The 144,179-nt window shown below is 41.0% G+C and overlaps 1 protein-coding gene across 1 annotated transcript; it reads left to right on the top strand.

The window, feature by feature from the left end:
• Window positions 1-39,956: 39,956 nt before the first annotated feature.
• On the top strand, window positions 39,957-132,653 carry GUCY2F (guanylate cyclase 2F, retinal). Its single transcript, XM_061137103.1, has 19 exons — window positions 39,957-40,686; window positions 52,867-53,168; window positions 65,029-65,383; window positions 66,752-66,836; window positions 70,710-70,806; window positions 77,645-77,776; window positions 84,452-84,541; window positions 95,589-95,765; window positions 98,324-98,480; window positions 103,980-104,129; window positions 107,251-107,399; window positions 110,394-110,557; window positions 111,352-111,544; window positions 115,507-115,681; window positions 119,617-119,715; window positions 122,736-122,830; window positions 129,093-129,181; window positions 129,275-129,363; window positions 132,570-132,653. Exons 1-18 carry the CDS (start codon window positions 39,957-39,959, stop codon window positions 129,360-129,362), a joined length of 3,327 nt encoding a protein of 1,108 aa, XP_060993086.1. The 3' UTR covers window position 129,363; window positions 132,570-132,653.
• Window positions 132,654-144,179: the final 11,526 nt, after the last annotated feature.

Raw genomic sequence — 144,179 nt, 5'->3', positions numbered from 1 at the left:
TAATCCTGTCTGCTGATGATTGGTTTTGTATTTTTGTTTTGTTTGTTGTTTGGATAAGGTGTCCTGCACAGGGTGCTACTGGTGGTCGGGTGATGTCAGGTCTTTTATTCAAGTGGTTTCTTTTGTGGGAGTTGTCACTGTTTGATACTCCCTAGGGTTACGGCTCAGAGGTTAAAGCATCTGCCTGTAATGTGGGAGACCCGGGTTTGATCCCTGGGTTGGGAAGATCCCCTGGAGAAGGAAATGGCAACCCACTCCAGTATTCTTGCCTCGAGAATCCCATGGACGGAGGAGCCTGGTAGGCTACAGTCCACGGGGTCGCAAAGAGTTGGACACGACTGAGCGACTTCGCTTCACTTCTTCAGGGTTAGTTTTCTGGTAGTCTAGGGTCTTGGGATCAGTGCTCCCACTCCAAAGGCTCAGGGTTTGATCTCTTTGGTTGCCACCAGCTGACCCATCCAGTACTCCAATCTGAGTTGACTGGTGAAGGCAAATTCTTTTCCTGATGTGGCAAACCATTATGGCTAGGCTGTCTAGTTCAATCAGATGTGGCTGAGAAAATCAGGTTCCGGTTTGTGTCACCTTGGCTAAGTTCCTTGAACTTTGTCCTTCAGTTTTCTCATCTGTGATGTGTTTGCACTGAGGACTTGATCGAGTCTACCCTCTATTACTTTTTAGTTGTATAATTTTATAATTTCTTTTGTGATTACCGTGGAGAGTATAATATACATCCTTGACTTATTCCAGTCTATCTTAAATTAGTATTTTTACCGTCTGCTGAACCCTTAAGAACCATATAACAGTTTCACTCCTTTTATTGGCCTCTCATATTTTGTGCTGTCTTTGTTATATATTGTATTTCTATGTATGTAAAAACCCCATGGGAGTTATTTTTTATGTTATGTATATTTTATCACAATACAACCCCCCTACAGGACATTATTATCATCGTTTTAACCAGTTAGTGCACTTTTTTCCTTTCTGAAGGTGCATGCTTCAATCTATGATCATTTCCTTCAGCCTGAAGTGTCCCCTTTCATATTTCTTAGAATGTATAGCTCCTGGAAAAGAATCAACTTTTATTTGAAAATCTTTTTTTATTGAGGTGAAATTCACAGAAGGACATGCACTCATCTTCTCCTGTGAGAACACCAAAATTGCAATTAGCTGCTGAAAAAACACTGACAAGAGGATGTTGGAACCCACCAAAAAAAGATACCCTACATCCAAGGACAAAGGAGAAGCCTCAATGAGATGGTAGGAAGGGTGCAATCATGTTAAAATCAAACCTCATACCCGCCTGAGACTCTTGGAGGGCACAAACAAAACCCTGTCCACACCAGAACCCAGGAACAGTGACCCACAAGAGCCTGAGCCAGACCTGCCTGTGAGTGTTTGGGAGTCTCTGGCAGAAGCGTGGGTCAACAGTAGCCTGCCATGGGGACAGGGGCACTGGCAGCAGTAATCCTGGGAGGTGCAGTGTGTGGCATAAGTCCTCTTGGAGGTGGTCGTTATTAGCTCTACCATAGAGCCACCAGATGGTCGACCCTCAAACTGGAGAACAATTGTATCAAAGAAGTTCTCGCACTGTGCCCCCACAACAGACTTTCCAACCCGGGGATCTGGCAAAGGAACTGGGAAACCCCAGGGAATTTGGCTTTGAAAGTCAGTGGGATTTGATTATAGAACTTCCACAGGACTGGGGAAACAGAGACTCTTGGAGAGCACAAACAAAGCCTTGTGTGCACCCGGACCCAGGAGAAGGGAGCAGCGACCCCATAAGAGACTGAATCAGACTTGCATATGAATATTTGGGGGTCTCCAGCAGAGGCATGGGTTGACAGTGGCCTGCTGCAGGGTTAGGGGCACTGACAGCAGCAGTCCTGGGAGGCATGGCCTGTTGGCATAAGTCCTCTTGGAGGAGGTTGCCATTAGCCCCACCACAGAGCCTATAGACCTACCATAGAGATTGCATACTCCAAGAGGGCTGCCTCAGGCCAAACTACAGGAAGGAAGCACAGCCCCACCATCAGCAGAAAATTGGATTAAAGATTTACTGAGCATGGCCCTGCCCACCAGAGCAAGACTCAGTTTCCCCGCATAGGCAGTCCCTCCTATCAGGAAACATGCACAAGCCTCTTATTCTCATCTGTCAGAGGGCAGACAGAATGAAAACCCATAATCACAGAAAACTGACCAAAATGATCACATAGATCACAGCCTTGTATAACTCAATGAAAATATGAGCCATACCATGCAGGGCCACCCAAGACAAATGGGTCATGGTGAAGAGTTCTGACAAAACGTGGTCCATTGGAGAAGGGAATGGCAAACCACTTCAGCATTCTTGCCTTGAGAACCCCAAGAACAGTGTGAAAAGGCAAAAAGATATGACACTGAAAGATGAGCCCCCCAGGTTGGTAGGTGTCCAATATGCTACTGGGGAATATTGGAGAAATAGAATGAAGAGGCTAGCCAAAGTGGACATGACACCCAGTTGTGGCTGTATGTGTCTGGTGGTGAAAGTAAAGTCTGGTGCTGTAAAGAACAATATTGCCTAGGAACCTGGAATATTAGGTCCATGAATCAAGGTAAATTGGATGTGGTCAAACAGGAGATGGCAAGAGTGAGCATTAACATTTTAGGAATCTGTGAACCAAAATGGATGGGAATGGATGAATTTAATTCAGATATCCATCCCCTGTGGTTCAGTGGTAAAGAATCTGCCTGCAGTGCAGGAGACACAGGAGATGCGGGTTCAATCCCTGGGTCGGGAAGATCCCCTTGGAGCAGGAAATGGCAACCCACTCGTGTTCTTGCCTGGAGAATCCCATGGACAGAAGAGGCTGATGGGCTACAGTCCATGGGGTTGCAAAGAGTCGGACATGACTGAAGCGACTGAGCATGCATGCATTATATCTACTACTGTGGGCAAGAATCTGTTAGAAGAAATGGAGTAGCCCTCATAGTCAACAAAAGAGTCTTGCAGTCTCAAAAATAACAGAATGATCCCCATTCGTTTCCAAGCCAAACCATTCAACATCACAGTAATCCAAGACTATGCCCAGACTACTAATGCTAAAGAAGTTGAATTTGAATAATTCTGTGAATACTTACAAGACCTTCTAGAACTGACATAAAAAAGATGTTCTTTTCTTCATATCAGACTAGAATACAAAAGTAGGAAGTCAGGAGATACCTGGAGTAATTGGCAAATTTGGCCTTGGAGTACAAAATGCAGCAGGGTTGAGGCTTACAGAGTTTTCCCAAGAGAACACACTGGTCATAGCAAACACTCTCTTCCGACAACACAAGAGATGACTGTACACATGGACATCACCAGATGATCAATACCAAAATCAGATTGATTATATTCTTTGCAGCCAAAGATGGAGAAGCTCTATACAGTCAGCAAAAACAAAACTTGGAGCTGACTGTGGCTCAGATCATGAGCTCCTTATTGCAAAATTCAGACTTACATTGAAGAAAGTAGGGAAAAACCTCTAGACCATTCAGGTATGACCTAAATCAAATCCCTTGTGATTATAGAGTGAACATGACAAATAGATTAAAGGGATTAGATCTGACAGACAGAGTGCCTGAAGAACTATGGATAGAGGTTCAAAATATTGTACAGGAAGTGGTGCCAAAACCATCCCCAAGAAAAAGAAATGCAAGAAGGCAAAATGGTTGTCTGAGGAGGCTTCACAAATAGCTGAGAAAAGAAGAGAAGCAAAAGGCAAAGGAGAATGGGAAAGATATACCCAACTGAATGGAGAGTTCCAAAGAATAGCAAGGAGAGATAAGAAAGCCTTCCTTAGTGATCAATGCAAAGAAATAGAGGACAATAATAGAATGGGAAAGACTAGAGGTCTCTTCAAGAAAATTTGATATACCGAGGGAACATTTCATGCAAAAGTGTGCACAATAAAGGACAAAAACCGTAAGAACCTAACAGAAGCAGAAGAGATTAGGAAGAGGTGGCAAGAATATACAGAAGAACTGTATGAAAAAGGTCTTAATGATCCTGATAACCATGATGGTGTGGTCACCCACCTAGAGCCAGACATCCTGGAATGTGAAGTCAAGGGGGCCTTAGGAAGCATTACTATGAATAAAGTTAGTGGAGGTGATGGAATTCCAGCTGAACTATTTCAAATCCTAAAAGATGATGCTGTGAAAGTCCTGCACTCAATATGCCAGCATATTTGGAAAACTCAGCAGTGGCCACAGGACTGGAACAGGTCAGTTTTCATTCCAGTCTTGAAGAAGGGCAATGCTGAGAAAGGTCCATATAGTCAAAGCTGTGGTTTTTCCAGTGATGTGAGAGTTGGACCATCAAGAAGGGTGAGCACCAAAGAATTGATACTTTCTAACTGTAGTGCTGGAGAAGACTTTTGAGAGTCCCTTGGACTGCAAGGAGATCAAACCAGTCAATCCTAAAGGAAATTAGTCTTGAATATTCATTGGAAGGACTGATGCTGAAGCTGAAGCTCCAATACTTTGGCCACGTGATGCAAAGACCCTGATGATGGGAAGATTGAGGGCAGGGGGGAGAAGGGGGCAACAGAAGATGAGATGGTTGGATGGCATCATCAACTCAAATGGTCAGGAGTTTGAGCAAACTCCAGGAGATAGTGTAGGACAAGGGAAGCGTGGTATGCTGTAGTCCATGGGGTCGCAAAGAGTCAGACACCACTGAGCACCTGAACAACAAAACCATATAAAAGTGAACAGTATTGTCCCTCGTGTTAATACTATATTCTGTACTTTAAAGCTGTTATGAGGGTAGAGCTTTAATGTTTTCACCATAACAACAACAAAATAGTATTATGTGAAGTAAAGGATGTGCTGACTAATCTTATTGTGGTAGACATTTTGCAATATACACCTGTATAAAATCATCACAGTGTACATGATAAACTTATGCAATGTAATATGTCAATTTATCTGAAAAAGCTGAAGGGGAAAGTGAACAATTTAGTATATTCACAATGTTGTACAACTATCACTTCTATCAGATTTCAAAACATTTTCATCACTCCCAAAAGAAACCTTGTGCACCTTAAGTAGTTACTCCTAGTTTCCTCTTCTTCCCAGCTGCAAGAAACCATCAGTCTGCTCTCTGTCTCTGTGGATTTATTGATTCTGGACATTTCATATAAATGAAATCATGTAATATGTGAATTATGTGAATTTTTTTGTCTGACTTCTTTCACAGAGTATAATGTTTTTGAGGTTCATCCATGTTATAGCACTGCTTTTGATGCATCGCATAAGCTTTGGTATGTTTTGTCTTACACCTTGTGTGTATCCTGTATTGAAGGCATGTAGCATATAAAGAAGACCTGCTTGTATTGTTCACTTATCAGCATCTACATGCACTTTTAAAAATACATATTTTATGTAACTTTTATAATTATTTCCAGTGGGAAAGTTAGTCTGCTAAAGGCTAGTCCCTTGCAGGTGTAATTGGAAGTCTTTTTTCCCATTTGCTTTTGACTTCAACTGAAGAGGTTACTCTGTTATGTTTATTATGGCTACTGATCTATCTGGATTTAATTGTACATTCTAACATCTTACTTTGATGTTTCTCATTGTCCTACTCCTTTTGTTTCTCTTCCACTATCTTATTTATTGCTTCCATTTGGATTTATATTTTATAATATGTGTCTATTTATCTTAACTACTTTCCCATTTCTATTTGGAAGTTATGGGCTATGTTTTTATTCTTTTAGTGGGTACCTAGAAATGTTAATGAGCATATTTAATAAAACTGAAAGTAAATCAGCGTATTTGCCATTCTCCTAAACAATGCAAGGACCACAGAACACTTTAACTCAGATTGTCCTGTTCTGACATAAGTATTTATTGACCAATGGTTTTGTCCTATATTTTGACTCCATAAATTAGACATCATTATTGTTTTATGCATTCAGTGTTTATTTTGGCTTATTCACATATTTACTACTTTCTAAACTTATTAGATCATAGAGAAGAAAACATAAGTTTGGTCAAGACAAATACATTGACAGAGGTACACTCTCCCAGGATTCAGGGTTGAATGTGATGGGATTCAACTACCTGAGACTGACACACAATGGGGGAAAGGAGGACTATTTTTGGAACCCAAATGATTCTGAGTTTTTATTATACCGCTTTGCCCAATTATACTGGGTAAATGGAATCTGAAGCAACCCAATAATGTATATAATACCATACATAAAGAACTTATATCCTACAGTTATAATCATGGGAATTAGAATCTGGTTTTCCCATGAATTTAAGAATCCTTTCTAGCCTGGATGCTGGCAGAGGGTAAGGGGAATATAGAATGGTGGTGGGAGAAGGCAGCTTTGATTATTACTTTAGGCAAGCCACAAAAACAGAGATTGCAGCTGCTATGTTTTATGTTACTTTTTTAAAACCCTATTTTTAATCCCTGCTAACTTATGTGAAGAGCAGTAGTGGTGGCCATTGTTTTAGGTTTCAGGTGGAAATTTGACTGGATTCACATCACCCTATGGTTATATAGTAGCAGGTCTTTGTGCGATCCTGTGCTTGTGAAACAAAATCTTCACTAGATGAAGGATAAGAGTGGATACTCAGGGGCCTGAGGGGTGGACTGTGTTGAATAGCTTCCACTTGCTCCTCCAGATCCGCTCCTCTTCTTTTCTTCACTCTTTTCTCATCCCTGAGAGAATGATCTTTATGGACTACATCAACAGATTCCCTGTCTTTTAGTTAATTTCCAGTTAGATCTGTCCACTGGATGTCCATATCAGGTTATCATAAAGAGAAGAAGTGAGTTTAAGTTGTTTGTTACCCCTAGCTTTTTCCTGAAGAGTGACCTAGAGCTGGTTCTGTTTATCTACCAAAGGTAACAATTCTTTTTTTTTTTTTTTTTAATCTTTATTATTATTATTTTTTTTTCCCAGTGGGTTTTGTCATACATTGATATGAATCAGCCATGGATTTACATGTATTCCCATTCCCGATCCCCCCTCCCACCTCCCTCTCCACCCGATTCCTCTGGGTCTTCCCAGTGCACCAGGCCGGAGCACTTGTCTCGTGCATCCCACCTGGGCTGGTGATCTGTTTCACCATAGATAGTATACATGCTGTTCTTTTGAAATATCCCACCCTCACATTCTCCCACAAAGTTCAAAAGTCTGTTCTGTATTTCTGTGTCTCTTTTTCTGTTCTGCATATAGGGTTATCGTTATCACCTTTCTAAATTCCATATACATGTGTCAGTATGCTGTAATGTTCTTTATCTTTCTGGCTTACTTCACTCTGTATAAGGGGCTCCAGCTTCATCCATCTCATTAGGACTGGTTCAAATGAATTCTTTTTAACGGCTGAGTAATATTCCATGGTGTATATGTACCACAGCTTCCTTATCCATTCATCTGCTGATGGGCATCTAGGTTGCTTCCATGTCCTGGCTATTATAAACAGTGCTGCGATGAACATTGGGGTGCACGTGTCTCTTTCAGATCTGGTTTCCTCAGTGTGTATGCCCAGAAGTGGGATTGCTGGGTCATATGGCAGTTCTATGTCCAGTTTTTTAAGAAATCTCCACACTGTTTTCCATAGCGGCTGTACTAGTTTGCATTCCCACCAACAGTGTAAGAGGGTTAACAATTCTTTTCAGAGTAATCCTTCCATATGAATCTTTCTGAGTTCTGGTAATTGTTTCCTTCCCTCATTCCTTCCAGTCTAGGTGTTATCCCTTGTGGTTTTGCTACACCCTGCCTATATCTTTGTAAACAATCCCTTTTTTAAACCATCCTTGAATTTTCCTGTTTTAAGTGTATCATTTGTTTCCTATTGGGACCCTATTAGGTCCCTTCTCCTTGTTTTCTCTCTCTCTCTCTGTCTTATTCCTTTCGTCCTCCAATTCCCTTAACTGTATTTCCTATAATTTCAGCTATTTCCTGTAAGCAGATGACACCCAAATCTCCAGCTCAGTGTCATCCAGGCCTCAATCTCAAAATCATATATTACTCATATCGCCCACTCCTACCTCCACTGCTAACAGATCAGTTGCTGTTATGTCAATTTTGCCTCAAGTGTTTTTTTCCATCCACTCTCTCCTCTCTAGTCTCATGATTATTATACTATGCAGCATGGTGATGAAGAACATGGACTTTGACCTCAGTTCAGTTCAGTCGCTCAGTCATGTCTGACTCTTCGTGATCCCATGAACCCCAGCACGCCAGGCCTCCCTGTCCATCACCAACTTTCAGAGTCCACCCAAACCCATTTCCATTGTGTCGGTGATGCCATCTAACCATCTCATCCTCTGTCGTCCCCTTCTCCTCCTACCCTCAATCTTTCCCAGCATCAGGGTCTTTTCAAGTGAGTCAGCTTTACACATCAGGTGGCCAAAATACTAGGGTTTCAGCTTCAGCAGCAGTCCTTCCAATGAACACCCAGGACTGATCTCCTTTAGGATGGACTGGTTGGATCGCCTTGTAGTCCAAGGGACTCTCAAGAGTCTTCTCCAACACCACAGTTCAAAAGCATCAATTCTTCTGTGCTCAGCTTTCTTTATAGTCCAACTCTCACATCCATACACAACTACTGGAAAAACCATAGCCTCGACTAGACGGACCTTTGTTGGCAAAGTAATGTCTCTGCTTTTTAACATGCTAAGTTGGTCATAACTTTCCTTCCAAGGAGCAGTTCAGTTCAGTTCAGTCACTCAGCCGTGTCCGACTCTTTGCGACCACATAAATTGCAGCATGCCAGGCCTCCCTGTCCATCACCAACTCCCGGAGTTTACTCAAACTCATGTCCATCGAGTTGGTGATGCCATCCAGCCATCTCATCCTCTGTCATCCCCTTCTCCTCCTGCCCCGAATCCCTCCCAGCATCAGGGTCTTTTCCAATGAGTCACCTCTTCGCATGAGGTGGCCAAAGTACTGGAGTTTCAGCTTCAGCATCAGTCCTTCCAATGAACACCCAGGACTGATCTCCCTTAGGATGGACTGGTTGGATCTCCTTGCAGTCCAAGGGACTCTCAAGAGTCTTCTCCAACACCACAATCCAAAAGCATCAATTCTTCGGCGCTCAGCTTTCCTCACAGTCCAACTCTCACATCCATACATGACCACTGGAAAAACCATAGCCTTGCCTAGACGGACCTTTGTTGGCAAAGTAATGTCTCTGCTTTTTAATATGCTATCTAGGTTGGTCATAACTTTCCTTCCAAGGAGTAAGTGTCTTTTAATTTCACAGCTGCAATCACCATCCACAGTGATTTTGGAGGCCAAAAAAATAGTCTGACACTGTTTCCACTGTTTCCCATCTATTTGCCATGAAGTGATGGGACCAGATGCCATGATCTTAGTTTTCTGAATGTTGATGTTTAAGCCAACTTTTTCACTCTCCTCTTTCACTTTCATCAAGAGGCTCTTTAGTTCTTCTTCACTTTCTGCCATAAGGGTGCTGGCATCTGCATATCTGAGGTTATTGATATTTCTTCCGGCAATCTTGATTCCAACTTGTGCTTCCTCCAGCCCAGCATTTCTCATGATATACTCTGCATATAAGTTAAATAAGCAGGGTGACAATATACAGCCTTGACATACTCCTTTTCCTATTTGGAACCAGTCTGTTGTTCCATGTCCAGTTCTAACTGTTGCTTCCTGATCTGCATACAGGTTTCTCAGGAGGCAGGTCAGGTGGTCTGGTATTCCCATCTCTTTCAGAATTTTCCACAGTTTATTGTGATCCACACAGTCAAAGGCGTTGGCATAGTCAATAAAGCAGAAATAGATGTTTTTCTGGAACTCTCTTGCTTTTTTGATGATCCAGCGGATGTTGGCAATTTGATCTCTGGTTCCTCTGCCTTTTCTAAAACCAGCTTGAACATCTGGACATTCACGGTTCACGTATTGCTGAAGCCTGGCTTGGAGAATTTTGAGCCTTACTTTACTAGCATGTGAGATGAGTGCAATTGTGCAGTAGTTTGAGCATTCTTTGGCAGTACCTTTCTTTGGGATTGGAATGAAAACTGACCTTTTCCAGTCCTGTGGCCACTGCTGAGTTCTCCATATCTGCTGACATATTGAGTGCAGCACTTTCACAGCATCATCTTTTAGGATTTGAAATTGCTCAACTGGAATTTCATCATCTCCACTAGCTTTGTTCATAGTGATGCTTCCTAAGACTTCATATTCCAGGATGTCCAGCTCTAGGTGAGTGTGAGTGATCACACCATTGTGATTATCTGGGTTGTGAAGATCTTTTTTGTACAGTTCTTCTGTGTATTCTTGCCACCTCTTCTTAATATCTTCTGCTTCTGTTAGGTCCATACCATTTCTGTCCCTTATTGAGCCCATCTTTGCATGAATTGTTACCTTGGTATCTCTCATTTTCTTGAAGAGATCTCTAGTCTTTCCCATTCTGTTGTTTTCCTCTATTTCTTTGCATTGATTGCTGAGGAAGGCTTTCTTATTTCTCCTTGCTATTCTTTGGAACTCTGCATTCAAATGGGTATATCTTTCCTTTCCTCCTTTGTGTTTCACTTCTCTTCTACTCAAAGCTATTTGTAAGGCCTCCTCAGACAGCCATTTTGCTTTTTTGCATTTCTTTTTCTTGGAGATGGTCTTGATCCCTGTCTCCTGTACAATGTCAAGAACCTCCGTCCATAATTCATCAGTGAGACCTAAGTTTGAATTCTATGTCTGCCACTTACTTCGACAAGTTCATTCCTTCATTCAAGAAGTATTTACTGAGCAACAACTTTGTGCCAGATACTGTGCTAGGCCCTAGGGATTCAGTAATGAACAAGACTAAGTCTTGCTTTCCTTACGTGAGGGAGACAGATTATAGATACATGAACAAAACAACAAATAAGATAATTTCAGATTATACTCTGATGATAACAAAATGGGGTAATGGGAAATAACTGTTATAGGAAGAAAAATCTTAGAGTCGTAAGGGAAGTGTGGCTAGAAAAAGGGAAAAGGGTTGTGGCTAAGCTCTGGGGCATGCCAGGATTTGTAGGTTTGCAAAAAGAAGAACAAATGTGTTTGTGGTTCTCACTAAATGCCAGGCACTGTCCTAAGTGCATTACATACAGTAATTCATTCAATCCTTGCCAGAACCCTAGAGGGTATCATTTTTATCTTACCATCATTTTACTAAAGATTAAACTGAGGCACAGAGAGGTTAAGTAACTTGCCTAAGGTCATATAGGAAGCAAATGGTAAAACTGGGATTTGGACTTAGGCAGTCTTGTTTTGTAACCCATGTTCTTAACTTCCTTGAAGAATACTGTCCCCTCCTAAGCCACCTAGCCAAGAGGAGAGAGAAGGAAGAAACTGTAAAAGAAATTAAGTAGTATCAACTCCATGAGTTTCAGTTTTCTCATTTGTAACATGGAAATAATATTGTGCTTCACAAGGATTTTGTGGAGATGAAATCTTATAATGCATGCAATGTATGTATCACAGTGCCTGCCAAGTACTAGCCACTGGATAGATGGCAGCTACTATTATTATCTTGTATACTGTTGTAATAGCTTCCTAACTCACCTACCTGACTCCTCTCTCTCCAGCTGTACCTTCCCCCCAAACCACACAACCAGCTTACATATTCCCATTTACTTCAATGCAGGGTTGCCATTGTTATCTTACATACTGCTCACCTGCTCAAAATCCTTCAATAGTTACCAACTGCCTACAAGCAGGAGTAGGCTAATGTTTTTTTTTTTTTTTGTTTTTTTTTTTTTTGTAAAAGGCCACATAGTAAATATTCTTAGGCTTTGTGAGCTTATTTGTTCTCCATTGCCACTATTTATCCCTGCCATTGTATGGTAAAAGCATTACCATAGAAAGTACATAATACAATATGTGTGAATGCATTCCAATAAAAGTTTACTTACAAAACCAACCTAGGATGGGTGGGCGGTGTGTGTGGGGTTGCTGAATTCGGCCCACAGGCCAGAGTTTGTCAACCCTTGGTCTACAGAGTTAATTTAGCATTCAGGACCCTACCTGCTTCTTACAACCTTGCCTTCCACTTGCTCTCAACTATTGCTTCACAGACTGGCCCCTGTACACAGAGGGTAAAGAGACATCAAAAAGCAGGCAGAGCACTCTAGATTGGTAGATGGCAGATTTAATGAGCAAGGGAGCTTATATACTAGGCTTATCTTTGTGTTTGGGGGGGAGGTCTGGAAGATGAGTAGATATCTACATCTGTCCTCCAGAATCTTCAAAGTTTATATTGAGGCCTTAACTGGGTTTAGTAACATATACAGTTCAGATGGCCTCACCACCACATTACTATCTCAAGGCTGTGTTCTTGGGATAGCCTGTGGCCAGGGGAAGACAAGCGGAATGCACATTCCAAGGATAAGGAGGAGCCTCCAGTTGCTCAAGTCCAGATTGCAGGTCAACTGGTGGTCATGTCCTCCAACACCAATCATCCATTGAACACTCCAGCCAAACCAGGTGATGCTCTGTTCTCTTTGTTTACCCTAGTTCCTCTATCTTAATTGCCCTCCTCTTCAAGCTCTGTCTGTTGAAGTCCTGTGTATCTGTATTGATTAGGCTCCTTTGCAAGCAACAGAACTGACTTTGGCTGTGGTATAGACTGTGGATACTCATCAGTATTTTCTTTTTGGATGCCCATTTAGATGTCTTTTTCTTTCTGGATGCCCATTTAGATTACATTTCCCAGCCCACCTTTCAGTGAAGTGTAGCCATGTAATTGAGTTTTGGCCAGTGGAATATGAACAGAAGTGACATGTGCTATTTTCCATCAAAACCTCCCACCTTTGATCCTGCCAGCTGAATGCAGAGAATGCCTGTTTTAGTCAAGTCAAGCTGCTATAACAAAATACCATAAACTGAGTGATATAAACAACAGAAATTTACTTCTCACAGTTCTGGAGCTGGGAAGTTCAAAATCAAGATGCTGACTGATTCAGTTCCTGATGAGGTCCCTCTTCTCTGTCTGCAGATGGCCACCTTCTTGCTGTATTCTCACATGGTAGCAAGAGATCATCTCTCTTTTTTTTTTAAGAAGTTAAATACTTTATTATTAAATTGTTTATTCTCCTGCAAGGCTGTTGCTTCACTGTATAAAAATAGCACCAGCAAACACTGTATACTGCAAAATTAAGATAGTAATATTCTTCATTGGACACTATACAACTAACAAACTTTTCTCCACTGGCAGTTATTTCTAGTGGGAAGATCATTTTAACCCAAATCCAAGGATAGTTGTAAGCAAGTTACAATGTCATATAAGGTTTAAGATAACCATGTTATCCTTGAATTACATAATTTTTGTAATTAATTTTCCAGAGATAATTTCAGGAATTCTGAATATATAACTGGAGCCTAGCCTAAAAATCACAGGATCCTGTGGAAAACATGCACAGTGTTTATCTGAAGTCATTAGGAAGTTAAGGGGTATTTTCTTCAGGAAACATTGTTACAAGTAGTTTCTTTTGCTAAAAGTTGGCTTTTTAAATATTTATCCACCACTAATTTAAGACAAGGATGATGCAGTGGAAGTGCTGCACTCAATATGCCAGCAAATTTGGAAAACTCAGCAGTGGCCACAGGACTGGAAAAGGTCAGTTTTCATTCCAGTCCCTAAGAAAGGCAATCCCAAAGAATGCTCAAACTAGCGCACAGTTGCACTCATCTCACATGCTAGTAAAGTAATGCTCAAAATTCTCCAAGCCAGGCTTCAGCAATATGTGAACCGCAAACCTCCAGATGTTCAAGCTGGTTTTAGAAAAGGCAGAGGAGAGGAACCAGAGATCAAATTGCCAACATCCGCTGGATCATCAAAAAAGCAAGAGAGTTCCAGAAAAACATCTATTTCTGCTTTATTGACTATGCCAAAGCCTTTGACTGTGTGAATCACAATAAACTGTGGAAAATTCTGAAAGAGATGGGAATACCAGACCACCTGACCTGCCTCCTGAGAAACCTGTATGCAGGTCAGGAAGCAACAGTTAGAACTGGACATGGAACAACAGACTGGTTCCAAATAGGAAAAGGAGTATGTCAAGGCTGTATATTGTCACCCTGCTTATTTAACTTATATGCAGAGTACATCATGAGAAACGCTGGGCTGGAGGAAGCACAAGTTGGAATCAAGATTGCTGGAAGAAATATCAATAACCTCAGATATGCAGATGCCAGCACCCTTATGACAGAAAGTGAAGAAGAACTAAAGAGCCTCTTGATGAAAGTGAAAGAGGAGAGTGAAAAAGTTGGCTTAAAAATCAACATTCAGAAAACTAAGATCATGGCATCTGGTCCCATCACCTCATGGCAAATAGATGGGAAACAGTGGAAACAGTGTCAGACTCTATTTTTTTGGCCTCCAAAATCACTGTGGATGGTGATTGCAGCCGTGAAATTAAAAGACACTTACTCCTTGGAAGGAAAGTTATGACCAACCTAGATAGCATATTAAAAAGCAGAGACATTACTTTGCCAACAAAGGTCCGTCTAGGCAAGGCTATGGTTTTTCCAGTGGTCATGTATGGATGTGAGAGTTGGACTGTGAAGAAAGCTGAGCGCCGAAGAATTGATGCTTTTGAAGTGTGGTGTTGGAGAAGACTCTTGAGAGTCCCTTGGACTGCAAGGAGATCCAACCAGCCCATCCTAAGGGAGATCAGTCCTGGGTGTTCATTGGAAGGACTGATGCTGAAGCTGAAACTCCAGTACTTTGGCCACCTCATGGGAAGAGGTGACTCATTGGAAAAGACCCTGATGCTGGGAGGGATTCGGGGCAGGAGGAGGAGGGGATGACAGAGGATGAGATGGCTGGATGGCATCACCAACTCGATGGACACGAGTTTGAGTAAACTCTGGGAGTTGTTGATGGACAGGGAGGCCTGGCGTGCTGCGATTCATGGGGTCGCAAAGAGTCGGACATGACTGAGTGACTTAGCAGCAGCAGCAGCAGCAGTAGCAGCTTTCACACTTTCCAAAGCACCAAACTCCTCTTGTTTGTTCAACTTTGTCCCAACTTCAGGCAGACTACAGTGAACAACATCTTCCAAAGCTTCCTGTTCAAAATTGCTGATTCCCACTGTTCTAACACCGTCTTCTGTTGTTACCCATTCGTGTTTTCCTGTGAGTTTCCTCACCGACAGCAGAGCAGGGCCAGTGCGCAGTGCCCGGGCGGCACCCGCCCGCAGTCCCCAGGGCCGCGATGAGCAGGGCGCGCTGGGTGCGGACATGGCCTACAGGCTGCCAACCGCGGCCCGCACGCTCCACACCCCTCGCAGCACCATGTTCGCATGGGTGCAGAGGGTCTCCGTCTGGCGCCTAGAGCACCCAGGCCGGCGGGGGTGGGGCGGGCCCCCAGATCATCTCTTTTGTGTCTGTTTTTATAAGGGCACTAATCCCATTCATGAGGGCTCCACTGTCATGAGCTAATTACCTCCCAAAGGCCCCACCTCTAAATACTATCACAATGAGGATTAGGGCTTCAACATATGATTCTGAGGGGCGACACAATCATTCAGTCATAGCAACTCTTAAGACCTAGAGGAGAGCCAAACCAAAGAATGGAAAGAGCCTAGGTCCCTATGGAGTGTCGTTTTCCTGCTGACTGGCTTTAGATTGATATGAATGAGAAATAAACATTTTTTAAAGTCACAAAGATTTAGGAGTTTGTTTATTACTTAAATGAATATACTGGCTAATCAAGAAATACACTTGAAATGCAATGGTTTAGCTCACAGAAAGAAAAACTAAACAACCAGGTCTTAGAAACAGGCAGCGTCTGAAATCTAGATAAAAGGATCTAATGGACCACTTTTCCGGGCACCTTTGGCACTATGAATCAGCTCCAACTCTTTCCTGTCTTTGCATTGCTCAGCTCAAAATTCAAATTCCTAGGGGGAGCCAGTTGGTTTGGCTTGGACCTCATGCCCACTTGGTGACCAGAGAATCTGTGGAGGACATACTAGTTGGCAGTCCCTCAAGTGTTACATATAGTGGGGAAGGGGAGTAATCCAAAGGGAATTTCAAGCTGGCACTTGGAATGTCTGAAAAGTAGCAACAAACAGTTTGCTTTATGTGGTCCATGTAGAATTCTTAATTTCAGTTATTTTACTTTTCAAGTTTAGATTTTTCACATGGCTTTTTTTTTTTAATATATTCTAGCTTTCAGGTGACATGTACTATGTTGTCATTTATTTTCTTGAGTATTTATAGTCCCTGTCATACAACTGCAATAACTGGATCACCATGAGTCTGTTTCTATTGTTTGTTTTTTTTTCTCTTCTTGGGTTCGTTTATTTGTATGTCAGTTAACTTTTTAAAGAACCTGCCTGCAGTGCAGACATGGGTTCGATCCCTGGGTTGGGAAGATCCCCTGGAGGAGGGCATGGCAACCCATTCCAGTAATTCTTGCCTGGAGAATCCCATGGGCAGAGGAGCCTGGCAGGCTCCATGGAGTTGCAAAGAGTTGGACATGACTGAGTGATTAACACTTTCACTTTCACTAACTTTTTACTAACTGCCAGACTTCGTGCCTGGAAAGCCATACATGGTCTAAGTGATCACGTGTCATTCCAAAGAGGTTTCACCTTATTTTCTGCAAGGCAGCAGAAGGGCAGATTACTGTAATCCAATCATCCACTGAAGTGACTTGAAGCTGTTTTACAGGGTTTGCTAGACTCAGTCTGCCTCTAGTTTGCCCCATTCCAATGATGTAGCTCTCTAAGGGGTCCCAAATGAGAGCCAAAGGGGGAATGTTTCATAAGGACCTTCCTCCTTGAGAAGTTCTAGACTCCAACCTTTTTTTCCTCAGCTCTCTGAAACTTTCCCAAACTCCACTCTACTTTTTAGCCACTCTGCTTAACTTCTCTAATTGTTTGCCCCATGCAACTTAATTGGCAATTTTCTGAAAGGAAAAAAACCTGGGCTGAATATCATGCTCACTTTTTTGTGCTTCTCCTCCCTCCAGATGGTGGCCACTTAAGGCTTTGGCACAACGTAAACTCCAATTTTTATCCCTCCAGTCTTGTGATATTACCTAAAGCTCTGATGGCCTCTCTGCCTCGTCAGAGTCATCCTCTACTCAGTGTCTGGGCCAAGAATTAACATATCCTAAGGGAAAAAACAACATGTAGGAAGTTGGGTTTACTTTGATGAGTTTCCTTCCTTTCTGGAATCTCCCTTCCCAAGTCCTGGCTCCCTGATACTTTCAAAAAGGATTTTGGTTTTTGGAATTTTACCTGATTTTTTTAGTTACTCTCAGCAACAACATTGGTCTGCTACAAGTTATTCCATCCTGAATGAGAAGTCCCTTGTATAGTACAATATTTTCATAAGTATTGGGCCTGGAATTTTATTGTATATTTCTCTAAGTTATGTGGCCCATAACTGAATTGGAAACCAGATGTTAGCAATTCCTGAAATACATAATGTTTAATGATGATGGTGCCAGTGTGACAATGTGTGTATCAGTCAGATTTTAGGGTAGGAAAGAGAAGCCACTCTAAGAAGTTTAAGCAGGAATGGATGTCTTTACCTCTTTATTACAAAAATGGAATTATGTAACCTATTTTATTAAATACAGCATATATCATGACATACATACACAGCATTTTTTTCAGTTTGATCTAAAATATCTCATAGTGTAGATTTACTGTAATGAATTTAGCCATCCCTCTATTGATGGAAATTTAGGTAGTCTCCAGGGTTATTTTTTCTTGCCACTGAAAATAACACTGCAATAAATGTCTTTGTGGCAGTGAATCCTGATGCTCTTATTTCTGTACAATAGAATTTTCTAAGTAAGACTGCTGGGTTAAAGGGTATGTGTATTTTCAAGCTGTAATAGATACAGTTAGACTGCACTCTAGAAAGTTTATAACAATTTACAGGAATGAATTTAAAACAGAGAAATGAGTACTAACAAAATTGCTGAAAGGTCTAAAGGAGGAGAGTGGAGTCTAGATTTAAAAGAATAGTTCTAAAAAATACTGAACTGAAACCTCAAGGGACTTCCTCCTTTTGTTGTCACCCCTAGAGCCCTGCCAGAATCAAGGACCTGCCATTGTCACCTCGGTATCTGGTACAGCTCTCTCTGAGTATCCAGGGAGGTAGACGAAGAGCATCAATAACTGCGATCCAGTGATTAGAAACCACATTGAGAAACTGCTCTTGCTGCCTTTTCTGGGGGTAACCCCTCTGTTCCTCTTGATACCCAGGAAGCTGGAGATGAAACACTGCAGAGAATCCTCATATCTATAAGCAGGACTACAATTTCTAGCTTGTCAACCCATTGCCAGGGACTTCCCTGGTGGTTCGGTGGTAAAGATTCCACCTGCCAATGCAGGAGACTTAAGAGATATGGGCTTGATCCCTGGGTCAGGAAGATTCACTGGAGAAGGAAGTGGCAACCTGCTCCAGTATTTTTCCCTGAGAAATCCCACAGACAGAGGAGCCTGGTGGGCCACAGTCCATAGGGTCGCAAAAGAGTTAGACAATACTTAGTGACTAAACAAGAACAACAGCCCATTTCCATCTGCCAGACTTTTACATAAGTGAATCTCGGTGGGTGATATCTAACTTACATGCAAAATCCTAGCTGGATGGGAACTCTGTGGTGGAATGGACATGGAGTAAACCAATCCATACTGCTAGCTACAGTCTATAGTTATTATACATTATTACTAACTACCCAATTTTGTATAATGCTGGGCAAGACATTAATTAGGGGCTATTCTCTCTTCAGCAATACGTGAACTTCCAGATGTTCAAACTTGTTTTAGAGAAGACAGAGGAAGCAGAGATCAAATTGCCAACATCTGCTGGATCATTGAAAAAGCAAGAGAGTTCCAGAAAAACATCTATTTCTGCTTTATTGACTATGCCAAAGCCTTTGACTGTGTGGATCACAATAAACTGTGGAAAATTCTGAAAGAGATGGGAATACCAGACCACCTGATCTGCCTCCTGAGAAACCTGTATGCAGGTCAGGAAGCAACAGTTAGAACTGGACATGGAACAACAGACTGGTTCCAAATAGGAAAAGGAGTATGTCAAGGCTGTATATTGTCACCCTGCTTATTTAACTTATATGCAGAGTACATCATGAGAAACGCTGGGCTGGAGGAAGCACAAGTTGGAATCAAGATTGCTGGGAGAAATATCAATAACCTCAGATATGCAGATGCCAGCACCCTTATGGCAGAAAGTGAAGAAGAACTAAAGAGCCTCTTGATGAAAGTGAAAGAGGAGAGTGAAAAAGTTGGCTTAAACATCAACATTCAGAAAACTAAGATCATGGCATCTGGTCCCATCACTTCATGGGAAATAGATGGGAAATAGTGGAAACAGTGTCAGACTTTATTTCTTTGGGCTCCAAAATCACTGTGGATGGTGATTGCAGCCATGAAATTAAAAGAAGCTTACTCCTTGGAAGGAAAGTTATGACCAACCTAGATAGCATATGAAAAAGTAGAGACATTACTTTGCCAACAAAGGTCCGTCTAGGCAAGGCTATGGTTTTTCCAGTGGTCATGTATGGATATGAGAGTTGGACTGTGAAGAAAGCTGAGTGCTGAAAAATTGATGCTTTTGAAGTGTGGTATTGGAGAAGACTCTTGAGAGTCCCTTGGACTGCAAGGAGATCCAACCAGCCCATCCTAAGGGAGATCAGTTCTGGGTGTTCATTGGAAGCACTGATGCTGAAGCTGAAACTCCAGTACTTTGGCCACCTCATGCGAAGAGTTGACTTATTGGAAAAGACCCTGATGCTGGGAGGGATTCGGGGCAGGAGGAGGAGGGGACGACAGAGGATGAGATGGCTGGATGGCATCACCGACTCGATGGAAATGAGTTTGAGTAAACTCTGGGAGTTGTTGGTGAACAGGGAGGCCTGGCGTGCTGCGATTTGTGGGTTTGCAAAGAGTCAGACATGACTGCGCGACTGAACTGAGTCTCTTGATACCACTGGACCTTAGAAGTGGGAGAAGAGACAAAGAGACTCTTTACAAAACAGGAAATTCATATCACTAAAAAATTATGGCAAATAAATGCTTGAACAACTCACCAGTATTCCAAAAATGCATATTAAAATCAGATACCATTTTGGGGGGAGGCTGTGAAATTAGCAAATAAAAATTTGAAACAAGGTAGAGCTGATGACAAAGCAATAAAATGGGCACTTTTCATTTTATTCACTATTAGAGCATAAATTGGCCCAAATATTTTAGAAAATAGACCATGTGTGTCAAAAATCATTATTGATGTTCATATACTCTGACCCAGTAATTTCACTTCTGGGAATCTATTCAAAGGTAATAATCCTAATATACTGAAAATAAGTTTATATTAAAAGATACTCATGTAGCATCACTTATAATAGAAAAATGGAAGCAATCTAAGTTTATAATAATAGGGGAATGGTTGAGTCAATTTTGGATCATACACAAAATTAAATATTTCACAGCCATAAAATAATGAATAAGTGAAATGATAGTGATGTTAGCCAGAAACTTTCATTTTAATCCATTAAATACTAAAGGCATAATATCTAAGGTCTATGACCTTTTAGATTTATGACCTAAACGATGATGCTGTTAAAGTGCTGCACTCAATATGCCAGCAAATTTGGAAAACACAGCAGTGGCCACAGGACTGGAAAAGGTCAGTTTTCATTCCAATCCCAAAGAAAGGCAATGCCAAAGAATGCTCAAACTACCGAACAATTGTACTCATCTCACATGCTAGCAAAGTAATGCTCAAAATTCTCCAAGCTAGGCTTCAGCAGTATGTGAACTGAGAACTTTCAGGTGTTGAAGCTGGATTTAGAAAAGGCAGAGGAACCAGAGATCAAATTGCCAACATCTGTTGGGTCATCGAAAAAGCAAGAGAGTTCCAGAAGAACATCTACTTTTGCTTTATTGACTATGCTAAAGCCTTTGACTATGTGGGTCATAACAAACTGTGGAAAATTCTTAAGAGATGGGAATACCAGACCATCTTACCTGCTTCCTGAGAAATCTTTGTGCAGGTCAAGAAGCAACAGTTAGAACTGGACATGGAACAATGGACTGGTTCCAAATTGGGAAAGGAGTACATCAAGTTTGTATAGTGTCACCCTGCTTATTTAACTTATATGCAGAGTACATCATGGGAAATGCTGGGTTGGATGAAGCACAAGCTGGAATCAAGATTGCTGGAAGAAATATCAATAACCTCAGATATGCAGATGCCAGCACCCTTATGATAGAAAGCGAAGACTTCTTTAAAGAAGTCTTTAAAGAGCCTCCTGATGAAAGTGAAAGAGGAGAGTGAAAAAGCTGGCTTAAAACTCAACATTCAAAAAACTAAGATCATGGCATCTGGTCCCATCACTTCATAGCAAATAGATAGGGAAACAATGGAAACAGTGACAGACTTTATTTTCTTGGGCTCCAAATCACTCCAGATGGTAACTGTAGCCATGAAATTAAAAGACGTTAGTTCCTTGGAAGGACAGCTATGGCCAACCTAGACTGCATATTAAAAAGCAGAGACATTACTTTGCCAGCAAAGGTCCGTCTAGTCAAAGTTATGGTTTTTCCAGTAGTCATGTATGGATGTGAGAGTTGGACCATAAAGAAAGCTGAGCGCTGAAAAATTGATCCTTTGGAATTGTGGTGCTGGAGAAGACTCTTGAGAGCCCCTTGGACTGCAAGGAGATCAAACCAATCAATCCTAAAGGAAATCAGTCCTGAATATTCATTGGAAGGACTGATGTTGAAGCTCCAATACTTTGGCCACCTGATGTGAAGAACTGACTCATTTGAAAAGACCCTGATGCTGGGAAAGATTGAAGGCAGGAGGAGAAGGGGATGACAGAGGATGAGATGGTTGGGTGGCATCACTCACTCAATGGACATGAGTTTGAGCAAGCTCTAGGAGTTGGTGATGGACAGGGAAGCCTGGTGTGTTGCAGTCGATGGGTCGCAAAGAGTCAGACACTACTGAGCAAGTGAACTGACTGACTGACCTTTTAAAGGACCTGCAAATGTGCTTTACACTTGATGAAAATTATTGGCTTCAAATTATGTAGGTAACTGCAAAATTAAAGTAAAAAATGTCTAAGTAAATGTTAAAAATGTAACACAATTTTATAAATTATTTCTTTTTGTATTCAGAAACGTTATATAAGAAAAAAATTGATGGTTAGATTATATTCGTTTGTAAGAACTCCTGAGTGTACCTGATCTCTGCTAAGAAGTCATAAGTTCTAAATTTCAAAAACAGAATTTTAAAAGTTACTTCAATTTAGCAAAAAATATATTTAATGTAGGATGTGAGTACATGTTCAAAGTATAAGTGGAAATATATAGAGTGGGCCTCCAGAAGTAAGAGTACATGGGATTTAGTATGGTCTTAAAATGTTCTGCCTAAGAAATGCCATGTTTTTAGTACCTAGTGTTTGCCAAGCTCTTTATATGCGTCATCTTTAATCCCCACAACAGTGCTGGTTTGTAGCTCTGTTTAATCATCATTTCTTTCATAAGAAGAATTATGCAAGTATCTCAGGATCACATAGCTGGGAAAGGTGAAGCTGGAATTCGAAGGCAGGTTGACTTGACTCCATATTCTGAACCTTTAAGTTAATGTATGTTATGGTGTTATTTTTTTAAAGGAACTTACACAATTGTATATGCGGTTTGATTGTGACTTTAGAAAAAATACAGTATTCATTAAGAACAAATTTTTTCTGATTTTTACTGTTCTGCATTTTCTAAAATATTTTTACAAGTCATGCAACACAAAAAAAATTGAGTTGGAGAATACTTGCACAATAGTGACATCCTGTGGATATATGGAGGTCATTGCAGTCTTTTTTTTTTTTTTATTAGTTGGAGGCTAATTATTTCACAACATTTCAGTGGGTTTTGTCATACATTGATATGAATCAGCCATAGATTTACACGTATTCCCCATCCCGATCCCCCCTCCCACCTCCCTCTCCACCCGATTCCTTAATTTCTGTTTGGGCACTGACTGCTTGAAGGCAGCACTGAGCTTTATGTTGGTCAAGATTTCTGGGCTGAATGTGGAAGAAAACTTAGTCAGGATTCTACCTTTTCTCTCAAAATTGGAGAAGAAAACTTATAATGTCATTTTTTAGCAATTATAATTAAATAGAGTGTAATGTGATTTTATTATACTTAAAATATTGTTCTGGGAAGGGTCTGTAAGTTTCACAAAATTGCCAGGAATCCACAGCAGGAAAAATTCACTAATGCTTTGATTGGGTGTATTCTAGACAGGCTACTCCACTAGCTGGGTCCTGGAGAGAAGATCACAAGAAGTGGAACTGCCACTGACTCATAGATAAATAGATAGACAGATAAATAGGTAAAGAAAATACTCTCTAATAGGTTCTCTGCATCTTGAAACAATATAGCAAAGTCATTAAGCTCCCAGCCCTGGATCCATGTTGCTTGAATTTGAGATGTGACTCTAGCATTTCCTAGCTTTGTGATCTTGGCCAACTCACACAACCCCTCTGTACTTTATCTTTTTCTCCATCTCTAAAGTGAGGATAAGAATTGTCCCGTTAGGGTTTTGTGAGAAATAAATGAAATAATATACTTACAGTGTCATTTGGGGGGTGCTTAATGATTGGTAATTATTATATTGCCTGCTGCCCAAAGCTATCCTTTCTTTAAGAATCAGTATATACCTTGTTGAACATTATAAGCAAAGAGAACTTTGTCATTATTACTGAATTCACAAAAGAACTTTCAGTGCGATTGGGTTTATATGAAACATTTAAAGAGAAGTTGAAAATTGCCGTTCAGAGCCTGTACTGGAATCAGGAAGATCTGGCTTGAGCCCAAGCAAGTTACCTGCTCTGTCTATGCCTCATTTGTCAAAGATGAAGAAAATAATATTATGTGCATCGTAGAGTTTTTGTGATAATTGAAGATCGAAAGTGCCTTTCAGGCTTGTAGCACATGTAGAGCTCACAACAACTGTTAAATTTTGTTTTTCTCCTTATCCTCAGTGGGGTTACACATGACATGGCAGCCCTTGTGGCAAAATGTGTATGATTTTTAAACATCTTTTCTTATAGTTTTCCTCTCCCATTCTCAGTCATCTTCCCCTACCTCCCTTGCTCCTTAGGCTCTCACATGACTTCCTGACTGCAAAGAGCTACTTGTCCAAGCCTTGTTCTGGATAATTAACTAGGAACACATCATTCTGGACCTATTTTTATAATTGAGGCCCCAGCCCTGCAGAACTATTCATCCTGTGTCTCGAAAAGAATGCAGAGATCCCAGGGTAATGTCATGAAAAGCCTTGGCCACTTTCCCATGATGTGTATAATTGGAGGTTTCCTGTAGTGTTTAGCAGTACAAAAAAGAATCATTAAATATTAAGGGATTGTGTTTCTGCTTTTGCAGCTAAAGTTAAGAAGGAATCTAGAGATATGTGTCTGGCTTCACAATCAGTCTTGTGGGGAGAGAGGGTTGGATCCCTTTGGATCCTTTTGTTCCATGGCTCCTTAGGAAGTAAAGATCATCCAGAGATGCCTGAATTCTGTTAATCACTAGGCTTCAATATAGGGAACATAGAATGGGAACTGATACAAGCTTCAATAAAATCCAGTAGAATCCCATGAATGTTTTTCAACAAGATTCCTGAGGGACAATATTTAATCAGACAATGTAGCTGATGTTTCTGACACAGTGATTCTAAAAGGTCCATAGGAATGATCCCTGAGACTGTACTCATGAATGAATGTAAAATTTTTGCAATTTTTAGACTCACAAGGAACCCAAGTGGTTTTGAATCATTGTTATTTTATCACTAATTATACTGTCACTGAGGGAGGCCTAGAGATCCAATGGATATTTTTGAGCTTATGGATAAATCCAATGGCCTCACCCTATGATGCCTTTTAAGATGCCTTGACTCTAAAGCTAGACCATTTGTTTTCACAATGTGGCTCCACCACATAGTTGTGCATCCTTGGGCAAGTTACTTGACCTCTGTGCTTCAGTTTCCTCATCTATAAAATGTGGATGATAATAATACTACAAATCCTATAGGACTATTGTGATGATTCAGTGATTTAGTATATGTAAAACCCATAGAACAATGCCTAGTACATAGTGAACCTTTAGTAACTATTAGTTATCATTAACTAGAGAGAGACAAGTGTTTATGGATCTCAGTAAAAATATCTCTTTAGAAGTTTATATAATTTTATATAAATTTTATTTATATAATTTTATTCATGTAATTCTCAGCTACTCCTGCCTAGAAATTTGGAATCTCATGTCTATTCAGGATTTTCGAGCATTTCTTGAATATGGCCCCTTGAGCATCCATCCTAGCCCTCATCAGAACACTCCTATGAAGAATCTGCTGGCACTGTAGGTAGATCTAGAAGGTCCTCACTTGCATGAATATTTCCATCAGGTTACCCAGCATTCCACAGTTAGGGATTGTTTCCTTTGGGTAGTCACCAGGTTTTCCTGGAGCCCCTGTTAAGATGCAAGCAGCCTTGGAGGCAGAGCACAAGAGATGCGTTAGTGGAATGTGGCAAGGATAAGAATGGGCTTTGTTGGAGCCAAATGGCCTCGGGTTTGAATTTTAACTACATCACTTATTCAGAATCAGACTGTCTGGGTTTAAATTCTGGCTCCACTGATTAGTGGCTGTAAGACTTTGGGTAAGTTACTTTAACCTCCTATCTTTATGTCTGCAATTCAAACAGTATCTACCTTACGGGATCACTGTGCAGATTAAAGGAACTAGGGATTCCAAGATAGGAATGCCAGCCATATCATCAGTACTCAATAAATATTATTATTGTCTAACTTATCTGAGTCTTGGTATCTGCACTTACAGAATGGGGGGAATAATAGCTACTTTCATGGTTATTGTGAATATAAAATGAGATCATATACATGTAAAAATGTTTACTAAAAGAAAGGCAGACACATAATGAGTATTGGCAAGAACAGGTGGAGAAACAAGAACTCATATATTTATGGTGGGAATGTGAAATGGTACAGCCTCTTTGTTTTTATAGCTTTTTAAAAATTTCTTTGTTTGACCTCCATGTGCAACTTGTGGGGTCTTAGTTTCCTGACTAGGGATGGACCTGGGCCCCCTACAATGGAAGCACGGAGTCCTAACCACTGGATCACCAGGGAAATCACTGGAAAACAGTTTGACAGTTTCTCAGAAAGCTAAACAGAGTTATCATCACATGACCCAGCAATTTTATGTTTAGGTATATACACAAAAGAATTGAAAAAGTATGTCCACACAAAAGCTTGTACACAATGTTGGTAGAAGCATTATTTATACTAGTTAAAAAGTGGAATTACCCAAATGTCCATCCATTCATAAATGAGTGTACAAAATGTGATGTATTCAATAAAGTAGAAAATTATTCAGTGATATTAATAAAAGTGAATGAAGTACTGATCCATGCTACCATATGTATGACCTTTGAAAACATTGTGCCAAGTCACAAATGACAGCATATTGTATGTGTGCATTTATATGAAATTTCCAGAATAGGCAAATCCACAGAAAGTAGATTGGTGGTTGACAATGGCTAGGAGGAGGGGAAGAATAGAGAATGACTGCTAAATGGATACAAGATTTCTTTGTGGGGAATGATAAAAATGCTCTGGAATTGGACAGTAGTGATGGTTATACAACCATGTGGTTATATATATCAAAGCCACCAAATTGTATGCTTTTAAGGAGTGAATTTTATGGTATGTGAATTGTGTCTCAATAAAGCTGTTAGTTTTTTTAATGTCTGTCATGTGGTAGTCATCATTTAACAGAAGTCATTTTTAGCCACCCACACCTCAGCTCTTACCTTAGGATTCCAGAACAGTTCCCTGAATGAATGACACTCACAACAAGGAAGATTGCTAAGGGAAAATGGATAGATTTAAAGGGTGAGGGTATGTGCAGAGTTGAGGGGAGGGAGTTGGGGGTTTCTCTTGGAAGGAAAGGCAGTGAAGGCATTCAAGGAGAACAGAAGAAGGAGACAAACTTCACCTACTTTGAATTTTGTAGGGAGTCAGCCTGCAACCTTTCATATCCTGGACTGGAATCACAACTGATGAATGTTCTGGCATTTAAAGCCATCCCGGAAAAAGGGTGATATGTGACTATTAGAATGGAAAAAGGAAGAACAAAGAACTCAGAGGCAAAATCCGAGGGTATATGAGTCCAACTTTGAAAGGTAGAAGGCAGTAAATAGTCTGTTGAGGACGAATTTATCCGGGGGGCTGTTTGTTAATCTCTGGGTCAATGCATTTAGGTCAGCACTAACTCTGCTACAGGTGGGATCAATTTAAAGGATTAGAAATGTCTCTAAATCCTAATCCTAGTCTTGGGCTAGGGATGCTGAAGAGTAATTTTAAAAACAGTTTACTATCCCTCTCAATTATTTACCCCATTAATGGAATTTATCAACAGACTGGAGTCCTTGGCAGGATGATGAACCTGTAGAGGATGTACCAAAATGGATACACTGAGTAGCCATGCCAGAGATTTGCCTGTGCAGATGGTGAATTGAAGACATTTGAGCAGTGAATTACATGGTGAGTAGTTGACAGCTCTTGTTTATTAGAGATTGTAGTGGGGAAAAAACAGAGCCCACTTGGCAGCTCAGACCTCTGACTGAGATACATCAGTTTTACAGCAATATGTAGTGGGGGAAAAAATAAAGAATGAAAGAGGAGAAAGAATGAGAGAAAAGGGTTGGAAAAGGAGCTTTCAGGACACTTTAAATCAAGATTTGGGCTCAAAGGCTCTCATCCAAGTTTTCATTTAGTTTCTCTCATGATTCTTTTTTATTTCTTCCTGATGTTGTAGTACACAAACTGTTAACTCAGGCTGTAACTGGAAAGATCAATCATCCATAGATGTCTTCAGCTTGACAAGTTAGGATAAGGAACCATTTTCCTCAGAGCTATTTGTCATAGTCTTTCTTTGTACAGGTTTAAAGAACAATCATTTCCCTTGTGAAATCAGGCTTCCCGTCACATTATGAAAGTTACCAGAAATAAAATGTTGCATCCCTGTGCTCTAGTTACTTTCCATGGAAGTCCGATTCCATGCAGGACTTCAAACCTAAGTTACCTAGGCAACAGCCCCAGAAGTGCTGTGGGTCAGTAGTATTCAACTTTCAAAATTTCATACCTTCAAACTTTCAGTTATATCCATATTTCCTTTTAACCCAAAGGAAGGCTTCAACAGGCTTGTTGTGAAGGCGGTGTCTTTTACATGAGAACTTTATAATTTTGTTTTTAAACCCAATGAAGAAGGGTTAGGGTATCCTCTCTCACCCCTCCCTCCCTCTTCCTATTTTTCCCTTTCCTCCTTCCTTCCTTGTCTTCCTCTCTTTTCTGTCTTCCCACATGTTTTCTCAGACTAAGTTTACTTCTGAAAAATCCTGGGATCAGGGGTCAAGACCAAATTCTATAGCAACACAGAACTTTCTGGTCTCCAAGGGAGTCCTAGAAGAGTTAGGAATACCACCCAAGGCATGAAATAGAACCCAGGAAGAATTGAGGGACAAATCTTCAGCTTGGAAATGGTTTAACAAAGGGCAACACCTAGACAAATACAAATAGAAAGGTATTTTCTGACATGTGCCTTGAGGAAGGATCCATGTTGTAAATGTGTAAAATTGAAAAATGCTACACAGAAAGAGCAAAATTTTAATTTAAATTTTTATCATAAGAACACTTAACATGAGATCTACTCTCTTAACAAATTTTTAAGTGCAAAATACATACTGTCAACTGTAGGTGCTGTGTTGTACAGTAAATCACTAGATCTTTTTCAACTTGAGTAACTGAAACTTTATACTCATTGAACAACAACTCACCATTTCCCTCTCTTCATAGCCCTCAGCAACAACTATTCTATTCTCTGCTTTAATCCTTTTGACTATGTTAGATAGCTCATATAAGTAGAATTATACAATATTTGTCATGGCTTATTTCACTTAGCATAATATCCTCCAGGTTAATCCATGTAATTGCATATGGCAGAATTTCCTTGTTTTTAAAGGCTTAATAATATTCCATTTTATGTATATACCACATTTTCTTTTCTATTTATCCATTGATGTACATTTATGTTGTTTCTGTATCTTGACTGTTGTGAGTAATGCTGAAATGGACATGGGAGTTCAGTCAGATATCTCTTTGAGAACCTAGTTTCAATTCGTTAGATATATATCCAGAAGGTGGACTACTAGATTATATGGTAAATCTATTTTTAATGTTTTGAGGAATGTCTATACTGTCTTCCACAGCTGCTACACCATGTTACATTCCCACCAACAGTATGCAAGGATTCCAATTTCTCTGCATGCTTATCAACATTTGATATCACTTAAAAAAAATAATAGCCATCTTGACAAGTGTGAGGGGTATCTCATGGTTTTGAGTTGCATTTCCCTGATGATTAGTAATATTGAGCACCTCTTCATCTACCATCTGTCTATATTCGTAGACCTAACATTTGTATGTCTTCTTCGGAGAAATATCTATTAATGTCCCTTGCCCATTTTTAAATCACATTTTTATTATTTGCTGTTGAGTTGTAGGAGTTCCTTATATATTTTGAATATAAACCACTTATCAGGTTTAGAATTTGCAAATATTTTCTCCCACTCTGTAGGTTGCCTTTTCATCCTGTTGATTATTTCCTTGGCTGTGCAGAGCTTTTCATTTGATGTAGTCCTACTTTTCTGTTTTTGCTTTTGTTTACTGTGCTTTTGGCCTCAACTCCAAGAAGTCATTGCCAAGACTAATGCCAGGAAGATTTCCGCTTGTTTTCTTCTAGGAGTTTAACAGTTCTAGCTCTTACACATTTAGATTTTTGATCCATTCAAGTTAATTTTTGTATATAGTGTAAAGTAAGAGTCTAACTCATCCCTTTTCAGTTTTCCAATTATCATTTGTTGAAAAAACTGTCCTTTCCTCACAGGACAGTGAGGACAGTGTATTCTTGGCTCCCTTATTAAAGATCAGTTGACTCTATATGTGGGTTTATTTCTATGTTCTCTATTCTGCTCCATTGGTCTATATGTCATTATGCCAATACCACACTGTTTTGATTACTGTAGCTTTGTAAAGTATTTTGATATCAAGAGTGTGATACTTCCAGCTTTATCAGGATTGCTTTGGCTATTCAGATTTTTTTGTGGTTCAATATGAATTTTAGGATTATTTTTCTGTTTCTATTTAAAAAATTGGAATTTTGATGGGAATAATACTGAATCTATAGATTGCTTTGTGTAGTAAGGACATCTTTAGAATATTAATTCTTCCAATCCATTATGTGGGATATCTTTCCATTTATTTGAGAGTATTCCTTAATTTTCTTTCATCATTGTTTTATAGTTTTCAGTGTGAAAGTCTTTCACCTCCTTTGTCAAATTTATTCCTAAGTAGTTTATTATTTTTTGATGCTATTGTAAATAGGATTACATTTTAAATTTACTTTTTTGTATAGTTCATTATTAGTATATAGAAATGCAACTAATTTTTGTATGTTGATTTTATTCCTGCAACTTTATTGAGTTCACTTTTAAGTCCTAATAGGTGGGGGTTTTGTTTTGTTTTGAGTCATTAGGGTTTTCTGAGTATAAGGTCAAGTAATCTAGAAACTGGGATAACTTTACTTCTTCATTTCCAATTTTGATGTCTTTTATTTCATTTTCTTGCCTAGTTGCTCTGGCTAGGACTTCCAGTACTAAGTTGAATAGGAGTGGTAAGAAAGGGCATCCCTGTCCTGTTTGTGATCTAGAGGAAAAGCTTTTAGTTTTTCACCCTTGAGAATGATGTGAACTGTGAGCTTATTGTATATGGCCTTTATTGTTTTGAGGTACATTCCTTCTCTACCTATTTTGTTGAGAGTTTTTATCATGAAAGGGTGTTGAATTTTGCCTAATGCTTTTTCTGCTTTTATTGAGATGATAATGTGATTTTAATCCTTCATTTTGTTCATGCAGTATCATATTTTTTGATTTATGAATTTGAACCATCCTTACATCCCAGGGATAAATCCAATTTGATCATGATATATAAATCTTTAAAGTGCTTTTGAAAAACCAACTTTTTAGAACTTGGAATGGGTAAGCATTCTGCTTAGGTGGAATGACCTGAATTATAACTTAAAAATGCCAACCTTACAACTAGAATAGACAGCTGATCACTTTGATCTGAGAAGTGCCAAAACTCCCTTTATTTTTCTATTCAAAAAGTGGCCCATTCCCCTTTGCCTACCTGCTACTGATGCTTGAAATTGAAATGATAATATTATAAAATAATTCCTTTGTCATAAATTTCTCCCCACCCCATGTTTAAAAACAAACACCATTTGTTGGAGGGAGAAGGGGGAAGTATCAAATATTATTATTCTTTTATATATCAGTGGAAATCACTTGGAGAGTTTCTTTCTGTAGAGTTGCTTTTCCTCTCCATTAATAGAGGGGGCAAAGAAAGCCTAACTAGAAGCTTGAACACAAACTTTGCCTGCTGGATAATTTGCCAAAGGTGGTTCCTAACCAAGGCCTAAAATAGAGCCTTTTCAAGAACATGGTAATAGAAAACATTTTACTTGTACTCCATGTCTCTTCTTCACTATTTTATTCAACAGATATTTACTGAATACCTATAATGTTTCAGGCTGGGCATGGCCCTGGAGATACCATAGTGAGCAAAAACAAGCAGGGAACTTACAAATTTGACTTTATATAAAGCCATGTTGATGGACATTATTGCCCTTTTCCTCCTGATGTGTGTATAGTTTCTTTTCCTGGTAAAATTTCTTGGCCAAGCCTTATATGCCCCCACTTTTTTTTCTTGTAGCTACAGGCCTAGCTTGCCAGGTGGCACAGTGGTATAGAATCTGCCTGCTAATGCAGGAGACTCAAGAGACATGGATTCAATCCCTGGGTTGGGAAGATTCCCATGGAGAAGAAAATGGCAAACCCTCTCCACTATTCTTGCCTGGTAAAGTCCATGGACAAAGGAGCCTGGCAGGCTACATTCCATTAGGTCGCAAAGAGTCAGACACTACTGAGCCACTGAGCACTCACACACGCCTAGGATAAACCAGGTTCTCAATGTATCCTTCCTCATAATGATGATATGATAGTGAATGGTTCTAGGAGTCCAGATTTTCAGTGTGGCATAACTCCAGCAAGGGTGGGGGGAACTTCACATTGTAAGTACTTGATAGAGGATTCTAGACCAAAATTTAAAATGATCAGGAACTGGATCTGCCAGGTAGAAGCAAGTGCTAAACCCTTTAGCAAAATCTAATTAGAACAGCAAAGCCTAGGAAATGTTGAATGAATTCAGAAAGCAGTTTAATAGTGCAGAGGTTTAGAAAACCTCTTCCAAGTACTGCTTGGAAGAAGTACAGAATCCCAAGATCAGTGTAGGTCAGAGAAGAAAAGGACTTGAAGATCCTCTAGTTCAACTGAGGGAGTAAAAGAGAAACCTAAAAGGGGTAATGATATCTTCAATGTCATATGGTGAGTCAGTGGCAGTCCTGGGTTAAGGATCCACGTCTTCCAATTCCTAATGCAGTCCTCTTCCCAAACAGCAAGGAAGAACTATATTTACTGAAGGACAGCTGTGTGCTCAACATTCTGTCTTATTTAATCCCTTACCTCAAAGGCATTAAATTTACCTCTTATTTTGTAGATGAGGCAGTTAAGAAGCAGAACTAATGTGCCAAAGGTCATACTCCCAAGACTTCCACTCTCAAAGACTAGAATAGCTTCATATAGAGTACAATGTGATTGGAGGCCCATTCCCCCAGTTGTGCAATACTTCACCCTGAGGGAGGGGTCTCCAGGTTTGGCTGGAACACCAGTGACAAATTTCCTCCAGTTGGATGATAAATTTCTGTTCATCCCTCCCAGTTTACTCCATCCATCCCTCTTATTAACTAATTTATTATTTCAAGGGGAACAAGAGATTTAAAAAAAAAAACCACCAATGAATCATTCAGGTTCAATCTGGGTACTATAGAGGGTACAATAAGGATGGTCTCAGTGATTTCATAGATTAGGGGCTGTTGGCAGGCAGTGCTTGATCAACTGGGGTACAAATCCCCATCCTGCTACTATGTGCTCTTAGGAAAGCTACCCTTTCTGAGCCTTAGTTTCATCATCTGTAAATGAGGGTAATAATAGTACCTACCTCAAAAGGTTGTGATGAGTTGATTTTATTTATTTTTTGTTTGTTTTTACTTAGTTATCACTATCATAATTTTATTTTTCATTGAAGAATAGTTCATTTACAATGCTGTACCAATGTCTGTTATACAGCAAAGTGACTCAGTTGTATACATATATACATTCTTTTTTATATTCTTTTCCATTATGATTTATCACAGGATATTAAATATAGTTCCATGTGCTATGTAGTAGGACCTTGTTGTCTGTCCATCTTATATAAAATAGTTTAAATCTGCTAATCCCAAACTCCCAGTCCTTTCCTCCCCACCCACCCTCTTGACAACTACAAGTCTGTTCTCTATGTCTGTGAGTCTGTTTCTGTTTTTTAGATAGGTTCATTTTTGCCATACTTTAGATTCCACATATAAGTGATACCATATGGTGTTTGTCTTTCTTTCTGACTTTCTTTTCTTTGTACGATAATCTCTAGCTGTTCCTGTGCATGAGTTCTTAGTCACTCAATTGTATCTGACTCTTTTGTGATCCCATGGACTATGTATAACCCACCAGGCTCCTCTGTCTATGGGATTTCCCAGGCAAGAATACTGGAGTGGGTTGCCATTTCCTCCTCCAGCTAGTTGCACCCATGTTGCTGCAAATTATTTCATTCTTTTTAATGGCTGAGTAGTATTCCATTATATATATAAAACACACATGCACTACATATTCTTTATCCATTCATCTGTTGATGGATATTGAGTTTTAAAAATAAGGTAATACATGCAGAATTTAGCCCAGTGTTTGATACATAGCAAGAACTCAGTAAGTCTTAGCCTTTTATCTCCTAGTGCTAATTTCTGATTTAAATGTATAACTTCTGGGAGATAACCCATCAAACTAGGTATATTTGGGGAAGAAGAGGCAGTTAATTGGCCTCGTGGCTCTGCTGCTGTCAATAGAGCTCTGCTCGCCATATAGAATGACCTTCATTCTGCCAAATCCTAGTGGTTGAAAGAGTGAGGTCCTAAAAAGACAGCTCCTACAGCTCAGTGTCGTTGTCCCAGTACAAAAATAGGGACCTGTCCCATGCTACTCCAGAGAAGGGGCTGCTCCTAGACTGACCTGGCTCCCAAGTTTTGTCATGCCAAATAAGGAATCAGGGCCAGGGGAGGATGGAGAGAGAAGTATGTGGCTCCTGACTAGAGCTCACCTTGTAGTGCTAGGCTGAGAGAGCTAGGCTGAGTCCCCATCTCAACACTTTGTCCATCGTAAATCTCACCCAGATGCTTTCAACAGAGCACACAGAATGCATCTGTTTCAGGGAAGGAAGGTTGCACTAGATCATTTTCCAAAGTCTAGGAATAAATTTGATGTCTTTATGCATATAAGCAGTGCAGAACTACCTTTCTACCACCTCCAAAGCAAAGTTGGAAGTTTCCCCCTCAAACCTACATACCCAGTTCATGCTGTTTTTCGATCTGTCTCCTCAACTGTCATTCTGACCGTCCTTTCCATGAGCTTTCACCTGCTCACAGATGATGGAGCATACTATTATGGTAGGTCTGTAAGATCCAGCAGATGTTCCTCTGGCTGGTTTCTTGAAGAGTCAAATTTTCTCTTAAAATGAGGGATGAAAGTCAAGATAATAACCAACAGACCTAGCACAGGCAGAATTGTTGCTGGCAATAAGCAACCAGTTCGGTTTGCCCAGTTCATACCAGTGCTGATTATTAGCATGAAGAATGTCATACCATTATTTTGATCTTTGTTTGGAATTTACAATTCACTAAGGATTTTCCTCATTAACATCACTCCCAAGCAAGTAATTCTTTTTCTTTTTATATCCAGTGATGCTATTCTTAACTTTAGACCAAATTTAATGTTTTATTAATTGATTTCACAAACATTTATCTGGTATCTACTATGCGTTGGCTAGGCATTAGGATGATGAAGAAGATCGCTAGGAAATTCCATTACAGGGGGCTCTGCTCCCCATAGAAAGTTGCCCTCATTGCCCACCCCTCATAGTTGAAAGTGTGAGGTCTTGTAAATACAGAGATATCAAACAGTTCAGTATTCTTGTCACAACATAGACCAGAAATGGGGGCTGTTTATAAATCAAAGGAACACCTTTCCTAATGGGTGTAAGTATGAGGCACAGGTGGAAAAACAATGAACTCAACGTGGGAGTGTTAACTAAGGCTGAACAGAGTGGTGAACACTTCATTTGGGTTTTGGTGGTAGAAGGTTCATCAGGAGAATCTGAAAGTGGAGTATGGGAAGAAGGAGAAGGACATTCCAGGCAGAAGGAATGGCATTTTCCAAATCCTATGCTTGACAAACTATGTGATACATGTATGTAGAACTGTAAAAAAATTTACTATAGCATCAGATGAGAACAGGGAGATGGGGGTATAGAGAAAAACAAGGGTCAAATGGAGAAAGGCTTTGCATGCATTGTGTTGAAAGAGTTCTCCACATTTACTGACTCCACTTCATTAATTCCCATTCAGTGGGACTTCCCAGGTGGTCCAGTGGCTAAGACTCCAAAGCTTTCAATGCAGGGTTCCCAGGTTTGATCCCTGGTCAAGAAACTGGATTGCACATGCCACAACTAAAAAGGTCCTATGCGCTGCAACTAAAAGATTCCACATACCATAATGAAGATCAAAGATCCCTGGGGCCAACACTAAGGCCTGGAGCAGCCAAATAAGTAAAAATAAATAAATAATTTAAAATACATTATAAAAAATTCCCATTCATTTTTGACTCATTGTGGGTCCTTCCACTTGCAGCCTTAGTCTCTGAATCCAAATCTGATGGACAGATACCTTTCTATCTTTAGCTTACCTGACTTCTCAACAGAATGTGAGATGTGATAAACACTTTTCATCTTGAAAGTGTCATCTTCCTTAGATTGTAAGACACCACTAGCTCCTGGACTTTGCTGTTTCTCCATACCATTCATGGAAGTTTTCATTATGACCTTCCTTTTCTCTGCCTGAACTTTGTGTTGTGGGTTCTCAGGGCTTTGTCCTCTGACTTCTTACTTTACTCTGCAACTCTCTTTTGTTGATCTTACACACTGCCATGTCTTCAGTTGCCCTCTATCAATTGATTACACTCAAATTTATATATCTAGCTCAGCTTTCTGTTATGAGATCAAGTATGTCAAATTGTCGACTTGCTACTTGGAACTTGCTACTTGATTAGTCTACAGACATAATCAGTTCGACATGTCTAATTGAATATGATATACTTCCCACCCCTTCCTTTAGTGTTCTCTATCTTGGAGACTTGTATCATTTTCCAACCAGTTGCATAGCTCAAAATCATCTTGGAGTCCTCCTTTTTTCTCCCATTACCTTCTACATCTTATCAGTCACTAAGTTATTATTGGTTTGACCTTCTTAATCTCGTTTATATTTTTAATCCTTACTACTTTCTTTGTGTGCCATCCTTTCCTTTTATAAGTTTTCAGTTCAGTTCAGTTCAGTTCAGTTCAGTTGCTCAGTCGTATCTGACTCTTTGTGACCCCATGGACTGCAGCACGCCAGGCCTCCCTGTCCATCACCAACTCCCAGAGTTTACTCAAACTCATGCCCATTGAGTCGGTGATGCCATCCAGCCATCTCATCCTCTGTCGTCCCCTTCTCCTCCTGCATTCAATCTTTCCCAGCATCAGGGTCTTTTACAATGAATCAGTTCTTCACATCAGGTGGCCAAAGTATTGGAGCTTCAGCATCAGCCCTTCCAATGAATATTCAGGACTGATTTCCTTTAGGATGGACTAGTTTGATCTCTTTGCAGTCCAAGGGACGCTCAAGAGTCTTCTCCAACACCACAGTTCAAAAGCATCAATTCTTCAGCGCTCAGGTTTCTTTATAGTCCAACTCTCACATCCATACATGACTACTGGAAAAACCATAGCCTTGCCTAGGTGGACCTTTGTTGGCAAAGTAATGTCTCTGCTTTTTAATATGCTACTTGGTTGGTCATAACTTTTCTCCCAAAGAGCAAGCAACTTTTAATTTCATGGGTGCAATCACCATCCACAGTGATTTTGGAGCTCAAAAAAATAAAGTCTCTTACTGTTTCCATTGTTTCCCCATCTATTTGCCATGAAGTGATGGGACCGGATGCCATGATCTTAGTTTTCTGAATGTTGATTTTTAAGCCAACTTTTTCATTCTCCTCTTTCACTTTCATCAAGAGGCTCTTTAGTTCTTCACTTTCTGCCATAAGGGTGGTGTCATCTGCATATCTGAGGTTATTGATATTTCTCCCAGCAATCTTGATTCCAACTTGTGCTTCCTCCAGCCCAGCGTTTCTCATGATGTACTCTGCATATAAGTTAAATAAGCAGGGTGACAATATACAGCCTTGACATACTCCTTTTCCTATTTGGAACCAGTCTGTTGTTCCATGTCCAGTTCTAACTGTTACTTCCTGACCTGCATACAGGTTTCTCAAGAGGCAGGTCATGTGGTCTGGTATTCCCATCTCTCAAAATTTTCCACAGTTTATTGTGATTCACACAGTCAAAGGCTTTGGCATAATCAATAAAGCAGAAATAGATGTTTTTTGGAACTCTCTTGCTTTTTCAATGATCCAGCGGATGTTGGCAATTTGATCTCTGGTTCCTCTGCCTTTTCTAAAACCAGCTTAAACATCTGGAAGTTCATGGTTCAAGTATTGTTGAAGTCTGGCTTGGAGAATTTTGAGCATTATTTTGCTAGTGTGTGAGATGAGTGCAATAGTGCAGTAGTTTGAGCATTCTTTGGGATTGCCTTTCTTTGGGATTGGAATGAAAACTGACTTTTTCCAGTCCTGTGGCCACTTCTGAGTTTTCCAAATTTGCTGACATATTGAGTGCAACACTTTCACAGCATCATCTTTTAGGATTTGAAATAGCTCAACTGGAATTTCATCACCTCCATTAGTTTTGTTCATAGTGATGCTTCCTAAGGCCCATTGACTTCGAATTCCAGAATGTCTGGCTCTAGGTGAGTGATATTTTTTAAGGTTTAAAAAATATTTATTTATTTGGCTGCATTGGGTCTTAATTGAGGCAGGCGGGATCTTTGTTGTGGCATACCAGCTTGTCTCTAGTTGTGGCATGTGGGCTCCATAGCCCTGAGGAATGTGCGATCTTAGTTCCCCAACCAGGAATCAAATGTGCATCTCCTGCATTGGCAAGCAGATTCTTAACCACTGGACCACCAGGGAAATCCCTGCCATCATTTCTCATATGGATTACTACAATAGCCTCAAAACTGGTCTTCCTGCCCCCTTTCAACCCATTCTCTGCACTGTTATTTGAGTAATCTTTAAAAAATGGGAATCTTATTATACCATTTCTCTGCTTAAAGCTATTATCTACATGATTAAATCTAAAAGCTTATAAATGGTATATAGGACTCTTGGTGATCTGTTGCCTGCCTTGGTTGACACCACAGACCTGAGCAGAACAAATGTCTTGGAATTCTGAGAATCTAATATCAATATATCATTTTCCTTTTTCCACCTCTGGTCCTTACTGCATATTGTTCCTTCTGCCTGGAAGGCTCTTAGCACCAACCCCCTGGCAACCCCATTCACCAGGCTAACTTTCCTTTGAAGCTCAACTCAGAGAGACTTCCCTCCTCCTCCTCTTCTGTGTGTGTTAGTTGCTCAGTCATGTCCAACCCTTTGCGACCCATGGACTGGAGCCCACCAGGCTCCTCTGTCCATGGAATTCTTCAGGCAAGAATACTGGAGTGGGTTACCATTTCCTTCTCCAGGGGATCTTCCCAACCCAGGGATCGAGCCCGTGTCTCCTGTGTCTCTTGTATTGCAGGAGGATTCTTTACCCACTGAGCCATGAAAGGAATGGCAGTCCCTCTTCTACTCCCCTGAAATTTGGACTTGGATGACCCTCTCTATCTTCCTCTGTCTGGGCTGCTTCAATCATAGCACATTTTACTCTGCATTGCCATTATCTATTAACATCTGCATCTGGCCCCAAGAGGGCAGTATGGTAGAGAAAAATGGACACACTTGAAACTATAATAATAATAATATCACTAAAATAACATTAATGATGTGTTATTATGTTAAAATATTAAATATTAAAAGCATTTGCTGTATGTTTTAATCCATGTAATCCTTACAACACTATGAGATGAGCAGCTATTGCTGAAGTTGAATCAACAGTAATTGGGGATGGATTGAGTGAGAGGCAGAAGAAGAAAGAATCTCAGCTGATTGCCAGGTTTCTGACCAGAGCAAGTATAGATGGAGGTGTCATCTCCTGAGATAAGGATTACAAGAACTAGAGGAACAGGAAGAGTTTTGATCAAGGTCGGGGAGAGAAACTTACAGTTTAGGGACTGCCATTCTTTTCATGGCTCAGTGGGTAAGAATCGGCCTGCAATGCAAGAGACACAGAAGACACGGGCTCGATCCCTGGGTTGGGAAGATCCCCTGGAGGAGGAAATGGTAACCCACTCCAGTATTCTTGCCTGAAAAATCCCATGGACAGCGGAGCCTGGTGGGCTCCAGTCCATGGGTCGCAAAAGGTTGGACATGACTGAGCAACTAACACACACATTTCTTTCATAACTTTTATTTCCAGAAGCTTCAGGAATAATGGGAGTAATATACCTTTTCTTCTGATTGACAGGCACTTGGACACCCCACTGTCCATCTCGGAACAACAGAATCACCTTCCAGTATTTCTTCATTAGCCTGCTGAAAGCAGGAGGGCTATGTTCTTGGGACCCTGGCCTCTCTCCCACCTTATGCTCTGGTTCGCGACTCTGGGAAGACAGCGAGGACAACATGGCCTTGCATCTTTCAAGCTCCTGCGGTGTTTGTGGCTCTTGGTCCTTACGTCTCTCCCACTGCAGGCGTGGGCTCCACCCTACAAGATAGGGGTGGTGGGCCCTTGGACTTGTGATCCGTTGTTCTCAAAGGCCCTGCCTGAGATTGCTGCTCGGTTAGCCACTGAGCGGATCAACAACGACCCAGCCTTTGATCTGGGTCACTCTCTTGAATATGTGATTTTCAATGAAGACTGCCAGGCTTCCAGGGCTCTCTCCAGTTTCATTTCCCACCACCAGATGGCCTCAGGGTTTGTTGGACCTGCCAACCCCGGCTACTGTGAGGCAGCCTCGCTCCTGGGAAACAGCTGGGACAAAGGGATTTTCTCTTGGGCTTGCGTGAATTATGAATTAGACAGTAAAAATAGCCACCCGACCTTTTCTCGAACCCTCCCTTCTCCCATCCGGGTGCTGCTAACTGTCATGAAATATTTCCAGTGGGCTCATGCTGGAGTCATTTCCTCAGATGAAGACATTTGGGTGCACACAGCCTATCGAGTTGCAAGTGCTCTTCGAAGCTGCGGCCTACCAGTAGGGGTCGTCCTGACCACAGGACAAGACAGCCAAAGCATCCAGAAAGCTCTCCAGCAGATTCGCCAGGCAGATAGAATTCGCAGTGAGTGCTTTCTCGGGGCTCAGCTTTCAATGTGGCTTCAGTGAAAGGTTTCTGACCCTCGCAGCCTAGGATAGCACATTACTACCCAGTTCTTCATGCATTTGCCCCCTTTCAATCACACTCAGGCCCCAAGACTGTCCTGCTTCAACAGAGCCTATTTTATGAACTTACAAAGACCTCTGTGGTTCAAATGCCCTTGGGTGCCAGTGCCTGCTTTCAGCGCCTCGGTGGGGAAGATTAGCATCAAGAGCAGCTGTGGTCACATACCCTCCGTGCTCTTAGGACCTCGGCCGTTTCAGATCAGCCGAGAATGGGTGTTCTTAGAGCTTTATTTTTGTCCAATCTAGTCACTGAAGTGAGATTTACCTTCGATTCCCTTCTGGGTACTTTCCCTCATAGGTGCCCAGTATCCCTGGGTCATCACCTCTCTAAGACACTCTCTTAGAACGTGTCTTCTCTGGACTCCAAAATGCACACCCACCCCTTCTTGCTTTCTAGTCCTTGAAAGCAGGGTTTTTCTCTCTCTGCAGCACACAATGAGCTGATATGGAGGGACCTAGCTGATAAAAGAAAGCATATTAAGATGAGAAACCTACCTAAATTGTAACAATTCCCCTTCCAAGAGAAGTTTTCTGTTCAAAGAGGATTCTTGCAGAGACCATGGAGCAACTGTGAAGCAGAGGACTGACCCACTGACTAAGGGCGAGTTGGGTCCATTTTGGGGAAGGGGAGGACTCTTCCTGGTCCTCTTAAATCAGATGAATGTGTTTTACATATACTTACTGCAAGCCCTTGTGACACTGGGTCTTGATTTTTTTTTCTATTCTAATTGTTTAATCTCCACCTTACCTTTTTCTGGAAAGTAGCAGAGATTTGTGAGAACACTGCTTATCCTCTACTGCAATCATTCCATCACTTTAAGACAGATAGCTCAGAAACTACTTGTCAAACTGATTACTTCTAGGATTAGTCCTGGTCCCAGTCATTTCCTTAACATAACAATGCACTTGTCAGAGAATGGTCCAGCTTGAGGCTGGCCTATACCCAGAAGCTCAGTTTAAGTTTTGAGTGTCTCCAGTATTGGCCTTAATTATGATCATTATGGGAGGATGAGGGCAAGAATATTTAGTTCCAGGAATTACAGTAGTCTGCTTCTAGCTCAAGTCTATAAGATCCTATAAATGTTAAGCAATCAGTGTGGCTCTGATTACTTCATAATAGAGCCTGATACTTTCAAAGCAGAGCACAAAATTATTTTCAAAGATATAAAACCATTTCCAGGGAAGAGTCATGCCAGAAACAAGCTAACATATTTAATATCATAACTTTATAATATGTTACAAATCTTCATGAAGACCCTGTCTCCTGCAAGTTTACATTCCATGAGCATTTCACATCCCACCCATTCTAAATAGTATACTCTTTAAAATGACATTTTGTTCCCCACCATGAAATGTTAAATAAATCCAGGCCCCAAAGCTCTGGGTTTTCAGACTGAGAGAAGTTAGGATTGAGTGCTCAGCACCCACAACTCTTTTGAGGCAGGGAGGTAGCAAATACACATTATTGCCCTACTATTAGAGATTCATTCCCTTAGGTCAATGGTTCTCACTCCGGCTGCATACTGGAAATACCTGGACATCTATTCAAAATGATTGGAGCCAGAATACCACCTCCAGGTAGCCCAAAGTTCTGGTGGTGAGGGCCTAGTAAAGGTACTTTAAGTACCTTCCCAGGTGCTTGCAAAATAAAGCTAGAGTCAAGAACCACTGCTTCAAGTTCATGAAAATGCAAATAAACTTTCCCTACTTTAAGTTACCAGATATTTTTTCTTAATATGACTTTGTTTAATCAGATTGTTTTCCTGTATAACAGTGTGGATCAGCTCACTAAGGGAATGAAAATTTTAAGATGGGGGTGAGAGAGTAGATGGGCAGAATGGAGGTGGGAGCCTGGAAACCTAGAGAGGAAGGTATGTGGTTATGGAGCAAAGGAAGACCCTGAATAGGGAGAGAAGCAACAGAAAGTGCAGTAAGGACTCAGAAAGACAAAGTGAGTGAAGACAAAGCTGTGCTTGCAAGGATTTTACCCTGGGTTTCTGACAAAACATAGGCAGACTCAGATGAGGCATGCTGGGACCTCAGCAACATGAATCAGAATGTGGGTAGGTTGGGGGTGGATGCAGGGAAACTGAGCCATTGGTTGATCTGTGGTTTGAGTATGACCTCTGGCAGTTCGGTGTGCAGTATCCAAGAGTGTGTGGTACTCACACGTGGCACAGCTAGTTGTTGGTATCTGAGGGTGCCCCAAGTGGTGGGTGGAATGTGGTAGAAGGATTTGCAGAAGAGGAGTGAGTCATAAGGTAAACTTGTTGTCCGCTTGATCATTGAGAGTAGTGCACCAGCCAATAGGAGCATGAGAAGCAAGATTCAGAGTATAAATGTAAATTGAGTATCGGGACTTTAGCCACGAAGTCTGAGGTTCAGGGCACATCTCTGGTCCCATCAGAGAATGGGAGATCTGGTGAGAAACTGAGTTGGAAGCTAATGAGTATGGTGGTGGTTTAGTCACTAAGTCGTGTCTGACTCTTGCGACCCCATGGACTGTAGCCTGCCAGGTTCCTCTGTCCATGGGATTCTCTAGGCAAGAGTACTGGAGTGGGTTGCCATTTCCATCTCCACGGGATCTTCCTGACCCAGGAGTCAAACCCGGGTCTCCTGCATTGCAGGCAGATTCTTTACCGACTGAGCTATGAGGGAAGCCCCAATGAGTATGGATTGGGCCAACAGAACAAGTGAGGACAGTTACAGTACACCAGATTCAGCACATACTAGATCAAATCTCTGTTGACTGGAAAAGAAAAAAGCACAATGTGAGAGTTGCAAGTTAAGTTTTATCTGGAGCAATATGAGGACAGCAACCCGAGAGACAGCACCTCAGATATCTCTGAGAAACTGCTCCAAAGAGATACGGGGAAAGGACAGTATATATGTGATTTTGGTGAAGGAGTACATGCAATCAAGCACTTATTTTTTTGTAGAAAGTTTCTGCTGGTCTTGGAAAGCCTCTGCTAGTCTTGAGGAACAGCCATCACCTTGAATGATTTTAGTGCTTTTCTAGATACAAGGAGATACAAGAACTGGGCTCATAAAGTCAGCTCCTGAAAATAGCTAACTATCTGAGGACTTGTCCTGCCAGTTTCCCGAAGCACAGAGTGGCTCATCTCTGCTCTCCACCCTGAACTCCTTCAAGGGGTGTTGAAGGTCAGCAACTGCAGCAGCACATGATTCAATCCTTGTAGAAGTAGATGGCAAGCGCCCATGACAAGTGCCAATTTGTGGTTGACATCTCTAGCTGATTTTCTAGCACCTTTTGACTGGGACTAGAAATATGGTAATACTGTATATAGTATTTATACAGTACAGTATAATACTGTAATAGTATTCCTAGCTGTTAACTATCATGACTGGAAAAGCACTAAGGTTTTCGTGGTGACCTCAGCTGAGAAGGACTGAGCAAGGCAGGACCTGGCCTCTTCCTTATTCTGCTGGATATGAAGCTACTTCTTAACACTATGGACCCGCAAACAAACCTTCAGAGTAGGACCTTTTGGGATGTACAAAATATAGTAGAAAGGGATCGCTTCCTTTGGAGAGGACTGGCAATGTTTGGAAGTAATGGAAATAGTTGGAAGGCTGATTTTGTCTGACCTGCTTACAGTAACAGTGACCACTGCCCCACGTGACATGGCAGTGCTGGTGGCAGTGAGACGTAGTGGTGGGGAGGGAGGGTAGAGAAAGTTAGCTTATTACTGGCTGGTATGCCACTTCTCTTTCACATAAATTTATGTTTCTGGTGCTCACTGGGCTTCTGGGTGGCTCAGTTGTAAAGAATCTGCCTGCTAAAGCAGGAGACATGGGTTCAATCCCTGGGTCGGGAAGATCCCCTGGAGAAGGAAATGGCAACCCACTCCAGTATTCTTGCCTGGAGAATCCCATGGACAGAGGAGCCTGGTGGACTGCAGTCCATAGGGTTGCAAAGAGTCAGACACAGCTGAGTGACTGAACATGAGCATAAGCGTGAGTGCTTACTGGCAACTTACTGGAGTCAGAAGGAATGTCTTTCTTAGAAACCAGTCTAAATTGTGCTTACACGACAGCAAGACAATGATAAAATTTAATTGTAAAGATGATCATAAAAATAATAATGGTTGTGGGCTTTCGGAAGGGGAAACAGCGGGGGCGTTATTAGAGGCTGCCACTGAGACAATGAAAACTCTACAGTTTACAAGGTATTTGCATACAGATAATATTATTTAATCCTCTGGGTTATCCAGGAGAAAGGTATTCTCTTTTAAGTTTTACAACACCTGTGGATCTCACATAACAAGTAGGTAGATGCAGACATCACTAAAATCAAAGAATGGGGTAAATGAAGTCCCAGAGAAGTCGGTATTCTGTTTCTCCCAGATTGTCAGCTTGTTTCCTTTAAGCTTCAGAGGCAATTACCAATTATCTTTGTTTCCAAAAAAGTCATAAAGGAGAGATATTGATCAAAGACAAAGGCCTCAACTTACGGTCAGTGCTGCTGTGTGTGGTTATGGAAATTGTGCCCTGCACAAGGGAACCTAGCTGAGTGGACGTGAGGGCCAAAATTTGTTCACTCTCCACTCCTTAAACCATGAGTCCTGTTGGAGGTTTTGATCCAGAGGCAGGAAAGAGCATCTCTCACAGGCTGAGCACCTGTGGAATTGCAATTACCTAGAAGTTCTTTTGCTAATTCTCACAAAGACTAGCAGGAGGCCCCACTGAAAAGCTCTTTAGAGAACTTTTCAAATGGCTATTTCAAGCTCTCCTCCCTTCTCCTCACCTTTTTGCCTATCAATGCTTGGCTGATTGTGAAATCCTTTCAATTTGGGTTTACCAGGCTGTTGAACCATTTGGGGATTCCTTTAAATCCTTCCAAATTGGGAGTGCTTAGTTACAATATGATGTTCAGTAACTGGGACACTGTCAGAATGTCCTCTTGGTCTTCCAAAATCAGATACCTTATTACTACCTCGTTGTCAGGGATCTGGCCAGCCTCTGCCATCTGTTGAAGATTCTTGACACACACATACATACCAAAAAAAAAAAAAACACCAGTAATAATGACAACAATGATAAAAGCTAATATTTATTGAGTATTTATTATATGTTGGTCATTTTGCAAGGGTTTTATATGGACCATCTCATTCAATTTTTGCAACAGCCCTATAAAGTAAGGCCAATTACTATTAAATGCACTTTAAGGATGAGACTTTGGAGTCTAAGAGAGATTAAATACTTGCCGAATACCACATAACTAGTGAGTGGATGAAGCCTGGTAAAGAATCTACCTGCAATGCAGGAGACCCAGGTTTGATCCCTGGGTCGGAAAGATCCCCTGAAGAAGGGAATGGCTACCCACTCCAACATTCTTGCCTGGAGAATCCCATGGACAGAGGAGCCTGACAGGCTACAGTTCATGAGGTTGCAAAGAGTCAGATAGGACTTAGTGGCTAACACTTTCACTTTCATGGATGAGATTTGGAGGCTTCTGCTGCTGCTAAGTCGCGTCAGTCATGTCCAACTCCGTGCGATCCCATAGACAGCAGCCCACCAGGCTCCTCTGTCCCTGGGATTCTCCAGGCAAGAATACTGGAGTGGGTTGCCATTTCCTTCTCCAGTGCATGAAAGTGAAAAGTGGAAGTGAAGTTGCTCAGCTGTGTCCGACTCTTTGCGACCCCATGGACTGCAGCCTACCAGGCTCCTCCGCCCATGGGATTTTCCAAGCAAGAGTACTGGAGTGTGTTGCCATTGCCTTTTCCGATTTGGAGGCTAAGAGAGATTAAATAGTTGCCCAATATCACGTAACTAGTGAGTAGGAGGTCTAGGCTACATGTTCAAGTTGATCTAAAGTAGTGCCTCTCCAACCTAAGTGTGGGAAGAATCCCCTGGAAGGCTTACATCCCTCCTCCAGAGTTTCTGACTCGGGGGGGCTGGAATATGGCCGGAATAGGGCCCTAGAATTTGCATTTCTAACCAGCTCAATGTAGTGCTGATGCTGATGGTTCGGGGATCATACTTTGAGAATCACTGGTTTAATGAAAGACTTAAGCTCTACTGCCTCTTGTGTACTTGAGGGATGCCCCTAAGGCATACTCACTTGAGATCCTGTGTTTCCATGGTGTATAATTCAGCCCTTCCATTTTTCTCTCTTAACTTTTGGGGCCACTGATGAAATTCTCTTAAGTGCCTCAAAGTGATAAACATTATCCCATTTTTCCTACAGTAATAACAATAGTGATAGTATAATACCATGACCAAGAACCTTAGTGCTGATGGGGAATTTGGTATAGTTAAATGTAAATCACTGTGAATGGTGAAAGGACAACTTGCTCTCATTAATGGGTCCACTATCAGTGATGATATAATTATTGAAGACCCAGCCCAAGAGAAAACCTATAAACATCTAGGCTTCCTGCATTTAGAAGCCCTTATCTGGGCTTCCTTGGTGGCTCAGTGGTAAAGAATCTGCCTGCCAATGCAGGAGACACGGGTTTGATGCCTGGGTCAGGAAGATCCCCTGGAGAAGGAAATGGCAACTCACTCCAGTATTCTTGCCTGGAAAATCTAATGGACAGAGGAGCCTGGCGGCCTAAAGTCCATGGGGTTCAAAAGAGTCGGACGCAACTCTTGTGTGTGTCTGAACACACACACAAACATACATACACACATCTGCATAGCAGTTTAGGAAAAGTTGAAGAAAACATATGTTGCAAGATATGAAGGAATATTAAAAATTTAAGCTGGGCAGCAATGTGAAGGCAGTAAAAGTACTTGTAATACCAGTTTTACTGGGTATGAAAAAGCATGATCTAATACAGACAGAATGGCCATTGAATGTAGTATGCATCTGACAGCATGCTGAGCTTCTTGAACCAGTTCAACACTGGTGGCAGGTAGTCTCAGGCCTTAATGCTAAAAATGTGTGCGGTGTCCTCAATTGATAGAAATAGGCACACATCATGTACTGTGGTGTTCTAAAAGTATGGTTTTTGAGGGCCTCCTGCACTGAATCACACTTTGGGGTGGTGATTGGGAAACATGCAGATTCTAGTTATGTATCCATTTTATAGAGTGGGTGGGGGAGAGCTGAGAGGAGGATGGTGTGAATCTACTTCTATCAGGCTGTGGCCCCATAGGTGTGAATCCTGGGGGAATGTGAGACCTGGGATAAATCACACTGGATACCCCTCTCCCACTCTGGACTGCTTATTCTCTCCCATCTCTCTCAATGTCCGTTAACATGAAATACGTTAAGATAAATGCTAGTGGTAGGAAATGTCACAAAAGGTTAAAATGAAAATCAAGGACAGTAGAATGGAGGGTTTCTGTGGATTGGGAGCAGTGTTGTAGGCTCACAGTGTGAATAGGACTTCTAAGAACTTCTTCAGCAGTAGCTAGTGAGAACATTTTCATCTCTTAAGATGTGAGACTGGGCTCAGGTTCCTCCACCAAGCACTCTATAGCCAGGAATTTGGGAGAAATAAACTTTGCTTTTAGAGAAACACAGTTCCTATATCTCAAGGAAATATTAGATAGAGTATTTTAATATAGGAAAAGAAGTAGGAGTTGAGTGACTTGGGAATTAGCTTCTAGAGTTTCATGACATTTCCTGCTAGCATTGAAGGGTTCTGAGCACTCTGCCATAATGTGTACCACAGTATGAAGACATAGCTGTTAGACAACTCAAGTGGGGCTCAGGTGGCTCAGAGAAAGTGCTAGTCTCATATCCTGGTGAGATGGGATCTCAGGAGGATGTATTTTCTGGTCCTTGTTTAGGCCGTAGAGTGGCTTGACAGTTAACAATCAGGATGGAAACTTACAGATTAATATTATTCAATGATTACCTGTTGACCTAGACCTTGTCAAGGATTTAAGGTTTCTGTCTACTAATCCTTTCCTGACAACTTACAGGTAAAATCCCATTTTAATGAATGTCATTTTGAGATAATAAAGCTATTTAGTAAAATAATCATGTAGAACAGATGCATCCATAAATCCTTATTCACGAAGCACACAATCTATTAAATTAAGATGGTGCTGTTTGAATTCCGTATTTATGCTTTCTGTTTTAATCATGGTCAGTAGCAAAGTCTTACCTTGCAAAAAATTGAGTATACTATGATTGTTCCCTCTTGAGTCTTCCATTTCATCATCTGTAAAATAGTAAGGGAGTGAGAGGAGGTAGATGGTCTCAAAGAGTCTTTCCAGCCATAAAAATTCTGACTCTTTGCCTGAAATGACCTCCATGTGGGCCAATGAAAGGAAAATTAAGAGGAGAGGTTCAGGTTGAGGGTAAGGTCTTGAGCATAGTTAATGGCACTAAGCATTAAAGACAGGCATGTTAGCATCTACCTGCCCAGCAAATATCCCTTTGAATTGTTCCTCCATACTAACAATCTGAAATGCCCATGTCTCACATCTCAAGGAACCCACAAAAGATACCCAATTCCTAACTTCTCTTTCTGAAATTTTCAAATATTCATTGTATACTTGGTGCATAATTATGTACCATGATACAAAAATAAATAAAATACAGTGTTTTTTGCTTCAGGGAACTCATGGTTTCATAGTAGAGGCTGACATAAATAAATAAGGGCAATACATCTTGTAAGTGCCATGATGGATGTCAGTTCAGTGTACAGTGGGTATCTAAACCAGTGTCATAAGTTGGTACCCTGGAAAAAAGTATGGTAGATGGAGATTTGTCTGCAGGAAGCTTATTGGGGGATTGCTTTCAAGGACAACGTCTGTGAAGGAGAGACAGAAGTAGGATTGGAAAGAGAGAAATTAAACTGTCATGCAGCCACAACAAAGGCCCCAGCCAGTCCCAGTGGGAACTCTGGAGCTGGGATGGCCTTTCAGAATTGTCCAGAAGTGACTTAGCAGTAGCAGTAGCAAGGAGTGTTGGCCTTTATGCCTTCATATTGACCAGTCACTGGGCACAGGCTGATGCAGAGAAAGGCATACAGTGTTGTTGACTTAAAAAAGATAGTCACAACCTGAAAGTATAGAGAATTATTTTCTTTGGTAGGAATGTTCAGGACTCTGAGCCTGGAAGACAGCATCTCAGTAGCTCTGAGAAAACTGCTTCAAGGAGGCAGGAGGGGAAGTCAGGCTATACACAAGTTTGCAACAAAGGGAGTAGGCAGTCTGATCATCAAAGATCAGATATCAAGTTAAGGAATTTAGCATCCTATGTATGGGAAGATGCAAGCCTCCGGGCTCACTGAATTCATTCCTTTCATATGTACCTCAGCTGTCTTGGGCCAATCCTGTTTCCTTGTTCACCTTGCTTCTTGCATTCCCCCAGCTCCTCAGCAATCACCGTGGGGGGTGGCAGCACCCCCTGGTTTGCAGTTTTGGAAGCCCTCATTCACATTTGGAGGACAGAAATCTCTGATGGCTGTGACATTTCTTGTTGATTAATATGGCAGGAGATATTTTCATTTCACAGTGTGATAATAATTGTTTAACAGCCAGTTTATGGGGGAGGAGGGAAAAGCCCTGATTTATAGCATTTGCTGATTCCCATAGTTTTGTAACACCCACCATGGCCAATTTCAAGCTACCAACATGACATTAACTAGCTCAGAAAATCCCTGAAAATATAACCATTGGCTCTTGTGAACCAGCATGAGCCAGCTCTAGTACACTACTGAAGGGATACAATCTTGGGAAAGGTGGTTCTCCTCACCTGAGACTAGTTCCCAGGGAGGTATCAGCTATTATCTCCAAACATTCCCAAAAGCTAGGAGAAAGAATGTTTCATTACTGAAGGTTGCATCTGGCTGGCACACCACAGCTATGTTAAAATATTTGTTGTATTTCAACCAACACGAAGCACTTAGTTTTATATAATGTTTTCCATTCAGTGAAGTAATTTTAATATTCCTTTCCCAGGTGGCGCTAGTAGTAAAGAACCCGCCTGCCAATGCAGGTAGACATAACAGACCTGAGTTCAATTCCTGGATTGGGAAGATCCACTGGGGAAGGAAACAGCAACCCACTCCAGTATTCTTGCCTGGAGAATCCCATGGACAGAGGAGCCTGGCGGTCTACTGTCCATAGGGTCACAAAGAGACACGACTGAAGCGACTTAGTTCAGCATGCATGCACAAGTTAATTAAATGAATTTTATCTCTCTTGGGTAACCTTGGTCTCATCAACTGATCTGTTTTTGTAGAAGAAAGATGCCAATACTAACCTACTTGCCAGAGATACTGTTGGAAGAACTGGCCAGCTACCTGAAGCACCTGACAAAACTCAATTTTTCCCCTCAATGGACATGTGACTACACTAACTTGACCACAGTGATTCGTATTTAATAGTGTAGCCAAATTTAGGGAGCTCCGGACCTTCGGTCCTATTTTTTCTTCTAAAGCCAATCATTGCTTTGTCAGACCTCCCTGTCACTCAATTTCCCCATTATACAATGTGTGATTATGAATCAGGGAGGTTGAATTCCTCGTGTGGCTCACGAACTAGCTCCTGAGATATCCCTAGAGTATTCAACGGAAAGTTTGTGCATCAGAATACATGTAGAACCTCTCAGGATAATAATATTGAAGGAGCTAATGGTCATTTGAAAATTCAAGTTATGGTGTATGTATGGGTGTGGGTGTGTGTGTTTGGTGTTTAAATCAACTTCATAGCTTACTAGGTATGCCTTAAAAAATGAAGGGTACTAGTTCTGCCTCAAAGAATAAATTTTCTGGGGGTATTTAACAACTGCAAAGAAGGTTTTTGAAAATAGAGGAAGCAATATGTAAATGCCCAACATTAGTCATTGAACATAGTTTAAGCATACTCAGTTCCTGAGATTAAAGGTTCCGTGTAAGCATGTATAATTAATATTTACCAATGGCAGTAGGGTCTTTGCCTTTCTTCAAGGAGCTCAGAGTACTTGCCTGGCATTATCTAATTAAACCACTCAATGTACCTGTGAAATGCATTGGAATCTACATTTTAAAGATGTGGGCACTGAAGCACAAGTGGACTTAAACTAAACTCATTTAGCATGCCAAGGGCGAAATTGGATATAAGACTTTCAGTCTCATGATCTAGCTGCCATTCTTCAACCGTGGCCAATCCACTCTATTCTAGCATAGCCTTGCCAAGCAACATAGTTTCATAAGTCTAGGAAGAATTGGAGTGAATGCAAAGTAATTCCAATTATAAGGAAGTTTGATTTTCAAAAATTGAACATATCACCTGTAATATTATTATAGCAGAGTTTGAGTTAGTGCCATTCATTTTCTATAATGGCCTTGGTAAGTGTGGGAACACTTGGTCAACATCTGTTAGAATGTATGTTTGTAGGAGGTAGGCAATAAAAAGCAACAGTGGCTATGGGAAAATCTCCCATCTTCTTCTAGGTGTCTTATTCTTAGGTATAATAATAGTTACCATTTATTGAGGGCTTTCCTGGTGGCTCAGCCAGTAAAGAATCTGCATACAATCAGGAGACTCTGTTTCGATCCTTGATTTGAGAAGATCCCCTGGAGAAGGGAATGGCTAGCACTCCAGTATTCTTGCCTGGAGAATTCCTGTGGACAGAGGAGCCTGGTTGGCTACAATCCGTCGGGTCACAAAGAGTTGGACATGACTGAGAGACTAACACACACATACACCATTTATTGAGCACTGTGTGTTAAGCCCATTATATGGATTCTTCCTTCAGTCATCACTACCATCTTCTGAAGTAAATATTTAGGCAGAGAGAGGTTAAGTAACTTACCTAAGGGTGGGTATACAGCTAGTAAGTGGTGACATTAGGATATAAACCTAGGTCTTCTAACTCCAAAGCCTTTCATTATGCTACCTCCCACTTGCTATCTTTGTTCTTATTCCCATCTAGTGTTAGACTCTGCAGCCTGTAGACATATCTGATTTTTCCCTATTGCCTAATCAGAGTCCCTGAAAATACCTCAGCTTCAGCTCAAGGTTTCAACATCTTGCTCATCTTGAAGACGTAAGATAGATATCATTTGCAAATTGGTTATAGTGCATTTATTTGTTTCTCCCAGTCTGTAGTGTTTAGTTCTGTATCTAACAAATTGCTGCCATAACCTCTCTGCTTTGTTGGTTTCAGTAATCATCATGTGTATGCATTCGACTTTGATTGGGGGAGAGACTCAGATGCATCTCTTGGAATGGGCTCACGATCTGCAGATGACTGATGGCACCTATGTCTTTGTTCCCTATGACACCTTGCTCTACAGTTTACCTTATAAGCATACCCCCTACCAGGTTCTAAGGAACAACCCAAAACTTCGGGAAGCCTATGATGCTGTGTTGACCATTACAGTAGAGTCCCAAGAAAAGACCTTCTATCAAGCCTTTGCGGAGGCAGCAGCTAGAGGTGAAATTCCTGAGAAGCTGGAGTCAGATCAAGTAAGTGCAGATTCACAAATTAATCATGATCAGAAAAACTCGAAAATCAGGAAAGTAAATATTTTTCCTATCAAGTGCCTCTATTCCTGAGGAAACTCAGTCAATAACAGGCAACTGCACACAAGTTAAAAACACCTTTTGTTTGCAAAAAACTTTTGTAAAACAAAGACACATTATTGGAGTTTTATTTTTATTTTTTATCTTCAAGCTACCCGCAATAACAGCATACAGCCATGAAAAAGAAACAAAATGTGTTTAAGAATAGGGACACAAAACTTTAATATATACTAGTGCTAAAATATATATATATATATACATGTATATATACATATACATATAAGTGCTGTTCAAGGGCGCCTAGTAAAAATGAATCCTATTTCTGACCCAAGTTCTGATCAAGTCAACAATAAGAGCTGTAAGAAGATACTGACTTTATTATTGATAAAGCTGGTATTGGGGAATACAGCTTCTGTCTATGTGTTTCCCACTGCTGAATCTGAAGATTGATCAGCCTTCTCCATCTACTCACCAGCATTACCAGACCCCTATATTCCTGCCCCATGAGGGCATGCCTTTCATTTAAATGCGTAACCTAGAAGAGCATAGTGGAGTATGTACTCCCCATAGGTAGATCACTCCTAAGAGAAAGAAGTTAGGATAGCCTGGGATACACATGTTTAATTCTCTTTCCAAATGAACCAGTCAGACTAAGTCACTCCTCCTTTGTGGGAAGGAATGAGTAAGTAAGGTGGTGAAGAAGTTAGGTGTTTTTTTTGCTAGTAGGGCTATCTGTATATGAAAGGAATCTTTGGGAATGGGGAAGAATTTCTCCCTAATAATATATAAGAAATAATATAGAGATATATATGTATAGATGAGTATGTGTATATGTATATATATGTGTATGTATATGTATGTATGTATATGTGTATAGATGAGTATGTATATATGTATAGATGAGTATATTTCAGATTCAAATCACAGCCAGAGGGACTAGTGGAAGAAAAAATAGTGGAAATGGGAAGAAAGCAGAGAAATGAATGGACAAAAACAAAATGGATCAAAAAATGGACAAAAACAAAGAGGGAGAAATAAAAAGAAGACAAGGAATATGAGAGGAAGACGGGGAGGCCAAAGATAGTTATATCAGAAAAAATACAGAGGGAGTTTCTGTTTGTAGCTTAGAGGCCAGACATAGAAGGCACTCATTTTTAGGCACTTCTGTATTTAGAGTGGCACATAAATAAGTTGAAAAGTTCTAGCATTTGCTAGCATATTGTATTAGTTATAATGCTCTGGCTGTAACTAACAGAGAGTTCAACACAAAATAGCCCAAGTAATTTTTTTTTCGAAACTGGAAGACATGGGGACTTTCAGTTCAGTTCAGTTCAGTCGCTCAGTCGTGTCCGACTCTTTGCGACCCCATGAATCGCAGCACGCCAGGCCTCCCTGTCCATCACCAACTCCCGGAGTTTACTCAAACTCATGCCCATCGAGTCAGTGATGCCATCCAGCCATCTCATCCTCTGTCATCCCCTTCTTTTCCTGCCCCCAATCCCTCCCAGCATCAGGGTCTTTTCCAATGAGTCAACTCTTCACATGAGGTGGCCAAAGTATTGGAGTTTCAGCTTCAGCATCAGTCCTTCCAATGAACACCCAGGACTGATCTCCCTTAGGATGGACTGGTTGGATCTCCTTGCAGTCCAAGGGACTCTCAAGAGTCTTCTCCAACACCACAGTTCAAAAGCATCAATTCTTCGGCACTCAGCTTTCCTCACAGTCCAACTCTCACATCCATACATGACCACTGGAAAAACCATAGCCTTGACTAGACGGACCTTTGTTGGCAAAGTAATGTCTCTGCTTTTTAATATGCTATCTAGGTTGGTCATAACTTTCCTTCCAAGGAGTAAGCGTCTTTTAATTTCATGGCTGCAATCACCATCTGCAGTGATTTTGGAGCCCAAAAAAATAAAGTCTGACACTATTTCCACTGTCTCAGAGTCAGTTAATTCAGCTGTTCAATGACATTATCAGTGAACCAGGTCATTTTCACTTTTTCACTTTACAACCATAGCATGCTGGCTTGCCCTCATAATCTGGTTGCTTTCCTGGTCCCAAGATGACTGCTACAGTTCCGGACAGCACATCCAAGTGGAACTGTCTACAAATGAAAGTGAGAAATGTCCCTTTCTTGTGTCTTTTTTTTAAAGTGGGGAAATCTTGCCAAGAATGTCTTCAAGCAGACTTCTCCCCACACTTTCCTGATCAGTCATGTCCCATACTCATGCCAAATTGAAAATTTAGAAAGAAGAATGAGACCATTGTGACTGACCCTATGGCTGCTGGAAAAGTATGCACAATTAAAATTGAGATTCCATTAGCAAGGAAGAAGGCTGTCGTGTAGGCAATTGATTGTGCCTAACACATTCTCCATAATCTTCTCCTTTATGTATACTATTTATTCCTTTATTCTGTGCATTGCCTTTCTATCTGAATAAATGATTCAGGTCAACTTCAGGTTTTCTTATCTCTTTCTGTCCTGAGTATTGATAGCAAAGATTTTGCTGATTCTTGTTCTAAAAAAAGTAGCTAGCAGAGATATTAACAGTTTTGGATTTGAACATTATTGCCACTGATATATTTATAATAAATCTTTCTTTTAGGAGACACACATATATTTATTAAAAACAACTCGTTGATTTGGTCAAGAGTGGCAAAAATCCTGCAAACTGCCAAGAATGGTAGCTCAAACCAGTTGTTTGGTGTATTCACAGGCGAGCAACCAGATGGTGAATTTTTGTACTTTTTATCCAATGATATAGTATCATATAGATACAAGACTAAATCATTTTTTTTACTTTAATCACAGGATTGAGGGAAATAGAAAGAATGTTTGTGTGTGTGTCTCTGTGTGTGTATGGGTGTGTGTATCTGTGTGTGTAATACGTGTATGTGAGCAGATATTTTGATACAAAAATTTCAGACCTTTCACTCTTAATAGTTGATCCAATCTCTTTGAGCTTGTGGAAAACATAAGGTAATTAAGGTAAAAAAAGACACCATTAGTTTGGTTGCTAGGCAGCCTGTACTCTGCTTTAGACAAGGAAATAGAGCGAAAACAAAGACTCTAAAGCTTATATATAAAAGAAGCTTGTTTAGATGCGTTTCTGCCCCCACTTTGCAGGTGCCTTGGCTTTACCTTCATAACCAAAGAGTGATAGAAGTGTAAGATAATTATTTTCTCATCTCTGATAAACAAAAACTGCCTTTCCCCTAAATTACCTTGCTAAAAGGTATTTTTAAAGGCAGCTAGTATAGCAGAAAGAGCATATGGTAAAGAGTTAGACAATCTTGGTTTAAATCTCAGCTTTTCCTTTTGCTAGCTGTGTACCCTTGGGCAAATTTGAGTCTCAATTTTACCATCTGTAAAGAAGGTTAGTAATCTACAGCTTTTAGGATTGTTGGGAAGATTATACAAAGCAATGTGGGTAAAGTGACTAGCAGAGTGCTTGACTTACAGCTACTTCCTTTTCACCTTAATGGTTGATGGTGACCTAGCCTCTAAGTTCCAGTCTGACCTCAACTTCCTACTTCCTTGAAGTTTTATGATTATTGGCAAAGAATTACTCAATAGTTCCCTTGCTTATCCCTGGACTCCTGTATTTTTTTTTCTTGTTCAGTCAACAGATCAACAGCTGTTTATTAAGCACATACCATGTGCCATGCACTATGCTGAACTTCAGATAAAAGAGTAAACAAGACAGGATTTTTGGCAGTAGAATTGGAGCCAGTTCATAAAAGCCAATTGTGTGCCTCTTTTCCCAACACTGTGTTCAGTGGCATCATATTGGTAGATTGAATCAGGCGTTGAAAATATTTATGCCACATAAATTGGTAAATGCTACAAGTAAGAGGTAAATGCTACAAATAAGAGGTTTTTTCCCTTCTCTTAGAGCTATTGCTAATATTTACTAGCACATTAATTGTTCCCAATCTTATGGGGCTTAAATTCTAATGAAAGAGAGATTGTAAATGAGTAAACAAATATATGAGAAAGATGGCTATATTTTTCCCTTGCCCAATAACTTCCAGTGGAGTTGAAAATTCCAAATATAGAGGCTATATTGCTTGTAGCAATGGTTTGCATCCTTTTAGTTTATACAATCGCGTCTTCAAAAAATTTAAAAAAAACAAGATTATGAAAGCAACGCATGCACATAGTTTTAAAAGTCAAGAAATAAAAAAAAAGTCAAGAAATACTAAAATGTTTTATATCAACAAGGCAGTCCCTAGGCCTTCCTCTCGCTCTTCATCAGAAACAACCACTTTCATGTCTTTTAGTTCTCTATTGTGGTATTTATATTTCTAAATATCATACTGCTACAGATTTCTTGATTACTCTACTTTGGATATTATTTGCTCACTTCCCATTATAATTAAAGCTCTTATATACTTTCTTACCCTCCTTCAGACTTCAATTATGTCACACCTTTTAGTTAAATTCATATTTTATGTTTTTAATATTTTACCTGTCTAAATATCACTCATATATAATCCATGTGGTATACTATGATAAGAATTCATTTCAGTTATAACTTTTGATTTTTACTGGAGTTAATAATTGCTTTATTTTTAATTTTTTTCCCTTAATTTGGATTTCCAAGTCTTTCTGCACTGTCTGATAAAACTATAGAATCCTTTCAAAACAATTTTATACATGGCAAAATCTGTTAAATCCCTTATCAATTTCATTTGTTTTTCCTGAGGCTCTCTGTCCTCCTATTCCAATCTAAACTTGTTGCTCCCTAAGGTTGCTATACAACTATTATGATAGGATCTTCCTTTTTGCCACTCTGGAAATTCCTTTTTCTCTTTTTTTCTGTGTTGGATTCACTATTCATGACTCTCATGACTCCCATTTTCTTGTTTATGGTCTCATTTTGGTGGAGCACATCGTTTAGCAGATTATGAGAAAGATATACAGGAGTTAAACTTTCAAAATTTTACACTGTGAACTTTTATTCTAGCTTCACTATTGATTGATAGTTTGACGAAGTTTGTAATAAATATAAGTTGGCTTCCCAGGTTATGCTTGTGGTAAAGAATCTACCTGCCAGTGCAGGAGACTTAAGAAACACGGGTTCAATTACTGGGATGGGAAGATTCCCTGGAGGCAACCCACTCCAGCATTCTTGCCTGGAAAATCCCATGGATGGAGGAACCTGGTAGGCTACAGTCCATGGGGTCTCAAAGAGTCGGACACAACTGAGCGACTTCACTTCACTTTATTCCCTGTGTAATGAAATTTCATGATTATGCCTGGATTTTTGACATGTATTGTGCTGTATGTTTGGCAGGGCCTTTCAATCTAGAAGTTCCTTCTGCCTAGAAAATTTTCTTTTCTTTTTGTCTGATAATTTCCTCAGCAACATTGTCTTTGTACTTTCTGGAAATACCACTAGTTGATATAAGATTGCCTGGGTTGATTTTTTTTTCTTGGTTGAATTTTTAAATTGTCTTATTAGTTCCCTTGTATCACTCATATCTTTGTTTTTAGTGTTTCTTCCTGAAAAAGTTCCTCAATTTTGTGTTCTGACTCTTTTACTGATTAATTTTTTTGCTATCATGTTTTTTATTTCCAAGAATTAATTCTTGTTTGATTCTATTTTGTTATAGCATCCTGCTTTTGTTTCAAGAATATATCATTTTCTCTTATTTCTCTGAAAATATTCATTATAGTTTCTTTGAAGTTTTCCTTTGCTCTTTGTGTCTCCCTCAGTTCCTAATTTTTCATGCTTCTTTGTTTTGGTCTATTTAATCTTGGAAGCTTTCCTTAAGTGATGATCCTGGCTGTCTGGTCATATTTAACAGTGAAGCTTTAAAAGAAGGATTTGAAGGTCCATGGTGGGCATGTTGACCTGTAGGTTTCAATATCAGGGAATTGACTTGCCAGCTGTTTGTGTGTGTGTGTGTGTGTGTGAATATCTGTAGATCTTGCTTCTTGGGCTAGTCACTTTCGTCAGAGAAGAATGCTTCAATCTCCTTCCTGGGAGTTGTAATCCTGATTGTCACTCTTCTAGGAGCCATGTTGGGAGAAGTAGACTGGGATTTTCATCATTAAGTATGAACACTTTAGCTTCATTATTCATTTTTCTATGGCCCACCTCATTTTCACTGTCCTTTGGGTCAAGTGTTCCAGCTCTGGAGCTGCTCTGAATCCGTTTAACCTGTTTCCTGCAGAGATTTGGCTCTCCTTGGTAGAGGTAGATGGCAGAAATCTATTCTGTACACACACATTCAAAACTACCCCTCTTTTAGTGCTCTGCCTAACCCCTACTTCTGTGCATAGCGCCTCTAACTCCTAAGCCCTTCCAGGATTCACAAGGGCAAATCTCCTTGTTGCTTACCAATAATCTCCTCTTCAGGTACTTAAATTTAATCACCCTCCACTCTGCTAAATCAGTTACCACTCCTGTAGCAGGTTTCTATCTTCATATTCTGTGGTTCAAGATTATAGATGTCTCCTAATACCATTAGATGTGGAGGTTTACTGTTTCTGGTTCTTGTTCTTGTTTGGGAGTGATGTTTGAGAAGGGGAAGAGAGTGAAGAAAAAAATTTGGTTTTTCTGACTTTAATAAGGAAGCCATGAAAGGAAAAAAAGAAGTTACAAAATGTATACATGATACTCTTTTATTGGTGAGTTTAACTACCATCCATTAATTAATTTACCATGTATTTATTAACCTCAGTTATAATATGGTAAATAAGAGCATGGGCTCTGAGGGCAGAGTGCTGCAAATTTACTTAAGCTCACTGTATCTTCACTAATTTTAAATTGGGAATAATAACAGTACCTACCTCATACAGTTGTTGTGAAGATTAAATGAGTTAATACACATAAAAGAGCTTGCCTGGCACCTAATGACTCCTCAATAAATGTTTATTGTTATTATTAATGTTGTTATTTTTATTATTATGATAGCCTAATGTAATGTAATGTAATGGAAAACAAAATAGAAACAAGATCTTTCCCCCAGTAAGGTGAACAGTTTTACCATTTCAGGATGCTAAGGATACTGGATCTAAAACTGGGACTCTTGTTATTTATTGGTGATGAATTCAAGACTGGAACAAGGATCTTGAATACTAACTTCTAGGATGATATTACCAGAGCCCTATGCTCCTCTTCTGAAATGCAAACAATAGCAGCTATCATGTAGTCTATGTTTATTTTGTACCAGGTAATTTACATAAATGGTCTTATTGAATCCTCAGTCCAAGCCTACAAATTAGGTATTATCAAGTCTATGGGGTCGCAACGAGTTGGACATGACTGAGCAAGTGAACTGATTGAATTCCATATTATGGATGATGAAACTGAGGCTCAAGGTAACTTGTCCACTTGTCCATAAACCAACTAGGATTCTAACCCAAGTCTAATACCAGAAGTACCAGAACCTGACCATTTAACCACACAATAGCCTTTTAAAAAATTAGATCATTTCCCATGTCTAGTACTTTACTTAAAGTAACATTACTAAGTGACTAATACTTTGATTTGAATGGATTTATTGTAACGTTTGGGGCTGCCCTGGTGGCTCAGTGGTAAAGAATCTGCCTGCAATGCAGGAGATGCAGGAGACATGGGTTTGATCAATGGATTGGGAAGACCCCCTGGAGGGGGAAATGGCAATCCACTCTTGATTCTTGCTAGGAAAATACCATAGACAGTGGAGCCTGGTGGGGTCGCAGTCCATGGGGTCGATGGAGTTGGACACGACTGAGCACACACACACACAGACACACACACATTGAATTGTTTTCCTCTAATGGGAGAAGGTGATAGAACATTATGGCAACCTGTGAAAAGATAAAAATAAATCTGAATGGAGAGATTGGGAGGTGGGACATCAGTGACAAACTTTCTAATTTGGTCTCAGCATGATTGGACAAGGATTACACTTTGTACCTTTATATATTGGCACAAAAAGACTTCTGAAATAAGGTTTTAGTTCCTGCCTTCTTTGTTTTCATTGTATTCCCAATCTTTGTTTTCATTGAAATTCTATTGGCTACAAATACATGTTGCTAGAACACATATTTTGAATATTTTTTCCAAATGTGACCTTATCTGGCTAAGCAAAAGAAGTCCTCTGGATTTCTCAGCAAGCCTGGGGGACCTGAAGCTCCTACACCTATTGTTTTCCATTACCATAGATATGGGTGGTTAGCTAGGCTGATGGGGATGTGGTTAAGACTAGAGCTTTCCAGGATGGGGCCTACCAGACAGGTTGTCCGAAAAGGTTGCCTGCCGCTCATGGTAGCTACAATTGTCTTTGTGCTTTATTCTATATAAAATAAGAGTGTGATGTTCATGAGTATCATGCCAAACAGATTAGGCTATTAGCCATTTCTTGGCTAAGTTCAGGAAATGCATTATTGGAGGTATCACCTTTAATAACAAGAATTCAGTTACCTTTTGGTTTCTTGATCTCTGTATGCACCTGGCTTTTGGTTCAAAGGTAATGTTGCCATTTTGTCCTTCAAATGGTGCTTTCCAAGCCAGGTATTTTTTTTTTTTTTAATGTACTTCCAAGGACAAAATTCTTTGGAAGCGTTTTGTGTCTTTTAAGCACAGTAAATCTGAACTGATAATAGTCAACTTAATGACAGCAAGAATCATTACACTGAACAAATTCAAATATCACTGCTCCTGACCCAGACCTTGGTTTCTTGGACACAAGCTCCAGATGGCCTAGGGTAGCCAAAATCACTGAAAGTCTCTCAGTCGTGTCCAACTCTTTGCGACCCCGTGGACTATACAGTCCATAGAATTCTCTAGGCCAGAATACTGGAGTGGGTAGCCTTTCCCTTCTCTGGGGGATCTTCCCAACCCAGGGATCGAATCCAGGTCTCCCTCATTGCAGGCAGATTCTTTACCAGCTGAGCCACAAGGGAAGCCCAAAATCTCTGAGTAACAATGAAAGATTAAATCTCAATTATCATTCATTTATTCACAGTTCATTCATTCTGATTTGGGTCTATACAGTAGTCAAAACAAATAGGCTGAGTCACCAGTGGTTTCACCATTCTGATCTGTGACAAGGTCATCTGCCTGACAGTAGGTCCTGCTAATCCTGTCTTGCTTCTTTGGAACTATAGTCAGAAGCCAACACAGAAGGTTGTAAAGAGTGTTCTTACTTCCCTTGTCCCATCCTCTACTTCTTCTTTTCCTCATTATGTGCAACAGCTGCAACTACAGAGCTTTTGCTACTAATGCTAACAGAGTATGCCTTTGGCTTATGGGAAGGGGCAGTTACATTGTTGAAGGGCACAGCAGGCAAAATGGCAATATAAACCAGCTAGAACACAAATCCAAGCCCTTACAGCGAGAGTGGGTCATAGTGACAGCCCCTCTTTTGCAAATGAATGCCGTTGCCACAGCTGTGTTCTTTCCCTTAGCTTCAAGTCCCCCTACCATACTTTTGTGGCTCTTTGTGTGTGAGTATGTGCATGTGTGTGTATATGTGTGTGATATGTGGTGGAAGCTCGAGAATCCTGCAGGATAAGCTTCAGGTTTCATTCATCTTGGGGAGTTACTGTCAGTGAGCTTTAACAGGGGTCAATCCGAGAGATCTGAGGGCAGCGAGGGCTGACCAGCTGAAAACCCCATGGGATGGGTCAGCCTAGAGGCTAGGATAATGTTTTTAAGAGTTCAAATCTTTGCTTTTGGTGGTAGGTTAGATGCAGTCCCTTTCCCAGAAGGCTCTGTGCCTTTCGAAACAGAATACTAGCATTCTCCCTATTTTCAGGAACTTGCTGCCCTGAGGGTTTTTACTTATTTGTTTTACTAGTATTGATTTTATCCTCTACCTTCCAGCCTTCAGTTATTGTCATAACCTACTCAAGCCCCAGGGAACAGGCAGACTCTTACAGAAATCCTAAATAACAATTAACTGGAGCATCTGAGAATGTCAGGAGGGAGAGTTAGTGCAGCCCCCTAAAGGGACCTCAGTGTGTGCTAGGCAACTAAGTGTGGATGCTTTAGTGGCAGCACATGTCATCCATTCACCATGCTTATTTCTATAGTGTGTGTTAAGGTAGGGTGGTGAAGGGGGATCATTGGAATAAAGCTCAGGAGATTGAGATGTTGGTTTCTTCTCTGCTATTAGTTAGCTCTGTTGCTGGGGCAAGGTCTTTGGCCTGAACAACTGGAAGAATGGAGTGGCTTTTAACAAAAATGGGAAAGCCTTGTTGTAAATGGAGCACAAAGATTTGAGGTAAAGATCAGGAGTTTGATTTGGGGTACACTGAAATTTAAGCAGAGATACCAAGTAAGCAGTTGACTGTATGAATCTAGAATTTAGGAAACAGGTCTTAACTGGAAGTGTAAATCTGAGATTTATGGCATAGAGTGATATATTAAAGCCAGGAGAGCAGAAGAGATCACCAAGGGAGTGAGTTTAGATAGAGAAGACCAAGGACCAAGGACCAAGGACTGAGCTGTAGGGCACATCAATGATAGAAGGTCAGAGGAATTAAGAAGAACCTATAAACAAGCCAAACAAAAAAGTCTGCAAGCTAAATTTGCTCCCTGGACTAGATCAAGATTTGGGAAGTTTCACAGGAGTTCAGAACTAGAAGTGACCATGGAGAATATGTGTTTCAGTCAAGAATGCTAAAATAAACCAAATCAACAGACATGGGTTCTAGTCCTGATTTTATGCCTAGGTGAATGACCATTACCCTTGCAGGACATTTGATCCTGTCCCAAATATCCATAAGAAATTTGGTCCACACCAAAATGCCCTTGATATTTGGTCATGACCAAAACATCTATCTACATTTGGTTCATAATACATTTGGTCCTTGCCAAATGGTCCTTGATATTTGCAGGACCATATAGTCATGTTCAAAACAGCCATAAGACATTTGGTCCATGCCAAAATGTCCTTGATATTTGGTCTTCTCCAGAACCATTTGACATGGACAGAATATGCTCATGGACATTTTGGACAGGAACAAATGGTCCTGCAAATCTTATGACTGTTTTGCTCTTTTTGTTTGTTGTCTTAGTTACTAAGTCATGTCTGACTCTTGGCAACCCCATGGACTGTAGCCAGCCAGGCTCCTCTGTCTATGGGATTTCCCAGGCGAAAATACTGGAGTGGGTTGCCATTTCTTTCTCCAGGGGATCTACCCGACCTAGGGATTGAACCCTAGGTTCAATCTTTACCACTGAGCCACCTGGGAAGCCCATATGACTGTTTTGAACAGCAAACCAAATGTTTGCTAGTCGACCTTGACCAATCACTTAACTTCTTTGGGACTCCTTTTCATATCTAGGAAGTAAGATAGCTAGACTGGATGACTCCATTCATGGTTATGTATCCTCAATTTAGAAAGGAAGAAATTGAAGCCCAGAGAGAGGGAACCAAATGATTTTACCAACTACCAAATGATTTTACCATCCATAATGCCCCGGTAATTAACCTGGTAAATTTCTTTTGAGTGCCTCTTATCTATTTCATACTTTTTTTTAGCCCCTTTATAACTCTAAATCACTTTCTTCGTTTAGAAGCATAAAAATATATTGTGTATGACTTGGTTTGCTCATAAAATTGTCATATTTGATATATTTAAAGATGTGAAGGCCTGGGGGAAAAAAACAGAAAAAAATCAGGGGAGAAACCAAGCAAGTCCTGAGAAACAATCTTTTTTTTTTTTTCCTCTGGGTCTTCATAGCTCACCTCCACTCAGACGTGCAGCCCATAATAATGAACACAGGCTTGGAATACACTCTGAGATTGCTCTAGGGCAACTAGGGCTCAAGATAATTGTAATTTTTAAAAATAGGTTTCACCGTTGTTTGGAACCATCTACAATTCAATTTACTTTATCGCACAAGCCATGAATAATGCTATGAAAGAAAATGGATGGACTAGTACTGCCAGCCTGGTTCAGCATTCCAGAAATATGCAGTTCTATGGATTCAACCAGTTGATAAGGACAGATTCAAATGGAAATGGAATTTCAGAATATGTAATACTGGACACCAACTGGAAAGAATGGGAACTCCATAGTACTTACACTGTGGACATGGAAACGGAGCTGCTACGGTTCGGAGAGACCCCTATTCACTTTCCTGGTGGCAGGCCCCCTCAAGCAGATGCAAAATGCTGGTTTGCAGATGGGAAAATCTGTCAAGGAGGTAAGGAATGGAAAATCACAGGTAGTCAATTTGGCTCAGCTTGGGTTACAGGGAACCTGTTTAGGGGAGGGCATGTTTTAATATTGGGACACTCACAGAATCAATCATTTGCAGCCAGGTGACATAAACAGCTTGGAACTCTATGTAGTTAATTTAAAATAATAAGGACAATGAAAGGTACTTTGCAGCTTTGAATAACCATCCACAATTTAAAAGCCTCCCACAGTCGTTAAAGGATCCCACTCCCAAAGAGGTTTTTCTAGTAAGAGGAAGGCACGACTCTTTATCTTGGTCTTTTGTATGCTATGATCTGCAATTGTTTCCCTTGCTGGAAAATTCACCTGTCCTTTCCTTGATGTATCCAAATCCTGTCAATCAGGTTCCACCACGGAAATACAATTTCTCCACCCTCTCCTCTCTGAACTCCCATTGAACTAAAAGTCTGTACCTCACAGATTAGCACAAAATTGCTCTCCAATTGTTTCTTGTGTATTGATTGTGTCTCTTCCTCCCAAATGGACTGCTCCTGGAGGGCAGGGACCAGAGCTAATAATTCTTATGCCCCACCCCCAACCACCCAACATAGTCGGCATCCCATAATACTGGCAGTTTGATTGACTGATGAAAACTCTCTAGTTTGTGGAAGTGAGGACACTCCATCAAATCTCTGAGAGCCAGAGGAGAAATTTGGAAGATCTATATTATTCCTATGCAGGTATACCCCACACCTTTCTAAAACCAAATGCATCTATTTGAATTAGACTTCAACTTCTCTTTTGCTTTAGCACCTCAGTACCTCTTCACTTGCATCATTTCCCTCTGAAATCTTAGTAATCCATCCAAACACTTAGCTTTTGCAGAGGACAATTTACATCCTAGTGAAAATACTAATTATCAAAACCAGGCCCACCCTTGAAGGACAAGTGCTACGTTTTTCATTTATAACTCACGAGGTCTATGGGCTTGGGTGGATTAAAAAGATCTTTTATTTTATGAAGGCAACATAATACCCTTCACAGATGAGATAACATATTTGTTCTCAAGAACTCTATTGCTGTTCAACTTAAATTAACGTACTCAAAGTTTTCCATTCGTGAACTTTTTTCTCTAAAGAAACACCCGGGTCAGCCTTCATTCATGTGATTTGTTATTGTCAGAGTGGTGAGTAGTTTTGCTTCAGAACAGTGAAATTGCTTTCTGTGTCCATAAAGTCAACAAGACAGACTGTGTTGGAGAAGAATAGAAATAAGTTAGGTAGATGTAGCTTGATTTTAGAGTCACCAGAAAGCACGAGGAGTCGCTCTGTGGTGCCCTTTATATACAACCTCTTTCTGATGCCATTCTTCCTCTTCCTCTTTCTCTCTGCAGGCATCAACCCTACCTTTGCTGTGATGGTCTGCCTTGCATTGCTTATAGCCCTGCTGTCTATTAATGGATTTGCTTACTTTATAAGGTACACTTTTTTTTTCTTTTTGTATATAAAACTACAAGCCCATAATAGCCTTGTTAATATTGATTTCTGGGAAGTCATGTTTCAGTACAATTGCCTCATTACATGACCCACTGATTTTCTTTTTTTCCATAGTGATTTACCATCCCTACCAGCCCCATTTAGAGTGAAGTGTTTTCATGATGCCAAGAATAACTTCCTCAGCTGTGTTGTCAGTGTTATTGCCTGTGAGTAGATCTGGCTCTCAACACTATTGTGAAATAAGAGAGCTAGTACTTTAGGGACTGCCTACCCCCCATCTGTGCTACCTTTTCCACTGGCAGAGTCTCCTATAAACACTTCCCTCCACAAGTGGTATGGACTGGGATATTTTAACAAGTTCCAAGAATTAGGCAAACTTTGGCTAGAATCTAAGATTTAGGAATGATGGTATGAATTCACAGGACTGTAGAGGGGATTAAATAAACCAAAGCCAATAAAGTACCTAGAACAATACTTGTCTCATAGTAGGTGCCCAAGAAATGGTAAATCTCAACTCCTTCTCAAGCACCTGGAGCTCTCCTGCTGATTGTTGGGAACTGAGAATCCTTGCTTTGAGAGTCATCACTTTTGCCCAGGGTATCCTATTGCAGATTTTTACTATCATTCTTGCTTGGACAAAATCAGTTCTAGCTAATCATCACCATCATCATTACCATCAAGTCTTTATCTTTCTTCTTCAGATCCTTAAATTCATGACCAACTACTCTGATGAACTAATTCAGGATCAGGGATAAATGGCTTAAGCTGGCTTTATAATATGACACCCCTTTCTCATAATCTTCACACTTTAACAGTTGGTTCCTCCCCACAGTAGGATGATTTTGGAAAAAATAAATCAACCACAACCCTCCTACTTACCCTTTCTACTCTGTAAACCGCAACTTTGTTATCTCTTTCTAAGGGTGGTCCTAACAACAATATGACAAGAACTTGATGGAGAACGGGGATGGAGCTATTTGGGCAAATTTCAAGTAAAAAAGTGTCTATAGAGTGTCTTGAGTATCTGTGTAAATTTGGACAAGACACTGAATTTCTCTTGGTCAGAATTTTCTTATTTGTACAATGAAGGAATTGGATTAGATGATCTTTAAGAGCCCTTCCAGCTCTGATATTCTAACAAGTATGTAAAATCCTGGGTTGAAACTGACAGGTGTTATTCCTAGTGTTTAGTATGTTAGTATCACTGTGAAAATCCACTATTATCCAGTCTCCCCAGTATTAGAGACTTGATAAAGCCACACAAAGTTGTAGGTAGCTTATGAATTGTTAAAGCACACTGGATAAAGATGACAGTTTAAAGTTTTTCTTTGAATTTCTGTGACTGTGACATACCCCTACTCAGAACATAAATATAATGTTTAACTGCTGCCAAGGAATAAAGTATTTAATTAACATCATGAGCTACTTTTAGTGAATATAAATGCCCTCCAATCAAAATCTTCTCCCTCTAGAGAGATTTGAAGAGGAGTAGGCTCTGGCTCCCCAGTGGCAAAAGATGCCATGGCAGGGTGGAAAATGGAGTCACTCAGCTGCTTATGTTATTTGACAACTGCCCTCCGCCCCCCGCAAATGACTGATCTGGCTCGTCTTTCCCATGAAATGGACTGTTCTTTGGGCTCAGAGGGAGCCTGACCTGTAATTCTTAGGGAGGGAAGAAAAAAAGAAAAAAAAATCATGGAGGGGGGGGGGGATTTGTTTGGAGCTTGTGGGCTGAAGGGCAAAGAAGGCTGGAGAGGGAGATGATTGGAGAGGGACATGATTAGAGAGGAAAATGATTGGAGAGGAAAATGAGTTTGAGACAATTGGTGCTTCAAGTGGCCACAGAAAACTCAGGGACGGGAGAGAGGCACGTCGTTTCCCAGAGTCACTTGGGTCTTGGGTCTCCAGCTAACAAAGCACAAAAGGTGCCCCCTCTTCACTGCCTTCCTCCCTCTCTCTGCCCACCACGACTGCAATCAGAAGAGCTGAGCGGCTGATGAGTTTCGGTAATAGATGGTGATTACTTGCAGGAGAGTGGCTCTCTGTTCCTTCCTTTTCTCTGTGTTTTGATTGTTGTTTTTTTTCTTTTCAAAAAGAAAGACGTGCAAAGAACCCAGCCACCCCAAAACAAAGGATTCTTTGAACTCCTCCTTTCTCTCTACTCCGAAACAGATTGCCGCGCCTTTCTATAAAGCTCTCCCGTGCTTTGTAATACTAATGATGATAATGGTAATAATGAGCTCTTATACTTTCATAGTGCTTCATGCTTTTCAGAGCACTTTCACATATATTATCTCATTTGATTTTCAAAACAACTCTATAAAGCGAATAATGCAAGGACTATTATCCTGCTGGAGAGATGAGGACACTGGTGCATGAAGAGGTTAAATTATTTATCCAAGGTTATCTGGTTAATTAATGACAGAATCTGCACTGCACCTCAGAGCTCTGGATTGGGGGATCCAGTTTTCTTTCTACTAGAGTGTATTCTGTAGCATGATTATTTTTACAGGTGTGCCTGCCTTAAGACACTTCATTGCACATATGAAATAGATAAGTTAGGGAGTGATGCTTTCCTTTGCCGAAAGATTCATGTACTCTACCCAAGAATTCACTAAAGGGCTCTTTTAATTTTCTCTGCAGGGCAGCAGCTCCCACAATGATAAGGGACATATTTGTTGGCAGACAATTAGAAACACATTAATTGTTTGTTTACAAATCATTGGAATCACTGAGAAAAACTGTCTGGGTTGTTGGTACTTAAAGCTACAGTGACACCTTAGACTTCTTAGAGCAATCTGACAAAGCATTTTTGCTTCTGACAAAGCATTTTGATTCAGTGATTGTTCCCCCCATTCTGGCTGTCTGCTTTAATACATTCCACAGGGTGACCATTAAGGGATTATGGAAAAAGTGAATCCGAACTCTAGCTATCAGAGCCCCCAAGATGAAACAGAACAAAACAACCACACGAACTAATCCAAGATTCCCTAGAGATCCTCAAGTTGCCCAGTTAGCTCAGCTGAGGACCTACCTGACTGTGTGGGTAGACATCACAAACTTCTGTGTCTACTAATTGATTTGTAAGAAATAATTGCATTCACTGCAAATTAATGGGCATGTTTGGAGAGAATCAGGTTTAAACTGTGTCTATGTAATGCTCAGACAAGAGACCAATTCAGTCAAAGGAAAAAAAAAAAAAACCAGTCAGCCCATTTGTTTGGAATCATGTAGACAAAGCAGCCAACTGATTGAATTTTTCCACTTTTCAACCTGTTGCTTTGGCAACACGTAGATGCAACTTTGCAAGACAAGTGGTCTTGTGGGCAGGAATCTGGGCCCATAGCCAGACACCCAGGATTCAAGCCCCAGCTCTGCCTCAGGCAATGGTATCTTACACAATTTGCTTAATTTTGTTTTGTTTCTTTAATATTTTTTGTATTTGTAAAATTGAGATTAATGATTCTTGGCCCTGATATTATTAGAATATATACTATGGCAAATGAGAAAAGGTGTTATATTCTTTAAAAGTATTCAGAGGTGTTGTTTTGAATGTGCCCTTCATATGGAATCACTGTTATAATAGTCTGAGATACCCATCCCTATGCAGTACTCTCCCTTCTGATATTTCTTTAATAGCATTTTCACTTTTCTCTTTTGGTCTTTATAATATTGCAAGTTATGAGGCCCAGACTTGCTCTCTCTCTTTGCTGTGGATACTGTGGTAAACATCCCTGTGTGTTTATTCTCTCAATTATCTTGTATATTTTTTTAACTTCTATCATAGGGCAAATTTACCCCCTGGTTTGCAAAATATCCAACCCCCATGACCTTCTGACTTTATGCTTGTTTCAGACATCGTATAAATAAAATTCAGTTGATTAAAGGACCCAGCAGAATTCTACTGACTTTGGAGGATGTGACATTTATCAATCCCCACTTTGGCAGTAAGGTAAGGAGCATCCCTTTCTCTTACTGTGTGGCCACTGGTGGTATCCACAAGTCACAGGTGACTTGCAGGCACTTTGCATGTGGCTAGGCTGAATTGAAATGTGCTGTAAGAGTAAAATACATGTTGGATTTAGAGGATAGTACAGAAACATGTAAAATATTTCATTCTAATATTTCACAATATTAATGACATGTCAAAATGATAATACTTTGGCTATATTGGGTTAAATAAAGTGTATTACTATATTACTTGGAAGGAAAGCTATGATAAACCTGAACAGAGTATTAAAAAGCAGAGAATCACTTTGTCGACAAAGGTCCAAATGGTCAAAGCTATGGTTTTTCCAGTAGTCATGTACAGATGTGAGAGTTGGACCATAAAGAAGGCTGAGTGCCAAAGAACTGATGCTTTCAAACTGTGGTGCTAGAGAAGACTCTTGAGTGTCCCTTAGACTGTAAGGAGATCAAAACAGTTAATCCTAGAGGAAATCAACCCTGAATACTCATTGGAAGGACTATTGCTAAAGCTTAAGCTCCAATACTTTGGCCACCTGATGCAAAGAGCCAACTCATTGGAAAAGACCTTGATGCTGGGAAAGATTGAGAGCAGGAAAAGGGGGTGACAGAGGACGAGATGGTTGGATGGCATCACCGACTCAATGGACGTGAGTTTGAGCAAACTCTGGGAGATAGTGAAGGACAGGGAAGCGTAGAGTGCTGCATGGAGTCTCAAAGAGTCAGACATGACTGAACGACCAACTCAACAACATTACTGAAATTAATCTCATCTGTTTCTTTTTAGGTTTTTTAAATGTGACTACTAGAAAACTTAAAAGTACACATGTGGTTCATATTACATTTCTGTTGGATAGTGCTGGCCTAGAACAGTTTTGAGAAAGTGAAGTACCTTGAACAATAGGGTAGCAATGACTTTAAATAGCCCTTCTTTGTACATTTGGACTCAACATGTGATTGCTAATTCCCCAAGGGTGGAGGTACATCTTTTGTTTTTAATGTCAACCATAGCACCTGATGTGGCGCTGATGGGGTAATAGGTGCTTGTAAAAGCTTGGTGGATCAATCAACTAGTGAAAGAAATTTAAGTGTCACAGGGTGGTGTTCTGATTGTGATTGTGTTGTACTGGCTGTTTGTCATTAATGCCTGCTACTATGTCCTGTCCTTGGGCTAGGTTTTGTAAGAGATGGCACATAGTCCCTGCCTTCATGGAGATTACAGTCAAGTCAGAGAGACAAGTTATACCATACAGAAGAGTGAGTAGATGCCATGTTGCACAAAGGAAACCAGACATATGGTAGAACTTCAGAGGAGACAGATTACTGGAGGAAGACTTCTCAGAGACCCAGAACCAAATCTGGGTCTTAAAGAAGGAAGGATGGGCTTTGTCTAGGTCCCAGGTCACAAACTGGTAACCACTTTTGTTTGATCTTTATGGTTATAAAAATTGTAGCCAGAATTTTGGAATCATGAGGTTACACATAAAATCTTGGATTTCTGGGTATTCCTTACAAGTTGGAAGATCTATCAACTTTGGGTATCATTGTGGCAACTGGCTGGAACTCTGCAGTAGTTTGCCATTTTGGAAAAATTTGTAAAAACAGTGTCTGCTGCTTGACACACTTTCCATCACTCTCCATTGTCTTCTGCTCAGCCTATTGGGGCTTCCCCAATGGCTCAGCAGGTAGAGTCCATCTGTGATGCAGGAGACACAGGAGCTGCAGGTTCAATCCCTGGGTCAGCAAGACCCCCTGGAGGAGGAAATGGCAACCCACTCCAGTATTCTTGCCTGGAGAATCCCATGGACAGAGGAGCCTTGCAGGCTGCTGTCCATAGGGTCACAAAGAGTCAGACATGACTGAGCCATTAAGCATGTATGCACTCAGCTTATTTCATTAATTTATATTACCTGCCTGGCTCCTATAGGCATCCTAGGCAGAGAAAACAGCGTAAAAAAGTTTGAGAAAGAGAATGTTTAGGGAAGAGTTTTGTTGAATTTAGCTAGTAGTGGGAGAGTGTGCCTCTTTGTAGGGCTTCCCAGGTGGTGCTAGTGGTAAAGAACCCACCTGCCAAAGCAGGAGACTTAAGAGACACAAGTTCAATCCCTGGGTTGGGAAGGAGGGCATGACAACCCACTCTAGTATTCTTGGCTGGAGAATCCCATGGACGGAGGATCCTGGCGGGCTACAGTCCATGGTATCACAAAGAGTCAGTCACTGAAGTGACTTAGCACATAAGCATGCACATGCCTCTTTGTGCCCAGTCTGTGTGGTTGAAATAAAGACAGTAGTCTTTGCAAATTCTAGTATGGTGGTGGCAGGGTGTCTGGAGAGGATGCAAACACCTCACATTGCCCCCATGTGCTATTTTTGCTACACCAGCATACAAGAGCTGAGAAATAATTATCTCTGTGACAGAACTGATTATTTGCCGAAATGTGACAGTAAAAAGCGTGCTTTAACTAGTTGTCTGGGTGAGAATGGATTTACAAGATAATACCTTGTACATCTGGAATCAAATGAAATGTTCAGCTGTTTGCTTTAAGTCTCAATTACAACCCTAACCCTTATGTGTTTAAATCACCGGATCCTTTTGTAAGGTTGACATCATGTTCCTGGAAATGTATTGCTGAATGCCAAAATGATCACAGTGACTGAAAGGTACATTCTATTCTTATGCCATCAAAGCATATTGACGTTAGTCTCTAATTTTGAAGCCACTAGAGGACCCTGGAACTCATGCGGTGTAACTTGTCTAGATTTGTCATATTCAATATAGCTTGTATGAAATTTCCCACCTCAATTAGGAAGGGTAGACACTGAAGTACAAGCTCTAAACCAAGCCAAATAGATAACCTAATACTAAGAGAACAAGTATTCAATTCTGTGACAAAGTATTTTATCCTGAAATGGGTGGTCAGTAATAAAAGCAGATGGCTAGTAGTCATTGTCCAAACGAAGCAATATATAGTAAAGTTTTGGTCAAAGGTAATAAACCTATTTTTAAAATCTTTACTTGTTTATTGGTCAGTCAGTTCAGTCGCTCAGTCATGTCTGACTCTTTGTGACCCCATGGACTGCAGCACGCCAGGCTTCCCTGTCCTTCACCAACTCCCATGAGCTTGCTCAAACTGGTGTCCATTGAGTCAGTGATGCCATCCAAGCATCTCATTCTCTGTTGTCCCCTTCTCCTCCTGCCTTCAATCTTTCCCAGCATCAAAGTCTTTTCCAATGAGTCAGTTCTTCACATCAGGTGGCCAAAGTATTGGAGCTTCAGCTTCAGTATCAGTCCTTCCAATGAATATTCAGGACTGATTTCCCTTAGGATGGACTGGTTTGATCTCCTTGCAGTCCAAGGAATTCTCAACAGTCTTCTCCAACACCACAGTTCAAAAGCATCAGTTCTTTGGTGTTCAGCTTTCTTTATGGTCCAACTCTCACATCTGTACATGGCTACTGGAAAAACCACAGCTTTGATTAGATAGACCGTTGTCAGTAAAGTAATATCTCTGCTTTTTATATGCTGTCTAGGTTTGTCATAGCTTTTCTTTGAAGGAGCAAGCGTCTTTTAATTTCATGGCTACAGTCACCATCTGCAGTGATTTTGGAGCCCCCAAAAATAAAGTCTGTCACTGTTTCCATATCTATTTACTATGAAGTGATGGGACTGGACCCCATGATCTTTGTTTTTAGAATGTTGAGTTTTAAGCCAGCTTTTTCACTCTCCTCTTTCACTTTAATCAAGAGGCTCTTTAGTTCCTCTTTGCTTTCTGCCATAAGGGTGTGTCATCTGCATATCTGAGGTTGTTGATATTTCTCCTGGCAATCTTGTTTCCAGCTTGTACTTCATCCAGCCCGGCCTTTCACATGAACTCTGCATATAAGTTAAGTAAGCAGGGTGACAATATATAGCCTTGACATACTCCTTTCCCAATTTGGAACCAGTCCATTGTTCCATGTTCATTTGACATTTGAAATGTCAAAATGACAATTCATGTCAATTGCCTAGATATTTTGGGTCTAAAGTATCAAAACAATAAACAATTTTGAACTGAATTATCCTTTCCTTTGTATAGGCCTTGCGGTGGTCCAGTAAATATAAAACCTCCTTCACCTATGTCTTCTTTCTTTCCTGTACTTGCGTGCATGCTCAGTCATGTCCAACCCTTTGCAACCCCATGGACTATAGCCTGCCAGTCTCCTCTGTCCATGGGATTTCCCAAGCAAGGGTACTGAAGTGGGTTGCCGTTTCCTCTTCCAGGGGATCTTCCTGACCCAGGGATCGAAGTTGCATCTCCTGGGTCTCCTGCATTGCAGGTGGATTCTTTACCATTGAGTCCCCTGGAAGCCCATTCTCTCTTTTCTACTAAGACACAAAACATGTTTGGCTTTCATACTAGTCCTCAGAAAACCACCATAAATAGCAGAATAGTGCTACCTCCAGATGAACAAAGTACCTAAAGTTTTAAAATCTTGTTCATGATAATAGATCTTTTCTTTCACTTGTGCATTAATTTTGACATAATGAGAGTTTAAAAAAACAATCATCATCACTTTTCACCATAGGAGTGATAAAAATGAATAGCAACTGAAATAGATAGCCTTAGAGGGCGTGTTCTTCTTCTTCTTGACTATATTGGCCCAGGTAGAAAGAGATGGCACTACCATAGGAGAACCTAGCTCTTAACCTTCACATCCTTTTTGGCACTTGGCTTGTATCAGGGGTTCTGATGGGAAAAGATGGGGAAGCATACATTTTCCTTAAATGTTGTGTAGTCACAAACTTGCAGCTGGCTGGGTCTAATCGGTCAAAGCCAAGTCAAGAATTCCATCCAAATGGAATGTCTGAAAGTATAAACTCTTGGTGAATATAAAATTAATTCAGTCTAGAAAAATTGGCAGGTCAGGAGAAGTCAGGTCAGGAAAGGAAATTTTTAGAAGAAAGTGAAGCTGAAGTCCAAATGTATGTGGATTTTGGCAGATTCTCTTGCTTTCTCCTTTGGCCTTCACGAAGAGGTCTATAACTCATTATACTAATTTAAGTGCTCCTGCTGAGATAGGCAAATAAAGACTGAAAGGGAAATAGATTCTTCTCTAGCCTTGCTCTCTTGAGGAGAGTTCAGGTTGATGCAAGGGTTATTTGAAGAGTCAAGTTTTCCATCTTGTCTGAATCTTGAACTGTTGGGATTTCAACACATTAAGAGCTGGGTGTAGTTTACCATTGCCTTGGAGCTTTGTGATAGTCTTGTCTTGGTCGAATGAACTGAACTTAGGGCTAAATCAACTGGTAATTTTTAGTTTATCAAAGACTATTAAGGGAAGAGTGTGTGACAGTACTTAAGATTAATTTTTATTGGCAAGCAAGAGTGAAACAAAGCATGATGTGGTAGAAAGAACACACAGGACCAGAAATGTAACATCCGCATTCTTCTTCCAGTCCCTAGGTCTCTGTTTCTTCACTGTAAAATGAGAGTGTTAGAGTTGGGGGCGGGGAATAGCCTAGACAATACCAAATGTGACTACTAAGTCTGCATTGCTATAATTCTAAAAAGGCATATTTGGAGACATGGAGAAGAATATGAGGAATCTGTTGATTTATTGGGCTTCCCAGGTGGCACTAGTGGGAAAGAACCTGCCTGCCAATGCAGGAGATGTAAGAGACAAGGGTTCGATCCCTGGGTCAGAAGATATTTCTTCATATAAAATAAGTTTGCTGGTTCAGGTGAAGATATTAAGTTCAGTTGGAGATGTTCAATTTTAAAAGTTAACAGAGATTTCAGACAATCCTTCCTTTTGTCATTTAACTGCACTTCCTAGCCCTTTTATCAGACTTATGTGTGTGCTAAGTTGCATCAGTCGTGTCCAACTCTGTGACCCTATGAACTGTAGCCCACCAGACTCCTCTGTCCATGGGATTCTCCAGGCAAGAATACTGGAGTGGGTTGCCATGCCTTCCTCCAGGGCATCTTCCCAACCCAGGGATCGAACCTGCATCTCTTACATCTCCTGTATTAGCAAGCAGGTTATTTAGCACTAGCGCCACCTGGACTTATAAAGCATCAGACTTATAAATCATGGGTAGATGATCTACTCTCTACCATCTTATTGCTTTCTGAGATACCTTGTGTCATGAATCTTGCCTGCATGGAAAAAGGATGTCATTCAAGATGGTATGGGCTTCCCAGGTCATTCAGTGGTAAAGAATCTGCCTGCCAATGCAGGAGATGTGGGTTTGATCCCTGGGTTGGTAAGATTCCCTGGAGAAGGAAATGGCAACCCACTCCAGTATTTTTGCCTGGAAAATTCCATGGACAGAGGAACCTGGCTGGCTATAGTCCATGAGGTCACAAAGAGTTGGACACGACTGAGTGAGCATGCATGCAAGATGGTGTAACATAAAGAGCTAGGCCTAACAGCCAGAAGGGTGGGATTCTGTCCTAGTTCTGTGCTTGATTTTTTCAAAACATTAGATTTTCCTCTTTTTCTCATTTTTGTTTGTAAATGAGGGTCCCACACTGAATTATGACTGGTGTTCTTTCTTGTCCCCCAGAATCACTCTAACTTCTCTAGGAGATGGAAATATCTGGAAATCTCTGCCTTTCTTTTATGGCATATGGAGGTGAAGCAAAGAACCAATTCTAGCATTAAAAAATGCTGGCAATAGGAAAAATGAATAAATGTCATGTTTATAGAGCTCAGCTCAGAAAGTTACTTTCTTAGGAATAAAAAAAGAAAAAAATACCAGATAAACATAGTACCTATATCATAACTCTGTGCTCTGTCCTTAATCATTTTGTTCATAAACTTTCTTAATCCTTTCACAGAGAGGAAGTCGCGCCAGTGTAAGTTTCCAGATCATGTCAGAGGTCCAGAGTGGAAGGTCCCCAAGACTCTCCTTTTCTTCAGGGAGTCTAACTCCAGCTACCTGTGAAAACTCCAACATAGCGATTTATGAGGTAGGATATCCAACAGCTATCTAATCTGCTGCCTTCTTGGGTTTTAAAACGAGGCAGTGACTTAGAACTTGCTTAGTCTTTGTGCAAGAATGTTGAGGCTTTGGTAAGTCTTTCCTTTTGGTAAGTTTTTGTCCACTATCCCCTTACAGACTCATTCAGCTGACCATTTTCCTCGGCAACTAATCTACTTAACTTACAACTTCACTGATCTTTCCACACTGTTTATTTACTATGAATGTGGAAAAAAGTCTGTGAGACTCAGACTTAACACTTAACCATGTCACTCATTCCAGAAGACATAGGTATAATGATAGAAGAAATGATTTCCTGGTGAACTGTTTGTGATGTGTTGTCTAGAGATATGCTTTATATAGAGTAAGGATTGGGACAAGCTCTTCTCTTCATATTATGGTTCTTCTTCCTATACCTGTTATTCTCTGATATTATGGAAATCTTTTAAAAATTATTCATTTCTTTTCTCAGTCTGTACTGATTCATGGAGTAACAGGTTACTTTCTGCTGTCTAAAATAGAAATCCTTTTTATTTCACTTACATTTCTGTCTTTCAAGCTTTAAAAGACTACGTCCAACCCCTTGATCTAAAATACTGGCATTTGGTGACCAGAATAAATCTTGCATTGGTTGGAGAGATGAACTGTTTTTTTCTCAACAGGAAAGAGTTAAAGTGAAAGTTGCTCAGTTGTGTCTGACTCTTTGCCACCCCATGGACTGTATTCTCTAGGCCAGAATACTGGAGTGGGTAACCTTTCCCTTCTCCAGGGGATTTCCCAACCCAGGGATCGAACCCAGGTCTCCATCATTGCAGGCGGGTTCTTTATCAGCTGAGCCACAAGGGAAGCCCAAGAACACTTGAGTGAGTAGCCTATCCTTTCTCCAGGGGATCTTCCCCACCCAGGAATTGAACTGGGGTCAATTGCAATGTAGCAGGTGGATTTTTTTTTTTACCAACTAAGCTATCAGGGAAACCCAGGAAAGAGTTAAGCAGTGGATAAAAGGGAAACCAGACTGCCTTTCTGTCTCTCCAAAGTGAGGCCTTTCCAGTGTGGTTTCCTTGTTTTGTTTGAAGACACTCCCCAAAGCAGCAAACGCTCGCAACTTTAATAGTAACTACAAAGAAAGTCCAAAACAAGTCAGAATGAATTTTTAGGTTCTCCATCATTGGATTATGGAGCTGAATGCTCTCATCCATTTGATAAATAATTTATAGCTACTTAAAACACCAAGGTTAGTATGGTATATCATTGCTCAGTTTACAGGAAGTGTGTTGACTTTAAATTTGGAGCAGGAAACCTCTGGATCTTGCCTTGAACTTAATTTAATCAAAGGGGAGATCTGATTCAAATGTAAACTTGAGTTATTGGGGAATTGAAAATTCTACACTCTCAAAGACCAAAGATAAGGTAATCTCAAGATAATCTTTTGAACGTCAAATGGAATGAGGCTGCTGGCTTTACAGATGTATTGATGCCTCTGATTCTGAAGTAAATCTCAACACCTAAGGCAGTCTCTTGTTTTTTCATCTGTAAATTGAGGGGTTGAACTAAATTCTTAGTCTTGGCTGCCCATCAGAATCTCTGTGTGTGCATGTGCTCAGTTGCTCAGTCGTGTCTGACTCTTTGCGACCCCATGAACTGTAGCCCACCAGGCTCCTCTGTCCATGGGATTCTTCAGGCAGGAATACTGGAGTGGGTTTCCATCTCCTTCTCCAGGGGATCTTTCAGACCCAGGGATGGAACCTGTGTGTCTTATGTCTCCTGCATTGGCAGGCAGGTTCTTTACCTCTAGTACCACCTGGGAAGCCCTGTGGGAAACAAAAAAATATCTATGAGGCTCCACCCCTGGTAACTCTGGTTCAGTTGGTTTGGGGTGGGCCCAGGCAGTGTTATTTTTTTTTTAAGTTCCCCTATGTGTGTAGCCAGGGTTGAGAATTGCTGAACTGAGAGAACTCTGGGGCCTCTTTGGGCTCAAATGTTCTATGATTCTCTGATTCTGCAGAAGAGTTTATGTGTTAAATTGTGGTATGTTTTATTTGGTGGAGCTGAAAGGTTGTAGTATAGAATGAAGAAGGAGAAAAAAATAAACATCTGTATGTAATTGGCCTTTAAGAATCTGTCAGATATTTCCTCATTTTGGAAGGAGGCAGACAGTTGAGTTAGTTGCCATAATGATTGTTGTTGGTCATTCAGATCATGGGTATTTCTGAACCGCATAGTCCATAGGGGAAGTTTATCTGCACAAAAGGAGGGTATTAGCGAGAATAATACCACACAACGAGGTCAGCATGCAAAGAAAGACAGCTGAAGCTAGAAAACTGTCTAGCTAGAGTTGAGGAGGACTTTGGGAAAGAGCAGAAGTCAATCAAATCAACAGACCAAACAAAGAGGTTCAGTATGCCTTCTGAAACAGCCCTCTATTAGGCGTGTTTTAAAGAAGATTCATTATCTAGTTTCTGTTTAAAGAGAATTTTCATAAGATTTTTATTGGAAGATATGGAAGCTCCAGACAATGTGCCTGGAGTAGCAGATACCTAGTAACAAAGGACAGGCTTCTCTAGGACATGCCTTTCTAGTCATTGTAATACACTGACACAGATTCATACTTTGATGGGTCACACGGGTGCATATCCTCTGGAATTGTACAGGAAACTCAGCCCTTATCTCAGAGATACACTCAGAGATGCAACAGGAAAGCTAGCTGAGCAGGCTGCTTGGGAGAAAGAGCTGTGACCAGCAGATGCAAAGGGACCATGTCAGGATCTGTTCTAATAGCCACTGTATAGGGAAGAAGGGTGAGGCGAGCAGTTGTGCCGCCCTGACACACTCAGAGAGAACCCATTGAGCTGTTCCTCCTCTTCATTCTCTGACTCCTTCTGCCTCTTCACATCCCCCTGTGTTTTTCTCTTAGTCCCATTTCTGTCTCTCCCTCACACATCGTCCACATCCATCTCTCTTTCCCAGAACCTTTTTTTCTATCTTCTAGATCCCATGTAGCTCTCTCTCTCCACCCCTTTCCTTTCCACAGCCATCTTCTCTCTCTCACCACAGAATCGGATCATCAAAGCTGAAAAGGAGCTTAGAAATCATCTAAGTGGCCCAGCTCTATTGGTGTGGAAACTGAGACTCAGACCAATGAAGTGACTGCCCTAAGCATGAGTGCCTGCATGCTAAGTCACTTCAGCTGTGTCCGACTCTTTGCAACCCCATGGTCTGTAGCCTGCCAGGCTCCTTTATCCATGGGATTCTCCAGGAAAGAATACTGGAGCGGGTTGCCATGCCCTCCTCCAGAGGACCTTCCTGACCCAGTGATTGAACCCACATCTCTTATGTCTCCTGCATTGGTAGGCGGGTTCTTTACCACTAGCACCACCTGGGAAGCCCAGCTACCCTAAGACCACCCTTGAATTTGAGAAAAAGCCAGGTGTAGAACCTAATTCTCTTGGCTCTTAGTTAATACAACATGGCCTTAGCGCAAAATTTATGGACTTTAAAAACTTCAGTGGATAGAGTTTGATGTTTCTTCCTCTTAATTCAAAAATGAATGATGAGTGAAATATTGATATTTTATCATTCTTTCTCTTAACAAAACAAAACAAATGGTGCATGTGTGGCAAAAATAAAACCTGCCCATATCCTCCCTTTTCTTCATTATTAATAAAGTAGGACACACACAGACTCAATACAATTTTGCTTATAAAGTTCATGAGAAGTATTTAAATCTTAAAACAAACACACAAAGCCCCCAAACTAAAGAAAGCCCATGGGAAGAAAGAGCAACAAAGTGGGAGATGGAAGACCTTGCTTCTGTTACTACCTAGCCTTCTGACCTTGGGCCAGTCATTTAATCTCTTCAGGCTTTAATTTCTTTAACTATGAAGCTCTCAAATTTGGTGATTTGGCAGGAAAAAAAGCTCTGCTTAACTACTTATTAAAAGTTAATAAGCAAGGGAGACAGCTAACCCATGTCTGTAATAGGGCTGATTCCAGGAAGAAGGTAATAGGCACTGGCTATAGGCAGAGTCAGGGCTGCCAGTACTGATGTTCAGGTTGTACACTGCACAAGGGGACAGCATCTAAGAGGGTACTATTCACATTGTAGACATATACTAACTAAAGTGAGAGTGGTGCAGGAGTGAGCAGAGAGATTCTGGCCTCCAAGCCTAGTTCTGGAATGAGGTGGTGGGGGCAACTTTCACACGTATCTACATTTATACCAGCATACCTGACTATGCACATACATAGTCACTGGTAAACAAATATGCACCTGACTTTGTGCTACCTTGACAATACCCCTGGAGTTTCTTGAGATTACTTCTTTCTCCTGCCTAATATTTCTATAGACCCGATTTCAGCTTCTCACCAGCACCTCTACAGCCTGACTCCAAACCTGTGAAGAGGCCTTACCTGTCAGGCAGGGTTTGGTGGTACCCAGAGTACTGAAGTTGCTGGGGCAGTGTGTTTTCTGGCATCTGGAGAATGTATGAGTCAATGAAAATGTGGTATATGCATAGATACATACAGCTGGGGCTGCTGCCCAGCATCACCGGGCTTCCACAGGCTGCACAGTAATAAACAGTCTCACACAATTATTATTTTAACTTTGCTAATTAGCACAAAGGAGCCATAGAAGCTAGCCGTGACCATGATCCAAGTAATAGAATTGCAAAGGTGCTGGAAGGCATTAATGACCATCAGTGTATAACCCACACATAACCCACATATGGGCTGAGTTTGTAAATTCCCATTAGAGTTTATTCTTTCAGCTTAAACTTCAGCCTTTGATGCTGGGCAGAGTCCTCTGAAAAGGAGCAGGTAGCTCAGTGGTAAAGAATCCATCTGCCAATGCAGAAGACATGGGTTTGATCCCTGGGCCAGGAAGATCCCCTGAAGGAAGAAATGGCACCCCAGTCCAGTATTCTTATCCTGGAAGATCCCATGGACAGAGGAGCCTGGAGGGCTACAGTCCACGGGGCCGCAGAGTGTTGAACAGAACTGAGCGACTGAGCACAAATGCACAAAATACAAAGTCCTCTGAAGGCTAAAGCTTTGAGCTGTCAGGCCCTCATGACTCTCATGACTAAGTGAGTAAGTGTGGGGGGGGCCTTAGAATGGGCCTTTGTAACCAGTTCCTTTTATTTTTTAAATAAAAGATCATTGTAATTGCAAGCCATAATGGAAACACGATCAACCTAACAATATAAAATAATTGCATACAATTTGGGGGGTTAAGTAGAGTGATGTGGTAAGTGCATACATGCATATGTTTTCATCTGCCCAGCCAGTCTGTGTCTTTTGCCTAACCAGTTCCTTGGTGACTGTGATGTAGCTGGTATGGGGCCACATACGGGGAGTTGCTAGGCAAGAGACCAGGAATTGGTACTTTGACCATTCTAGTGCAGACGGGCGCTGGTCCTAGACTACCTTTCTGAACTTTGTGAGCATGAGCCTGATTGGCATAGTTCTTTTCAGTTGCTGAAGGCCCCTGAAAGCAAGTTCCTAGTTAAAGGGTTTTGAGTTCCTTACTAGAAGATGCCCTCTGACACATAGTAGAGGCAAGTAACTCAGATGCCCGCAGCTCCTGTTATTAGCCTTCGCCTCCGGCTGGTCTCCAGATGCAATGCCACAGCTGGATATATTCCTTAATAAGAGAGTGGCTACACTCTCTTATTCTTGGAATTTGACTGTATAGAGCTCTCTGCTTTATTATCTCTACTTGATGACAAATTGGTGCAGCCTGAAATGGAATCTTCAGGCTATAGGTAATAGATGTGAAAGCACTTGGAAGAAGAGAGAGTGCTGTGCAAATGTCAGGCATTATTATTATTACAGAGAAAAAGGTATCTATATAAGTATTGCTTTTTTCAAATTTGGGTTGGACAGAAACTAAATAGGGCTTGGTGACTGATGAATCCTTGAGGCTGTGCATGTAGGAGAAAATTATCTAGCAGGCACCGGTGTTAAAGCGAAGACAATAAAATAATTGTTGTTTTTGACTTGACAGGCAGCCTTAGAAAATCACTGTTTTGTGCTTAAAAAGTCAGAAATAGACTTCTGAAAAAGTCTAGATTACTCATATTACTGTGGTCGTACACTTGTACATCCAAATGAAAAATGTTTAATTGGTGTTGAAGCCAATTGGTTTATGATTAAAGCATAAAAGGCCCCCAAATGGCCTGTCCCATGAGAGAAAAATGGATCAAGGTAAATGCAGGCAACATTTGCTGCACTGCATCTCCTGCCCTACTTCTCTCACCGCAGACGCCTCAAGGCAGTCAGAATTGCAACCACTAACCATCACCATTAATCGCAGGAAACCTGGTGCTACATCACTTAGCTATGAATGAGTGAAATGACCCAGCACTTTCTGCAGTGAGTTCAGGTAGTCGTTATAGAGATCAGTATCATTCCTTTTCTGGGGTCTGCATTCCTGCAATTGTTTCCCTGTCTTTAGTGAATTGGAATTTTAAACTCTAATTCCTCTGTATGACATCCTTTTTAGCTTGGAATACAGAATATCCATGGGGTGGAGGGTGAGAAAGAGGAACAGAGCTTGTGTGTGTTGATGGTCTAACTATAAACTCTTCATGTGGAAGGGAAGAGTTGCTCTAAAGCTGTTGGCAACTAAGGCTCCTCAACACTCTTTACCTTTTCTTTCTAGGGTGATTGGGTATGGCTGAAAAAATTCCCCTCTGGAAATTTTGGAGACATTAAATCCATCGAATCAAGTGCAAGTGACATATTTGAAATGGTATGAGAAACTCTCTCTCATATTATTAAATATCATAATATTAAATATGTTTAATATTCCCACTGAAACCAATAATTTCTCCAAAGTAACAAATACCAACTGTTAGGAAGATCTTTTAACAAATCAGTACAGGGAAACTACAGGGAGGTGACTGACTTGTTATGACTATATGATGGAATGGCAGAACTATAGACTCCGGAATCAAAAAGACATGAAGGATTCAATCCCAGCTCTGCATTTAAGAGGTGTATTAACTTGAGCAAATCACCTAAACTCTGAGCTTTACTTTCCTTAGTTGTGAAAGGAGTATATTAATGTCTGCTTCCCAGGGTTAAGATAATACATATATAGCGTCTTGCACATTTCCTGACATATAGCTTCTTTGTAAAATGGTAGCTACTATGATTATTATTAAGTACATATCCCGTAATCTTTCATATTCTATAGCTGCTATACCTAGAAAAGTCATCTGGTAATTTCTATTTATATAAGACAAATGGTGACTTCCCAATCCCACCAATTATATTCAAAAAGTCCTTGGATGGGTTGTTTAAGGAAGCAGCCTATAGATGAGGCAGAGATGATGATGCTCCCTCTCAAACCATTTAAGATCAACTCCTTGAACTTTGAGTTCATAAAAGATTTGTGGAGACTGTCTGGTTCCTTCAGACTCATGAAAATGGGATTTCTAGAAGATAATGATGGATTCCTTCACATTTCTGAATCAGGCAAGTTCAAATCAATCCAATAGGTTTGAATGAGGCACATGCTATATTCAGAACTAGTGAGAAAACAAAGGAAATGGGGACATGGAAGAGGTGTGGCCTATGGGAGACCAGCTGTGACCCATGGATCCCAATGAGATGTTATGATTTGGTATTTCCTTTACATGTAGTTGTTTTTTTAAAAAATTATTTATTCATTTTTCACTGTGCTGGGTCTTTGTTGCTGCTTGGGCTTTTCTCTAGTTGTGACAAGTAGGGGCTACTCTCTAGTTGCAGTGCTCAGACTTCTCATTACAGTGGCTTCTCCTGTCATGGAGCATGGACTCTAGGGTATGTGGGCTTCAGTAGTTGTGGCTTGTGGGCTCTACAACACAGACTCAATAGTTGTGGTGTATGGGCTTAATTGCTCCTCAGCATGTGGGATCTTCTGAGATCAGGGATCAAAACTGTGTCTCCTGCATTGGCAGGTGGATTCTTTACCACTGAGCCACCAGGGAAGCCCTGCATGTGGTTTTGATGCCTGGAGCTGAAGGAAAAATAATGAGGAGGAATCCAGAAGGGAGACCAAGATCAGAGCTAGAATGGGTAGTTCCACACTGGTTTGATGATCTAGAATGCCAAACAAAGAGCTAGATCCAAAGTATGGAGCCAAAATGGCCAGACCTAGGGGAACTAAGAAGCTAGAAGTATGGAAATAAGAAGGCCCAAGGTAGAGTGCATTCATGATATCTTTTTCTGGGTAATTTAAAATTTTGATATAATTTCAAGCTTACAGAGAAGCTACAAAAATAATTCAAGGAACTCCTGTATATCCTACCCAGGTTCAACAATTGTTTACATTTTGCCTAGTGCTTTTCATTCTTTGTTTATAAATTTATGTACAGTTGGCCTTCAGAATCCACAGGTTCCACTACCCCAATTTAACCAACCTTGAATTGGTTGAATATGCAGGTGTAAAACCCAAGGAAATGGAGGGCCCACTATACTATTTTATATAAGGGACTTGAATATCCATGGGTTTTGGTATCCTCACAGGTCCCGGAATCAATCCCCAGAGGATACCAAGGAATGACTATATATTCTTTTTTTCTGAACCATTTCAGTGTGAGGTGTAGACACCATACCTTTTTACCTCTAAATACGTCAGTGTTTATTTCCTAAAAACAAAGACATTCTTGTGTGGATGTGCATGATATTAATTTTGATTACTTGGTTTAGGTGGTGTCTACCAGATTTTGCCAATGTAAGGCTACTGTTATTTTTCTTTATTGTAATTAATACTTTGAGTCTGTATAAATATCCTGTTTTTCATCAAATTTGTACTACTAATTCCATTAATGACCCTCTAACTCTAGCATTCTTTCTATGTTTATTTGTTGGGATTGTACAGTAAGAAAGAGCCTTACCTTCTTTACCATTTATTCATACATTTATATAAGTGGTTTTAGTTTCATTCAATCTATCTGTATATCTATTTATCTATGTATATGTCTATGTATCTATCATATCTAATAACCTCCCGTTATAAATGAATGCCACAGAGTTTATTCTATTCTTTTCCTTTTCACACTTGTAACTCCTTTCTCCACCAGTTAGAAAACTGGCTCCCATTTATCCTTATGACATCTTTTTGTGCCCCCTTACTAACTTGTGTTGCCATGTCAGGTGCAGATACTAACTCAGTCCTGGGGTGTAGGATAGTTTTTCAGAATTTACCTTGTAAAAAGTCTTAATTCCTTTCTAGTACTTCTATGTGGAGAAGGAAATGGCAACCCACTCCACTATTCTTGCCTGGAGAATCCCAGGGACGGAGGAGCCTGGTGGGCTGCCGTCTATGGGTTCACATGCATGCATTGGAGGAGGAAATGGGAACCCACTCCAGTATTCTTGCCTGGAGAATCTCAGGGATGGAGGAGCCTGGTGAGCTGCCGTCTATGGGGTCGCACAGAGTCGGACACGACTGAAGTGACTTAGCAGCAGCAGCAGTACTTCTATGAAGCAGGAAGGTGATCTGACGATGCTATCACTGTGAGTCCAACACTGCTTTGACTACTTCTGTGCTTTCATGACCTTGAAATGTTGAGGTCTGGGTACCAGGGGCCAGACTGAAAAACACATCTTGGTGAGCCAGCTACAGAAGGGAGTCCTGTACAGTCAGATTGATGTTCCTGAAAGAGAAGCAGCTGGAGTCAGAAGCCAAAGGACTGATGACTTCCAACATCTTTTAGCGTCCCAACTTCTGCAAAGGTGTATGTAGGTAAATCAAGCTCTGTCTGTCTCAGCCTCATGTTCTTTCCCATCGTGTGGAACTGAGCAGCATACTCCCTGTATCATCTAATACCTTGGCTACTTAGTTCCTTGCCATGTAATCTCTGATCATCTCTTCCATTTCACTTTAGCCACCCACTGCTCTCATTATACCTTGGGCTTTGTTCTTATCTATAATTGCTACTGAAAATGCTTTACTTCCAAAATCACAGATTCAAACATCACACTCTCTGACTATAGCCTTCTCTTCTTTGAACTGTACCTATACTTTCATTGGGTCTTCCAGACCTCTACTGTCTCCCACCCCATAAGCCCTTCTTTCATCTTCTTTCAGGTCCACCTTAGATTACATAATTGATCATTTGAAAACATTATTTCTGTCTTTTTGGTCAGGTAAATTTATAAAACTCACATTCTGGATGACCCTAACTCTTAACTTTCTTTGTGCCTGCACTTGAACAACCAAGCGTTATGGCAGAAAGTCATGCAAAGTATATTGTTTCCACTATAAATTCATGTCTCTCATCTTAGAATGTACCTTAGCATTGTCTTTTAAGTCCATTACAGTACTTCATTGGTTTCTACAATCCATTTTTCAAAGCTTCTCCATTTTTCTTAAACCTCCTATGTTCTTCTCTTCCTTCATTTTTACTGTTATCATCCTGGTCCAAGCCCCCATCATCACCCACTAGAGCTACTGCTACTGTCTTTCTTTTTAAAGAGAGAATTTTTGGGGAACAGTTTTAGGTTCACAACAAAACTGAGCAGAGTAGAGAGAGTTTCCATCACCCCCTGCCCCCACTCATGCACACAGCCTGCCACACTATTCAACATCCTGAACCAGAATGGTACATTTATTATAACCCATGAGCATGCATTGACACATCATTATCATTCCAAGTCCATAGCTTACATTAGGGTTCATATAAGGTAGTATATCCTATGAGTTTTGACAAATGCATAATGACATATCTACCATTATATTGACAGTAACATATAGGATAGTTTCAGTGCCCTAAAAATCCTCTATGTTCTGTCTATTCACATCTTTCTCCCCCTAACCACTGGCAACCACTGGCAGTTTTTTTTTTAATGCTACGCACATCCATTTTCACCATTGGTGAAATCTTTTCTCCATACTGCAGTCTGAATCAAAATCAAACCTGATTTTGTCAGTTCTCTGCTTAAATCTCTTTAAATATATTCCTATTGTTCTTTTTGTGTGGAGATTTTAAATTACAGATTCACTTTCTTGAATAGATATTAGACTATTCAATAAACTTTCTATTTCTTCCCGTACCTGTTTTAGTAAGTTACAGCTTACAAGGAAGCTGTCCATTTCATATATTTTATCAAATTTACTGGCATAAAGTTGTATATAATATGTTCATGCAATCTTTTAAATAGTTTTAAGATCTGTAGTGATGCTCCCATTTTCATTTCTGATACTGATAATTTGTATTTTCTCTTTCTTGATCAGTTTTGCTAGATTATCAATTTTATTAATCTTTCTCAGAAATAAACTTGGCTTTGTTGATTTTTCTCTTTTGTATGTCTGCTTTCTATTTCATTGATTTGTATTCTGATTATTTCCTTTAGTTTCTTTGTTTTTAATATGTTGTTTTTTTTCTAGTTTTTTTTGAGCTGGAAGTTTTTATAATTGATTCTTAATTTCTAATACAGTCACTTAAAGCTAGAAATTTCCATTTAAGTACTGTTTCAGCTACATCCTAGATGTGTTTCTTTTTAAAAATGTTTATTATGGAAAATAACAAACACATACAAAGTAAACAGATTAATATAACTAAACTCCATATGCCCGTCACCCAACTTCAACAATTATCAACACTCTACAATTATTATTTCATCTATACCTCCACTCACTTCCCACATCTCTAACTTGGTTATTATTATTGTTGTTGTTATTTTTCAGTTTTGTATCTTTGAGGTAAAATACATACATTGAAATGCTCATATCATAGATATATAATTTTGATGAAGGGATATGTGCATATAATCTAGACTTCTATTATGAAATAGAATAAGGCCCCTGGCCTGTTTATTACATCCTGGGAGCTAAGAATGTGTTTTACATTTTTTAAGGGTTATTTAAAAAAGAAAACAAAGATTGTTGCAACAGAAATCATATATAATCTGCCAAGCCTGAAATATTTACTATATTTACCTTTACAGAAGAAGATCGCTGACCTCTGATATAAAACATTTCTTTTTCTCAAGAAAGTTCCCTTGTGTTCATCAATAAATTATTTCATGCTCCCTCCCACCCCTGCCACACCACAAAGGAAACCACTGTTCTGGGTTTTTGGGTTTTTGGCCTATCTTGAATTAATTTTGCTTATCCTATAACCTTATGTAAGTGGAATCACACAGCATATTGACTGACTCATTCATGTTATAAGTATAAATAGCTTGTTCTCATCATTGCTAAGTAGTAGTCAATTGTATGGATATAACACAATGTATGTATTTTTCCTACTGATGGGCATTTAGGCTGATTCCAATTTGGGCTATTGTGAATAAAACTGATATGAATGTGCTTTTGATAAGTCTTTTTATGGACACATATTTTAATTTCTCTTGGGTGAATACCTAGGAGTGGAATTTCTATGTTAAAATATGTGTGTGTGTGCTAAGTTGCTTGTCATGTCCGACTCTTTCTGACCCCATGGACTGTAGACTGCCAGGCTCCTCTGTCCATGGGATTCTCCAGGCAAGAATAATGGAGTGGGTTGCCGTGTCCTCCTCCAGGGATGTTATAATATAGTACATGTTTAACTTTATAAGGCACTACCAAACCTTTACTATTTTCATTTCCTGCACACAAGTTATGAGAACTCCCTTTATTCTACCTCATCACCAATGTTTCATATTGTTAGTTTTTCTTGTTTTAGTCATAATTGGTTTCTATGGGTATCTCTTGTTTTTCAAAATTTTTATTTTAATTAGATAGAAACAACAAAAATTACCATCTCTAGGTGTTAAGTATATTCACATTATTTTACAACAAATCATCACAGCTTTACATCTTGTAAAACTGAAACTCTGTACCCACTAAACAAAACTTTTCTTTTCCCCACTCACCCTCAATACCTGCTAACCACCAGTCTATGTTCTGTCTCTATGAATATGACTACTTTAGATACTATACAGAAGCAGAATCATACAGTATTTGTGTTTGTGTCACTGGCTTATTTCACTTCCTGTAATGTCTCAGTGTGTTTTGGAAATACATTTTTTTGTTGTTGTTCAGTTGCTAAAGTGTGTCTGACTCTTTGTGACTCCATGAACTGCAGCACACCAGGCTTTCCTGTTCTCCACCATCTCCTGGAGTTTGCTCAAATTCACGTCCATTGAGTCAGTTGGTGATACCATCTAACAGTCTCATCCTCTGCCACCCCCTTCTCCTTTTGCCTTCAGTTTTCCCCAGCATCAGGGTCTTTTCCAACATGCTTTTTATTTAGGTATAATTAGATGGTCTGTACAATGAATTTTGACAATTGCATTTATCTATGTAACCATTCCTCAAAACAAGATACAAAATATTTTCATCACCCCAGAAAATCCCCTGTTTCCCTTATCAGTCATTTTTTTTTTTTACCCCGGAGGCAACAGTTGTTCTGATATCTATCACCATGAATTAGTGTTTTATTTCTGTTTTTGAATTTCATGTAAATGGAATGATAGAGCGTACACTCCTTTTTTCTCTCAACATAGCACATTTTAAGATAAATGCATGTTTTTACATATATCAGTATCAGCTCATTTTTAAAAAATGCTGAGTAGTATTTCATTTTATGAATATATCACAGTTTGTTTATAATTTTCTTGTGGATGAAAATTTGGCTTGTTTCTGGTTTTTTTGGCATTATGATTAAGGCAACCATATATATTTGTTTAATTATATAAAACACATTATGTAAATTTTACCATCTTAACATTTTTTGAATGTACAGTTCGACAGTGTTAAATATACTCAAATTGCTGTGAAACACATCTCTAGAACTTTTTCATCTTGTAAATATAAAACTCTGTTCCCATTATATAGCAACTCACCTTTTCCCCCTCCTTGTATTTCTGGATAGCCATTATTCTACTTTCTGTTTGCATGGATTTGACTACTTTAGACACCTTATATAAGTGGAATAGTATGGTATTTGTCTTTTTGTGACTGATGTATTTCACTTAGCATAATGTTTTCAAGATTCATCCATGTGGTAGTGTATGAATAGTTTTCCTTTTAAAGGCTAGATAATATTCCATTTTATGTTATTCACTCATTTCTTGATGGACATTTGGGTTGCTATGAATATGTATATGCAAATATCTCTTTGAAATCCTCCTTTCAGTTCTTTGTATACATACTGGGGAGTGGAATTTCTGGATCATATTGTAGTTCTAATTTTAATTTTTTGAGTAACCTCCATACTGTTTTCCATAGCAGTTGCACCATTTTACAATCCTACCAACAGTGCACATGAGTTCTAATTTCTCCACATCCTTGCTGACACTTATTATCTATTTTTAAAAAATTTTATAGTAGCCGTCCTAGTGGGTGGGAAATGATACTGCAGTTTAATTTAGATTTGCATTTTTCTGATGATTAGTGTGTTGGGTTGTCTTCTCATAAGCAACTGTAAACATTCTTACACAAGTATTTTTGTGAACATATATTTTCACTTCTCTTGGGTAAATACTTAATAGTCTGAGTCATAGAGTAGATGTAAGTATAACTTACATGAAACATACAAACAGTTCTCCAAATTGGTTATAAAATTTTACTCTCCTGTTAGAAATGTACAGATGTTCCAGTTGCTTTAAATTCTCAGCAACATTTGTCTTTTTGATACAGATTTCTGATACTGCAAAACTTTCCAGTGTGTAGAAAATGTTTTATTATTGTGACTTTAATTTGCATTTTCCTGATAACTAAAGTTATTGAGCACCTTTTCAAGTGCTTATAATTCATTTCTATATCTTCTTTTGTTACTTGTCTTTTTATGTTTTTGCCCATTTTTAAAAAATTGAGAGTTTTGTCTTTTAATTGTTGACATGTAGATATTCTTTTATATATCCTGCTTTTGGTCAGATATATGTTTTACAATATTTTTTCTCAATCTGTGACCTGTTTATTTAATGGTGTCTTTTGATAAGCAAACTTTAATTTTGAGGAAATCTCAATTTATTATTTTATTGTATTTTGTGGCTCAGAAATCTTTGCCTATTCCAAGATTTTAAATATAGAGTTATGATCCATTTTGAATTTGTTTTTGTATATGGACTGAGAGTAGTGGTCACAGTTAATTTTTTTCCATAGAGATGTCCAGTGTTCCAGTAACAATTGTTTACAAAAGGCTTTCCTGTCTCCATTTAATTAACTTTTCAACTTGATGAAAAATTAACTGACTATATATGTGTGGGTATGTTTTTAGACTTTTCTACTCTGTTTCATTAACTCATCAGTGTATCCTACTGCCAATATCACACTATCTTGATTATCATAGCTCTAGAGTAAGTCCTGTAGTTAAGTTGTATAAGCTCTGCAAATTGTTCTTTTGCAAGATTGTTTTTGTTAGAGTAGTTCATTTTAATTTTCAATAAGTTCTTAAATCTACTAGTCTATTACTTTAATAAACCCTTCTGGAATTTTTCATGGGGAGTTATATGAATTTATAAATCAATTTAGGGAAAATGGATATCTTAACAATATTGAGTCTTCCAGTCCATTAATGTGGTACAGGTCTTTGTTTAAGTTTTCTTTAAATCTTCTCACCAATGTTTTGATGCTGTTATACAATATTGAGTAGAAATGGTGAAGGAAGACATTCTTGTCTTACTCTTGACTCTAGAGGGAAAGAATTTAATGTTTTACTGTTGAATTTGATATTACCTGAAGGTTTTTTCACACATGTCCCTTTGACTCTAACTTTTTTTTAATGATGAAGAGGTTTCTTTATATTCTCTGACTGCCTGCAAAAGTTTATCTTTAGATTTTAAGAGTTTGATTATGATGTGTCTAGGTGTAGTTGTTCTCATCTTACTTGACCTCTCTGGTATTTATCACATTTTCCTGAAATTCCTTCCAACATTTATCTCACCTTCCTGAAACTCTTCTTGTGGTGTTCATAATGTTCTAAATAAGCCTTTCTCTTTAGTCTCATTTCTAGGTGTTTATGTGGGATATTCTTCCTTTCCCCATCCTTTAAATGTTGAAATTCTCCCCTTTTCTTTTTATTCTATATACTTCCTTGAGTTATTTCATTCACTCCCATTAATTTCATCTACCATTTACATGTTTACAATTCCCAGGTCTGTTTATCCAGAATACACTTTTCTCCTGAGCTTCAAACTCTGATTATCTCCAACCGTCTTTGAAATATTTCCAACTTGATGTTCCACAGGCCCTTTATTCTTAACATGTCTCAAACTGAATTAATCAGTCTTCCTCATCACCCAAAATTTGTTTTCCCACTCTCTTAGGTCAGATTCTCTAAAAGCTAAGCCTGAGATGGGAATTCTTGTTCAAATGACTCATTGAAAGAATGCTCTCAAGAGAAAGGGAGTGGAATGCAGAATAAGGCAGTTAAAGGGAGAGGAATGCAGGATAAGGCAGAAGTAAAAGCTCAGCAAGTATGTGATCTCAGCTTGAGACTAGCTTCACTATGAGCCTATGGGAGAAATACTGCCACACAAGTTATACCATGAGTCCCCCTTTGAGGCTTAGGGAGTTGAACTTTTGTACCACTCCCACTCAGTCAATCATTACCTGGGATCTGTGGGTGGGCTCTAACATTTCAAGTAAGATAGCTCCCCTTTGGGTTGGGCTCTAGGACAATTTTCAAGAGAATGGAGCAACTGTGAATGATCAGCTAACATTTACAGCAGTTGGGAGATGCACGGTAAGGTAAAGGGAATATGGGAAGGGGACAACAGAGGATGAGATGGCTGGATGGCATCACCGACTCGATGGACATGAGTTTGGGTAAACTCCGGGAATTGGTGACGGACAGGGAGGCCTGGTGTGCTGCGATTCATGGGGTTGCAAAGAGTCGGACACGACTGAGCAACTGAACTGAGTTCAACTGAACCAACATATTCACTACTAAACCTCCTGAATTCCTTATATTGAGGTATATCACAGCCATCTATCCAGGAATCCAAGAAGAAATCTAGAAGTAATCATGGAGCCCTTTTCTCTCTCATCCCCCATTAAATAGTAATAATAATAGATAACAATTGTTTAGTGCCCATAATATTAATTTTAAACTCTATAGTAGAGTTCTCAAAGCTGCACAGGATGTGGCTCTTGTCTATCTCTCCAGCCTCGTGCCTCATATTCTTTCCCTTACACTGTGTTCTGGCCACCCTAAACCTGTTGTAGTTTCCTCAGCATGACATGCTCTTTCTCTTGGCTGCCCCGCCCCCTGCCACCATGTTACCTTCATGTGGTCAGCTCTTACTTGCCCTTCATGATGGTTAAGACATTACCTCCTCAGGGAGCCTTCTCTGATCTCCAAGGCTAAATTAAACACTTCCCATCTGAGCTCCACCAGCATCCTGCTCTCCCTTCGATAAGAACTCATTTCACATGGAAATGCATCAGTCAGTTTGTTTGTCTATCACCTCTCTTTGAATGTGAGCCCTTTCAGGACATTGATTTCAGTTTGTTTATCTTTGTATCACTAGCATGCAGTCCAATGCCTTGGACATTGTTGGGACACCCTAAATGTTTCTCATGTTAGTGAAAAAAATGAACGAATGCAAAGGCAAAATGTTGTCCAAATTCTAAATATTTCTTCTGAAACAAATTTTATGAACTTTGGCCTGATGTTTATAGAAGCTATTTATTTTAATAGATGCTGCCTAGATAAATATTCACAGAAAGACAATCTATTCCACCTCTTACTGTACTAACTTTTTAGTATTCCTAGGTCACTGAGCTCCACTCTGTCAGAGTCCCTAAAGAAACAGGAAGAAGGCCCCAACTCCAACTGAGACAGAACAGCTGTGACTCTCTTCTCTCCCTCTGTTTCCAGATGAAGGACCTGCGTCATGAGAATATTAACCCTTTGGTGGGCTTCTTCTATGATTCGGGGATGTTTGCCATTGTGACAGAATTCTGTTCCCGAAGGAGCCTGGAAGACATACTGATGAATCAGGATGTGAAACTCGATTGGATGTTTAAATCATCACTCCTGCTGGATCTCATCAAGGTTAATGGAAAGACTGAAAATCCAAGATTTTCCCCATAGATTAGAACTTCAATATTTTGGGATGTTTTATTTTCCTTCGGTCATTTTCCTTGGATCACCCCTCCACCTTCCTTCCCTGTGTTGGCCCCCACCTCTTCTCATAGCACCTTTCTTATTTGTTAACTATTTATATATAATCTGTTATAAGGTCCTGATAAAGAAAAAATTTGTTTGTTCCCCCCACTACCAATTTGAGGGCCAGATTTATCTGTACTTCCTATAGCCATTGGGCTTCTCAGGTGGCTCAGTGGGTAAAGAATCTGTCTCCAGTGCAGGAGACACAAGAGACGTGGGTTTGATCCATGGGTGGAGAGTATCCCCTGGATAAGGGCATGGCAATGCATTTCAGTATTCTTACTGGGAGAACCGGACAGAGGAGCCTGGTAGGTTACAGTCCATGGGGTCACAAAGAGTCAGATATGACTGAAGTGACTGAGCACGCATGGCTATAGCCATTGAGCACTCTTCTCCTTAAGCACTCCTCTTCCATCCCATTTCTCTGCTTTCTGGACGTGGGGATGGGCTCATTCCTGGGCTGTTTAGTTCTGCTTAGCCCCATCTCCTGGCTTTCACCTTCTAAAAGGTGGTTCAGTTTAGAAATAGGTGATAGGTCTTTGCATAGTTCTATGCCATAGTTATAGATGTGGAACTCTATAAGACCAAAAAGACCATTGGTTCTATCAGGCAGCACTTCCATTCTCAGAGGCCAGGACTGTTAACAGTCAGTGGGGTTCACAGATGGGTCCATGTGTGCATGGATTCCAGTGGAATCCATGAAATCCCTGAAATGATATAAAAATTGTGTCTATGTGCACCTGTAGTGAGCTGATCTGGATAATCAATGACTGGTTGAGCTTTCTGTATGTTAATCAGAGTCTTGACCCTTGTATTGTGGCCTAACCCTTTTTAAGGTAGCTTTGTAGACATTATCTCGTTCCAATTTTGCATAAAAGAATTGTGATTAGCCTCCTTTTATGGAGGCTCTGAGAAGCAAAATGAGGTGTTTTTTTTAAATATAGTGTCTACCACACATAGTAGGTGCTCAATAAATATTTATCAACCAGCTGATTTATCAACCAGTGACAGAGCTGATAATATAATTTAAATCTCCTAATTCCTATTCTAATACTTTGTCCACTCACTCCGTATGAGTTAAGGGAGAGTCCTCTAAATGAGTCCTCTGAGGCCCATGATGAATGAAACCCAAGCATCTTGGGAGAAATCTCACCCACTGTTGACTCTGCTTGGAAGTACTGGGGACTACAGAATTTCCAGGGTGCAAGATGTAAAGTGTACAAATACAAAGGAGTATCAAGTTGCAAAATAGAGCCAGATACTGAAAAGGACTCAGCATAAACAATCCTGAGATTACTGCACTAGAATATGGGTGAATTTGTTTTGAATGATTAAAGTCATCTGAAAAAGTCCCGGTACATCACATTTGAATGTCATATAAGATTGCCAAACAAACTGCAGAAGTAAGTAGTATTAGGCTTTCTTTTTCATCATCTATTTTAAATTATAAAGACACATAAAATAATTTGCATGTATTTTATATACTTCTATATTTTATGAAAGTTATATATTTTATATAAATTATGAACATAAAATAATTCTATTTATAAAAATAATGCATTCAATTAAATTTGAAAGTTGAATGATATAAATATATATGGGAAAAGTATTGACAATTACTCAACCCTCTTTCATATCCTCCCTCCAACTTCATCACTGCTAATCACAGTTTGGTGATTAGCCTTGCAATTCATTTTGTGTGTATTTACATACATTATAGATTTTGTTTGCTCTTTAAAATACATACTGTCACATAGTTCTGCAACTTCCTCTTTTTCACTTACTTGGTGACTTAGATATGGCTCCCTATTAGTACATACAGGTTTGTCTTATTATTTTTTTAGCTGTTGCAAAATATTTCATAGTTTGGATGTACCACAATTTGGACATCCCTTCTTGATAGCTATTTATTATATATCCAATTATATAATATAATGCAGAGATGCAAAGAACATTCTTGTGTGTGTCTCCTTGTGTACATGTGCAAGCATTTGGAGAAGTAAAATTCCCAGGTTACAGGGTATATATGCATACTTTCAATTTTGATTACTGTTTCCAAATTACCCACCCAAAAGGCTGTGTCAGTTTCCATTCCTACCAGTAGTGGATGAGAGTTGGGCTAGACCTTGGGGGGAAAATCAGAATCTTCAATTTCTTGGCAATTATATGTGTATAGATCCATCCTGTGTTTGAAATGTCAATAAATCTTGCCATAACATACAGTTCTTTACATCCACAAAATATGATTCTTCTTCAGAGTGTAAAATTTTAGCGCTAAAAGGGACCTAGAAACAATTCTTGTCAAAAGTTTTACTTTGCCTGCATATAAGAGAAAAAAACTGAATTCCAGAACATAGTGGCTGTGAACCATCTCAGAAAGTGGCTCTAAAAGCACAAAACAGTTAAGTAAGTTGCTAAATAAATCTTGTTTGTATCATCTGCAGGGCATGAAGTACTTACACCACAGAGAGTTTGCTCACGGGAGGCTGAAGTCTCGGAACTGTGTGGTGGATGGGCGTTTTGTACTCAAAGTGACAGATTATGGCTTTAATGACATCTTGGAAACGCTAAGACTCTCCCAAGAGGAACCTTCTGTGGAAGGTAAGCAATGTATTGTGCCCTTGTGACGCACACAAGGTACTCCGAAGTTCACAAGAGAGCATGCCTTGGATTAAAGCCTCAGGCTGATTCAACTCCTCACTTTTGTTGAAAATCAGCCTCATTTCCAAGCCAAAGGAGTTGAATGAAATCTGCAGGCCGTAATCTCCACACAGCCCAGCCTTCTGAACAAAGCCAGTGCAATAATGTTGAATTCCTGCTGTGGTAGGATTAGGTTATATTGTGTGGAGACCCCAGGTGTCCCTGGAGGAACTTGCTGAGTGCTAGGCACACAGTAGGTGCTCAATAAATACTTGTCAGATTGAATGGAAGGTAATTTGGTAGTTGGACTCCCACAAAGCCCATTCTGGAATGGGATGTCACTAAAGCCTACTCTCACTGTCTCTGTCTAGAGAGAAGAAGCAAGGAGGGGGCCCCCCAGCAAGTAAATGCTCCATGGGTTGTGTGGGATGGTGTCAGTCAGAACTATGGCCTTCTAGGAAATCAGTAGGCATGGCTGTAATGCCCATATTGTGTTTTTGTCTTCTCTTTGGTGCACCCTTGGCAGCACCAGACAATGCCTGTAGGGGTCACAACAGATCAAAGAAACGGGAGAAATCTGAGACTTCAGGGCTAGGAGGGAATGAACTGATGGAAAGGAGGAAGGAAGAAAGAAAAAGATGTAAGGAGAGAAAATGAATAGGGTTAAATAAATAGCACATTTATTTAGCAGGAAATTAGCACATTAATGTTTTAAGCAGTATTGCAAGGGGGAAGAGGGGAAATAACACAAAAATGAAAAAGCAGACAACCCAAAAGAGACAGAGAGAGATGCAAAATGACAACATATACTCATATTCTTAAAAGAATCTTTGGTGTTAAAACTTTTAAAATTGCTGACTTTATAGGAGAAATGAAGACTGAAGGACACACAGGGACACACGCACAGATAGAGACACAGTCCAGTCATCAGTGACATCATTTTTGGGCTTAATAAAGCCAGTGGAATATGAATCTTTAGGGAGTCATCTGGTCCAGCTCACCCATTTTACAAATGAGATAACTGAGTCTCAAGATTTGCTCAAATTGTGTACCTACTTAGCAGCATCAGTTCAGATCTTCTGAAGACTAGCTCCTATACCCAGCTAAATGAAAACATTTAATAACAATTTCCTCTTTCTCTGACCATCAGTGCTTTAAAGGACTTGAAGCTCTTGGTAATCACAATAGAAACATGTGCTATTGTCTTTCTTTATGTCTCTCTCTGTCTCTGTCTCTTCTTCCCTCTATTTTCTCTGTGGACCTGTTCTTGTTGACAACTGAGTCATATGGTTATTATTTGGCTAATCCCAATTTGAAATCTTGGAGTAGTTGCCCAGTGTTAGGACTAGGATGTTGGGATGACAGCTGCTGAGTGGGAAGTACTTATCTTCCTGTCAAAATTACTCACCTATAAAATAAAACACAATGTCCAGCTTCCTAGAATTCCATTTAACTCACAGGTTGGCAACTTTCAAGCTTAAGAAACTCTAGTTTTAGAGTAAAGACAGGGTACCTGCAGTGGTTTCTTGTTTGTTTTTGTTTTTTTGACATACTGTGTCTGTCTCTTTCCCTGTTTCTCCCTCTTACACTTTCGTTCCATTCTCCAAATTGCAAGGGCAATCTGGATGCTCAATCCATTCTTCACACACCGAAACCAGAGGGAGTTTCCTAAACTGCAAATCTGATCATGTTACAGCTGTGCCAGAACTCGTTGAATGGCTTCCCATTGCTCTTAGGATAAAGTTCAAACTCCTTTACATGGCTTACAAGTCCTTCGTGGTCTGACGTGAGGACCTCTCGTGCTTAACTGCTGTCTCTATATTCCAGCAGTGCTGACCACCTTCCAGTTGTTTATTTGCACTAGGTTCTCTCTTACTTCCAGAACTTTACATATACCTTGTTCATTGCTTGGAACACTCTTCCCTTCCCACTGTTACCCACTCATCTGAGTCTGGCTAAATTCTACTCCTTCCAGAAGGCTCAACTGATTCAAGAGGCTTCCTATGATCCCTTAGGCATGGTGAAATTATCCTCTTTATGATCCTTTAAGGCTTTGAACTTTGTTTTAATACCACATTTTGTTGGTATCACATTTTTTAATTAGCTGTCTTCTCTCCCTCCCTAAACTATAAGTCTTGTGAAGGCAAGAGATAAGTTTGCCTCCCACAGTGCCTTTCACCATACCTGGTGGAATAAATGTTTGTTGAACAAATGAATGGAAGAAATAAAATAAAGAAACTTGCTGCTCCCTACCTTAGACGACAGAGCTAATTGAATCTTACAATTGGAAGGCCTTGTAGATCGTCTGGCTCAATTTCCATTTTACAGATGGGGAAGCCAAGGTTTAGGAAGGTGAGCTGATTAGTGACCCAGTTGAGATCGTGAACCCAGGATTCTTGACTTTTGCTCTGTGTTCTCTTGTATCACATCACTGGCTCTCCAAGGTTGATTTTATCACCAGAGCAGGGCTAAGAGTTAGCCTTGGTTCCAGTAAACACAAAGCAAGCCAAAGTGATTTTTTTTAGTTTTGCTTTTTGTTTTTTTTTCTGAGGGTTCAAGTCTAATGGTAGACAGTGGCTCTTACTGAGCTCTGGAGTGGGAAGTGGGAGATGGGGGCATGTTGTAAGTGGATTCATTACTGCCCACTCTCAATTACATAAGTATAGTGCAGAAAAAGCATTTTAGTCATTAGCAACATACATGTAAGTGCTCTCTGAAAATACTGTTTGGTAATGATTGTATTTAATCACCCAGCTTTTTAACCGAGAGTTGTGTCCTCTTTTCCCTTCTTGTGCTGTTAAATGTGCAGAGGGAGAGGATGCCAGGAACAAGCAGCTGCATACCATTTTCCCTGCCCACCCCCCCAAACATATGCCTGAAATCCCACGGTCAGTAATGTATTCCTTTGACTAAAGTATTATTCGGTCTTTTCAGTTTTATTTGCAAGCATCAGTTCACCTAGGCAAGGTGACTGATGGGCAAAACACTCCAGGAGTGGGCAGGGGAGTTGGGGGACAAAGTCTGTGGACATCTGGAAGACAAAGTGAGATGAGTATGTGCTTGGGGTGAGGCTAGAATTTCCTGGACCACCATTTAGATCATGAAGTGAAGTGAAGTCGCTCAGTCGTGTCCAGCTCTTTGCAACCCCATGGACTGTAGCCCGCCAGGCCCCTCTGTCCATAGGATTTTCTGGGCAAGAGTACTGGAGTGGGTTGCCATTCAGAATGGGCTCCAAATAAGAATTTCCAGGGTGAGTTTCTCTTTCCTGGGTTTCAGCAACAAACCAAAATAATCTGACCTTTTATCCTCCTCCCTGCTTCCTAGGGCCTTGTCCTTTGGACTGTCTTCCCAAAACCCCAAACTTGACAAGCTAAAAAGTTAGCTAGTGCTTTTCCCTGCCACCCCCACCCTCAGCAGACAGTCTTCTCCAGCCTCTCTGTCTGGTTGTCAACCTGTTGTTTATTCCACCTCTCTCCCGTGGAGGAGCGCCCTGTCCCTTCCTTGTCCATTTTAACTTTCGTATAGATCTCGGTCCTCATCCTGCTGCTGTCACCCCTTGCACCTCACCTCTGGCTCTTACTGCAATAATTTCCTAGCTGGTTTCCCTGATTCCAGCCTCTCTCCTTCTTCAATCCAGTTTGTGCAGGTTGCCAGATTAATCTTCCTGAACACAACTTTCATCAAATCCCTCTCCAGCTCCAGCACCCCTACTGCCTTTTGTATTCACTCCAAATGCCTTCATTTGGCTCTCGGGGCCTCTCACCTCCTGCCCTCATTCTTCCAGCGACCCTCCCTCCCCACTTCATCAACCTCATTTCTCATTTCTCATTACTCCTTAACAGAGCCCTTCTCTTCAGCCAAGCTAATCTGCTTATCATCACCCACATCCACAATTTGTTCCTTTCTATCTCTTATTCTTTTGCACGCAATGTTCCCTCTCCCTGCAAAGCCCTTACCCTCTCAGCTCTAGGAAACTGCATCCTTGACCTTCTTAACAAGCTCCTTTAAGATTTAACTTTTCCAGGAAGCCTTCCTGGAATAATTTGATCAACTCAGTTTTTTTTTTTTATTAGCTCAAATCTCATGGAATTGCCAATACAGAACCATGTTTTGAGCTACAGAAACAGTAATTTCTTATGGTTCAATGTAAAACATTCCCATTATTAATCGGTATTTCTTTATATATTGCTTAAGGGACCTTCCCCCCAAATTTCTTAGTCTCTGATTGCCATAACTCTTTGAAAGCAGCATGCGTGTGTGTGCTAGGTCTCTTCAGTCATGTCCGACTCTGCAACCCTATGGACTGTAGCTCGCCAGGCTCCTTGGTCCATGGGATTCTCCAGGCAAGAATACAGGAGGTGGATTGCCGTGCCCTCCAAGGGATCTTTCCGACCCAGGTATCAAACCTGAGTCTCATAACTCCTGCATTGGTAGGCAGGTTCTTTACCACTAGCATCACCTGCAGAGATTATATTTTTTTAATGGGTGCTTAATATTGGCTTTTAATAGATTTCCTTCCTTACACTATAGAGCTTCCCAGGTGGCTCAGTAGTGAAGAATCTGCCTGCCAATGCAGGAGCCACAGTAGACACAGGTTTGATCCCTGGGTTGGGAAGATCCCTTGGAAAAGGAAATGGCAACCAACTCCAGTATTCTTGGCCTGGGAAATCCCGTGGACAGAGGAGCCTGATGGGCTACAGTCCATGGGGTCACAAAGAGTCAGACATGACTGGGTGACTATGCATACACTATACAGTGGCCCACATCACCATCTCTGTTGTATTGCAGTTAGGGGTGCACATGCATGTCTTGCCAACTGGTCTGTGAACTCTGCATTGGCAAAGGCAAGGTCTAATTCATCTCTGCCACTGCCCCATCCCTAGAACGGTGCCTGGTACATAGTAAATCCTCAATAAATAATTGCGGAAATGAGTTGAAGGAATTGCTGCACCCTTTTGCTCTGCAAGGAACAGAGGAGGCTTGGGGATCCTCTAATCCTCAGTTAAGACCTGGAGAAATCAACTTGTGAATCCCCGAGCCCCAGCACATTCAAATTACCAGACACATGTAGATCTCAGCACACAGCAAATCCATGGCAACCAGTCTGGCAGTGCACTCGTCTTTCCCTGGAAGCTGGCCAACTGCTACTTGCAGGCTCAACAGAGCAAGAAAGCCAGCACCAGATAGTTTTTCTATTTCGGGCTTCTGTGCCCTTCCCCACACCTCTGCTGTGTCTGCCTGAATGCTCCTGGGGTGGGGAAAGTAGTATGCTTTTGCTGTGAGTAATTCCTAGATTCATAGATTCAGACCCTGGGGGCGGGAGGGCAGCACTAGCATGCCAGTCTGTCTTAATAAAAATATAAAGCAGTCAATAAAACAGCACCCTTGGAGCCCTCGAGGGCATTGCAAATGCTGTCAGTTAATTCTCCCTGGATTCATTACACAATGCTTTCTTTTCAGAGTTGCTGTGGACAGCCCCTGAACTGTTGAGAGCCCCGAGGGGCAGCAGGTTACGTTCTTTTGCAGGAGACGTCTATAGCTTTGCCATCATCATGCAGGAAGTGATGGTCCGGGGCACCCCATTCTGCATGATGGGTCTGCCTGCCAAAGGTAAGCAGGAGATGCGAAAAAGGTACCAGGACCCCACCATGATCCAGGTCATCAGGCCAACCTGGCTGTTGTGATTTGCCAAAAGAGTGAACACGGTCTTATGTTTGTGCTATCTGCCTGCTGGTCTGCAAACAGCCTGTGTTGTGTGCAGGTGGGACTTGGAGCCAGGACACTTTAGGCATTTGGAAGGAAATCCCCCCACCCAAGAAGCTGGTCCTTTTCTGAACTGTGACAGAAGCCAAGAGCCTACAGGACTTTTATGTTAGTTTTTTTTTTTTTTTTAGCAGCCCCCTACCATTCCTTTCAGACACCCCCTGCCAGAGATTTCAGTGCCCACTCCATGATGCTCCTGGATGTCAGAATCCTCCCCTTCTTTCCTTGTGACCCGCCATAGTCTTTCATCCTTATCTCCCATCAGAATCTTTGGCTACCAGGCAGAAGTTTGAGGGGAAACAGGATGCTGACATATTCTAAAAGTATGAACTCACTAGATATTAACTAATTAGGAATGGAAAAATAGTCGGCCCTGCCGACACTGCTTTAACCAAGTGATCGAGGAACATCAATATCATGTCTCCCCTGCCATAATGCACTGAGAAGGGCACAGTACCACCCTTGTGGTCTTCTTGCCCCCAAATGCATAACCTCAATCTTACCATGAGAAAACATCAGACATAGCCCAACTGAGAGGCATTCTGACTGGTCAGTACTCATCAGAAGTATCAAAGTCATGAAAGACAGGGAAAGAATGAGGAACCATCACAAACTGGAGGAGACTGAGACATAACAATGAAATATGATATGGATCTTGAATTGGGTTGTGAAACAAACAAAAAAAAAAGGATATTGGGGGAAAATAATGAAATTCAAATAAAGACTCTCGATTAGTAATAAGCCATTGTACTGATATTAACTTCCTCTGTACTGTGGTTTTATAAGTTGCTAACATTAGGGGGAAGCTGAGTAAAGGAGATATAGGCAATTATTGTACTTTCAGTTTTTTACAACTTTTCTGGAAGTCTGTATGTATTTCAAAATACAAGATTTTAAAAATGCAAAATCAAACCAAACCTAAAATACTTAGTAGTCTTTTGCCCCAACCAAAGTTTTATTTCTACTTAAACCCCCACCCCAATAGTTCCTCACCACAAGTTAAATGAAGCCCAGTCTCCTCACATAAGACACACAGTCTGGTCCCTAGCCGCGTCTCTAGGCTTATCTTCTATCATTCCTCATACTCCAGCTACGCTATGTGACTGGCAGTGCCTTGAAATCACCACCATCTCTCCCACCTTGGTGCCTCCTCATGTGTTGCCTGTGCCTTCTCCCCACCTTGCCTCATCCAACTCATGTCACCTTCACTGGGAAACCTTCTCTGACCGTTTAAGTGTGGGATAGATGTCCCCTCTGTGCTCTCTTGTGCATATGTCTGCTAGAGCACTTATATTGCTGGTCCTTGTTTATCTTTCCAATTAAACTATGAGCTCCTCAAGGACATGAACCATGCTGGGCCTAAGGACAGAGGTGACCTAGTTCATTGTCAGTATCCTGACACAGGGACAAGGGAACTTGATGGTATTCTGAGAGTAGAGACTCCCTGTACTAGTGAGTTGGGTGGGGCAGTTGCACTCCATAGGGTCAATTTCCATGGAATCTATTGCACTGGGGCCAGGGTGAGAGATGTGGTGGAGAAACCGTCACTGTATGGGCCAGCCTGAGTTAGCAGAGCAGAAGGTGTCATGTCACAAGGAGCAGAGGCAACAACTGAAATTCTTTCATGGAGGCTAGGTGATACTTCTTATGTGGTATAAAGTCATACTGCTGGAGGGTTATAGCCAAGGCAAGGGTAGGAAAGACACACTGGTGGTGCCAGCAAGGTTTGGTTCATGATGAGGATGTGAGAGTCAAGGGTGTGAAGAGGGGACTAGGGATAAGAAATGAGCTGGAGAGATAGTCAGGGCTTGTATTTTATCCTGTGGGTAATGAAAATCCATAAAGAGATTTCAAGCAAGGAAGTGACATGGCCAAATTAATGTTTTCAGAATGGTTTGGAGAAGGCTAGGCTGGAAGCAGAGAGACCATGCAAAGTCTGATACATAGTAAATGTTCCACTCAGAGTGGAAGTCAAGTACTAGCAGCCAGGAGGATCCCAATGAAGCTCTGAATGATTTAATGGTGTTAAGTCCCTTCCCCTAGAGACCAGGCAGGGCCCATAACCTGGGCCTTCAGAGGGGGCTAATTGGGTCTCCTGTGGGGATTGAAAGGCTTAGATATTTGGGGGTGGGTGAAAGGAGCCAGATCATTGATGCAATGAATAAATATCAAGGTCCCACTGTATAGCACAGGCTTCCCTGGTAGCTCAGTGGTAAAGAATCCGCCTGCCAATGTAGGAGATTTGATCTCTGTGGGTTTGATCCCTGGGTCGGGAAGATCCCCTGGAGAAGGGGATGGCAACCCACTCCAATATTCTTGCCTGTAGAATTCCATGGACAGAGGAGTCTGGTGCGCTACAATCCGTGGGGTCGCAAAGAGTCAGACACAACTGAGGGACTTTCATATATAATTATGATATATACCAGAAATTAACACAACAATGTAAATCAACTATATCTCAATAAAAACATAAATAATATGTAGCAGAAGCAGAACAAAGCTGTGCTTAAATGATTTTTGTTATTGTTTAGTCATTAAGTCATGTCTTTGTGACCCCATGGACTGTAGGCCACCAGGGCCCTATGTCCATGGGCTTTCCCAGGCAAAAATACTGGAATGGGTTGCCATTTCCTCCTCCAAGGGATTTTTCCGACCCAGGGATCGAACCTGCATCTCCTGCATTGGCAGGCAGATTCTTTATCACTGAGCCACCAGGGAAGCCTGCTTAAATGATACCAAATACCTCAGTTAATTATTAATAGTTTCTCACTCCCTTTCTCAACTGATTGATATAGCCTTTGCTCAGATATAATTTAGATTCAGGCCACCTAAGGAGAAAGTGAAATAGATGGCCTTTTTGTGGTTTCTCTTGCCCAGCGTCATTCTTGGTTAAAACTCAATTACCTTTACCAAATCTTGGTACTTTCCCCAGAATTTGTAGACTTTTTTTTTTTTTGCTTCCTGACAGAAATCATAGAAAGACTTAAGAAGCCTCCTCCGGTGTACAGACCAGTGGTTCCTCCTGAGCATGCACCCTCAGAATGTCTCCAGCTGATGAAGCAGTGCTGGGCTGAGGCTGCAGAACAACGACCAACATTTGATGAAATATTTAACCAGGTAAGGACTCTGTGAAACTTAGCACTGACCAGAAGCCATCCTGAAGCCAGCCTACCAAAACGAACTCCTTGGGTTCTCATCATACTGGGAAAGGAACCTCTTGCAAGAGAAAAAAGCATTCGTCATGGGGTTGAAGCATGGAACTGGCTATTTGAAGGCCCTTTGGTGCTGGATCATCTCCAGTATATCCCCCAAGAGCATTAGGCTTCATTTTGGTCTCTCTTGTATCTGAACCTCTGCTCCATACCATCCACAATCTGACTTAACTGACCTTTCAAAGATGAACTTGAAAAAAAAATTAAAAAAAAAAAAACAAAGATGAACTTGAACCACTAAGCATTTGCAAGGCCATGTCATTGATACCATTAGTAGAAGGAGTAGGTGGATCCTGGAATAGATGGGGACCCTCATAGATCCCTGTTTGCTTTGGAAACTCCAGAGAACTCTGATGAGTATCTTGTTTAAGTGAAGCCAGATTGTTTTTGGAGGGTATGAAAAAATATGAGGAGTTTGAAAGGGTTTTCAAGATGGAAGGAAGTGCAAACATGGAGTACAAAAGCAGGAGATTCCTTTGGTTCCCAGGGAACTACTTGAGGCAATAAGCCCTGTGAGCTCAGTCGTGTCTGACTCTTTGCGACCCCATGGACTGTCACCTACAGGCTCCTCTGTCCATGGGATTTCCCAGGCAAGAATACTGGAGTGGGTTGTCATTTGCTTCTCCAGGGGACCTACCCAGGGATCAAGCCTGCGTCTCCTGCATTGGCAGGTGATTTCTTTACCATTTAGCCACCTGGGAAGCCCTACCTGAGGCAATAAAGTACATGAAAAGTGATAAGCTCCCTCCTTAAGATACTGAGTTTCTAAAGAGCTTGACTCTTTCCCTAGAATTCGGGATTCAACAGGGAAAATGAGGAGCGGGGAGAGAGAGCCCGGCTAAGGGAGCCCTGCTAGGGTGCAGTTCCTATGTCAGAGCATGCGCTTGAGGGCTTTGTTCAACTGAAAGGATACCGAAACTGAGGGAGTGCTGTGTCAGTGGTGGCGGAGAGGCTTTTGAACCTGGCTGGTGTACCGCACTGAGATGCTCAGTGAGTGGCAGGTATCTGAGGTGGAAAACGGTAAGAGTTGGATTGAAAGCCTGGGGGGCCCTGAATATTAAGTCATCCATGTCCCTGGCTCAGAACGCCTCCATTAGCCTGGCTGAGTCTCCTGAGGACACTCAAACAGGTGTTCAGTAGTAATAGGGAAAAGACACAGAACCATGGAGGTCAAATTTCTGAAAACTTACCATGAGGCAGGAAGAAAAGCATTCACCCTGGTGTTGATGCTAGAGATGTTATTTCAGAAGGCAGCACAGAAGCCGGTGATAGATAGGAGTGCACATCATATGACCTTCAAACAGGATGGCTTGGGGCTGCCCTCACTGAAATGCCTCCCCAATCCGTGCAGCTAATCCAACTGAAATGGGAAGAGGAGGAGGCCCCCTGGGTTAGGCAATAGGGGAATTGGAAAGATCCCCTGTAGGGGGGCACAGCAACCCACTCCAGTATTCTGGCCTGGAGAATCCCATGGACAGAGGAGCCTGGCGCACTACAGTCCATGGGGTCAAACAGAGTCAGATACAACTGAGCATCTGAGCACCAAAGCATCTGAGTTTGCTCCTGCGATTACCAACAGGACCTTGGTGGACAGGTAAATACAGACCAGGCTCAGAAGGAAGCTCATAGTGTTAGCCTTGGGGCATTGAGTGCTACATAGAACACGTGTGAACCCTTATGTGTGTTAAAGGGCTCACTGGGACAGATTCCTAGGTGTTTGTCGAGCAAAATTACCACCAGTCTTCTCTTGGCATCAACCCAGCCTTTTGCCTGCTGAATACAGCAGTAAGGTGGGACTACCCTTCATGAAGACTGAAGGCAGGAGGAGAAGGGGACGACAGAGGATGAGATGGTTGGATGGCCTCACCGACTCAATGGACATGAATTTGAGCAAGCTCTGGGAGTTGGTGATAGACAGGGAAACCTGGTGTGCTGCACCATGGGGTTGCAAAGAGTCGGACACAACTGAGTGACTGAACTGAACCAATGCTATGATAAGCTCCTTGTCCCTGTAGATGAACAGGGTCCCAGGAGGGCATATTGCATATCTGTGGCATGCAGCCACCTCTAAAGGATCAGGGGCAAGACCAGTTGAATTTTCACATGACCCTGACATGAAAGCCAAGTGTTAGGAGACACCATTGTTCTTGGGCCCCATGGTGAGAAATAAGGATAGATCTTATGATGTAGATCTTACCAGGCTTTCCTGGTGGCTCAGATGGTAAGGAATCTGCCTGCAATGCAGAAGCCCTGGGCTCAATCCCTGGGTCGGGAAGATCCCCTGGAGAAGGAAATGGCAACCCACTCCAGCCTTCTTGCCTGGAGAATTCCATAGACAGAGGAGCCTGCAGGGCTACAATCCATGGGATCACAGAGTCAGACATGACTGGGTGACTAACAAACATTTTTAAAAAAATTGTAAGTCTTGGGTTACATTTAAGAGGTCAAGGAACCTCCAGCTGTCCAAGAACTGGTAACATGGTGGCATTAGAAGATAAGTATAGTTTTATAGGTTGATGATCTAGAAGAGTAAAAGAGCCCTCCTCTTTCCCTTATCCCACTTCACAACTGGCCTAAGCTCCAGACCAAATCCTCTTGCCTTTGAAGTGGCTACTGCTTATGTGTTAGCACCTCAGAACTGAAGGATACTGACCAGAGAGCACCTTTGCTTAGACTTGAAAGAACCAGAAGGGTAGGGGAAGAACTACTCTGGAAAAAGAGCCCTGTGAATGGGCCAGGGTAACAGTAGAGTGAGAAGTGACTTTTCATATTTATACCTGGGTTTACATCTCTTGCCGTGGCATTTTAGAGGAAGGAATGTGTGATAAAGGGTCTTGCTCCATCACCTCTAAGTTTAAGGAGTAAGAATTCTCTGGCTCTCTTTCTGCTTTACTTCCAGTTTAAAACTTTCAATAAAGGGAAGAAGACTAATATTATTGACTCTATGCTTCGGATGCTGGAGCAATATTCTAGCAACTTGGAAGATTTGATCCAGGAGCGAACTGAAGAGCTGGAAATTGAAAAACAGAAAACGGAAAAGCTCCTAACACAGATGCTACCACCGTATGTGTGAACACCTGAGGAGTGTGAATGCTTGTAACAGTGTGTTCTATTAAAAATACTAAAAAAAAAAAAGTGCCCATCAGCTAACTGCTCCCTCCACGTGTCCTGTACCCTCTCTACTCCCAGTAGGCTTGAGTCACACCTTCAAATCAAAGAATTGGAAAACCCAGGGAGCAGAGCACACTTCCTGATTTTCCACTTCTTGTGTATCATGCTAGTCATTTACATTTTTGGTGCCTTGGTTTTTCTGTTTGTCACTTCATGACTTTGCCTGGAAGTTGACCAATTAAAAGGAGACAGTTTTTTGAGCTCCTAGAGGGAAGTAGCTGGGTTGTTTTTCTAAGCTTTTCCTTCCTTAGAGTGAGAGCCTTATGTGTTGCTACCATTTCCAAATTTTTCAAGTCCCCTTATCATGATCTGCTAGGAGATAATCAGGGAAGTTAGTCTCCTGCAAAGGCAACCTCCTGGGAACATTTCCTGCCCCCAGGTGGGGTGGAGTGGTTCGGTCAGGGGGAAGCAGAGAAAGAAGGATAGAGAGTTGGAAAAAGTCCACAAAAGAACAAACCAGGACTCTCTGCTCAATGATGTATTCCAGCACCTGGCACATTGCCTGGCACATTGTCAGCACTCAATATCTGTTTGTAAGATAAATGAAAGAATGAGTGTTTGCATCCCGGTGACATTTTCTTCCTTCTCACCTACTTGGCAGTGAATTTTGGAGAAATTGTGTTCTAGCAGATGTGGCCTGGAGGGAGGCCTGTGTCCTCTGAGGAATATCTGTGTCTGCTTTTCAGGTCAGTTGCTGAATCTCTCAAAAAGGGCTGCACAGTCGAACCAGAGGGCTTTGACTTGGTCACCTTGTACTTCAGCGACATTGTGGGCTTCACTACCATCTCAGCCATGAGTGAGCCCATTGAGGTGGTGGATCTTCTCAATGACCTGTACACCCTCTTTGATGCCATCATTGGCAGTCATGATGTCTACAAGGTATGTTACTTAGCAGGACAATATGTTCCAGAGAGCAATTTTGATATGAGGCCCACCTGTGTGTACTCCAAAATTGAAGGAAGGATGCAATTTTATCGAATGCTGTTATTTAGGAATTAAAATTTAAATAGTATACCACTTCCATTGGTCTCTCTTTGAAAGCGAAGGCCAAATAAAATGCATATAATGTCACATTTTTCAAAATAACAAGCTCAACACGGCAAGAGATTGCTGGTAAGATTTCTTTTGAGCTGTTTTCTAGAACTGGGACTAAGAAGAGATTGAATCCTAAAAGTATTATTGTTCTTCAGTTTCCAAGTACCCACAGGACAGGCACGGAAGGGCATACAGAAGTGTTAGTGTTTGGCCCATAGTTGATGACTAAGTTCATCTTGGGAAAATGTTTGTATATATAATATGTGCTGTTAAAATTTGGTTCCCTCCTTTAGGTACTGTTTTTATACAGGAGGAAACTCAACATTGGACCTGAGGCTCTCTGGGATTGCTACAGGGTAACCTAAAGCCCACCTAGTGGTCTGAGGTCTCAGGAAGTGATTAATTGTGAGGTTGTAACCTGCTGCTCCCACTTCCACCAATCCCTCCAGCGTGTCACTTTCCACTATTTCTATCAAAGGTGGCAGAAGATGAGTGGAGAACAGATGACTATATTCACTCATTTCAGTGCCATGCTTCTTTCCCCTTGATTTTATGTGTTGCCCTGTCTCTAGGCAGAAAAATGACTAAAAATCTCATAGCTGCGTAGGAACATGTCCATGTTGTCTGCAACATCGAAACTTGTTTTAGTAATGGAAAAAGATGCCCCAGGCATCCCACACTTTAGACAGCTTCTCTGTCCCAGGAACCCAGCTAGAGCTGGAGAATGAGTAGCTTCATTCATTGGATCCTTCACAGTAGCCTGAAAGGTTCCAACTCTCAAATCACACACAGGGCAGTGTGTCTATCTCAGATTAGACAGGGCTCTTTCAGGTCAAGTAAAGAGCCTCAGGGCTAGGCCAAGCTGCCTAAATAGGGCTCAGAAACAGGCATCATGCCTGTCAATCAGCATGAGTTGCAAACTAATCAAGAAGCACACGTGGAAACCATGGTGGAGGAAAAATCCATGGAATCAGACTACCTGTCTTAACTTGTTGAATTCAAGCAGCCTGAAGAGAAAAACAAATCACTGAAAGCTAATTCAGTTGAAATTAAAATCAAAGATGATTCAGTGTGGACAGTAACATAGCCACGGGTTTAATCAATCCAGCTGATACTGTTCAGACAGTTGTTGGGGGTCTTGGGAATGAGGCTGTTAGGTATTTTGATACTTCGTGGCTGCAATAGGAAGCTAGCGGGCTGTTTTCAGGAAAGAGTAGGGCTATATGAATCCAAAAATTACATCTAAGTATTCAGTCCTTTTTAATAAAAACCGACACAGTACAGAGGAAATAAAAATTGAACCAGTGGCGGATCACCAAATCCGTTTGTATTTTCATTTTCTTTACCTATAAAATTGGAATCACCTCCCCTGGCACTTGATAATCTGAAGTGGAAGTGAGAAGGCTGCTGCAGAATTATGAAGTTGGTGATTTGTTTTCAGTTTCAGTTTTCCTACTACCACTGCATCTCAACCAGACCTTTTCTATGCCTCATCTACCCTTTCTGTGTCCTTATTCTGATTTATGCAACCCGTATTCCCCATACCAGCGTCACACCAAGGCCAAGAAGCACCCATGTTCCCTGTCCTTCTAATTTTCTCATCCATATCCCTGGGGTCTCCTGGGTGACTGACTCGTTAAAGCTGAAGGATCAACCACCAGTCAATGATAATAGCCAGCCAGTGGGTTTCTCCCTCCCATACATACAGTATTTGCATTGTACCATTGCCTTCTGCTGTGTGGGCAGGCATGCTTATTTATCTGAGAGCAGGAATCCTTTTCTCAAATTGTATCAGGTAAGGGAGGCCCTGAATGGAAGCATCCTGAGGTACAAAGCCCCATAGGTGCAAAGGATCACTATAGAAAGTCATAATGTGAAGCCTACTGCCAAGTACTAAATTTTATCTGGAACTGAGTCATAGGCACAGTCCTATGGTTTATTTCAAGTCACATCAGTTTGGCTATGATGAAGATGGTGATGATGATGATGGTAATGGCCGGCACTTATCATCTCCCAGGCAGGTTTTAATTGTTTTGACATATATTATTTTGTCCTTAAAACACTCTATGAGGTGGGTGCTCTCATTATCCCTATTTTACAGATAAGGATACTGAAGCACAGAGGGGAAAAGTTATGTGACTAAGGCCACACAGTTTGTAAAAGGTGCATCTGGGATTCTAAACAAGGCTGTGTGACTTTAGAGTTTCATGCTCTTAACCATGGTGCCCTGTGAGTGCAGTTATTTAGGAGAACATAGTTTTTTTTTTTTTTGTCCATTTAAAAAAATTTATTCATTTTAATTAAAGGATAATTGCTTTACAATATTGTGTTGATTTCTGCCACACATCAACATGAATCAGCCATAGGTATACTTATGCCCTCTCCCTCTTGAGCCTCCCTCCCACCTCCCACCCCATCCCACCCCTCTAGGTTGCTAAAGAGCCTTGGTTTAAGTTCCCCGAGTCATACAGAAAATTCCCATTGGCTATCTATTTTACATATGTTAGTGTATATGTTTCCATGTTACTCTCTCCATTTGCCCCACCCTCTCCTTCCCCCAATGTGTCCCCAAGTCTATTCTCTATGCCTGTGTCTGCATTGCTGCCCTAAAAATAGGTTCATCATGCCTTCTTTCTATATTCCATATATATATATATATATATGTCAATATATGATATTTGTTTTTCTTTCTGACTTACTTCAGTCTGTGTAATAGGCTCTAGGTTGATCCACCTTGCTAGAACTGACTCAAATGTGTTCCTTTATATGACTGAGTCCATTATATATATGTACCACAGCTTCTTTATCCACTCATCTGTCAATGGACATCTAGGTTGCTTCCATGTTCTAGCTATTGTAAATAGTGCTGCAGTGAACAATGGGGTATGTGTATCTTTTTCAGTTTTGTTTTCGTCAGGGTATATGCTTAGTAGCGGCATTGCTGGGTAATGTAGTTTTATTCCTAGTTTTTTAGGACATCTAGGAGAACATAAAGTTTTAACTGAATGGAAACTTGTACTAGCAGTCTGACTGGCACATTTCATAGACATCCCTTCAGCTTACTTATCTTTTGGATTTACTTGCAAAGCTTCACCTTACTAGTCACTAGAAAGGGTGGATACACTTCTGTGGGGAAGACGAGGAGCACTGAGTCACCTTTATTCACAGGTGTCCAGCTCTAACTGCCGCCTGCAAAGCAGCAGAGGGCTAGTACCGCTGCTCCTCAGAGAGGCAGTGCTAGGACAGGGAGCTGGCGGGAAAAGACAGTTCTCATACCTGAGGAAGCTGCAAAACTATAATATTAGCAAGGCAAAGCAGAAGAAACAGACTGTTTCACTTCCTTCCTTTCCTTTTCCCTGTATTTGCCTTAAAGCTACCCTGGCTCTTTGACCCCAAATGGTCTAGAGAAATGCTTGCTGGGAAAGCACCTTCTCCAAGGGTGCTCCCCAGTGAATATCCGTGGACAGTCCCGGAAATCTCCCCTTTCCCTTGCCCCAGGAATTATTTGGAGCCAGATAGTTCACTAGGGCCAGACAGGAACCTGAGAAGTAACTGTAGAATCTTGAGTGTAAGACTTAAACATCAGTATTGTTAAAATAAGTTTCTTAAGTGATTCTACTGTGCAGCCAGGCCTGTGAAGCACTGAGAGCCTCTTTCTGACTTCCTTACTTTACAAGAAGAACACTTAGCGTCCATCATACCCTTTAACTGTATGAAAGCTCACATGTGCATTCATGTATGCGTGCTCTCTCTCTCTCTCTCACACACATTATTTACTTGCTAATTCTATTTCCCCTGATTTCCAGGTAGAGACCATTGGAGATGCTTACATGGTGGCCTCAGGCCTCCCAAAGAGGAATGGCATGAGGCATGCAGCCGAGATTGCAAACATGTCCCTAGACATCCTCAGCTCCGTGGGTACCTTCAAGATGCGGCACATGCCAGAAGTGCCAGTCCGGATTCGAATAGGCCTGCACTCAGGTAACAACCAGCAGCTAAAGTGGGAGAAAACATTATGCACCTCAAGGAAAGGCTGGAGACAGGAGGAAGAGGGTAGTTCTTCCCTGATTATTGGCAGCTGGATTATCCAGGTGTCTAGTGCTGCATCATTCCTTTTTGTCTCCCCAGGTTTCCTCTCCTTCCAGCACCTGCCCTACCCCAGTGTGCAGAAGCTCTTGTTCTAAGTACCAAACCCTTCCAGTCCACCTTTCTTGTTAGAGCCAACATCTCCGTGTTTATGATACAAGACCAGCCTGCATATGTAGTATTTAAAGGATCATTCCTTTAATTTGTTGAAGTCTCAACGGCTGGAGTATTTTTTCTCCCACCTCCCTCCTCACTTGCTTGAACATCTTCAGGATGGCCCTTCATTGTACCCTTTCCATCTGTCTTTATACATTCCCCGGTATCTTCTCAGGTCTCTCATCTATTAGCTTCTACTCACCTCCTGTTTATCTTTGCTCTTCTAGGCCCCTTTTCTTCTCCCATCATTTTCATCCCTTTCCTACCATTGTCTAGAAGAATGATTGACATTTATCACGCCATTTCTTCACTATCCACTCCCTCTTTAGCCCCTTTGCCATCTGGCTTCAGCCCTCACCACTTTTCCCAGCCCTAGTCTGCCCCTATCTCTGCAGCATTTGGTATTCTTGACAATTCCCCCCCCCCCCAATTGGCTTTTATGACCTGCTCCTCACTCTCTGAATGCTTCTTGTCTATTTCATTTACTGGCTCCCTTAGCAATCCCTGCTCTCTAACTGCTCCCACATTTTCTGCAAAGCTCTGAGCTGTGATCTCCTTGCTCTCTGTATTTCCTGACCTTGAATTCATTTCTCAACTCACTCCAAACTGGCTTTCATTTTCTACCGTTGTCTGATAATCTCATCTGTCTTTGTCTGTGTGCATGCTCAGTTGTGTCCGACTCTTTGCGACCCCAGGGACTGTAGCCTGCCAGGCACCTTTGTCCATGGAATATTTCAGGCAAGAATACTGGACTGGGTTGGCATTTCTTTCTCCAGGGGATCTTCCACATTCAGGGATCAAACCTGCATCCTTTGTACCTTCTGCATTGGCAGGCAGATTCTTCACCACTGTGCCACCTGGAAAACCTTCTGTCTTTATCTATATTGATATGTCCCAGGGTTCTGTCCTTCATCCACTGTTTCTCTCCCCTACTATGCTCTTCTGGGTGAGCTCATCCATGTCTGTGGTTTAACTACCACTTGTGTACTGATGACTTCCAACTCCACAACTTCAAACACCTGTCTTCTCCCTTAAGCTTCAGCCCTGTATATCGGGCTTACTGCTGACATTTCCATTTGAATGTTCCACACGGACATCAGACCAACACATCCAAAACAGAGTGACTTTCTACCCATATAAATGATCTCCTCTTCCTGTATTTATTTTCTATTTCAGTTGATGTCACTACCATTCACCTAGTTATTCCAGTTAGTCTTAAGAGTCATCCTCCTTGACTCTGCCCTCACTCTGATCTTCACCATTCAACCAATTACTAAGTCTTACCTTTTCAATATTTACATTCAATATTTACATTTTACCTTTTCAATATTTCTTGATTCTGTCTTGTTTCTTCTTGACTGTCACTACTCAAGTCTAGGCCACCAGCATCTCTTGCCTGGATCACTGCAATAACATCTTCTTGCTTCCACTCTTGCTTCTTTCTATCCATCCTTCTCATAGTTATTATCATAATCTATCTTTGCTTGCCTGTCCATCCATTAGACTATAAGCTCCTTGATGGCAGGAACCAGATCTTACTCATGTTTATATCCTGAATGCTTAGCACATAGATGATTTTCATTACTTTTCTTTTAAACAGGAGCCTTCATCTCTCATTGCTGCTTCAGTTTCACATTAACAACTCCCCTCGGCACAACTCTTCTTGGATGATTTACCATTACTTCAAATCTTGCATTTCTGAAACTTCAAGTCATCTTTTCCCACAAACCAGCATAAGTTCACAAGCCCACATGCTAATTTTCTCGTGGTTGTCAATCAGACAGTCAACATGTCTGTTGGTTCTCCTTCTCTAATGTCTTTCTCTTTTATCACTCCTTTTTGCCCTCTATCATCACCTCCTTTCCAGTACTTACAACTTTGTGCTTGAGTTACTGCAATAGTCACTTAACTGTTTTCCCTGGTTTTACTTTCTCCCCTTTCAGTGCATTCTACACACTGATGTGAGAAAAAAAAGAAAAAGAATTTTCCTCATGTAATTCCCTGCTCAAAATTCTCTAGTGGTTCAAGGTCCACCATCTTGTACAACCCAGTAGCCAATCTTGTCTCTAGTTTCTCCCCAGGCACCTGAACTAAGCAGACTGCTTTCTATAAGAGCTTCCCAAAATTCCAAATTCGATCCCAACCACAAACCTTTGATTTTTGTCCCTTTTCTCCTACTCAAATCCAACTCACTCATCAAGATCTAAATCAAATCCTACCTTCTCCATTGGATCTTTTTGGACTGAACCATGCCTTAATAAGCAACCTCTCTCCCATCTTCTAAACTATTAGAGCACTTCTGCCTGTACCATTTATCTTGCCTCAACCATACATTGTCTTGGATTGTTGCTTAATTGCTTTTGGTTTGGTAGTCTCCTCTCTTCGATTAAACTCTAAATTCCTACAGAACTGAGGCTACATGATACATTTCTTTTTTATTCCCCTTGGTGCCTAGGTCATTGCTCAGTGAATGCTTCTTAATGGTTGAAACATGAATTATAATGAGAAACATAACTTGGAGTTTTCTTTTTAACTTTTATTCTTACAAATGAATGTTCAGAAGGAATTTTTTAGAGCAAAAATAATTATTTTGTGTGTGCATGCTTAGTTGCTCAGTCATGTCTGACTTTATGCGACCCCATGGACTGTAGCCTACCAGGCTCCTCTGTCCATGGGGATTCTCCAGGCAAGAATACTGGAGTGAGTTGCCATGCTCTCCTCCAGGGGATCTTCCCAACCCAGGGCTCAAACCCAGGTCTCTCGCATTGCAGGCGGATTCTTTACCATCTGAGTGACCAGGGAAGCCCTTCTCTAACTCAGGAAACAGCAAAAAGATAATGCTAAACAATTTTCACTTAGAACAGAGACAAGAAAGGTGAAGTTGGAGGCATTTCTAGATCTTTTTGAACTAGATTTTCAGTATGGTTGCTGAAATTTCTTTCAAGTAATGTTCATTCTCTGAACAGTTTTCATGGTTGTATTAAAATGTAAAAGCAAAAACCATTCTAAGGGCAAATAGAAAATATTCTCAGATTATCTTTATATACTACCCTTCCATGCCCCTAACACAAATGATTGAATGTCAACTATACTTCTTTTCAGATTTTCCAACTGTCTTAGCAATAATTCTCTTTATAGACACAATTTGGGAGACATATAACCCCATGGATATCTCCTTCCAACCCTAAGGCACAAGAAAGACTCACATTTTCCCCTTGAAACAAACATGCTTGGATTCTGAATACCTGCCCAGGCTTTCCTGATTGGGTTTAATGCTTGGTTGTCCATATTGACAGATATAAGCATCTTGGGTGTAACTGTTACTTGGAACAAAGGCATCAATTAGAAGGGTAATCATTTCTGCATTGTCATAAATTTGCTTTCTTGTAGGGCAAAGAGTTCATTACTCACCGTAAGACTTCCTTCAGAGTCCCAGAGCTATTTAGTGGCAACTTTTTTTTCCCATTTATTTTTATTAGTTGGAGGCTAATTACTTTACAATATTGTAGTGGGTTTTGTCATACATTGACATGAATCAGCCATGGATTTACATGTATTCCAAGTGGCAACTTTAATCTTTCTTGCAGCTACATTCCTTCCCTTGGCAGTGTCCCTCTATTAGCATTGGATCATACCTGTTGACTATAATCCTGATTACCTGTGCTCCTCTATAGGGCCGGTTGTTGCTGGAGTGGTGGGCCTCACCATGCCCAGATACTGCTTGTTTGGAGACACTGTGAACACAGCTTCTCGGATGGAATCAACAGGGTTACGTGAGTACCTCTAGAGGAATGAATGGGATGGTAATCTCCTGCTACTGGGAAAGTGATTCTTTCTCAAGAGAGGGGAAAGAGAACAGAGATGTTTGAATGTTTCAAAGAATTATTAAAAGGTAATTTGAGAATCTAAAAAAAAAAAAAAGGTAATTTGAGAATCTTAAGGGGATGTAACACACAGGTTTTTGTCTCTAATGGCAAACCAGTAGGGGGTGATGTTGGACTGAACATGTACCTTTCTTGTTTTAGAAATGAAGCTGTAGCTAGGTGACACTGAAACAGCCAGCAATTCGATCAAAACAACAACAAAAAAATCCTTTGGGTAAAGGAAAAAATTGGCCAGCCTGGTGGGTTTGTGGGCATCATATTGAAAAAAGAAATAAGAAAGGCACTGACAGTTTTAGTTTTTCAACTAGTTTGTAGAGACACACCCAGAGTCAACTACCTCCCAACCAGCTGATGTTTCCTGCTTTAGTCCTCTTTTGAACTAGTTAGGACCCCAGGAGGTCTGGCTTCATCAAAGCACCCTCAAATTTAGCTAGCAATAATTCTTCAATCTGAGGAGCTTGGAATTCTGAAATAATTTCAACTTGCCTGTATATAAAACTCTTAGCTTCTATCAAACCAGGTATGGTATCAAAGATGCCATTTCTCCCCCATTGCTTTGAGAAGAAAACTATACAAACCATTATGCCATTTGTCTGTGGCTGATAACACTTTCTTGTTTATTTCCTATCACTCCTGAGGCAATGTCAGAATCACAATGTGCTTTACCTATATCGTAGTTAGGCAAAGTGATTTGTTCAAGCTAATATAAAAAAAACAGAGACAACAATAGATTTTATATACAGTTTTCATGGATTACATATTAGAAAAAAATCACTTAAGCCCTTAGCAGCCCTGGCTCTGGCAGCTACTAAGCAAGACAAGCTCTTCTCAAACTTCAGCAGTGTATGCAACCTAGTCCCTGATGATATGGTGGCTTATATCACAGTGGGTGGTGCCCTGTCTGACCCCACGTCTCATCACTCATGTGCAGAAACAGGCCTGTACAATAGGTCCAGTCTTAGTCAATCTAGCCTGTGCAGCCATGATAAAGGAGGCAGCACGGAACTTAGAAGCTGTTGTCAGAATAAATTTTCTGACATCTGGCAAAGTCTTCAAATGCCGCAGACATGGCAGAGGCTATGGGAGTAGTCATCCAGGAACTGCTGCAGGCGTATGACTTTGCTCTGGAAGTGCAACCCAGGAGGAAGTGAAACTGGCACAGTAGTCTGGACTGATGTAAGCCTGTAGAACAGTGAAGTCATATTCTGGTCTGCACCAGGGAGACTCACACATTATGTTGTAAATACAGAGCTGAGAGCGGAAAGTGGATTTTCAGATTCAGTCAGCACCTTGTCCGGTGATCAGATAGGAAGTAGAAAATGGAGTGAATCATGCACCGCAGATGTATATGAAGCACTGACTCTGTAAGGAAGGCATTGTGAGGGATATAGAGAAGTATACATATGTAGTCTCTGTACTACAGAAACTGGTTAGAGTGCTTTTCTGGAAGCTAATGACTGTGACTGAAACATGACATTAAGTGCTACTCCTGACTGAAGACCTGTAAAGAGGTAGCTTCTAAGTTCGTGTTGGATATGAGATTAGGATGCATCATAGGTCTATTTTTAAAAAATCAGTTTCATCAACACCTCTTTTATGCTCAGTTGAATCTGCTGATTCTAAAATGGAAGTGACTAGTGACCCAGCCCTGGAGCGATCTTCCTTGCCACACAACTGGATGGTGGTTGGAGTCAGCTATCTCTCTGTGTTGAACTATGTGTTCCCCATCAGTAGGATTATTGTATTGAGATATTCCCTCATGACCAGATGCTAGTGGAATGTCACACATAGGGCTAGCTAGGGACACACTAGGTGACTTTTAAGAACCATTTGGAGTGGAGGTTTGGGGATGACCACGAAGTAGAGAGGAAGACACAAATGACAATACTGAGCTGTCAAGAGAAGGAAAGTCATTGTAGAAGACAGCAAAAATTTCTTGCAGTTCTTTTCACTCATGCCATGTACTCGGATTATACTCAGATTCTAAAAGAATTATTGGAAACATTGTAAAGCAAATATACTCCAACAAAAAATAATAAATGAAAGAAAAAGAATTATTAGGTTAGCTGATAAGTTTTCCACTAAATCTTATGCGAAAACCCAAACGAACTTTTTGGCCAGCCTCAATACTTTCTCAAGTGTGTGTGGGACTGTCTTGGACTTTTATTGACCACTCAGCCTGAACAAGATCTTACTTCCCAGGAAGACAGTTTTCAGGACAGTTAAGGATCCTACCTCAGTTAAATGATTGCTCTTCACCAAAGAATTACACTTAATTTCTGAATAGACGTTTTAGTCATAGTTCCCCAGTCTCTTATCCTAAGTTGGTATTAGTTGGAAGATCATTCATTTATGTGTGTACACAGCTAGAGGCATCTGCCAAAAAGACAGCTATAGATGTAGTCACCACACAATGTTGGCAGAGGTCTTGGGACATTTCTCATTGATGTCTTATTTTAAGTAGAGCAGTGTTGAAAGATAGTTGGATGAATGTGTATGGAAAAGATACCCTTTTGTCTCTTAAGTAGGATATGCCAACCTTGAGGGTTCAGCCCCAGCAGCAGCCTGTGAGACTGTAACTTCCCTCAGAGGAGGTCACATTTCAGCTGAGGGCAAGTAGTGGTTGCTGTTTTCTTCATCTCAACCATTTCTATTGCATGGCCTTTCATCTGAGATAGTAGACTAGGAGGCTGATAGGTGCTACAGCTAATGCTTTATTTGGGCCTGGTGAGGAAGACCATCCCTTCCCCTTACCTCCTCCTGTGAAACCCTAACTGAAGCATACTCTCTCTCTCAGGGAATCTGCTTAGGGTCTCATCCATTTAGAAGTGGGAGCATTTATGACATTAATATTCTGTCACTGATTTTACCTGAAAGGACCCAGAGTCATGCCTCTCTTGCTTTTGCAGCTTATCGCATTCACGTCAGTCATAGCACAGTGACAATTCTTCGAACCCTGGGTGAAGGCTATGAAGTGGAGCTTCGAGGAAGAACAGAGCTCAAGGTATAATGTCCTTTTGTTTTTTGAGTCAAACCACTTGGACACACCTGCTTCTGGAGAGGTCGTGGTCTGCTGAAAGAGTTTACCTGGGTGTTTGAGACTCAGAGCTGTAATTTGGGCAGAATTCTCAATTCCATGTGTGGTTCCCCAAAGATCATTCCCTTTGCCTCAGTTTTCATCTCTTTAAAATATGGCTGCAGTGAGAAGGATTGTTAAAAGTCCCTCTGCATTTTTCAGACTGTGAGTTGCATTTTTCTCTCTTAAAAAATTGCCCAGAATTTTGCATCATTATTTACATTGCCTGACTTCCATCTCACTTAGTATCTGGAAGTGCCAGGTGTTGTTCAATAAACTACACTACTGGGGAGTTTGGATTTTCTGTCCATTGGCTTGGTGGCCCTCCTTTCACATTTTTCATCCACAGCATCAATCCCCTGTGTACAGAGAAGCTTTATGTATTTCCCCAAGGACCAGGAAGAATGAAGTCAGTTCTGATGAAAGACAAACATAGCACCTTTTCTTTGTGAGGACTATCAATTGATCTAGGATTCAGGGTTAGACTAATCTCTCGCTTTCTTTTTCATCATTTCCACTGGATTCTTTTCATCTTCCTCTGGATGGCCCTAGGGCCCCTGGTGGTCCCAGCTGTAAGAGACTCTAGAGATTTGATCATTTAATGCCTTCAAATTTCAGATGAAGAGCCAAGGCCCAAAATGGTGAAGTAATTTGATCAGGGTCACATAGTCAATTGACAGCAGAGTCAAGCCATAACCCAGGAAGCCTGACTTCTCCTTCATTAATCTTTCTCTTTTAAAATAATGTTTATTTATTTATTTTTGTCTGTGCTAGGTGTTTGTTACTTTCTCTAGTTGTGGCGAATTGGGGCTACTGTTCATTGCAGCATGTGGGCTTTTCATTTCGGTGGCTTCTCTTGTGTAGCATGGGATCTAGGGAATGTGGGCTCAGTAGTTGAGGCTCCCCAGCTCTAGAACACAGGCTCAATAGTTGTGGCACATGGGCTTAGTTGCCCTTCAGCATGTGGGATCTTCCCAGACCAGAGATTGAACCCATGTCTCCTGCATTGGCAGGCAAATTCTTTTCCACTGAGCCACCAGGGAAGCCCTAGTAGTCTTTCTATGATACCATTGTGCATGAAAATTATTTTCTCAGTGATTATTCTCTGTGTGTAGTTGCTCAGTCAAGTCTGACTCTTTGTGACCCTATGGACTCACCCACCAGGCTCCTCTGTCCATGGGGATTCTCCAGGCAAGAATACTGGAGAGGGTTGCCATTCCTTCCTCCAGGGGATCTTCCCAACCTAGGGATCAAACCCAGGTCTCCCTCATTGCAGGCGGATTCTTTACTGTTTGAGCCATCAAGGAAGCCCAAATCTCCAGCAAAGCAAAATCTGGGCACTGAGTGATGCATAATTTGTTACTGTCACTGATATGCCTTCCCCAAATGGTTGCATTTTACATATAAAGGAATTTCAGAAGTCAAAGATCGAAAGGCCTGATTATAGTTGATCAGTTAATTCCTTCTATGGCTAATCCTAGATTGTCCCTTCCAATAGATCCTTAATGTCTTCTAGCAGGGGGAATAGATCACTTATTAGGGGATAGAGGTTTCTTTCCCACCTCTGCAGAGAACACAAAGATATGATGGAGTGGTGATATTACATGGGCAATGAATCAAGTCACCCAAGGCTTTTGTGATCCCTCTATATATTTGGTCATTTCTCAGCAGAGGAGGACAAAGGTGGCTTAGTTTCCTGAAGCACTTGCCTCCCTATGTTACTAAACACAAATTCCCTCATTTAAGAGAGAACTTAAGGACTGAAGAGGTGCCACTTTATGCAACTGAAAAGGAAAAATATGCCTTCACCACCCGCGCCACCCCCCCCCCCCCCAGATTTTTATTGCCTCCTGCCATACTGGTTAGGAATAATCACACCTTTGGGTGGTTCACAGACAAAAGCAGGACTACTTCAAAAGGGCCCTTTGCAATGTCATAGTTTCCCCTATCCCAGGGAATATGGAGGAAGAGGCAGCAAGAGGCTGCCCCCTAAGGCCAGCCACATCAGGCCTTGGTTACTGGGTTATCAGGGGCTTCCTGAGGAAGAGAGATTGAGAGGGAGATACTGAGAGAGAAGTGAGGGTGCCCCAGGGGAAAGGAAGGACCAACGAGAAGAAAGATAAGGATGGGAAGTAAGACCCAAAGGAAGGAAGGAAGAAGAGGGGAGATCTTTTCTGTCTCTGAGCCTCCACCTCCCCACCAGGGAAAGGTATTGACTATCACCTAGTAGGGACTGGGGGACAGAGGATTCCTTGTCCCTTGAGGATATGCAATATATTCCAGCACACTTCAAAAACTCTGTTTCAACATTTCCACCCCTCATCCACTCTGCGCTGCTGGAAAGCATGAATTGCTCTAGTACATGGGTCAGAAGGACCATATTTGATGGGGAGCCAGGTGTGATTTCAAAGTTGATGGCCAAAAGCATCCTCTCCTTCCAGCTGGCTGATGCTTAAAATTCCTCCATCAGAGCCTCTTCTCTTAAGCTCAAGGCTTGGCGCCATCATCAACAACACTCTCCTCCGCCAACCCCATCCCCTCTCCATTGGAGTGATGACGCTTTAAGTTGTTTCTCTTAGTGGGATCAAAAATGTGGGTTGGGTTGGCTGAGAGAAGAAAACACAGAGCAGTTGAATAACTGGGTGGGTGAGGGGTACAAAGAGAGACACCAAAATAAGGAAGCTTAGAAGAAGACACATTGAGAGATGAGAAGCTCATGCTCTCTAGGAAGTTGTCCCACTGTCCACTCCAACCCCCTCTTGTACTGTGCTGTGCTTAGTCGCTCAGTCGTGTCCAACTCTTTGCGACCCCATGAACTATAGCCTACTAGGATCCTCTATTCATGGGGATTCTCCAGGTAAGAATACTGGAGTGGGTTGCCATGCCCTCCTCCAGGGGATCTTCCCAACTCAGGGATTGAACCCAGGTCCCCCGCACTGCAGGCAGATTCTTCACTGTCTGAGCCACCAGGGAAGCCCAGGAATACTGGAGTGGGTAGCCTATCACTTCTTCAGGGGATATTTCTGACCCAGGAATCAAACCAGGGTCTCCTGCATTGCAGGCGGATTCTTTACCAGCTGAGCTACCACAGTGGCACAAAAATCATCAGTGCTTAACTGGCTATTTCTTTTTTTTGCAGTATTTTTCTCCAAGTGGCCTGGTGATAAGTCATCTTATTACCTCGTCTCTTACATGAATGAGTCCTGCTTCACTTATCATTTTCCTGACAAGTTTGAAGCTCCTTGCTGAGACTTTGTATATATCTAGGCTTATCACATGCTTTTGCTAGGACCTCTCAGGTAGATTTACATTCTAAAAAGATTTTCCCAAATGGTTGTTCTCAGGTGGTTTCTGTTGTCTTTGCCAGAGGTGGACATTTACACACCAGCAATTGAGCTAAGCAGTAATGAAGTTGTACTGACAGAGTCATGAAGGTTAGAAGGTCTGGTCTGTAATTCTTGTCCCATCGATGACTCAACGTGTGACATTGGACAAATAACTTTATCTTCCCTGTGCTTCCATTTCTCAACATAGAGTCCCCTTCTGACCTGTGATTATCAGGAAACTCATTAATTGCAAGCTTTAAAATTACCAACAGCTGCTTTTTGGTTGCTAGACCTGCCCCTTGACTCCAGTGTGTGGGAAAAGCTATGCAGTGGAGAGGGAAGAGCATTTAAACTTTGGCTTCTACATGTTAACTAGACTTATTGTTGTGATCCTGAAACTAACATAATTCTTTGTTTGTTGTTCAGTTGCTCAGTTGCTCTTCGTAACACCATGGACTGCAGCACACTCAGCTTCCCTGTCCTCCACTATGTTATATGTCAATTCCACCTCCATAAAATATAGAAAGTCATAGTAAAAAATAAATAAAGTTTATAGTCTAGCAGAGTTGGGATCAAAGTCCCACCTATGCCACGTCATTTTATAATGATAAACAAGGGCCCCATTTGCAGAATGAAGTTAATAATAAACCTGTTTTCCAGAGTTTTTATGAGGATTAAATAAGACAGGAGATGTCTTAAAAGTGTCAGGCCAAAGGAAGGTGCTATTATTTGGGGGGTCTCTGGGACTGCCTAGGGATTGATACTGAGTCAAAGAGTTCACTTTAGGCTTTAGTTGTTGCTTACTTGTTTCCCCACTCTCTCTCCTTTCAGCAGAATTTTGGAGTATGATAGGTAAACAGAGAGCTAGGATTCTAAGAATTCTCCTGGATGGGCTCCAAAACCTCAGAGCACCCCTGGAGCTCCCCAGCATATTCTTTGATTTGGAAGCTTGCCTGAGTCCATAACAGTCCCATCCCATTTTGCAACCATTAGTTTTGGCATCCCAGCATGTCCTAGGACTCACCCAAATATCTGGACAGTCCTGGCATCTGCAAAAGTTCCCTTGGGTATTGGCATGCTGTCCTGATAGCTTCTAGAGCTCAAGAAAAACAGTTGACTATGGCTGGGGCCTGGGGTCAAGTTTTGAGAGTATGTTTTACCAAAGCGAGGTCCAATGACACAGTGAGTATTCCAAATACTCAAGCGATTAGAATGCCAGGGAATGGAATAGTCTCTGTTTATTGAGCACCTATTCTATATGAGATGCCGAACTAGATTCTGTGAGGAAAAGAAACTGCTTAAGAGGCAGAAGAGTTGGGCTTCTGTTTAGGGCCCAAGATAGGGCCTGATAATTGTTTTTATTTAACTACACTGTGAGCTCCTTGAGGACAAATCCGTCTCTGTATTTTCAGCCCAGGCACAATGAGGGTGAAATAAATTTAAGAATGAGTGATATGAGCATATTTTCAAGTTGCTCACTTCTTCTGGTCCCAAATAGTTCAATTATACGAGCTTAGGGTGGGTTGGCTGTCTGTTCAGAGAGGTTGGGCTGTTGTGGTGTTCTCTTCCTCATAGAGGGCTCACTCAGAGTCTTGAACCAAACATTTGTGAAAAGTTTTAAGATTCTCCAATTAAATATGCTAATAATTATTATGGTTGTTGTCATGATTGTTAAGGGATGAATACATGTGATATAAAATAGAGAATAATGGATTTGATATTTAAAGGGGCAAACCAAATTAGAATTTCTAAGTTAAGCAATTTAGAACTGTTCTAAATAAGATCTGCTGAGAGTGAGACCATATTTCAGATTAATGAGTTGGAAACACATCCCATTAGTTTTCTCAGTCTTGGTAAACACATTTTCCCCTTATGGATTGGGGGAAATGGGAGGACAGACAAAACAGAATTGAAAGGAGGAGAGAGAACCATGCTGTTGAGGAGGACTGATTGAAGAAGAGGGGAGGGCAGGGCAGGGGCAGAAAATGTGGCTCTTTGGAAGTCATCACTCAGGCTCTGGGGCAATGAACTTGAGTTTACATTCTTTTTCTCTTCTCGGACCTGTGGTTCTTGACAGTCGACTAGTGGGGCTGTAGGCGGAGGCCTCCCTGGGGTCTCTCTCTACCTGTAAGACCTTGGCAGGAAGAAAAGAAACACTGCAGAAATGCAGACTTCTCAAAGCAGCCAGGATGCCCTGGGCTTAAGAACCAAGTTGCATGGTGTGCTTTCCATTTTTATTCCCTTTTTGGGTTTTGTGACAGCCACTGGATGGTGGAGGGTTGCAAGGAGGTGGACTCTGAACGTATGTACTCTGGGTACAAAAGACAACAGGTTGACTAATGCCAAAAGATCAGGGCAAAAATGACAGACAAAATCTTCGATTGAACATACAGCTCTTTGGCAGCAGTGAAGCGAAACAGCCACATCCAAAGATGGAGCTGTGTGGCGGCGGGTAGGCAAAACATCTAGATGACAACTTGAAATGCTGTTCGCTTTTCATCTAGCTGTGGTGGCAGCTTATGGAGCTTTTCTGTGTGTGTGTGTGTGTGTGTGTGTGTGTGTGTGTTAGTTTCTCAGTCATGTCCAACTCTTTGCAACCCCATAGACTGCAGCCCACCAGGCCCCCCCGTCCATGGGATTCTCCAGGCAAGAACACTTGCCATTTCCTTGTCTGAGCCTTAGGTATATATGACAAGGAAGCGTATTGGAAGGAAGATGCCAGGGAGTGAGGACAAGGGGAAAGCAGAGGCAGTTTCTGAGCCAAATGGAATGTTTGTAGACATTCCATTCCTATTGACCAGAAAGACTTTTTTAGAAAAATTGGTTATAGTACCTTTAAGATTTTCCATCTTTTCTCTAATAAGGGCAGAGGCACAGAAGAGACCTTCTGGCTGGTTGGGAAAAAGGGCTTCACGAAGCCCCTTCCTGTGCCCCCACCAGTGGGCAAAGATGGGTAAGTGGAGATCACACTTAATTAGCATCTTCCCATGCCCCTCTCTGCCACATCCTCTTCGCTAACTATTTTTGTGTTGCTCCTGCCCCACAGGCAAGTGGGCCATGGCCTGCAACCAGTAGAGATCGCAGCCTTCCAAAGAAGAAAAGCAGAAAAGCAGCTGGTGAGAAACAAGCCATAAGGTAATGGCCAGCAGGGAAACAGAGCCCAGGAGCTGGCCAAACTTTCAAAGCTGGGGCTCCCTTTGGCATGGGTGCTAGTGTCCGCCTACACTCTGTTGGCAGAGTGTGATGGAGTTGGCGAAATTCCAAGGTCTACTGAGTTGTGCAAAAACCTTGAGTGGAGGCCTGTTTCAGAGTGAGCTGCCTCAGAGGGAGGCTGGCTGCCCCAGCCTGAGAGAGCTCCTTGCCTCCTGCGCTGATGACATGTTTGAATGTTAACAAGGCTGGCCTCGTTATCCAGTTCTTAGGCAGGTGCACCTGTCTCTCCCATTGTCCAGCACCTGGGCCACATGGTGGGCCACCTCGGGCCTTTAGAGATATTCTTCTATCTAAGCCACACGGCAAGATACTTATGTCATTTCCTCTTGCAGCCCTGCCTGATTGCTTCTGAGGTTGGTCTTGCCAACCAAAATAAGACTGGCAACTTCTTAACTGCCTGGCTTGAATTCAGGACAATTTCCTTCATCTCTCCTCCCTGACAAGAAGGGTATCATTCCCAAGCAAAAACAACAGGTCAATTATCAAGGATTCTCCCCCATGCATCTCTCATGGAAGAATCCAGTGCCTTATTGGGCTCCTGTCAGTGTCTCTTCTCTTATCTTGCTTTCTTATTCCTTCTTTCATGGAGACACTGACCCTCAGACCATCACTTCCTCCACATAGCCTTGGAAATCACAAGATTCTAAAGTAAACGTTCGGGCATCTCCACACACTCCTGTTTCCTTGTCTTTTTAACATGTTCCAGAATAATCACAATTCTAGCTGCTACACAACGACCAAAGGCCATATACTTCCTCTTTTCCCAGTGGCCTCTGTTAACTTTGTCTGCTGTTGATGACTGCTTTTCTCCTAAGAAAGCCAGGGTATCCTCATTTCTGTGATGATCACAGGCATCCTCTCTGAGTTATAACATTTATGCTTCAGAAATCTCCTGTACTGAGCACATGGCTGCCCTGCAGCCCCTGCACCACCCTCTGCCACCCTGCTACCTGGGCCTGGGCTCTGTTCTTTTCTGTTGACCAGTACAAGCAAATAAGCAACTGGTCTCTGTCTCTCTGACTCTCTCTCGCAGCAGAAAAGGGTTTGGAAACTCTTGAAGGGTTTTCCCTTTGGTAGGGTAGCATGGGCATTGGAGGTACTATACAAGAACCTATGCATTCCTAGGAATGTGTTGGAGTTGGCAGCAGAAAACACTGAAGCAGGCTTACCATCATTGGCTGTGTGCTGGGTAGCACTTTTCCAGCATTGCAGCTGGGTGTGACTGAGGCCATTTACACTCACTCATCTGGGTCCCCTTGCTAGAGGGGAAGATGCTGTGGGCCGTGAGTCTATGGGACAGATTGAAGCCAATTGGCTCAAAAGTGAATTTGACCACTGGCCTCATTAGCATGGGCTTCCCTGGTGGCTTAACAGTAAAGAATCTGCCTGCAATGCAGGAGATACAGGTTTGATCCCTGGGTTGGGAAGATCCCTTGGAGAAGGGCATGGCTACCCACTCCAGTATTCTTGCCTGGAGAATCCCATGGACAGAAGAGCTTGGTGGGCTACAGTCCACAAGGTTGCAAAGAGTCGGACACGACTTAGTGACTGAACAGGCACGCAGTCATTAGCACTTGGGCTTTAATCAGCATGTTAATTGGCCACAATGGCTTTGGCAGGTTGTGCAAATCACAAAAATCCTCAAAAAGAGCACCCCCAATAAATTTTAGAAGGCTTGACCTAAATCCAAGAGTTCCCAGACATTTCACTTACCTCTCATTAAATGTTCTATGTTGCTGTCACCCAGTAACACCACCTATTCCAGAATGTTTCCAACTTTTTATGACTTTTCAGGTTGACCCTTAGTGAGATAGACCCAACTTATGAAAGACCTGCAATACCATGGGAGCCATTGAGGAGAAACTCAAAAACCTTTAGAGAGCACTGTGGTGTCAGACAGGGTGGGAGGAAAGATCCTGAGAAAGGGGGTATAACTTTGGTGAGCTGACTCCAGGACTTGCCTTTCAGTCTGTGCCCTGCTGTCTACTATAGCTTCTTCCTCTTGTCCTCCAATATCTACCATTTCCTAAAACTTCCTCGAGGTTATTACTTTATCTGTTTACTTTCCCTTAAATTTCATCAACTGTGGTTCATGTGGGATTGACAAGCCTCCTCTTAGTTATACCATTAGTTAAGTGTTGCTCATTCTTGTCCAACTCTTTGCAACCTCATGGACTGCAGCCTGCCAGGCTGCTCTGTCCATGGGATTCTCCAGGCAAGAATACTGGAATGGGGAGCCAGTCCCTCCTCCAGGGGATCTTCCCAACCCAGGGATCAAACCCGGGTCTCCTGCATTGCATTCAGATTCTTTACCGTCTGAGCCACCAGGGAAGCCCAGATATACCATAGATATACCTTTTGGAGAGGAAGGGGCAATTCATCTAATATTATAATGTAGTTGAACTGAGCTACATGCTCAGGAGGACTGGGAACTTTCATTTTCATGTGGACTAGGAGAAATGAAGAAGTTGGCAGTTTTGAAGAATGAAGGATCACAGTGGAGGCCTTGGGACGAGACAAAAGCAGTGAATCCCTAGGAGATGGAAGAAGGGTGAAAACAAGTATGAGGGTGGGAAAGTCTGTTTAGATTCCCTTACTTCAAAACTTATGCTTTGCGTTTTCCTTGAACCCAAAGAATGGGAAGAAATCATGCTTTTCCTTCTGCTCTCAAGACCTAGGACTTCCATGAGAGAGCTAATACAACTCTGCTTCATGTGGTGTGGGCAGCCTTTGTGGACTGGCCTAGAAACTTGACCGCCACATATATAACAGCTTCCATGCAGCAAGGCATTCCAAATTCCAAATCATTGACTTACAAATGTTTAGGACACATCTCATTAGTTAGTTAAGAATTACCTATATATTAATATGCCTCCTCTTTTGTGTTAAAATTGGTAAAAAACAAACAACAAAAAACCTTGTTAATAGCAACATTATGCAACTGTAATTATGCAGTCCTGACAAATGTAACGATGTTTATTTGTTCAACAATCCAGGTAAGTTCAGCAATTTGCAAGCTGCTGGTGGAGTAGCATGGTATTGCAGGGTTGGAATCATTCATATTGAAAGCCTATGAAAGGCCTAGGATGGGGAAGGTATACTTACTGTTTCCTCTTTCTCCCACCCAGGAGTGAAGGGCTCCATGATTGGAATCTTCTCTTGGTGAAGCAGTGGAAAAGCATGCTTCAGTTCAACAAATTGATCTGCCTGGGCAAGAAATTAGTGAACGATGTTACCTCTGAGGATGACCAATCTCTAGGGTTACTCAAGCCTAATTCTACTGAAAGGGGGCCCCTGGGAAATAACCTTAATAAGCTTTGCTCACTATACATCTATTCCCAAAAGACCATTTGAATGTATACTACAATGAATGTGAACCCTAAAGAAGGGCAGAGAACCACCTCCAAGTTTAGTCATTCCAAAATAGCAGGAAGGCCCTACTTGGACTAAGATAAGAAGGTCTCTATTTTCACAGAAAAAAGTAGGAGGCACTTTGTTTTCTTTTTCATTTCGTTTGAATCTCTAGAAAGTATTTAATGAGCATAATTTATAACTCAGATACTATGAGATTAGTGCCAGGAAAAAAAATCTTCCAGCAAACATACATCTGAATCCCAGTGCACTGTGACCTCAGTTGGCTGGAATGCATAGGCAGGAGGAGGGGGGAGAAGGATCTGGTTGATTGTGTTGTTTGGATAACTGAGGGCTAAAAAGAAGTTCCTTTGTTTTCTGATCGCTTATTACTCAAAATCTTTCCAAAACTGCCATGGTCTCTTTTCTTGTCTAAGTAAGGAGAATTTAGGTAACATAATTGAATTGTCCTTGCTAGGTGAGTAGCTCACTGGGTCTCATGGTCATATTCTGAACATTGACAGAGCAGAGATACTGTCAGGGTAAAAGATATAGAAGTCATAGACCGACTTGAGTAATTCCCTTAAAGTGTGGTACTTTCCCTCCCTTTTCCTGCCCACCCTGCCTTTCAAGCCCACCCTGCCCTTAAAATAAATCCCTCTGAACATTTGTTTTTACTTTCTGCTTTTAGTTTTCCAGAGTCTACTTTCAAGGGGTTGTTGGCAGTGGCTTGCCACAGTCACATGGACTGAAGCAATAAGGCTTAAGTCACAGGCATGTTTAAAATAGTTAAGCAAGCTTTTCCTCTCTTTTATTATAAAAAATAATCTCTTTATTAAAACAGCTGAACCCAAACATATCAGCTAGTAAAGCAGTTAATTCTTTTAGAACAAACCTTTTTAAAGAAAGAAATGCCTAAGGTATAATTTGATACCTTTCTCACTAATATTTAATTTTTCCATTATCAACTCACCCTGAATCTGAGGTTAGAGTCAAAAGCTCTTCCCAGCAGTTTTTCCTTAGTCTTCAGTCAAAGCACCCTTGGACTATTTCTTTCTTCACAGAAGCTCACTTCTCCCAGCCTTGGGGTGGTCTATTTACTATGCTAAAGCTCTTCAAGAGGATGCAGGAAAGGCTCAAGTTGCCTTTCAATCTCCTTGAACTGAGTTTCTAATCCCCTTTTCTAGACATGGAAGAGGAGGAGGAGACATGAAATATCATCCTCTACCAGTGAGAAGGGTCAGTCCAAAGCTGAACTTTTAAGGCTTCTAGGAAGAGGCAGAGCTTGAGGGAAGTTTCAAAGAAAGGTATCAACTCAAAACATTACTTGACTTCTAGAGGAGGTGGCACTGCCCTCTTCTATGAATATGGAAAGATTTTTTGGGGAGTGGGGGCAAGGGAGGCGCAATGAGGCTGCACCTGCAGGCACTATGGATCAGGATTCTCCCAGACATAGTCTAGTGCTTTAACCCTAGGAACTGTCTAGTCCCTGGGCTGAACATGTAAAGTAAGGACTGACCAGCCATGGTGTTTAGTGAGCCATAAGATTAAGAGTGTGATTGCTAGCTCTGGATCTAATCCTGCCTACCCTTTAGTTCCCTCCTTAGTATTTCTGTAGTCCAGCATACCAGCCAAGCCTACCTTGTCTAGCCTGCTAGTCCTGTCTTGGTTGTGATCACATCTTCCTTTGCTTGATTCTATCATGAACCTCTATCTAAAATCACTCCCTCCTTTCTTGGATTCTTTTTCATTAAAGCCTTCTGCATTGACCAAAACTAAGCTTTCTTCAATTTGCCTTAGTGTTTTTAATTATTCATGGAGAAGAAAAACACTCCACTTTCAGGTACCATTTGATTTATTTAGTGGAGTAAAGCCCAATTCTTGTAGACAACCAATTATTTCTCTGTTCGTCTGTTGCTAATAACACAGGAGGTTGAGTTGGCGGTTAAGAGGGACCAAAATGATTTTTTCAAAATGATGTTTTTCTAAGTAGCATGTATTCATTTGTACAAAACAACTTGGAAAACAATTTAGACAAGGTTTTAAAATAGATATTTAAATTACTTTTTTATCACATCTCTTATATCTGCTTGTTTTCTTGTGATTTGCCTCTTCTCAAGATGGATTATTTGAAAAAGAAAGCCAAATGCTGATGAACTACAAGTTGGGCTCTGCTTACTTGAGGTTTTACTGTACTCTACAAATGTAACATAACAAAATGGTCATCCTATGGGGATTATTTAAATCCATTTAGGTTGTCTTTTTTTCCTTACTGATCTCAACAGCAATACGTGTTCATTGTAGAAAATTTAGAAAACACAGAAAGGCACAAAGGAAATTAAAATTGTTCAAAATCCCTTTAGATCCTTTATTCTATTTTATCATTCCTGTTTGGGATCACTTAATAGATTATTGCATGTTATTATAATATTCATCCATCCAAAGAATACCTGAAGTCAGTCTGATTCTCAAATTAGTCCATTTTACTTTTATTGCTGGCAGTGTTACTCGTATTTTCGACAGTAGAAGTGAATCTGTTTAGATTGTGGGCAGCTTTCAGTGATCCACTTGTTTCTTATTTCACTTGGTGTAGCTAAGCAGGAGGAGATAGCAGATGGCTATCTACCTCATCTGTAACTCGGTTTACTACACAAAGCTACTCTACCAAGAAGTGTTGTTCCAAGGACTCCCATTCTGCCTACATTGTCTTAGTATAAACGATTTTATTACCAGGCTACTCATCTCGTCACATTCTTGTCCTTAATCCAAGTGGAATCTACTTGCAAGGAGTGGGAGGTGGCAAACAGCCAAATGGTAATACTTCGTACACTGGGTGGTCACATCTATGTGACATCAAGCAATTGAATGTAACTTGAAAACTCAGTAAGCATTAATTATACAAAAGGCCACAATGGATTGGTCCTTTTATTTTAGCCTCCTCTATAGCCAAAGCTGGTTGACCTAATCAAGCACATTTCCCACCTGGCTGGTTATTTCTAGCCCATTAAAATAATGGAATCTGCAATATGATTCTCTCTTACCCTTTCTCTGGTCCATGTCATCTTCTCAGGTCAAGATGATTGATAGGTAGATCACAGACATAGATACAAGGTACCTTTTAAAAACATACATCTGTTATTTGTGAGTTGTTTGGGTTTCTCTGGAGTGGTTTGTAAAAACCCTGCTATCTTACCTCTTTTCCAGTTTGGATTTGCTGCTGGCCAAGCAATAGTGAATCTCTTTCAAAGAGGCACTGAGAGCAGAGGTGACCACTAATCTATATTCTAACTTTGGCTCACTGCAAATTAGATGCCACTAAAGATTTTTCAAAGGTGACCTAATTCCAAACAAATGAATGTGCACATAGAGTTATAGAGCTGGAGGGCTTTGGAAACCATCAACCCTGTTGAAATGTGGAAGAGTATATTAAGGTCCAGAGAGGAGAAGCCATCTTCCTAAATTCACCTTCTAGTTAGGAAAAGAGGGGCTATTCTTACAAAGTCAAAAAGAGATCTGAGTTATCAAGGACAACCCCTAACCCTTAGGAACACCTCTTAGAATTCCTGGGGTAAGACCCTTAACTGTAAAAATGGGCATAAGCTTGGTGGTAATACTTCAGTTTGGGGTGTTTTTGAGCTAGTTGACTGTATTGACATCAAAGTCCAGACAGAGAGAATAGCAGATTCCTTGGTCACTAAATCACCTGCATCACACAGATATGATCTCATCCAGAGCCATATATGTTCCTAAGTTGATTTGGTCTGAGTGGATAGAAAACAAACCTCCAGTTCTGTCTAGCCTCATGGATTTATTTGTAGTTGATAGCACATGGTCTTAGTTCTATTTATAGAGTTAAAGTCTCAGAAATACCTGAGAAGAGGCCTGACTTCAGAGGACATCTTAGGGACATTTTCACTGTGCCGATCATCCAACTAAGAGCTCCAGTATATAATGAAGGAAGTCAGAGGAGAACCAAGCCTGCAAACTTCAAAGCGAGATAAGAGATCCAATTCTGATTACTCCTGTAGACACCACCTTTCTCCTCCAGAGTCGTGAAATCTGCGTTGTGGGTATGGTTGTGTACCCAGTGAGAATAGACTGGCCGGGGAGGGACTTTGACCTGCACTCACTGGCTCCAGCTGCTTCAGGGAGATTGACCCCATCATGGGCAGCAGTCCCAGGTAAATTTCTCATGATCATGCTTTTCTGGAATGAAAGATCAAAGGAAAAGCAATTGCCCTGAGCAGTTGCTTAGAATCCTCTAGGGAACTAGCTGATGGAGGTAGGTTCTTTATAAATGGCAGTATATTAACTTAACTGGGACATATTTGGTGTGATTAAGAAGCAAGACCTGCCTGTTCTTTTAGGTATCCCTTGGTCCAGGAACAATCTACAGTCAGATTAAATTCATTGGGATGGTTGTGAGTCTGTAGAACCTGTCTTATCGGTCAGATTTGAGTTGACTTGGTCACTGACCCCAAAGGACAAATGTTAACATGAAAAACCTTTATTTATGTCTATAAAGTATAAAACTAATGGTTTGTTGTGGTGACAGTATTCCAAAAGGGTGTCATATGATGGTCATGTTACTCTAGAGAAGTAAATTTTTTCCCTCTCTGTGTATATCTCCATCTAAACTTCATTGTACTTTTCTGGGGTTAAAGTTTAGATCTTATACTTTTCTTTAACTTCCTTCTATAGTTTATGCTGTAGCCCAAACCTACTGCTTGCTCTTTCTCCTGACCTTTTCTGATTCCTTGACTTTATTCATAATTTTTCTTCTACCTGAAATTCCCTCTGGCCTTCTACCACCACAGGAGGCCAATCTTTCAAAGTCTAGTCAAATATCACTTCCTCCAAAAAGCCTTCCTTGTTCCCAATGGTGATATGTCCCTATTTCTCAATTTCTGTAATAATTTTACCTCTACTTCTTTAATGGCTATATAATATTAACTTGTTTTATAGCTATTTGTATACTTATTGTCTCTACTTTGATCTCAAGAGAAAAAAATAAATGTTACAAGCTTCTTGATGACAGGAACCATGTCCAATTCATCTTTGTACTCTGCATAGTGCTTGACATATATAAAAGGCACTCAATAAATATTTGTTGAATTAATAAATGAATGTTTCTATGCCTTTCTGTGTACCTTCCCTCTGTGCATTTTCATCTCTTTTCCTTTTTTATTTAATGTTTTTCTGGTATTCCCATCCATCTTTCTGTCTCCTACCACCCTTCTCTCTCTGTATCTCTATATAAATATATATGTGTATAATTTAATTAACCATTATAAAAAAGCAAGATGTATTTTGTATTTGTTGTGTTTATTAAGTTGAGGTTAAATACCTTGCTTTTCACTTAAAAAGTAATCATGTTTTCATATTCCCCTCATAAAATTTCCAAGAGATAAATTAAGTCACATTTTTGTTATGCCATTATTGGTTAACTTTTTTTTTCTTGATGGCCACTGACCTTTAATAGCAAAAATGTTTCCCATCCATGCATTGAAAAGAATCTAATTATTGTTTACTACAGTTTTCTCTTAAGGCATTGAGACGGGCCAGTTTTAGGAATTATAATACTTAGCCAAGAAGACTAAAGAACTAAATGGGGGTCATTATAGCTCTCTTGATATAGTGAAAGGATACAATGGAGAGCAAAGTTTCACTTTGCTTTATGAGGTCTCAGGAGATAGCGGCTGCTGCTGCTGCTGCTGCTAAGTCGCTTCAGTCATGTCTGACTCTGTGTGACCCCATAGACGGCAGCCCACAGGCTCCGCCGTCCCTGGGATTCTCCAGGCAAGAATACTGGAGTGGTTGCCATTTCCTTCTCCAATGCATGAAAGTGAAAAGTGAAAGTGAAGTCTCTCAGTCGTGTCCGACTCTTCGCGACCCCATGGACTGCAGCCCACCAGGCTCCTCCGTCCATGGGATTTTCCAGGCAAGAGGACTGGAGTGGGTTGCCATTGCCTTCTCCCTCAGGAGATAGAATCTGTATCAAGTGACAAAAGCTAGAGACATAAGGTCAATATAAAGTAGAATTTCCTAGAAATCAGAGCAGTCTAAAAATGAATGTTTGGGCATTAGAAATAATTCTCTGTTATGAGGGGTATTCAAATAGAGGCTGAATGACTGTGTGGTGGGGAGAAAGTAGGTGATGTTTCTAGGATTGTATGGGGGGTTGCTATAAATGATCGTTAAGATCTCTTCCCACTCTGAGAGTATTTGGGTCTGTGATTCCCTAACATGCCTCCTTAAAATAGACCTAAGCAGTTTTCAAGTTTTAGAAACATATAAGAACAGATTAATTCAAATTGGAAACAGAATAAAAGTTTATAGGAAACAGAACTAGAAAGTTCAGACAGCATTATGATAAATTACTGTCTTTGACCACGAAATTTTACTCTGAGTTTCTTGGTAGTTAAGGTAAAAATGGAAGAAATCAACAAAATTGAGTCACATGGTTCTCTGTCAAGTTAAAAAAAAAAGATGCCTGTGAGTTCATCTGCCCAGACAGATATTTTTTTCCTGCCACTAAATTCTAGGAGGAATTTAAAATGTAATTCCTTGTATAATAGGTAGTTTATTATAATGGACAGTGTGGCTTTACAAAAGATACAAATATAAGCTTTAAATGGAAATGTCTTTTCTTCCCCTTCAAAAAAGGCAATGTGTGTAAAAAGTAAAATCTTAAGCCAGTAAGACTTTTTTTCTCTCAGAAAGCTAAGATATTATGATTAAGTTGCTTTCTGTTGATCTGCCCCAATATGGAGACCCAGTACAGAGAAACTAGAAGAATGAATAGTTAACATGACCCTTCATTTTTCTTTCATTTCAGTCGCTCAGTTGTGTCCGACTCTTTACGACCCCGTGAATTGCAGCACGCCAGGCCTCCCTGTACATCACCAACTCCCGGAGTTTACTCAAACTCATGTCCATCAAGTTGGTGATGCCATCCAGCCATCTCAACGTCTGTCGTCCCCTTCTCCTCCTGCCCCCAATCCCTCCCAGCATCAGGGTCTTTTCCGAGTCAACTCTTCGCATGAGGTGGCCAAAGTATTGGAGTTTCAGCTTCAGCATCAGTCCTTCCAATGAACACCCAGGACTGATCTCCTTCAGGATGGACTGGTTGGATCTCCTTGCAGTCCAAGGGACTCTCAAGAGTCTTCCTCAGCACCACAGTTCAAAAGCATCAATTTTTCGGCGCTCAGCTTTCTTCACAGTCCAACTCTCACATCCATACATGACTATTGGAAAAACCATAGCCTTGACCAGACGGACCTTTGTTGGCAAAGTGATGTCTCTGCTTTTTAATACGTTATCTAGGTTGGTCATAACTTTCCTTCCAAGGAGTAAGCGTCTTTTAATTTCATGGCTGCAGTCACCATCTGCAGTGATTTTGGAGCCGCCCAAAATAAAGTCTGTCACTGTTTCCATTTATTTGCCATCTATTTGCTGTTCCCATCTATTTGCTATGAAGTGATAGGACTGGATGCCATGATCTTAGTTTTCTGAATGTTGAGTTTTAAGCCAACGTTTTCACTCTCCTCTTTCACCTTCATCAAGAGGCTCTTTAGTTCTTCTTCACTTTCTGCCATAAGAGTGGTGTCATCTGTGTATCTGAGGTTATTGATATTTCTCCCAGCAACCATGATTCCAGCTTGTGCTTCATCCAGCCTGGCATTTTGCATGATGTACTCTGCATATAAGTTAAATAAGCAGGGTGACAACATACAGCCTTGACGTACTCCTTTCCAGATTTTGAACCAGTCTGTTGTTCCATGTCCGGTTCTAGCTGTTGCTTCTTGACCTGCATACAGATTTCTCAGGAGGCAGGTCAGGTGGTCTGGTATTTCCATCTCTTTAAGAAGTTTCCACAGTTTGTTGTGATGCACATAGTCAAAGGCTTTGGCATAGCCAATAAAGCAAAAGTATATGTTTTTCTCTAACTCTCTTGCTTTCTCGATGATCAAGTTGATGTTGGCAATTTGATCTCTGGTTCCTCTGCCTTTTCTAAATCCAGCTTGAACATCTGGAAGTTCATGGTTCACATACTGTTGAAGCCTGACTTGGAGAATTTTGAGTATTACTTTGCTAGTGTGTGAGATGAGTGCAGTTGTGTGGTAGTTTGAGCATTCTTTGGCATTGCCTTTCTTTGGGATTGGAAAGAAAACTGACCTTTTCCAGTCCTGTGGCCACTGCTGAGTTTTCCAAATTTGCTGGCATATTGAGTGCAGCACTTTCACAGCATCCATCATCTTTGAGGATTTGAAATAGCTCAACTGGAATTCCATCACCTCCACTAGCTTTGTTTGTAGTGATGCTTCCTAAGGCCTACTTGACTTTGCATTCCAGGATGTCTGGCTCTAGGTGATTATCTGGGTCATGAAGATCTTTTTTTGTATAGTTCTTCTGTGTATTCTTGCCACCTCTTCTTAGTATCTTCTGCTTCTGTTAGGTCTGTCACATTTCTGTCCTTTATTGTGCCCATCTTTTTATGAAATATTCCCTGCTAATTACTTGCTGGCAAAGTGAGAGGGTAACAGGCAGAAGAGGAAGAAATAGACTGCAAGTGTCAGACGTTCTTTTTCCTTCTCTATACAAAATTAAAAGGAGGTTTCTTTTAAAATTCTGTGTTGCCATGACGACACCTGGTTGCACCTGAACTTAACTTTTCTCAAACCTTGAGCTAACCAATGTGTTTTTCTTATGGAAATGTTTTCCTTAAGCTATGTTAATGAACTGTGTATTTACCTTAGATCCTGTCTTTCTTCAAGTTGGTTCAGTCTAAGTCTCAGAAGCAATAATGGTTCAACAAACCAGTATGTTTTACTCATGGAAATGTTCTCTTAAGCTATGTTTATGAAACTATGTATTTCCTTGGAAATCTGCCTTTCTTCAAAATTCATGTCAATTGTTTTATGGCCCGGGATGACTCACCTTGTGTCAATGCTATCTCAAAATGCATGTTGTGGGTGAGGGGCCTGGTGCCACTCTCTGAGTTTTGAGACATTTCCTTTCTCTAATTAGCAGCTTGCTGATAGGTGTATATATATATATATATATAGCTTCTTGCTAAATACTAGCAAGGGGGCACTCTTTTGGCCCCCTCTATGTCTATGTCAGAAGCTTTCTCTATCTCTTTTATACTTTAATGGAACTTTATTGCACAAAAGCTCTGAGCAATCAAGCCTCGTCGTTGGCCCCAGATAGAATCCTGGCATTGTTCACGGCTGATAGCTTTGTCAAGTGGCAACCTTTGCATAAGACAATAGAGAGATGCATCCTGGTCCTACCTCTCCAATAGAGATGCCCTGAGGATGGAAGAAGAGAAAATACATGTCAAAGCACTGTAAGAGAAAGTTATAATATCTAACCATATGTCAAGCGTGAGGGATATAGTGTTAGTGCCACCAGACTGCATCTCACCAGGGCCTAGGCCTCTGGCAGGGCTTTGGTGGTTAGCAACTGGGAAAAGTCAGTTGGTCAGGTTTGCTATGAAGTATCATTGCACATCTACAGGGGCAAGGAATCCAACCTCATGGAAAGATGGTTTTGAGAAATTAATGAAGCTTTGATAGAGTAAGGACTCTCATTGTCCAGTATCAGAGTAGGTCTTAGTCAAAGACATAGGCTAGCAACCAAAAGTAATTTCAAAATAATTCAAATTTTCAGGCTGATCAAAAACCATGAAGGGGATTCAGAACAACTCATTAAATACCCCTTTGTCTCCTGTGGTTTTTTTGCATCACATTCCACAGGTCTCCAGTGTCTCTCTCCTTAATTTGTCCCCCACACTTCCAGCTTTTCCAGGACTTCCCGGCAGAACAGTTCTCTTTTCTCAGTGTTTCCCTCTCTCCAAGTACTTCATTATGTGTATTGGCTTAGAATGCAGCCTAAATCCTTTCCCTCTGCTTCTGATATATTCCTGTTCTCTCTTCTTGGTTGTGTATCACAAAAGGCCAAAAATTAGTTTTGTCAAACATAGGAGAGAGATATTGGAATGTTGAGGATCTGATAAAATAAAACTCAACTTCTCCTTGTTGCACTGGGAGAGGGAGAAGATTGTTAACATATACACATGAATAATTTTCACCCCATTACACACCACAACATGGAAATTTAGTCAATTCTTCATTATAGACAGATGGATCATCAGAATAACTCACTTTCATTCTTTTGTTATTAACTCAATTTCTCTTGTTTTTCACTCCAACTTATAGAACAGATTTTCCCACAAGAGTTGGAAACAAAGACCCTTGGAAACAATAGCTAATTATCAAAAACCTCCTTGTGGATGTGGTGAGAAAAGGTAAAAGCCTGGTGGAAAGGCAGGGGTTCCTCCTGGACTGGTTGTATATATCATTCTAAAAGATGATCTTTTGTGTGCAGAAGGAACAAGGAAGAGTGGACTAAACCTCCCAGTGCTTCCTATGTCTTCCCTTTGCAATGCAGCTTCTCAATATTTGGCTTGTGGTATGAAATTCCCAAGCTTTAGGAATACCTCTTCAAACAAAAACCCAACCCCAAATTCTAAAGCCAAATGTAAATATTTTGGTAACCGATCACACCTTTCATTCTTATCTGTTGGCAAAGATTCTGGTTAGAAGACAGAAGCTGAGTTGAAAGCCCCTTAATGGTGTGGAGAAAACACTTTCATCCTCTCATTTATGGCTCTAAAACACCGGCTATAGAGTTAAAGAAATGTCAACTTCTGTGTATTTTAGAAAGACCTAGGAAGTATACAGTATGTCTAAATTTCTTCAAGATCCCACCCAGATTAAGACTGTAAATCATTTATGTGGTCCTTCTAACCTTACTATTTCATGTAAGTCATGGGACGCCAATACCAGATGAGATATGCCTTCTGATTATAGATATGGGAAATAGTAGTTTGCATAAACATATCAATGAGAATAACTCAGTGATTCATACCAATGTTGGCACAATGTCTAAAGCACTTAGCAAAGGCTCTGGCATGTATTAATGAAAAAGCAGGTCAAGCTTAAAGGTGATGAAAAGGATGTTCATCCTTAATCATCTACCCAAATATCTCACCTACAGACCCCTCCATATACAGTTTTCATACCTTGTTGCTTTTTTTTTTTATAGTGCCAGCAAGTAAATTCATAGAATTTCAAAGCTGGAAGGGACCTCAAAGATCAGTTTGTTCAACTTCTTATTTGAAGGGACCTCAAAGATCAGTTTGTTCAGCTTCTTATTTGATAGACTGGGAAACTACTCCTAGAGAAGAAAGACTGGGAAACTATTCCTAGAGAAGAAAGTACCCTCTCTAAGTTTGCACAGCTGGTTAGTGGCAGAACTGGGACTTCTACTTTCTTTTTCTCTGTTTCAGGTGCATAGTTACTGTTAAATTCAAACAGTGG

This window comes from Dama dama, chromosome X, assembly GCF_033118175.1.
Source record: "Dama dama isolate Ldn47 chromosome X, ASM3311817v1, whole genome shotgun sequence".
Taxonomy (NCBI): domain Eukaryota; kingdom Metazoa; phylum Chordata; class Mammalia; order Artiodactyla; family Cervidae; genus Dama; species Dama dama.
The sequence above is the reverse complement of the archived record's forward strand: the minus strand, read 5'-3'. Positions and strand labels throughout refer to the sequence as shown.

Bases quoted from the DNA above. Each gene is read 5' to 3' on its own strand.
- GUCY2F (XM_061137103.1), top strand. From the start codon at position 39,957: ATGTTCTTGGGACCCTGGCCTCTCTCCCACCTTATGCTCTGGTTCGCG. The intron at 66,837-70,709 runs GTACACTTTTTT...TGCTTGTTTCAG, and splicing joins GGATTTGCTTACTTTATAAG to ACATCGTATAAATAAAATTC. The intron at 129,182-129,274 runs GTAAGTGGAGAT...CCTGCCCCACAG, and splicing joins CCACCAGTGGGCAAAGATGG to GCAAGTGGGCCATGGCCTGC.